Raw genomic sequence first — 143,775 nt, 5'->3', positions numbered from 1 at the left:
TCTAAATAAATCACAGACAGTGTCACCAGCAAAGCACCCCCACACCATTACATATCTTCATCCATGCTTCACGGTGGGAACCACACATGCGGAGATCATCCGTTCACCTACTCTGTGTCTCACAGACACGGCGGTCGGAACCAAAACGAATCAGATCAAAGGGACAGATTTCCACCGGTCTAATGTCCATTGCTCATGTTTCTTGGACCAAGCAAGTCTCTTCTCCTTATTGATGTCCTTTAGTAGTGGTTTCTTTGCAGCAATTTGACCATGTAGGCCTGATTCACACAGTCTCCTCTGAACAGTTGATGTTGAGATGTGTCTGTTACTTGAACTCTGTGAAACATTTATTTGGGCTGCAATTTCTGAGGCTGGTAACTCTAATGAACTTATCCTCTGCAGCATAGGTAACTATGGGTCTTCCTTTCCTGTGGCGGTCCTCATGAGAGCCAGTTTCATCATAGCGCTTGATGGACAGAACTGCCTTTCTAGGGGGTTTATTTTTATTTAGCGTATAACCTTCTCTTGCTCCCCATTTATTTATAAATCCCCATCATAGTAGTATTTCCTGCATCATATCTCCCCACAATACCTTCCCCTATTTCTACCCCCCATGGACTTGAAAACCCACCACAAATGAAATTAACCCCCCCACAAACCCCCCTAAAATGGATTCATCCCTGTTTAGCTTTTGGTCTACAGTTAGGCTAGGCAGTAGGCTTGTATTTGATGTGATGATCTGTGAGGTGAAAACATTTTATTTGCTTAGTGATTTGTCAAAAACTGTAAATGGCTTTCGGTCATGTGCTCTGGTTCTTGTATACACTGTAACAAGTACATCAACGATTTGTAATATGTTGAAAAGTGGCTAAACTAAGTTAATATTTGTAAGGCAATGAGCGCAGACATCTTTGACTTTGTTTATTTGCGTTTTGTAGTGAATTACATTCTGGGATTAGGGAGTTTTTGCTTGTAAAACGTAAACAAACATGGCTGCCATCATAAAGAATTTAGCTGCTGTTAGCTTAGGTGACACGCTTAGGTTAGGTTAGCTTAGGTGACGTATCTTGACTTCGTTTATTTGCATTTTGTTGTGAATTGCATTCTGGGATTAGGGGTTTTTTGCTTGTCAAACGTAAACAAACATGGCTGCCATCATAAAGAATTTAGCTGCTGTTAGCTTCGGTGACATGCATTTCTTTTCTAAACAGCATTACATTAGTCTCTTGTGCTCACCAGAGATGTGGTACATTGTAAACTAGATTAGCTGTTAGGTCGCTAACTTATGTTTTGTTTTTTTGTCAGTGCAACCTGTTATTTAGACTGGTTTATGGAATGAGTTTGGCTGTGGATGTGTTCCGTGTGATGCTTGGATGATGAAGTTCGCATTTATCTTTTACAATAAAAGGAATTGAGGAATAAAGTTTAAGACCTTTGTTTTCCATAAGTACAAAAAATATATACGTATTTAGATGCTGTTCAGACAACAATGGTGTTTAGACACGTTTGTTGCATCATACATTCTGTTGCTACTGTTCCAATCAGGTATTTGAGATCGTACGCTGCAGGGACCACTCAACAATGATCACAAATACGGGATTGTACGCATCAAAGGGTTAACAAGGCACACCTGTTAATTGAAATGCATTCCAAGTGACTACCTCATGAAGCTGGTTGAGAGAATGCCAAGAGTGTGCAAAGCTGTCATCAAGGCAAAGGCTGGCTACTATGAAGAATCTCAAATCTAAAATATATTTTGATTTGTTTAACACTTTCTTGGTTACTACATGATTCCATGTGTGTTATTTAGTAGTTTTGATGTCTTCACTATTATTGTACAAATAAAGAAAAACCCTTGAATGAGTAGGTGTGTCCAAACTTTTGACTGGTATTGTATATACTGTATATACATATATTTTTCAAATGTATTTTCCTTTACTATTTTTTGCTAACCTTACCACCCCTCCCCTAATTGGAGTAAACTATCGAACAACCACACTTAGGCTTCTACTTCCAGCTTATACATACTATATACATTTTACAGACAGAATCTATTTTACAACAGTCTTGTTTTTAGTCCTGTATTTCCTCTTCCCTCAACCTATCCCATCTATCTCTGATGTCCATCCAGTTTGATGTCTATTTGCCATATATTTTTAACTATGTTCACAATGTAAACAAAAGCAACTTGTGGAATTAGAGGATCATTTAGTATAACCACTAGCAACAATTTAATGAGTACTGGACCGAAGCTTTTGTGCTTATCCATAGTCGCTGAATATGGTACAGTAGGGGAAAATAGAATAAAGACGCTCCTCCCCTCTGCTCCTCTCCTCTCTCAGAACAACGAGCTCTGTGTAGCAGGTAGAATGTCACATTGACACAACGCTGATAGCGAAGCAATCCAACTCTTATAGTGGAGCTGAAGTGTAATACATCCGACAATATGCACCGAGCTCTGTTGACATAACATGGTAAGTCATCATCTTCAAAGTTGATTCAGCGGGTCATAAAAATTAGAACAGGAATTTTTAAATAGCTTTCCTGTAGTTAAATGACCAGATCATCTTCTAGTAGCCTCATGGGTGGAATATTTCTGGCTTCTGTGATGTATATAAAGTGTAATACTTGAATGCAAACTCTAAATGTAATACATTTCAACTCTATATCTGACATGGTACAGGTGTCTTCTTTTTTTAAGCCCATAACTATGTGTGTGAGGTGTATACTTTTGTTTCAAAGTAGATTTGTTTAAGATTACCAAGAAACACTCTGTGTGTCCCTGAATGCATCCTGTAGCTCTAACTCCAAAAAGTTTGGGACACTGTAAAGTCCATGGAGAATAAGGGCACCTCCTCACAGCTGCCCACTGCACTGAGGCTAAGTAACACTGTCACCACCGATAAATCTACGATAATTGAGAATTTCAATAAGCATTTCTCTACTGCTGGCCATGCTTTCCTCCTGGCTACCCCAACCACGGCCAACAGCTCCGCACCCCCCGCAGCTACTTGCCCAAGCCTCCCCAGCTTCTCCTTCACCCAAATCCAGATAGCAGATGGTCTGATAGAGCTGCAAAACCTGGACCAGTTCAAATCAGCTGGGCTAGACAATCTGGACCCTCTCTTTCTAAAATTATCCGCCGCCATTGTTGCAACCCCTATTACCAGTCAGTTCAACCTCTCTTTTGTATCGTCCGAGATCCCTAAAGATTGGAAAGCTGCCTCGGTCATCTCTCTCTTCAAAGGGGGTGACACTCTAGACCCAAACTGTTATAGATCTATATCCATCCTGCCCTGCCTTTCTAAAGTCTTCGAAAGCCAAGTTAATAAACAGATCACTGACCATTTCGAATCCCACCGTACCTTCTCCGATGTGCAATCCGGTTTCCGAGCTGGTCACGGGTGCACCTCAGTCACGCTCAAGGTACTAAATGATATCATAACCGCCATCAATAAAAGACAGTACTGTGCAGCCGTCTTCATCGACCTGGCCAAGGCTTTCGACTCTGTCAATCATCGTATCCTTATCGGCAAACTCAACAGCCTTGTTTTCTCAAATGATTGCCTCGCCTGGTTCACCAACTACTTCTCTGATAGAGTTCAGTGTGTAAAATCGGAGGGCCTGTTGTCCGGACCTCTGGCAATCTCTATGGGGGTACCACAGGGTTCAATTCTCGGGCCGACTCTTTTCTCTGTATATATCAACGAAGTCGCTCTTGCTGCGGGTGATTTCCTGATCCACCTCTACGCAGACGACACCATTCTGTATACATCTGGCCCTTCTTTGGACACTGTTAACTAAACTCCAAATGAGCTTCAATGCCATACAACTCTCCTTCCGTGGCCTCCAACTGCTCTTAAACGCTAGTAAAACCAAATACATCCTTTTCAACCGTTCGCTGCCCGCACCCGCCCGCCCGACTGGCATCACTACTCTGGACAGTTCTGACTTAGAATATGTGGACAACTACAAATACCTAGGTGTCTGGCTAGACTGTAAACTCTCCTTCCAGACTCACACTAAACATCTCCAATCCAAAATTAAATCTAGAATTGGCTTCCTATTTCGCAACAAAGCCTCCTTTCACTCACGCCGCCAAACATACCCTCGTAAAACTGACTATCCTTCTGATCCTCGACTTCGGCGATGTCATTTACAAAATAGCTTCCAATACTCTACTCAGCAAACTGGATGCAGTCTATCACAGTGCCATCCGTTTTGTCACCAAAGCCCCTTATACCACCCACCACTGCGACCTGTATGCTCTAATCGGCTGGCCCTCGCTACATATTCGTCACCAGACCCACTGGCTCCAGGTCATCTATAAGTCTATGCTAGGTAAAGCTCCGCATTATCAAATCAAATTTATTTATATAGCCCTTCGTACATCAGCTGAAATCTCAAAGTGCTGTACAGAAACCCAGCCTAAAACCCCAAACAGCAAGCAATGCATGTGAAAGAAGCACGGTGGCTGGGAAAAACTCCCTAGGAAAAACTCCTGAGAAAGGCCAAAAACCTAGGAAGAAACCTAGAGAGGAACCAGGCTATGAGGGGTGGCCAGTCCTCTTCTGGCTGTGCCGGGTGGATATTATAACAGAACATGGTCAAGATGTTAAAATGTTCGTAAATGATCAGCATGGTCAAATAATAATAATCATAGTAATTGTCGAGGGTGCAACAAGCACGTCCGGTGAACAGGTCAGGGTTCCGTAGCCGCAGGCAGAACAGTTGAAACTGGAGCAGCAGCATGGCCAGGTGGACTGGGGACAGCAAGGAGTCATCATGCCAGGTAGTCCTAGGGCTCAGGTCCTCCGAGAGAAAGAAAGAAAGAAAGAAAGAGAGATTTAGAGAGAGCATATTTACATTCACACAGGACACCGGATAAGACAAGAGAATACTCCAGATGTAACAGACTGACCCTAGCCCCCCGACACATAAACTACTGCAGCATAAATACTGGAGGCTGAGACAGGAGGGATCAGAAGACACTGTGGCCCCATCCGATGATACCCCCGGACAGGGCCAAACAGGCAGGATATAACCCCACCCACTTTGCCAAAGCACAGCCCCCACACCACTAGAGGGATATCTACAACCACCAACTTACCGTCCGAAGACAAGGCCGAGTATAGCCCACAAAGATGTCCGCCACGGCACAACCCAAGGGGGGGGCGCCAACCCAGACAGGAAGACCACGTCAGTGGCTCAACCTACTCAGGTGACGCACCCCTCCCATGGACGGCATGGAAGAACACCAGTAAGTCAGTGACTCAGCCCCTGTAAAAGGGTTAGAGGCAGAGAATCCCAGTGGGAAGAGGGGAACCGACAAGGCAGAGACAGCAAGGGCGGTTCGTTGCTCCAGCCTTTCCGTTCACCTTCACACTCCTGGGCCAGACTATACTTAATCATAGGACCTACTGAAGAGATAAGTCTTCAGTAAAGACTTAAAGGTTGAGACTGAGTCTGCGTCTCTCACATGGGTAGGCAGACCATTCCATAAAAATGGAGCTCTATAGGAGAAAGCCCTACCTCCAGCCGTTTGCTTAGAAATTCTAGGGACAATTAGGAGGCCTGCGTCTTGTGACCGTAGCGTACGTGTAGGTATGTACGGCAGGACCAAATCGGAAAGATAGGTAGGAGCAAGCCCATGTAATGCTTTGTAGGTTAGCAGTAAAACCTTGAAATCAGCCCTTGCCTTAACAGGAAGCCAGTGTAGGGAAGCTAGCACTGGAGTAATATGATCAAATTTTTTGGTTCTAGTCAGGATTCTAGCAGCCGTATTTAGCACTAACTGAAGTTTGTTTAGTGCTTTATCCGGGTAGCCGGAAAGTAGAGCATTGCAGTAGTCGAGCCTAGAAGCAACAAAAGCATGGATTAATTTTTCTGCGTCATTTTTGGACAGAAAGTTTCTGATTTTTGCAATGTTACGTAGATGGAAAAAAGCTGTCCTTGAAGCAGTCTTGATATGTTCTTCAAAAGAGAGATCAGGGTCCAGAGTAACGCCGAGGTCCTTCACAGTTTTATTTGAGACGACTGTACAACCATCCAGATTAATTGTCAGATTCAACAGAAGATCTCTTTGTTTCTTGGGACCTAGGACAAGCATCTCTGTTTTGTCCGAGTTTAAAAGTAGAAAATTTGCAGCCATCCACTTCCTTATGTCTGAAACACAGGCTTCTAGCGAGGGCAATTTTGGGGCTTCACCATGTTTCATTGAAATGTACAGCTGTGTGTCGTCCGCATAGCAGTGAAATTTAACATTACATTTTCGAATGACATCCCCAAGAGGTAAAATATATAGTGAAAACAATAGTGGTCCTAGAACGGAACCTTGAGGAACACCGAAATTTACAATTGATTTGTCAGAGGACGAACCATTCACAGAGACAAACTGATATCTTTCCGACAGATAAGATCTAAACCAGGCCAGAACTTGTCCATGTAGACCAATTTGGGTTTCCAATCTCTCCAAAAGAATGTGGTGATCGATGGTATCAAAAGCGGCACTAAGATCTAGGAGCATGAGGACAGATGCAGAGCCTCGGTCTGACGTCATTAAAAGGTCATTTACCACCTTCACAAGTGCAGTCTCAGTGCTATGATGGGGTCTAAAACCAGACTGAAGCGTTTCGTATACATTGTTTGTCTTCAGGAAGGCAGTGAGTTGCTGCGCAACAACTTTTTCTAAAATTTTTGAGAGGAATGGAAGATTCGATATAGGCCGATAGTTTTTTATAATTTCTGGGTCAAGATTCGGCTTTTTCAAGAGAGGCTTTATTACTGCCACTTTTAGTGAGCTTGGTACACATCCGGTGGATAGAGAGCCGTTTATTATGTTCAACATAGGAGGGCCAAGCACAGGAAGCAGCTCTTTCAGTAGTTTAGTTGGAATAGATTCCAGTATGCAGCTTGAGGGTTTGGAGGCCATGATTATTTTCATCATTGTGTCAAGAGATATAGTACTAAAACACTTTAGTATCTCCCTTGAGCCAAGGTCCTGGCAGAGTTGTGCAGACTCTGGACAATGAAGCCCTGGAGGAATACCCAGATTTAAAGAGGAGTCCATAATTTGCTTTCTAATGATCATGATCTTTTCCTCAAAAAAGTTCATAAATTTATTACTGCTGAAGTGAAAGCCATCCTCCATTTGCGAATGCTGCTTTTTAGTTAGCTTTGCGACAGTGTCAAAAAGAAATTTCGGATTGTTCTTATTTTCCTCAATTAAGTTGGAAAAATAGGATGATCGTGCAGCAGTGAGGGCTCTTCGATACTGCACGGTACTGTCTTTCCAAGCTAGTCGGAAGACTTCCAGTTTAGTGTGGCGCCATTTCCGTTCCAATTTTCTGGAAGCTTGCTTCAGAGCTCGTGTATTTTCTGTATACCAGGGAGCTAGTTTCTTATGACAGATGTTTTTAATTTTTAGGGGTGCAACTGCATCTAGGGTATTGCGCAAGGTTGAATTGAGTTCCTCGGTTAGGTGGTTAACTGATTCTTGTCCTCTGACGTCCTTGGGTAGGCAGAGGGAGTCTGGAAGGGCATCAAGGAATCTTTGGGTTGTCTGAGAATTTATAGCACAACTTTTAATCTTCCTTGGTTGGGGTCTGAGCAGATTATTTGTTGCAATTGTAAACGCAATAAAATGGTGGTCCGATAATCCAGGATTATGAGGAAAAACATTAAGATCCACAACATTTATTCCATGGGACAAAACTAGGTCCAGAGTATGACTGTGGCAGTGAGTAGGTCCAGAGACATGTTGGACAAAACCCACTGAGTCGATGATGGCTCCGAAAGCCTTTTGGAGTGGGTCTGTGGACTTTTCCATGTGAATGTTAAAGTCACCAAAAATTAGAATATTATCTGCTATGACTACAAGATCCGATAGGAATTCAGGGAACTCAGTAAGGAACACTGCATATGGCCCAGGAGGCCTGTAAACAGTAGCTATAAAAAGTGATTGAGTAGGCTGCATAGATTTCATGACTAGAAGCTCAAAAGACGAAAACGTCATTGTTTTTTTTTTTGTAAATTGAAATTTGCTATCGTAAATGTTAGCAACACCTCCGCCTTTGCCGGATGCACGGGGGGTTTGGTCACTAGTGTAACCAGGGGGTGAGGCCTCATTTAACACAGTAAATTCATCAGGCTTAAGCCATGTTTCAGTCAGGCCAATCACATCAAGATTATGATCAGTGATTAGTTCATTGACTATAACTGCCTTGGAAGTGAGGGATCTAACATTAAGTAACCCAATTTTGAGATGTGAAGTATCACAATCTCTTTCAATAATGGCAGGAATGGAGGAGGTCTTTATACTAGTAAGATTACTGAAGCGAACACCGCCATTTTTAATTTTGCCCAACCAAGATCGAGGCACAGACACGGTCTCAATGGGGAAAGCTGAGCTGACTACGCTAACTGTGCTAGTGGCAGACTCCACTAAGCTGGCAGGCTGGCTAACAGCCTGTTGCCTGGCCTGCACCCTATTTCATTGTGGAGCTAGAGGAGTTAGAGCCCTGTCTATGTTCGTAGATAAGATGAGAGCACCCCTCCAGCTAGGATGGAGTCCGTCACTCCTCAGCAGGCCAGGCTTGGTCCTGTTTGTGGGTGAATCCCAGAAAGAGGGCCAGTTATCTACAAATTCTATCTTTTGGGAGGGGCAGAAAACAGTTTTCATCCAGCGATTGAGTTGTGAGACTCTGCTGTAGAGCTCATCACTCCCCCTAACTGGGAGGGGGCCAGAGACAATTACTCGATGCCGACACATCTTTCTAGCTGATTTACACGCTGAAGCTATATTGCGCTTGGTGACCTCTGACTGTTTCATCCTAACATCGTTGGTGCCGACGTGGATAACAATATCTCTATACTCTCTACACTCGCCAGTTTTAGCTTTAGCCAGCACCGTCTTTAGATTAGCCTTAACGTCGGTAGCCCTGCCCCCTGGTAAACAGTGTATGATCGCTGGATGATTAGTTTTAAGTCTAATACTGCGGGTAATGGAGTCGCCAATGACTAGGGTTTTCAATTTGTCAGAGCTAATGGTGGGAGCCGTCGGCGTCTCAGACCCCACAACGGGAGGAGCAGAGACCAGAGAAGTCTCGGCCTCCGACTCCGACTCGCTTAACGGGGAGAACCGGTTGAAAGTTTCTGTCGGCTGAATAAGCGACACCGGTTGAGCATTCCTACAGCGTTTCCCTCCAGAAGCCATGAGAAAGATGTCCGGCTGCGGGGACCGTGCGAGGGGGTTTATACTAACGTTACTATCTGTACTTGCTGGTGGCACAGACGCTGTTTCATCCTTTCCTACACTGAAATCACCCTTGCCTAACGATTGCGTCTGAAGCTGGGCTTGCAGCACAGCTATCCTTGCCGTAAGGCGATCGTTCTCCTGTATATTATGAGTACAACGACTGCAATTAGAAGGCATCATGTTAATGTTACTTAGCTTCGGCTGTTTGAAGTCCTGACGAACCATGTCCAGATAAAACCTCCGGGGTAGGAAAGTTGAATGAAAAAAAAAGTTGAGTGAGGGAAAAAGTAAAAATATACGGTAATGAAAAAGTAAAAACCGTCAGGTAGCAAAGTAAAAACGGCTCAGCTCACTGGTCACGATGACAACACCCACCCGTAGCATGCGCTCCAACAGGTATATCTCACTGGTCGTCCCCAAAGCCAACTCCTCTTTGGCTGCCTTTCATTCCAGTTCTCTGCTGCCAATGACTGGAACGAATTGCAAAAATCGCTGAAGCTGGAGACTTATATCTCCCTCACTAACTAAAAATCAGCTATCTGACCAGCTAACCGATCGCCACAGCTGTACATAGCCCATCTGTAAATAGCCCACCCAATCTACCTACCTCATCCCCATATTGTTTTTATTTACTTTTCTGCTCTTTTGCACACACCAGTATTTCTACTTGCACATCATCATCTACTCATTTATCACTCCAGTGTTAATTTGCTAAATTGTAATTACTTCACCACTATGGCCTATATATTGCCTTACCTCCTCACGCCATTTGCACACACTGTATATAGACTTTATTTTTTTCTATTGTGTTATTGACTGTACGCTTGTTTATTCCATGTGTAACTCTGTGTTGTTGTTTGTGTCGCACTGCTTTGCTTTATCTTGGCCAGGTCGCAGTTGTAAATGAGAACTTGTTCTTACCTGGTTAAATAAAGGTGAAATAAATAAAACATTTATTAAAATTTAGCCCACTGCAGTTAATATGAAAAGCGTATACCAAAATATGAAAATACTACATGTCACGTCTCAAACTCGATAAACATCTTACCCCAGTATTGGTTCATGTCCTGTGTATTCAAGATGAAAATAGACGAGTTCAGCGGGAAAGTGAGCCTGTCAGGTAGTCAGTAGCCTTAATTCTTGCACAAAATACAGCCTAGCTGACCGATGCACTTTTCCTGATTTTGGACCACTTTTTTTCTCTGGCCTCCATTGATTTAGTCACCCTAATTCTGTGTTTTTTGATTGGACACCCTGCGTAACTGAAGAATGCGTGTGGGTGAATGACAAATCAACGGTTTGCGACTTTTTAGTGCAATTAGGACAACAGACAGTACCACTGGCTCACTGGAGATTCTATCCAGGCTCCATAGTTAAGCATGAACCAGTGAAGCAATGTCAAGGCCTATCTATCCACCCCAGGGTGGCTCTGGGTAAATCAGCCGTATTAACCTTATTATACCTTCATTCACAGTTCAACCGGAGGGAGAGCGAGGAGAGCGAGGAGAGATGGAGATGCCCCCTCTTTAAGCATTCAGGCCGTGCTGCATATTGTTTGATATAATCAGTGTGGGCCCGAGGGTAACGCTAGCCAGCACTGCACTCAAATACATAGCTCTCCCAAGGGTAATATAAGTCTAAATAACACCGACATGATTTATGTGGATCCAACACATGCTGTGGGAGATATTACGTGTGAGAGAACATGGCATATTTCCCTCAGCTCTTGGTTGAAGATGTTACAGTATGTGTTTTTTGGGGGTGGAAAGGTGTGTGTGTGTGTGTGTGTGTGTGTGTGTGTGTGTGTGTGTGTGTGTGTGTGTGTGTGTGTGTGTGTGTGTGTGTGTGTGTGTGTGTGTGTGTGTGTGTGTTGGCATCTAGATCAGAGGATTGTACGTATGGGTGTATTTGGTGTGCATGGTTGAGAATCACAAAGCTGGTCCACGTTGCTATGCTTCACCTGAAATGCATTTTTCTTCCCACCGTTGCCCTGCTATCACAATGTGGACAGACACAGGGAGTACACAGTGCAACAGCTAAGCACACACACTCTATTCATTTCCACAGTTTGCTTAGGATTCAAGTAGCCTTGGAGAAGTAAAGGTTCCACTTGCCTGAGGTCCAGATAAGACTTTACATATGAATGAAACAAGTCGGGTGTCTCAAGTTTGAAAAACAATGGACTTATTCCTCGGTAGCACCAGATCCCTCTTCAGACAATAATCAGTTTGGTTTTGAATGTGGGCTTAAGTTTTGAATAATGTTGACTGTTGGGGCCCACTAACCCATTCTAGTGTGTTGAGCTGTGGGTTGAGTGTTTGGTGGAGAGGGACAGATGGAGGAGGTGATAGGCAACGTAAATCATCGTCTGTGCTTCCGTATTGTGTATTGTTCGATATTGTGTGAGTGTGTGTGTGTGTGTGTGTGTGTGTGTGTGTGTGTGTGTGTGTGTGTGTGTGTGTGTGTGTGTGTGTGTGTGTGTGTGTGTGTGTGTGTGTGTGCGCGCGCGCATCTGGAGCAGAGCGACATCCTATCAGACAGAACACTTCAAATGCAGCTTTGAATAAAAAGGAAGAAGATAGAGGAGAGAAGACTTGGCTATGGGTACTACAATATTTGACAAACAGGATGGATTTCAGTCCTGACCTCAATGGAATTAGACCAGCATGAATTGGCTTCCACTGTACCCCGGCATATTATTAGTTAAAACTAACAGTAATTAATACTATTCAAATATTTCCAATGTGTTTCCAGTCAGGTAGCTAGCATATACACTCTTAGAAAGAAAGGTGCCCTCTAGAACCTAAAAGGGTTCTTCGGCTGTCCCCATAGCAGAACCCTTTGAATAACTATTTTTGGTTCCAGGTAGAATCTTTTTGGTTCCAGGTGGAACCCTTTTGAGTTCCATGTAGAACTCTTTACACAGAGGGTTCTACATGGAACCCCAAAAGAGTTCTACATGGAACCAAAAAGGGTTCTATCTGGAACCAAAAAGGGTTCTCCTATAGGGACAGCCTAAGAGTGAATAATCATGCATAAAGTTAACAACATATGAATTAATCTATTGAAATGAACTTGTGAATATATTCACTGATTTATTCACTTCATGCATGCAGGTCTGCTGAGCCCAGGTAAGATTATGTAGTCGTTGGTGTAAAACGTGTCATTGGAAGCCTGTGTATGCTGGCCACCAGTGTAGTATTCAGTATTCTGGAGCAATCAGTATTTCTGAGCATACAGTCAGAGAAGAGAGGAGGGAGGGGAGAGAAGCCCCTATCACTCCCCTCTGCTAATTAAAACTAACGACTCCAGGTGCTGCAAGGAGTCGGACAGAAGAGGGGCCGGGCGGCTGTGTTTGTGTTGGTGGTTTGCCTTCATTATGATCCCCATCCATTCTCACTGTCAACTCCATCGCGCCCGATGTCCAGTATGCAATCCAAGAAAAGGGGCGATCTAAATGCAAATGATATGACATGATGTATTATACTGGTGTGATGGAACTATAATATAGATAGGCGGCCGGAAGACATTTTTTAATGACAGAATCTCAATATTAGCTGACGGTCAATAGGCCTCGGTTATTACCCTCTAGCTGTAGGCCTACTGTTGGAGAGTATTTAAACACTCTCACTCCTCTGTCAATATTAACCCATTCAGTGGCCTTAGAGCACATAATATATTGAGATTGAGAGAGAGAGGCCGAGAGAGAGAGGGGGAGAGAGAGGAAGAAAGAGTGAGAGAGAGGCAGAGGGAGAGAGAGTGAGAGGCAGAGAGAGGGGGGGAGAGAGGCAGAGGGAAAGGGAGAGGCAGAGGGAGAGAGAGATGGTGAGAATATGTTTATCTTAGACCTACTCTGTTTCTACAATCGCCTAGCTCTGTATTCATGTATTCTGTGGCATTTTACATATGGATGGAGCGAGAAAGAGACAAAGCTGAGTGTGCCCATGTTTATTCGAATATGTGACGTGTTGAATCACACTTGAATGAGCAGTCATTATGGCGATTGCTCGAATGGGGGCCTATTTAAACTTCACAATCCCTGTTGTCTAGCACTCCCTATATGCTGACAACTGTATTACACAGAATACTGAGCAACAATGTCAACCACCCTCCCACCTCAAAGGGTTACCAGGTGCAATTGACTGATCATAAAACATTGACAACTTAGACTCTCAGAACAGCCCAGGAATTAATAGTGTGTGTGTGTGTGTGTGTGTGTGTGTGTGTGTGTGTGTGTGTGTGTGTGTGTGTGTGTGTGTGTGTGTGTGTGTGTGTGTGTGAGTGTACGTGAGTGTACGTGAGTGTATTCATACCCCTTGACTTACTCCACATTTTGTTGTTACAACCTGAATTCCCCCCCCCAAAATCAAACCCATCTACACACAATACCCCATAATGACAAAGTGAAAACATGTTCTTAGAAATGTTCTATGCTGTGTTCTAGGTTCTTTTTTCTAGGTTGGGATTTTGTTTGATTCCCAATTAGAGGCAGCTGGTCATCGTTGTCTCAAATTGGGGATCATATTTAAGTTGTTGTTTTTCCCACTAGTGTTTGTGGGAGATTATTTTGAGGTTATGCATGTTGCACCTCTGTCACGGTTCGTTGTTTTTGTTTACAGTTTGTTGTATGTCTTGCATAGTTTCACATAGGAATAAAGATGTGGAACGATAAGCACGCTGCACCTTGGTCTCCTTCATACGACGACCCTGACCCAATTACTCTGTTGTCAGGAAGAATCGGAATGGTGGGGGAATATGTGCATTTGTGAGATCGGACATTGCTTTTAACATCAGATCGGATTTAAGCGTTGATCTGGAGATTGTCTGGCTGGATATCAGCCTTCCCAAAACCCAGACGATTTTGTTGGGGGTGTGTCAGAATGCATTCTATGAAGGTCTCTAAATTGTGTTGTCAAACTGTAATGATTTCCTGGTGAAGGAAGTAATTTCGTTCGGGAATTTCAGTACTGATGTCTGCAAAAAGGATAGCTCAAACAATGTATATATGTACTTCTGTAGATCACTTGCTCTGATCTAAATGATAAAAGATCCAACCAGGGTATGTAAAACAGTGCAAAGTACGATTGACTTAATATTGGTGTCTGATAAATCCAAAATACCGCAGAGTGGAGTAATAGTATACAGAATCAGTGATCATTTTATTAAATTTTGCACAAATAAGGATTTTTAAAGATATATTTAAGTGTAACCAAAACTGTCAGAGGACTCCAAAAATACTGTGAAATGTTTAGGGAGCAAGTGGATAAAATTGACTATCTATCCCTACACTATCTACCTGTGCTAGATAGTGTAGGGATAGACAGTGCCTGGGAAGCTTTTAAATGTAGATTCCTAGGTGTGGTGAATGTGATGGCTCCCATTAGATGGGTCAGGGTAAAGAAGAGCTCTAGCCCTTGGTTTAATCATGAGATTCTAGAATCTACTTTGATGAGAAAATCATTGAGAACAAAAAGGACCGTAAAAAGCTTTGGAAATCATTTAAGTTCTAGAACTCAGCTGAATCTGGTAATGAATGGTGTGGCTGTTGAACAAGTTGAGGAGACTAAATTACTTGACGTTACTTTAGATTGTAAACTGTCATGGTCAAAACATATAGACTCAATGGTTGTAAAGATGGGGAGAGGTCTGGGCCGTAATAAAGAGATGCTCTGCTTTTTTGACGCCACACTCCAAAAAGCAAGTAATGCAGACTCTAGTTTTGTCTAATCTTGATTATTGTTCAATCGTGTGGTCCAATGCTGCAAGGAAAGACCTAGTTAAGCTGCAGCTGGCCCAGAACAGAGCAGCACATTTTGCTCTTAATTGTAATCAGAGGGCTGATATAAATACTGTGCATGCCAGTCTCTCTTGGCTAAGGTTTGAAGAGACTGACTGTATCACTTTTTATTTTTATTAGAAACATGTGTTGAAAATCCCAAATTGTTTGTGTAGTCAACTTACACACAGACATGCCACCAGGGGTCTTTTCACAGTCCCCAAATCCAGAACAAATTCAAGAAAGCGTACAGTATTATATAGAGCCCTAATTGCATGGAACTTCCTTCCATCTCATATAGCTCAAACAAACAGCAAACATGGTTTCAAAAAACATAAAGCAACACAACGCCTCTCCCCTATTTGACCTAGATAGTTTGTGTGTATGCATTGATATGTAGGCTACGTGTGCCTTTTTTTAAAATGTATGCAGTTCTGTCCTTGAGCTGTTCTTGTCTATTGATGTTCTGTATTATGTCATTCTGTGTTATGGTTCATGTTTTGTGGGGACCCCAGGAAGAGTTGCTGCTGCTTTTGCAACAGCTAATGGCGATCCTAATGAAATACCAAATCCCAAAATACCTGAAGATCACTGACGTCATGAGTTGACCTCGTATTTTTCAGTTCCCAGTCGAGTGAACTCCTTCACCTAATTTTTTAGAACAGCTTTGGTCTGGCAGATGGTAACATGACAACCAGAATGTCAACGAACATGGCACCACACATAGCTGGCAAATAGCTAAGCATTAGCTCATTATAATCAGTACAACTTTCAAAAAATATTTTACACACATCATGTGTCGATTACAATCTATACAAGAATCAGAATGCATGATTTGTCACCAGTACCTGAACATGTGAATAAAACTGTAAATACATTATGCTCCATACATACATACATACATACATACATACATACATACATACATACATACATACATACATACACTGTGTGCTACAGTAGAAACGGCAACACGATATACAGAAAATAAGGCACTTATTCTCATTGAAGAGGGAAGTTTGTCCGCCTCAGTAAAGCCTCAAACGTAAATTGTCCGCAACAGTGAAATGGGCTACTTGTTATGTGAATTAATGAGGAGGGGGAACACACCTCAATTCAAACTGTTGTTAGAAATTCAAACTTGTTAGAAAATGATTTGAAATTGCCAAGTTCAAACATAGCCTATAGATAATTAGCATGCAGCATGCCTTGGTTTGAGGACAGCGCGGGTTAACTGTCCTGCTGCGTAACAACCGCATTTTGGAACAGTGAGTGCATAATGACATGACGCCCATAAAAAACTCACACTGGGGCAACTGTTAGAGATATTTGGAACTCACTTGTGAAAAGGTTAACGATTGCAAGCATACCCATAACATGATGCAGTCACCAAAATGCTTGAAAATATGGAGAGTGTGTAACAAGGGTCGTCTAAAGGGGACCAAGGCGCGGCGTGTAGAGTGCTCATATTTACTTTATTAATGAAACACTTAACAAAAACAACAAAACGACCACCAACAGTTCCGTCAGGTAACACATACAAAACGGAAAACAACTACCCACACATGAAAAACAGGCTGCCTAAGTATGGCCTCCAATCAGAGACAATGATAGACAGCTGCCTCTGATTGGAAACCATACCTGGCCAAACATAGAAAACGAAAACACAGAATTAGAAATCTAGAAAACCCACATAGAAACAGAAAACCAAAACCACCCAAAACACCCCCGTCACGCCCTGACCATACTATGGAAAATGACCTCGTACAAGGGTCAGGACGTGACAGAGTGGTACTCAGTAATGTGTTGTATTGGATTTGCCCCAAACATAGCACTTTGTATTCAGGACAAAAAGTGAATTGTGTTGCCACATTTTTTGCAATATTACTTTAGTGCCTTGTTGCAAACAGGATGCATGTTTTAGAATATTTTTCTCTGGCAATTAGATTGGTGTTGTGGAGTAACTACAATGTTGTTGATCCATCCTCAGTTTTCTCCTATCACAACCATTGAACTCTGTAACTGTTTTAAAGTCACCATCGGCCTAATGGTGAAATCCCAGAGCTATTTTCTTCCTCTTCGGCAACTGAGTTAGGAAGGACGCCTGAATATTTGCAGTGACTGGGTGTATTGATGCACCATCGAAAGTCTAATTAATAACTTCACCATGGTCAAAGGGATATTCAATCTCTCCTTTTTTTACCCATTTACCAATAATTACCTTTCTTTGGAAAAGCTCCCTGGTCTTTTTGGTTGAATCTGTGCTTGAAATTCACTGCTCAACTGAGGGACCTTACAGATAATTGTATGTGTGGGGTACAGAGATGAGGTAGTCATTCAAAAGTCATGTTAAACACTATTATTGCACTCAGAGTCCATGCATGGGACTTGTTAAGTATATTTTTACTACTGAACTTACTACTGAGTCTGGTTGAAATCTGTTGAAATTGATGTGACAGCCTATGAATGTGTTTGTTTATATAAAAAAATCACTATAAGAACTGATTTAACAAATCGTTATCATAGTTACAATAACAATATTTTAGAATGAAAACATCGCAAACTAGAAAATTTATTTTTTTAAATGAAATGTACAACTAAACATCCTCACTTATTTTAGTTAGCTATGTCTTTTTCCTATGTCACTAGGCTATACAACATGATACAAAACATGTATTTACAAGACTGAGGTTGTGCAGTGAGAAAGACATCAATGAGATTGCATCTTCACCACAGAGTCCAAAAGAAATGTAGAAGAATAGGGGGGAAATTAAAGGCAATAAGTTAATAAGATGGCTTTATTGCGGGCAGGTCCTCAGAATTTGCAGCAGAAGCCACAGCCCTTGTTGTGACAGCAGTTGCAGCACCAACGGCACAGAGAGAGGTGGCTCTGACGCTTGAACCTGAAAGGCTCCTGTATCCCCGCCAAGAAAAGAATATGAAAAAAGGAAGGAACAAGCAAGTAAGTATTTTTGTCCAAGTCTCCACTTCACAACCACAGCACTGTTCGCCCCGAGGCCCTCTCTAACGGCTCACAATCAAACGATAACAGGTAGCACAAGTAGGTTAATTCAATTCTGCGGGGCAAACGCAACCACTTCGATTTTAATTTGCTAAAGGTAATTAGCTTAATTCATTTATTCAATTGAACGTACCGGCAGACGCATGGACTCGCCGCCCGGCTGTTGATGTTCCCCAACTGGACTGTCAAAGCTTCCAACCTCCTCCGTTAGCACCTGCAAAGACATTAGGCACAAATGAGTCATGAACAACCTCTAAAATCGATGCAGACATGTTTGAAGTGGGTTGGTGTTATAAAATTTGACATACCTCGGAGGAAGGAACAGCGGTGCTTTCAAGGATGAACGTACATGTGAGGACGACCGCCACCGCATCTGCAACACTAAAGGCCATTCTCAGTTTTGTTAGGAAGATTATAGCCTATTTTAAAAGTCTGGTTGAAATCTGTTGAAATTGATGTGACAGCCTATGAAGAAGATCAGAACTCTTACATTTTTCCATAAAGCGACGCTCTCCAACGCACAATTTGAAATGCAATAGATGAGCCCCAAGTTAGTTGATTGTCCTTTTGGTATCCGTAGTTGAGGGACTTCTCTGTCTTGTGTTGAGACTGCGGTACACCGGTATTCATACACACTTTGGTCACTGTTTTTCAATCCTGCCACTTGGCCCGATTTCCTCTAGATAACACAGCCACAAATTCAAAACAGCTTAGCCATTTTGACAATGGATTCTGCACCGGTGGGAGAAATCAATTGACAAATATCACAGCCAATCACAACACTGTAAGTAATACTTTGAAACACTATCATTCCACTATTACTGCAGATATATTATGGACATTTTCATTACAGTACAATGCAAAGATTTAAGAAAATAAATCCTATGTGTGGCACCTTCCATTCAGTTGTTTCAAGTGTAATTAGTAATACAAGAATATGATAGTATTATGTGGCAGGTATTGTGTAGTGTTCATCCAACCTAATGAAAGAGAAAATATTTTAAAAGGTCTAGATAGGCTATATAATAGTTATTCACGCATTAATTGTTAGCCAAATGTATTTTTGAAGTTGAGAAGAAAAACTAGACTAATTTGAATGTGTAAGCAACTGAAATGTCCAGTGTGGCTCAGTTGGTAGAGCATGTTGCTTGCAACGCCAGAGTTGTGGGTTTGATTCCCAAGGGGGACCAGTACAGGGGGAAAAAACTATGAGGTTAATACACTTACAGTAAGTTGCTCTGGATAAGAGTTTATCTTTAAAAAAATGTACAATGACACATTTAATGATATGCAGCTATATCACATTTCAGAAACACAAAATTATATTGTGAAAATTGTAAGCCTCTGAATGCATAATTTGCATCCTCAAAAGAGTCTGTGATAAGTGGTTAATAGCCTAATAACAATGAATTGTATGTGCTCTCAAGGGCTCAACTTGTTTGATACTATACTATTACATTTTAATCCATTCACCAATTATTTCATTGGCTGTGCCCAACTTGTCTCTTTAAGCAAAATAACATGTTGTGGGGACCCCTGAGCCCATCTGTCTTGTATATAGAGAACCCTTTGCCATCGCTTGTTGACTTTGGGTGACCGGAACATCAGTGTCAACAAATATAACCACAAATGACTACCCATTGGAATCCACCCAGCTAGCTTAATTTGTTGAGTAGCAGTGAAAGCGGTGGAAAGGTAGGAGGTTTTTGCCAGTGTCACCAGTTGCCAGCACTATCTTGTGAATCTTCTGGTCAAACAGAGCTCGGCTCCAGTGGGGTGGACACAGAGACACAGTCACCTAGACAGGCGCCAGTCCACCACTCGCTCCTCCTGGGCCGGGACATTGGCCCCATGTTTCCCCCCTCTGTCATCCTAACTACCTCTGTCTCCCCCCTCCTCCCTCTCACATGTACTTTATTTGTCTGGGCACTTGACACAAAATGTCCCAAAAATTAAGTTAAGAAACATATTTACTAATGAAATAGCCAACCGCCCCAAAAAATGTTTGAGTTTTTTTAAAATTTTGAGTAATTCAGCAGACGCTCTTATCCAGAGCGACTTACAGTAGTGAATGCATACATTTCATACATTTAATTTAATTTCATGCATTTTTTTTTACAACTTTTTTAGAACTTTTTTTTACAATTGTCAGTTTTCTTCCGACCCCCCACCTTCTCCAGACCAGCCAGAAAGCCTGTCATCTTACACGATTCCTGTGGCTAATTTGTTAATGTTGAACTGGGTCACTATCAGCTCATTATTGAGAACAACTCTGTCCAACTTGTCCCCTATTTGCTGTGACATTCTCTGCCTCATGGGGTAGTGTGGAGCACTGACTGTTTTAGTGGGCTGTATTAACAAGTCAGACCTAGTTCATACAGTAGATAGGATTTTCAAAGTGCATATACTAATGCCAATTCCAGTCTCCTTTTAGAAGAGTAATATGGACTACACTGAGTGTACAAAACAATTAAGAACACCTTCCTAATATTGAGTTGCTAATTGTCTGGGCAGGAACTCTACAAGGTATCGAAAGCGTTTCACAGGAATGTTGGCCCATGTTGACTCCAATCCTTCCCACAGTTGTGTCAAGTTGTCTGGATGTCCTTTGGGTGGTGGACCATTATTGATACACACGGGAAACTGTTGAGCGCGAAAAACCCATCAGCGGTGCAGTTCTTGACACAAACCAGTGTGCCTGGCACCTATTACCATACCTCGTTCAAAGGCATTTTAATATTTTATCTTTCCCATTCACCCTCTGAATGGCATACATTCACAATCCATGTCTCAATCCAATCCGTCCTATCTTTGTAGTGACTGAGTGTATTGATACACCATCCAAAGTCTAATTAATAACTTCAACATGCTCAAAGGAATATTCAATGTGTGCTTTTTTACCCATCAACCAATAGGTGCCCTTCTTTGCTAGGCACTGGAAAACCTCCCTGGTCTTTATGGTTGAATCTGTGCTTGAAATTCACTGCTCGACTGAGGGACCTTACAGCTAATTGTATGTGTGGGGTACTGAAATTAGGTAGTCATTCAAAAAACATGTTAATTAACCCATAACAGTCTAAGCCCTTTCTAAACTATATGGAATTGTTTTAAGAAGGTCATGACAAGGGTCATTTAGACATTTTATTTTAAGACTCCTTGAAGTATCCCAAAAATATATTTTAAAAACTATTTTACGGAAAAAAGCTTCGGGCATTATTGTTATTAACGCATACAACACAATGAATAACAGATTCACTATATGGAACAACAGAGTCCCCAAAATAAATCTAAAGGAAGTTGGTTCTGAAGTGTCTGTCAGAGGGATATAAGAAAAATCAGGAAACATATAGTATATACAGTTGAAGTCGGAAGTTCACATACACCTTAGCCAAATACATTTAAACTTAGTTTTTCACAATTCCTGACATTTAATCGTAGTACAAATTCCCTGTCTTAGGTCAGTTAGGATCAACACTTTATTTTAAGAATGTGAAATGTCAGAATAATAGTAGAGAGAATGATTTATTTCAGCTTTTATTTCTTTCATCACATTCCCAGTGGGTCAGAAGTTTACATACAGTGGGGCAAAAAGTATTTAGTCAGCCACCAATTGTGCAATTTCTTCCACTTAAAAAGATGAGAGAGGCCTGTAATTTTCATCATAGGTACACTTCAACTATGACAGACAAAATGAGAAAAAAAATCCAGAAAATCACATTGTAGGAGTTTTAATGAATTTATTTGCAAATGATGGTGAAAATTACAGGCCTCTCTCATCTTTTTAAGTGGGAGAACTTTCACAATTGGTGGCTGACTAAATACTTTTTTGCCCCACTGTACACTCAATTAGTATTTGGTAGAATTGCCTTTAAATTGTTTAACTTGGGTCAAACGTTTCGGGTAGCCTTCCACAACATTCCCATAAGTTGGGTGAATTTTGGCCCATTCCTCCTGACAGAGCTGGTGTAACTGAGTCAGGATTGTAGGCCTCCTTGTTCACACACACTTTTTCAGTTCTGCCCACAAATCTTCTATAGGATTGAGGTCAGGGCTTTGTGATGGCCACTCCAATACTTTGACTTTGTTGTCCTTAAGCCATTTTGCCACAACTTTGGAAGTATGCTTGGGGTCATTGTCCATTTGGAAGACCCATTTGTGACCAAGCTTTAACTTCCTGACTGATGTCTTGAGATGTTGCTTCAATATATCCACATAATTTTCTTTCCTCATGATACCATATATTTTGTGAAGTGCACCAATCCTTCCTGCAGCAAAACACCCCCACAACATGATGCTGCCACCCCCGTGCTTCACGGTTGGGATGGTGTCCTTCGGCTTGCAAGCCTCCCCCTTTTTCCTCCAAACATAACGATGGTCATTATGGCCAAACAGTTCTATTTTTGTTACATCAGACCAGAGGACATTTCTCCAAAAAGTACAATCTTTGTCCCCATGTGCAGTTGCAAACTGTAGTCTGGCATTTATAATGGCGGTTTTGGAGCAGTGGCTTCTTCCTTGCTGAGCGGCCTTTCAGGTTATGTCGATATAGGACTCGTTTTACTGTGTATATAGATATTTTTGTACCTGTTTCCTCCAGCATCTTCACAAGGTTCTTTGCTGTTGTTCTGTAATTGATTTGCACTTTTCGCACCAAAGTACATTCATCTCTAGGAGACAGAACGCGTCTCCTTCCTGAGTGGTATGATGGCTGCGTAGTCCCATTGTCACGCCCTGACCTGAGAGAGACGTTTTGTTTCTCTATTTTGGTTAGGTCAGAGTGTGATTTGGGTGGGCATTCGAGATTTGTAGTTATTTGATCTATTCTATGTTTTCTATTTCTATGTTGTCAGGTTCTAGTTTTGTATTTTTATGTTGGGTTTTGTTTGGGGTGATCTCCAATTAGATGCAGCTGGTCCTCGTTGTCTCTAATTGGAGATCATACTTAAGTAGGGTTTTTTTTCCACTTGGGTTTGTGGGAGATTATTTCTGAGTTAGTGTATGTTTCTACTCTGCGTCACGGTTTGTTGTTTTTGTTCCTTCAGTTTATTTGTGTATGTATTGCAAAGTTTCACAGTGAAAATAAAATGTGGAACGACACACACGCTGCACTTTGGTCCGCTTCTCCTTCCTACGACAACCGTGACACCCATAGTGTTTATACTTGCAAACTATTGTTTGTACAGATGAACGTGACACCTTCAGGCGTTTAGAAATTGCTCCCAAGGATGAACCAGACTTGTGGAGGTCTAAAAAAAAAAAATCTGAGGTCTTGGCTGATTTCTTTGATTTTCCCATGATGTCAAGCAAAGATGCACTGAAGGTAGGCCTTGAAATACATCCACCTCCAGTTGACTCAAATGATGTCAGTTAGCTTCTAAAGCCATAACATAATTTTCTGGAATTTTCCAAGCTGTTTAAAGGCACAGTCAACTTAGTGTATGTAAACTTCTGACCCACTGAAGTTGTGATACAGTGAATTATAAGTGAAAGTCTGTAAACAATTGTTGGAAAAATTAGTTGTGTCATGCACAAAGTATATGTCCTAATCGACTTGCCAAAACTATAGTTTGTTAACAAGAAATTTGTGGAGTGGTTGAAAAACTGTATATTTTTACATTTATTTAACCACTTATTTTTGCCACTAAACAGTCTCCATATATAGTACTTTCATTCATTTTTTCAACTGGTACCTGGGGACCTTCAGACAAGTCATGTGAGGCCTGTGGGCATCCTCACCTTTCCATATAGGTCAAATTAGCCCAAACGACTCAGACACTAGAGACAGAAGTTAGCAGATTGGCTGTACCGACTTCAGACGAGTCCCGAGATGCTTGTGGGAGTTGTAGAGCAAAATGGAGAACACCATTGTGTTCGTGAGAGTCTCATATTTCCATAGATGGGTCTTAATAGTTTGAAGGCCAAACCTATCGCTACAAAGGACTTGGTAAGAAGACCAATTTTGGGGATGTCTCATGGTCTGACAAACACTGCTGTAGCTCTGTCACCTTTCACCACAGATGCGGAAGTGTGACATCGGCGGATTTAGTGGATTGAGATGCATCCAAAAAACACATATCTCTAGCTTAAACTGACAGATTTTTATGATGATTTTTTTATGCTAATTGAATTTCCGTGGGGGATCGGATTTCCGTTGGGGCTTGGACATCGACTCTAGGGGGTTTTAAACACTTATTGCACACAGAGTGAGTCCATACAACTTATTATGTGACTTGTTAAGCACATTTTTACTACTGCATTTATTTAGGCTTGCCATAATAAAGAGGTTGAATACTTATTACCTCAGGACATTTCAGCTTTTAGTTTTTTTTATTAATTCGGAAAAATGTCTAAAAACATTATTCCACTTTGACATTATGGGGTATTGTGTAGGCCAGTGACACAAAATCTCAACTTAATCCATTTTAAATTCAAGCTGTAACACAACAAATGTGGACAAAGTCAAGGGCATTGTAGATTCCATTCCCAGACTTCAGGGTAAACTACTACGTGGCTAATTTGAATAAGCCTCTGGCTGTCAGGCCTGAACATTTAGCCACAGGATACACATCTATAACACATTCATAATTCAGAAACAACCACGTTTGTTATTCAAAGAATGTGTTTATTTTTTTTAAAGTGTCACAATAAGAAGTGATTTTACAAATCATTATCATAGTCACAAAAACAACATCTCAGAAAGAAAACATTGCAAACATGTACAAACTAGAAAATGTACATAAAAAATGTACAAAATGTACACAATAGAGAATATTATTTCAATTAGCTATGTCTTTTCATTTACATTTACATTTACATTTAAGTCATTTAGCAGACGCTCTTATCCAGAGCGACTTACAAATTGGTGCATTCACCTTATGACATCCAGTGGAACAACCACTTTACAATAGTGCATCTAAATATTTTAGGGGGGGGGGGGTTAGAAGGATTACTTTATGCTATCCTAGATATTCCTTAAAGAGGTGGGGTTTCAGGTGTCTCCAGAAGGTGGTGATTGACTCTGCTGTCCTGGCATCGTGAGGGAGCATGTTCCACCATTGGGGTGCCAGAGCAGCGAACAGTTTTGACTGGGCTGAGCGGGAACTGTGCTTCCTCAGAGGTAGGGGGGCCAGCAGGCCAGAGGTGGATGAACGCAGTGCCCTTGTTTGGGTGTAGGGCCTGATCAGAGCCTGAAGGTATGGAGGTGCCGTTCCCCTCACAGCTCCGTAGGCAAGCACCATGGTCTTGTAGCGGATGCGAGCTTCAACTGGAAGCCAGTGGAGAGAGCGGAGGAGCGGGGTGACGTGAGAGAACTTGGGAAGGTTAAACACCAGACGGGCTGCGGCGTTCTGGATGAGTTGTAGGGGTTTAATGGCACAGGCAGGGAGCCCAATACTATAGTGCCTATAAGAACATCCAATAGTCAAAGGTGTATGAAATACAAATGGTAGAGAGAAATAGTCCTATAATAACTACAACCTAAAACTTAACTGGGAATATTGACGACTCATGTTAAAAGGAACCACCAGCTTTCATATCTTCTGAGCAAGGAACATAAACGTTACCTGTTTTACATGGCACATATTGCAATTTTACTTTCTTTTCGCATTAAAACATGTTTATTTATTTGAGACTAAATAGATTTTATTTATGTATTATATTAAGTTAAGATAAAAAAAGTGTTCCTTGTTTATTCAGTATTGTTGTAATTGTCATTATTACAAATATATCTAAAAATAGGCATAGACTTTTTTTGGTACTCTAATAAAAATCGGTATTGGTGTTGAAAAGAAAAACAATCAGTCGACCTCTAGTACACAGTTCCCTTAATGTAATCATGACACTAATCTGCGATACTGCCCCAAACAGGTAAAATTGGGATCTAATGTGTACTTTTCCTGTGTCACTAGGCTATACAACATGATATACAACATGATACAAAACATGTATTTACAAGACTGAGGTTGTGCAGTGAGAAAGACATCAATGAGATTGCATCTTCACCACAGAGTCCAAAAGAAATGTAGAAGAATAGGGGGGAAATGAAAGGCAATAAGTTAATAAGATGGCTTTATTGTGGGCAGGTCCTCAGAATTTGCAGCAGAAGCCACAGCCCTTGTTGTGACAGCAGTTGCAGCACCAACGGCACAGAGAGAGGTGGCTCTGACGCTTGAACCTGAAAGGCTCCTGTATCCCCGCCAAGAAAAGAATATGAAAAAAGGAAGGAACAAGCAAGTAAGTATATCTCCACTTCACAACCACGTTGCACACTGCTCGCTCTGAAGCCCTCTAACGGCTCACAATCAAATGGTTAACAGCTAGCGCTACTGATCTAAGAGGGTAAAACGCAACCACTAAGATGTTCATTTGCTAAAGGTAATTAGCGTAATTCATTCATTCAATTGAACGTACCGGCAGACGCATGGACTCGCCGCCCGGCTGTTGATGTTCCCCAACTGGACTGTTAAAGCTTCCAACCTCCTCCGTTAGCACCTGCAAAGACATTAGGCACAAATGAGTCATGACCAACCTCTAAAATCGATGCAGACATGTTTGAAGTGGGTTGGTGTTATAAAATTTGACATACCTCGGAGAAAGGAACAGCGGTGCTTTCAAGGATGCACGTACATGCAATGACGAGTACCACTGCAACTGCAACACTAAAGGCCTTCATTCTCGTTTTTTTTTGGAAGTTTATAGCCTATTTAAAAGTCCTGTTGAAATCAGTTGAAATTGAAGTGACAGTTTATGAGGAAGATCAGAACTCTTCAATTTTCCCAAAAAGCGACGCTCTCCAACGCACAATGTTCAATGCACTAAGACGAGTCCAAAGTTGATTGATTGTTCTTTTGGTGTCAGCGGATGAGGGACTTCTCTGTCATGTGTTGAGACTGCGGTGCACTGGTATTTATACACACTTTGGCCACTATTGTGCAATCCTGCCCCCCGCCTCCTTTGGACAATGGAACGCAATCCCGTCACATATTACCTAATCCACTTTCCCGCTTTCATAAATGGAATTTCTACGTCTAAGCCTATTGGTCTACATAGTGACATTTTATAGTTTGTTTGTCATTCCTTTAGGGTGGATAACTGAAAATTACCATAGCCTACAGCAGGAGTCATGGACGAACAGTTACTGGAAGTGCATAGCTGGCTGCACAGCCCTTTGTCTGACCTGGGAAATCCCTCCCCTCCCTCCTGACAGTATCCATTCCTCTGTCCATTCCTCAGGATCCATACCCTTCCAATGGAATAATTAGCCCTCCTTTTGCAACGCTTTCATTTGATGTATAATATGGTGTAATGTGAGGAACCTGAAGTCTAACAGAATAAAATTCATTTGAAAGAAAAGGAACAGTAAAACAGTAGAAAATAAAAGAGGGGTGCAAATAGAGCACTTCATTCAGGGTGTTTCAAGTTTTATTAGAACTATTAGAATATGACAATAATATGTGACACGCATTCTGTCGTGTTTATCAGACCTAATAAAAAATACAATGTTTCAAAAGGTCAGGTAGGCTATATAATAGCGATTCACACTTGAATTGTTTCGTAAAGGTATTTTTGAAGTTTAATTTTTTTTTTTTAAATGCTATTTTAATGTGTAGGGTGGCACATTTAATATCCTGCTATGCTGCTACGCTGAGTGAACAAAACATTAAGAACACCTTCCTAATTCGTCGGGGAATGGACTCTACGAGATGTCGAAAGCGTTCCACAGAGATCCTGGCCCATGTTGACTCCAATACTTCCCACAGTTGTGTCAAATTGGATGGATGTCGTTTGGGTGTTGAACCATTCTTGGTACACACGGGAAACTGTTGAACATGAAATACCCAGCATCGTTGCAGTCCTTGAGACAAACCGGTGTGCCTGGCACCTATTACCATACCCCGTTCAAAGGAACTTTTTTGTCTTGCTCATTCACCCTCTGAATGGCACAAATTCACAATTCGTATCTCAATTGTTTTAAAGCTTAATAATCCTGCTTTAATCTGTCTCCTCCCTTTCATCTACACTGATTGAAGTGGATTTAACAAGTGGTGACATCAAGAAGTGATCATAGCTTTGGAAAGAGCAGGTGTTCTTAATGCTTTGTACACTCAGTGTATATCACATTTCATGCACACAAAATTATATTGTAAATTGTAAGCCTCTGAATGGATAATTTGCATCTACAAAGAGTCTGTGATGAGTTGATAAGTGATTAATAGCCTAATAATAATTAATTGGACGTTCACTCAAGGGCTCAACTTGTTGGATATTATATCATTATACTATTAGGTTTTAATCCATTCACTAAGTATTTTATTGGCTGTGCCCAACTTGTCTCTTTAAAGGGATACTTCAGGAGTTTTACAATGAGGCCCTTTATCTACTTCAAACTGCACGCAGAGACTTACAAATGGTATCCACAAGTTAATCTGACTCTGGGGAAGCAGATAAAGGGCCTTATTACCAAAATCCCAAAGTATTAAGTGAAATAACATGTTGTGGGGAACCCTGCGTCAGTCTGTCTCGTATATAGATAACTATTTGCCATCGCTTGTTGACTTTCGGTGACCGGAACATCAGTGTCAACAAATATAACCACAAATGACTACCCATTGGAATTCACCCAGCTTAATTTGTTGAGTAGCAGTGAAAGCGGTGGAAAGGTAGGAGGTTTTTGCCAGTGTCACCAGTTGCCAGCACTATCTTTGTGAATCTTCTGGTCAAACAGAGCTTGGCTCCAGTGGGGTGGACACAGAGACACAGTCACCTAGACAGGCGCCAGTCCACCACTCGCTCCTCCTGGGCCGGGACATTGGCATTGTTTCCCCCCTCTGTCATCCTAATTACCTTTGTCTCCCCCTCCCCCGTCTCACCACCTCATATGCACTTTATTTGTTCTGGCACTTGACCCAACATTTCCCAAAACGTCAGTTGAGAAAAATAATATTTACTACTGAAATAGCCAACCGCCCAAAAACCCAATTGTCAATTTCTTCCGACCCCCCACCTTCTCCAAACCAGCCAGAAAGCCTGTGGTCTTGCACGATTGCTGTGGCTAATTTGTTAATGTAGAACTGGGTCACTATTAGCTCATTATTGAGGGAAAAAAGTAAACAGTATGCTAATGAACTCTAGTAGCATTTAGTATTCAAAGACCCTGCCCTGTACCTGACTATAGCAACTCTGTCCAATTAGTCCTCCTTTTGCTGTGACATTATCTGCCTCACGGGGCAGTGTTGAGCCCTGACTATTTTAGTGAAAGCCAGACACAAGCCAGACACAGTTTGTACAGGGGTTAGGATTTTTCCAGTGCAGATACTGTACTACTGCCAATCTTCTTGGGAAATTCCAGTCTCCTTTTAGCAGAGTAATATGGACCAAGTTAAATGTTCAATTTAGAAATGGACCATCTTGGTTCCCTTGTCTTGCAGGACCTACCAGAGAAAAACTGAAATAACCACATAAGCAATGCAAATAACTTGTCTTGTAGGTCCCCCTGATCACATGACTTGTCCTTCTCGCCACTGATTGGCTGCTCAGTCTCTTGTTGTAAATAAGAAAATACGTCTCCTGTAGTGCTTACTGTAGAGCCAGATGAGAGTCTGTGGAGAATAGTGGTACTGGGGGGAGTGTGAATCACTAAAGTTCTTCTGCCTTGCACTCTTGACAGGCTGAGTTCATAGACAATAACCGTTATTGAAATGCAATTTCTCTAAGGTAGAGAACATCTCAGCACATAAAGGAGAGACATTCGGGCCAAGTTTTCTAACTCTTGAGTCCAAAAGCGTATTGAGGACAGTGGAATTTGTTGGAGTCAGCCATGCATGTTATTTACTAGCCAGCAACTCTGCATTGTAATTACAAAGACCTCCCGTTCAAATTCTCCTCGATGAATTGAGGACAGTTGTGCTGTGTAATGCTATCCAAGGCATACAAGAATAAACATAGTAGAGGCAGCTAGTGAAAGAAAAGTGAATCTCAGGTATGATATGAAACGCACCCAGACCGTTTCAAACAAATAACCATATGAGGATTCATAGTTCTACTCATACATTATAGAATAACAAATATGTGACATAACTATTGTAATACCATTACTATATTTATTACAATATTACTACATTTATTACAATATTACAATATTGAACCATTGTAGTTATATGCCTTGATGGCATCCCGCTGGGCACAAACGTCAGTTCAACGTCTAGCTTTGATTTACATTCATAACGTGAAATCAAAAAAACAATTCACCCTGTAATTGGATTTAGGTTAAAAGTTGAGTGAACAAATTCCCTTACGTTGATGACTTTTTGCGAATCCAATCAGTTTTCCACGTTGATTCAACATCCACACATTATAAAAAAAGGGAAAAAAAGAAAGACATTTGTTTGGTAAAAACAGCACGATATTATGTCTGTCACGTCCTGACCAGTAAAAGAGGTTATTTGTTATTGTAGTTTGGTCAGGACGTGGCAGGGGTGTGTTTGTTTTGTGTTGTCGGGATTTTTGGGTTGTGTTCTATGTTTTGTATTTCTATGTTCTATTTTCTAGTTTTTCTATGTCTAGTTTATTGTTTTGACCTTCAATTGGAGGCAGCTGTTCCTCGTTGCCTCTAATTGAAGTTTAGATTTAGTAGGGGTGTTTTTTCTATGGGATTTGTGGGTAAGTTGTTCCTTGTTTAGCTGTGTGCCTGACAGGACTGTTTTTCGTCGTTCTTTTTGTTCGTGTTTTTTTTGTTTCGTTTTTTCAATAAAAGAAGATAATGAGCATACACATTCCCGCTGCGTTTTGGTCCAATTCATACGACGCCCGTGACAATGTCAGCCTTGGTGACATACTGAATAACTACAATGGTTAAATATCCCTATCTAATGAGACCATGTTGAATCTTAACATGGTACCTATGTTGACATTTTTAAGGCATATTATGTGGGTGTCCGATGTACCATAACTCAAATCCTGTACAGCTGCTAGTCTTTGAATAAGCCAGTTGTCTGCATCGGTCTGTTAGAGTACCATCCTAACAGTGGGGAAAGAAAGAGAAAGACTATGTCTCAATCTGAGGTACATGGGATCAGAGATCAACCACTTCAAACAGAGCAGGGGGAACACAGGCGCCTGGCTGGCTGTGTGTTTGACTGGCGGCTGTCAGACTGGCCCGAAAGACATGCACAGAGAGAGGGAGGGAGGGAGGGAGGGAGGAGTAGGGGAGGCGTGTGGAGGTGGTGAGATCGTGTGGCAGAGAAGGGGAAAAATGAGATGCATCAGTATTAATAAGGATCATGGTGATTTTGCAGCAGCATCTGTCCATCTCTGAGTGTTGACTGAAGGACCGTGCAAATTTAAATAAATACAGGGATTCATAGCTATGATGAATTTTCTGGTGATAAGATATTGGGGTTACTTGTTAAACCCATTGGATTGTTCATATAAAGATGTAAATAGAGAGAAAACACGACAAATGTGAAATGTCTAACATTAAGTGACTTTTGCACAAAATATGTATTTTTTTTATGTGCAGTACATCTGACAATGTAAATAGTTGCATACTGACATGCTGTATGACTGATATACTGTCTGATAATTTATTAATGATTTCACCAAATAATAATTAAGAATAGTCACCAAAAAAATTATACTTCAATTTAAAAAATAAATAAATTAATCTTCTGGGGCCAGTGGAAAAAGGGGAAGGCAGCTGCCAGGAAAGATAAGGGAGAACCTGTTTGTTATCTGAACGCAGGTCTTGATAGTCTGTTTGGATGAAGATCCTGGTCATTCTGGGGTTAACTGTTACTGTGTTCTCTGAACCAGCTGGCGACAAAGTCTCGGAATATCTTAAAGTCGCCTGTATATGAGCCAGGGATGGGGAACAGTTTCCCGTCCTCTGTGGGTTTTGTATGTGTCACGGAGGCACGCATCTCTGCAAAGAGATACACTGTTATACAGTGTGCAACAACCCTTACACACCGCCAGGACACTGCTGTAGAGAATATAACCAAAGTCCTCAACAACGGCCAGTCAGAGGGGTTGGGTTAAATGCGGAAGACACATTTCAGTTGAATGCGTTCAGTTGTACAATTGACTAGGTATCCCTCTTTCATTCCCTGACCCAAGAGACTCTTGCTGGAACTGCACCTGCAATGAAGGCTCAGTGATTTGTGTGAGGACGAGGGAGTGCCCCAATGCTCCAAAGGTGGAGAGCTTTTTCAAAAATAACATTATCTCCAGCAACGGCCGGTCCATCGCTGACCCCGAAGACTCCTACAGAGTGTTCCACTGCCATTATGGTGCACACTGGTGTACAATGGTGAAACCGTGTCCCACTGCTGCTGCAGCGAGTGTAACTGTTCGTACCGACCGTACGTACACCTCCAACAGTGTCCCCAACAACAGCCAATCCACCCTCGCCCCCAAACATCCGTTACATGTACAGTACCAGTCAAAAGTTTGGACACACCTACTCATTCAAGGGTTTTTCTTTATTTGACTATTTTCTACATTGCAGAATAATAGTGAAGACATTAAAACTATGAAATAACACATATGGAATCACGTAGTAACCAAAAAAGTGTTAAACAAATCAAAATATAGTTTCTTCAAAGTACCCACCCTTTGCCTTGATGAAGGCTTTGCACACTTTTGGCATTCTCTCAACCAGCTTCATGAGGAATGCTTTTCCAACGGTCTTGAAGGAGCCCTTAAAGGTGTGTTTTGGGTCATCGTCCTATTGAAAAAAACAAATGATAATCCCACTAAGCGCAAAGCAAATGGGATGGCGTATCGCTGCAGAATGCTGTGGTAGCCATGCTGGTTAAGTGTGCCTTGAATTCTAAATGAATCACTGACAGTGTCACCAGTAAAGCACCCCCACACCATTACACCTCCTCCTCCATGCTACACGGTGGGAACCATACATAGATCATCCGTTCACCTACTCTGCGTCTCACAAATACACAGCGGTTGCAGCCAAAAATATCAAATTTGGACTCATCAGACCAAAGGACAGATTTCCACCGGTCTAAAGTCCATTGCTTGTGTTTCTTGGCCCATCAAGTCTCTTATTATTATTGGTGTCCTTTAGTAGTGGTTTCTTTGAGGCAATTTGACCATGAAGGCCTGATTCATGCAGTCTCCTCTGAACAGCTGATGTTGAGATGTGTCTGTTACTTGAACTCTGTGAAGCATTTATTTGGGCTGCAATTTCTGAGGCTGGTAACTCTAATGAACTTACCCTCTGCAGCAGTGGTAACTCTGGGTCTTAATTTCTTGTGGCGGTCCTCATTGTGAGCCAGTTCCATCATAGTGCTTGATGGTTTTTGCGACTGCACTTGAAGAAACTTTCAAAGTTCTTGAAATGTTCCGTATTGACTAACCTTCATACCTTAAAATAATAATGGACTGTCATTTCTCTTTGTTTATTTGAGCGGTTCTTGCAATAATATGGACTTGGTCTTTTACCAAATAGGGCTATCTTCTGTATACCACCCCTACCTTGTCACAACACAACTGATTGTCTCAAACGCATTAAGAAGGAAAGATATTCCACAAATGTACTTTTGACAAGGCACACCTCTTAATTGAAATGCTTTCCAGGTGACTACCTCATGAAACTGGTTGAGAGAATGCCAAGAGTGTGCAAAGCTGTCATCAAGGCAAAGGGTGGCTACATGCGCAATGGCAAGCATCGGCTGGAGTAGAGTAAAAGCTTGCCGCCATTTGACTCTGGAGCAGTGGAAACACGTTCTCTGCAGTCCCGTGTAGCTCAGTTGGTAGAGCATGGTGTTTGCAACACCAGGGTTGTGGGTTCGATTCCCACGGGGGACCAATACGGAGAAAAAAATGTATGAAATGTATGCATTCACTACTGTAAGTCGCTCTGGATAAGAGCGTCTGCTAAATGACTAAAATGTAAATGTAAAAAATGGAGTGATGAATCACGTTTCAACATCTGGCAGTCCGACAGACTAATCTGGGTTTGGTGAATGCCAGGGAAACGCTACCTGCCCCAATGCATAGTGCCAACTGTAAAGTTTGATGGAGGAGGAATAATGGTCTGGGGCTGTTTTTCATGGTTTGGGCTAGGCCCCTTAGTTCCAGTGAAGGGAAATCGTAACGCTACAGCATACAACATCTCAGATAATTCTGTGCTTCCAACTTTGTGGCAACAGTTTGGGGAAGCCCCTTTCCTGTTTCAGCATGACAATGCCCCCTGTGCACAAAGTGAGGTACATACATAAATGGTTTGTCAAAATCGGTGTGGAAGAACTTGACTGGCCTGCACAGAGCCCTGACCTCAACCTTATCAAACACCTTTGGAATGAATTGGAACGCTGACTGCAAGCCAGGCCTAATCGCCCAACATCAGTGCCCGACCTCACTAATGCTCTTGTGGCTGAATGGAAACAAGTCCCCGCAGGAATGTTCCAACATTTACAGGAAAGCCTTCCCAGAACAGTGGTCTGTTATAGCAGCAAAGGGGGGACCAACTCCATATTAATGCCCATGATTTTGGAATGAGATGTTCGACGAGCAGGTGTCCACATACTTCTGGCCATGTAGTTTATTTTGTGTTTTCAAACGACTAAAAATACTACACATTTTTGGGGGGTAAAATAAGTCTTATGGCACTGGATTAATGCACAAGCATTGAAAGAAAGTTGATGCACATGGATGCACTTCCAGAGCGAGGATAATACAGTGGATTTGGTCCAAAAGGGGGCTAGTGAACTGGACTTTGAAAGTGAACACACTATGTTATTATTGACACACTATCACTACACTCACTTGGAGTCTTGTGTCTCGACTTTCATTCAAACACCTTTGCACCTCAGATAACATCACGCTCATGGTCACAGCATCTAATTTCTGACACAAATGCAGAGAATTTGTAGCAATACAAAGCTAAGAGGACTAACAACTGTGTCAATTGTCTGGGCTATTGCTACTGCTCATAGCATGTTCACCAAGGGTCACAGTTTGTTTTATAACTATACTGAACAAAAATATAAATGCAACGTGTTAAGTGTTTCATGAGCTGAAAAAAAAAAAAAAATCCATAAGCACATAACTTATTTCTCGCAAATTTTGTGCACAAATTTGCTTACATCCCCATTAGTGGGCATTTCTCCTTTGCTAAGCTGATTAAAGACCATGATCATTGCACAGGTGCACCTTGTGCTGGGGACAATAAAAGACCACTCTAAAATGTGTAGTTTCGTCACACAACATAATGCCACAGAATCTCAAGTTTTGAGGGAGTGTGCAATTGCCATGCTGACTGCAGGAATATCCACCAGAGCTGTTGCCAGAGAATCTGTTAATTTCTCTACCATAAGCCGCCTCTAACATCGTTTTAGAGGATTTGGCAGTACGTCCAACCGGTCTCACAACTGCAGACCACGTGCAACCACGCCATCCCAGGACCTCCACATCTGGCTTCTTCGCCTGCGGGATCGTCTGAGACAAGCCACCCGTACAGCTGATGAAACTGAGAAGTATTTATGTTTGTAATAAAACCCCTTTGTAGGGAAAAACATATTCTGATTGGCTGGGCCTGGCTGCCAAGTGGGTGGGCCTGGTTCCCAAGTGGCTGCGCCCATGCCCAGTCATACGAAATCCATAGATTAGAGCCTAAGTCATTTCAATTGACTGATTTCCTTATATGAACTGTAACTCAGTAAAATCCTTGAAATTGTTGCATGTTGAGTTTATATTTTAGTACAGTATAATTAAGGAGGGTACTTGCAAATGTATTTTCTATATTTGAAAAATACAAAATACATGTATTTTAATTCAAATAATTTTAGCAACAGTATTTTAGTATATTTTGGTATTTTGGGCATTTTGTATTTTTATTAATTTTTGCCCATCTTTGCCCCCAAATCCCTGCTGAAAGACCACCTGAAAGAGGGGCCCAGGTAGGAGTTGTCTCAATGCCTATGGGGTGTCCATCGACACAGAATGAAACACACACGTGTGGATGTGACACCACACACCTGCTGCAGAACAGTTCAATAAAAGGATCATCTTATTACCAGATTTATGTATTTATTTCAGAAAAACAAAATGAGAAACCATCTGTTGCAGCTTATAATGAGGACGGCTCTTTCTAACTTTACCGTTATCATTATTCATAGCCGGGGCCCAGAACGGTTTGTGCTTGTCTACTCCATTGCTGTCAGTGTCAAACATGTTTGCTTTGGCCTGACAATTCCAAAAGGAGTTGGCAAGAACAGAAACAGACTGGCATCCAGGCTACATTATTCTCCCATGTGCCTTCAATGTCTTATTAACCATCATTAATTCTATTCAATCTTTGTTATTAATATACCATTTTAGTAAGCATGCCTTTACCCTTATGATCTTGATTTTAATCCAAAGTAAATTCATAATTATGAATACATTAGTAGGGGAAAAGACAATGAGCCAGAACACATGCTGACAAGGTTATTATCAAGTCAATTATTTATTTTTCTGCCATTTTACTTAGAAAAGTCTTATAATCTAACCTGAGAATAGCACGTCTGCTACAGGGGACAGAGGCTGGTAAATTTTGTGTTTGCCATTTCAAAAAAGAAAACAAACAAAATGAACTACAGCCAACAATTTCCTTCCGCTACATTATTATTTTCACCATAATTGACAGTGCTCACTTCCCACTAAATGTGTAGAATTCGACTGCAAAAGAAACATCATCAGTCAACTTCGGCTATATTCAGCTGAAGAGCAACAGTTCTGAGAGACAGAGGGTAACAATTTTATTTTGCACTTACAAAGCAAAGGGTCGCAGAGTAGGAGAGCTTGTCGAGGTGGAATCATTGAGTATACATGACTTTTCACAGGGTTGAGTATTAGTGCTGCTTTGCTGATTCCGGAGCCAGACAGTACAGGTCTAAAACTCCCTGATTAGGGACTAAAACACAAAATGTACCTATTCCCATCCCCAATTTCAGAAGAAAATACATGACGCAAATCCAGTCATCAATAACATTGGTATTATCATCAACTTGCTGTTTGCACGTTGAAAGCATTTCAACTTGGTTATTGTCCTAGACGACTGAAAGAGTGTCTGAGATGAAATGTTTTCCCAAGTCTTTATTAGCAACCATTACTGTTTGCAAGGAGAGGAAACTCAGAGCAGATACGAAGTGCAAGGACGGGGAGTTTCTCTGTTCTTGGTTTCTATCTTGAGCAGTGAGCTGGTTCATTTATTCTCTCCAGAGTCTTTTTCCTTGGGTGCATTAAGCTCCGTTTGATGTGTTGGTTACAAAAATAAAAGCCAAAACACTAGACATGATACTTGTGGTTATTCTTACACATAAAGACACAGAAACATCATACACACATTTGCAAAAAAACATCCAGACTTCTGTAGCCGCTAAATTTAGCTTAGCAGTGAACTCAATGCGCTTTCTCAAGAGTGAGTTTAACGTGACACAATGTTGAAATTAAAAACTCAGTAGTGTCTGAAATGGCACCCTATCCCCTACATAAATCACTACTGTTGGTCAAAAGTAGTGCACTACATAATAGGGTGCCATTTTGGATACAACCTGTGATGTTCCACCCAGAATCACTTACATTTGCACTCACTTCATATGTCAGGTGACATTTTAAGAGCTCAACCTTTCAGAGGCCGTACCAGTGGTCTATCAAATCTAACCCGGCCACAATCTCAAACCAGCCTTAAAGATTGTATTAAATTGCATAATTGTAGAAAAGGGCCAAAGTACAGTAAATGAATTATTGATTACCATTTAAATTTCCCACTAACGCCAGTGGCCATTGGCTTTACTTCAACATGAAACATTTATATAATGTTGCATGGATGCTATTTTAAAAACAGGTCTGTTAATGCAAGCACTGTAAACTGTGATATTGGGCAAAGCACAGCTATTCCTCCGGGTACACCAAAATTGCATCCTTGAGCTAGTGAGCTCAAAGTATTGGGACATCAACACATTTCTTGTTGTTTTGGCTCTGTACTCCAGCACTTTGGATTTGGAATGAGAAAATGACTGAGGTTAAAATATAGACTGTCAGCTTTAATTTGAAGGGATTTTCATCCATTTCAGGTGCTGTTTAGAAAGCACTTTTTGTACATAGTAAGCCCCCCAACCCCCTCCCCCCCCTCTGGTTTTATGGGACCAAAAGTATTGTGACAAATTCATGTATGTGTATTAAAGTACTCAAAAGGTTTAGTATTTGGTCCCATATTCCTAGCACACAATGATTACATCAAGCTTGCGCCTATTCAAACTAGTTGGATGCATTTGCTGTTTGTTTGGTTGCGTTTGATGATTACGGATAGTCCTGAATGGTGATAAATGATGAGTGAGAAAGTTAGAGGCATAAACATCATAACAACACCCCCCCAACAATGCTAACCTCCCATTATTGTAATGGAGAGGTTAGCATGTCTTGGAGGTATGATATCTGTGCGTCAAACTTTCACTCATCATTATTCACAACTCATTCAGGACTATCCGTAATCATGGTAGCATCCATATTAAATGTAGAAGTGTTTAGAAACTAATTTACAATAAACGTGGCTCCAAAATGTCAATGCATTATTTACCATTGATTTCTATTGGGCACAAAATAATCTGAAACAAACAGCAAATGCATCCAACAAGTTCGTAGAGTCACAAGCTTTCTGTAATCATTGCGTGCTAGGAATATGGGAAGAAATACTCAACTTTTGACTACTTTAATACACATGAATACATCCAAATACTTTTGGTCCCTTAAAAAGGGGGGGACAATGTACAAGAAGTACTGCAATTTCTAAAACGCTTCACCCGGCATGGATGAAAATACACCAAAACTAAAGCTGACAGTGTGCACTTGAACCTCAATCATCGTATCATTTCAAAGTGCTGGAGAACAGAGCCAAAACAATGTCATGTCCCAATACTTTGAGCTCACTGTATATCGGTGTCACTTTTGAAAACACCTAATAATATTGCCAACTATCAAGGCATTCTTTCACCTAGTTCTGCAATGCAGCGGTTTATTTGTATCGTGTTTCTGTTCTACTGGCTGGTAACCTACCACTCACTCATACATCATCTATTCCTCTAGGATACATGGGATTTCCTAAATGACTCTTTCTGGGAATATTTTTAACAATACACAAACTAATAAATTAAAACCGCTAACGTAACAAAAATGGTAATATGAACCTCAACCACAAATACAGACTAAAATAAAATATGACTGAAGAGAATGGGAAAACAACTCAATAACAAAATATACAACGTCAACGGAGGGAGGAGTTGTGCAGAGGGATTCTCTGGGCTAGTAGAGGGTTTCTCTGCTGGTTGTGACCGGTTCTCTCTCTGAGACATGTCTATTGTCTACATGGTGGCTTCTTCTGTCATTTCGACTGATCTTGGATCAGTCAAGTGCAGCCGACAAAGCAGCAGGAGCCTGCCAAGAGTCTCGGATGCAGCCTCAAAGACAAGGCCAGGGAAGACTAACTGTCTGCGACTGAAAAACAGTGATTCGTCAGTAGCTCGTTCATTTTGTTCTGTTCCTACGCGTCGTCTCCAGTCTGTCTCGTTCTCCTCTTCCTTCTACCCATCCTGCTCCCCCAGTCTCCCTCGTTCATTGTGGCGGCGTCTCGCCCACGCTCTCGATGCCGTGCTGCTGGAGTTGCGCTCGGAGAAGGGCATTCTCATTCTTCAGCTCCTCGATCTGAGACAAACAACAACAATGTCCGCCAACGAAAAACAAACGGGTGTCCTCAATGTAATCAATGAATTAGCAGCAACTTAACAAAAATACGTCAACTTCTAGGCCTCACTTGTTCTTTCAATGATTGAAGAACTAGACAAACATCTGTTGTATACACTTTGCAACAAATGTTTTGGACAATCCTGGCCATAACATCCATCTGTTTTAAATCTCAAGGTACTGTCCTATCATCCCAGCTTCTCCTCTGGGCTATCACACACTCACTGTCTCGCTATCCCCCACAGGACTGGAGACTGTTCACTTCTGAGCATTAGAATGAGGACATGAAGAACGGTGCTTTGGGATTCAATAAGGAATGAAAAGGCAAAACACTCCATACAATTCTATAACTTCATTTTGAAGTAAAAATGGCACTTCGGTCGTCAGACGTAAAAGGAACGTTAAATGTGATCAAACGCCTCCGTTTGTTTGAACATCAACCTTTTCTGTTCGCAGGCATGTGATGCTATGTGATAGCCTGGTCCCAACTCTGTTTGTGCAGTCTTGCCAACTCCAATGATGTGCCTGAAAATGACCATAGAAGTTGGCAAGACGGCACAAACCGATCCGGGTCCAGGCTAGGCCTCCGATTCTTTGCGATAGCGTTCTTTCTAGGCTGTTTTACCTGCTGTCTGCAGAGCTCGTTGTCCACCTGTACTCTCTCCACCTCTTTGACATTGTCCAGGAGCCTCTGGTTATTCTGACGGAGCTCTCGGATGTAGTCACACGCCTTAGACAGGATGCCCCCTTTACTCTGGGGGAAGGAGAGAGGAGTTCATTAAGACCTCTTGCCGTGTGGACGACAGGAAGAGTAGCCGATGCTTTCGCAACAGCTATTGGGGATCCTAATAAAATGCCAATACTCGTGCATGCACACACACGCACACACACACACACACACACACACACACACACACGCGCATCTAAATAAATGCAAACACCCCCCCACATCCACACAATTGATTCCAATATTTTCCCTAAGCCTAACCATAACCACTAAGCTTAATATAGCCTTCATACAAGGGAGGACCGGCAATATGTCCTCACTTCTCTGAATTTAAGTTGGTTTACCATTCTTGTGAGGACTTCTGGTATTCACAAGTATATTAAAATGTGTACACACACACACACACACACACACACACACACACACACACACACACACACACACACACACACACAACAAAGCTGCTGAGAGTGCCTTACAGAGTGACTTACAGCCCCCGTCTTGGTGCTGTCTATGTTGCAGTCGGGGATGATTTTGGAGAGCGTGACGATCCAATTGTTGATCTTGTCTCTCCGCCGCCTCTCAACTGTTGAGACACACAGAACAGGTTCAGAGAAAGAGGTGAACAATAGGGATACATGCAGAGAGTGGTTAGGGTCTACATGGGTATTTTTCTCTGTATGCCTTGAATAGTCACTTAGCTAGACATGTGACATTGTGGGAACATCTGACAGTTCAACAGTAGCCTCTAGTGGTTGGTTGATATACAAAATTAAATTCCCTAAAAGTGCCTCTGGGATAGAATTAGAAAAAATATATATTGTCCACTTAATGTGGCTTTGGCTTCAAACATAAAAAAAAAAATCACAAGGTGCAGCTAATTTAAAAAATAAATTCAACAAGATATTGTATATACTACATGGCCAAAAGTATGTGGACTACCATTCAAATGAGTAGATTCAACTTTTTCAACCACACCGTTGCTGACAGGTGTATAAAATCGGGCACAAAGCCATGCAATCTCCATGGACAAACATTGGCAGTAGAACGGCCCATACTAAAGAGCTCAGTGACTTTCGACGTGGCACCGTCATAGGATGCCACCTTTCCAACAAGTCAGTTCGTCAAATGTCTGCCCTGCTAGAGCTTCCCTGGTCAACTGTAAGTGCTGTTGTTGTGAATAGGAAACGTCTAGGAGCAACAGCGGCTCAGCCGCGAAGTGGTAGGCCACAGAACGGGACCGCCAAGTGCTGAAGCGTGTAAAAATTGTATGTCATCAATTGCAACACTCACTACAGAGTTCCAAACTGCCTCTGGAAGCAATGTCAGCACAAGAACTGTTCGTCAGGAGTTTCATGAAATGGGTTTCCACGGCCGAGCAGCCGCACACAAGCCTAAGATCACCATGTGCAATGCCAAGCATCGGCTGGAGTGGTGGAAAGCTCACAGCCATTGGACTCTGGAGCAGTGGAAACGCATTCTCTGGAGAGATGAATCACGCTTCACCATCTGGCAATTCGACAGACTAATCTGAGTTTGGCGGAAGCCAGGAGAACGCTACCTGCCCGAATGCATAGTGCCAACCTTAAGGTTGGTGGAGGAGGAATAATGGTCTGGGCCTGTTTTTCATGGTTCGGGCTAGGCCCCCTAGTTCCAGTGAATGGAAATCTAAACGCTACAGCATAAAATTACATTTGTGGCAACAATTTGGGGAAGGTCCTTTCCTGTTTTAGCACGACAATGTTCCCGTGCACAATGCAAAGTCCATACAGAAGTGGTTTGTCAAGATCAGTGTGGAAGAACTTGACTAGCCTGCACAGAGCCCTGACCTCAACCCCACCTAATACCTTTGGGATTAATTGGAATGCCGACTGTGAGCCAGGCCTAGTCGCCCAACATCACTAATGCTCGTGGCTGAATGGAAGTAAGTCCCCGCAGCAATGTTCCAACATCTAGTGGAAAGCCTTCCCAGAAGAGTGGATGCTATTATAGCAGCAAAGAGGGGGACCAACTCCATATTCATTTCCATGACTTTAGAATGAGTCCATATACTTTTTCCATGTAGTGTATCTTGGAATGCAGAAGTAAAGCACAGAGTTGCATGGTTAAGATACACTACCGTTCAAAGGTTCAGGGTCACTTTTGATCGGAAATACAGTGTAGTCATTGTTAATGTTGTAAATGACTATTGTAGCTGGAAACGGCTGATTTTTAAAGGAATATCTACATAGGCGTACAGAGGCCCATTACCAGCAACCATCACTCCTGTGTTCCAATGGCACGTTGTGCTAGCTAATCCAAGTTTATCATTTTAAAAAGGCTAATTGATCATTAGAAAACCCTTTTTGCAATTATGTTAGCACAGCTGAAAATGTTTGCCCTGATTAAAGAAGCAATAAAACTGGCCTTATTCAGACAAGTTGAGTATCTGGAGCATCAGCATTTGTGGGTTTGATTACAGGCTTAAAATGGACAACAACAAAGTACTTTCTTCTGAAACTCATCAGTCTATTCTTGTTCTGAGAAATGAAGGATCTTCCATGCCAGAAAATGCCAAGAAACTGAAGATCTCGTACAACGCTGTGTACTACTCCCTTCACAGAACAGCGCAAAATGCACAACTAAGCAAGAGGACAGTACATTAGAATGTCTAGTTAGAGAAATAGATGCCTCACAAGTCCTCAACTGGCAGCTTCATTAAACAGTACCCGCAAAACACCAGTCAACGTCAACAGTGAAGAGGCGACTCTGGGATGCTGGCCTTCTAGACAGAGTTGCAAAGAAAAAGCTATATCTCAGACTGGCCAATAATCTTTTATTTTTAAGATGGGCAAAAGAACAGACACTAGACAGAGGAAGATTGGGGGGAAAAAAAGTGTTATGGACAGATGAATCTAAGTTTGAGGTGTTCGGATCACAAAGAAAAACATTTGTGAGACGCAGAAAAAAATGAAATGATGCTGGAGGACAAGCACGGAGGCAATGTGATGTTCTGGGGGTGCTTTGGTGGTGGTAAAGTGGGAGGTTTGAAGAAGAAGGCCATCACTCCATTTTGCAACGCCATGCCATACCCTGTGGACAACGCTTAATTGGAGCCAATTTCCTCCTACAACAGGACAATGACCCAAAGCACAGCTCCAAACTATGCAAGAACTATTTAGGGAAGAAGCAGTCAGCTGGTATTCTGTCTATAATGGAGTGACCAGCACAGTCACCGGATCTCAACCCTATTGAGCTGTTGTGGGAGCAGCTTGACCATATGGTATGTACTGTAAGAAGTGCCCATCAAGCCAATCCAACTTGTGGGAGGCGCTTCAGGAAGCATGGGGTGAAATCTCTTCAGATTACCTCAACAAATTGACAACTAGAATGCCAAAGGTCTGCAAGGCTGTAATTGCTGCAAATGGAGGATTATTTGACGAAAGTTGGAAGGACACAATTATTATTTAAATGAAAAATCATTATTTATAACCTTGTCAACGTCTTGACTATATTTCCTATTCATTTTGCAACTCATTTCATGTATGTTTTCATGGAAAACAAGGACATTTCTAAGTGAAACTTCCGAACATTGAATCGGGGAGGATTGTGGGTGACTTAGGCCCTTCCCTTTGCTCACCTTCATTGTGTTGAGCTCTCCTCCTTTCATCTCTGGGTGTCCGTGGGCCATCCATTTTCCTACAGACAAAAATAAATAGAACATTTCACCCATTTTCAAACCCTGGGAGTCCTCAGTCCACCTCCATACAAACAGGTGCAAACAGCTAGTTAAATGTTTCTAACTCTTCAGACCAAAAGAAAAAATCTTCAGACTACAGCGCTCCACGCAACTAATCCAGTGAAGGAATCCCCCACCAGAACCACTATCTCAAAGCACCTGACCCTTTTACAATTACACACCACTCAGGCACCAGAGCCGTACTCTTCAGGGGGGCCGCCCTGCACCGCCTTGGGCAGCCGTGCTGATCTGAAGCAGCTGTATGGGGCAGCATGTGAGGTAATAACACCACCTTGGTGCTGACAGCGAGACGCAGTGACTGGAATTACTGTATTACTGACTGTCTGACGACCATCTGGACAGGCAGCTTTCTTGGAGGTGTACGTGTCCTTCCCTGCTATACCCCGGAGACAGTCTAAGGCGCGGGCTTCATTATAATCCTAAATTGCGAAGTTGTCGCATTGGTGTCCAGAGTATGGCTAATGACAACTGTTTTTCCTATATGTGTCTTCCCCGTGGTATTCTTTAATTAAGTTCCCCATACATGACAGCCAGATGAGCTCATGAAGGCACTGGGGACGAGATGCGCAGGGCCGTGACAGTAAACTAATACAATTCGACAGCACTTACTTTGACAACGCTTTAATCCGTCTAATGAATTGTGTCATAAATTAAACCAAAATGGCTGGTGTTCACACAGTGCCCTTAACTTTTTCGCATCTAATGAGTAAAAGCAATTAAAAGCAAGCTAAAACAAAGGGGGCTGTTTTTACTTTAACCTGTTACAGAACTGAACAGAAACACATTGCAATACTGCATCAGGACTACCATCAAAAGAGTACACACACACTTTCCAATGCTAAATGCAGCTCAATCACATCAAGGGTCTAACATAATCACCAGGGAATTGTACTAAAGGGAATGAAGGGGGAATAGGGAGCTGGTATGATTGTTCTTTCTTCTTTGTGGTATATGATCTAGGCCTAATTTGATTGGTTTAGTGGTTGCAGGGGGAGGGGATGTGGAAGTTGTCCTCACCAGTTTAAACCGTCATGTTGCAGCATCTCGGTTTCGTCTCTGCGAACGGCAGGTAAGCGGTGGAAGTTTTCATTTCATTTATTTGCACAGATCAAATATGTTCAGTCATGGATCAGTTTATGCGTTGTTGATGAAAGAATAAATTTTAAAAAGAAATTAATCACACACAAGAAAAACATATGGAAAGGGGGAATAGAATGGCAAAACACAGGAAAAACAAGTCCTCCCTACACAACAGTACACACTGCAGTGGTATCCAGCCCTTTTAGACTGTACATTTAACAGTAGAGTAGATAAAAGCTTTAGCCAAAGAGAACTGGGGAATCACTGCAGCCCGACACTAGAACTAGACGTACAACAACTGGACTGGTCTTGTACGAACGTCCCACACAAAAGCCCCAAGAAGCCTAAAGAACTTAATAACAAACCCATACCCCAACACCTTACTGTGTGCAAATTGATGACCATCCCCTTTACCTAAAGCTAAATTGTAAAATGTATTTTCTTTTTCAGAATATAAGAAGCTCCATCTCCATGTTGTTCTACAGGCCTGAGAGTAAGAGTTCATCACATACAGGCAGGGAAATGGCAAGGGATATCCACTCAGTCCAACACAAATTAGATTTGAGAGGATCATGTGTTCGTTCTGGATGGCAAAACAAGCATGGCATTATGTCAAATTTTTAAAAAAGCACTTTGGAACCATTCTTCCAAACCATTTCCCTTATGTGCAGAAGCCTTGAAACGATCTCATAACAAAAAACATACACCTCCTTGTTTTATACTCAAACACTTGCCTGGCACCCTCCCTTCTAGATTATATATTAGTTTATGGGCATGTTTACAATTTACTCACACCCCTTGGCTCTGGGCATGCAGTATGCCTTCATAGAAAAATAAGCACATTGAAATTACATTTCCTAAATTAACCAGAACACTAATGTCAAATTAATTCACTGACACAAATATCATTAATCATCCATTTGGCATGAGAGATTATTGAGATTTTCAGCATGGATTAACCAGAGTTAACAGTCTGGTTTTGATTCAGTGTTACTCATTCAGAGTGGTTTGAGAAAAATAGCTTCATCACATGATAATGATATTGATGATTGTGAGAGATAAACAAAATGAGGAAGTAGACAAGGAAGGGGGAAACCAGGGCAACAAGGACAGGGACACAACGACCCTGTGATGATGACATCCATCCCACAAGAACAGCAAAGTGTTCAAGGAAACTACACACACACACACACACACACGCAGTGCTGTCTGACCCAGGTCCAGGTCATGCTCTTGCTCAACCCAAATCTCTGTGAAAGTGAATAGGGGGGTATGCAGCACGACTATACTTTCAGTTTTTGGAGAGAATAGTCAATATACTACTTCTTCAATATTCAATCAGTGACTTAGTTTTCCAGTCTAACTAATACATCTCAGACTCAAAGCAAACCAACTCTTAGATGTTCTAGAAAAATCCTGTCAAATGACTTCTTAACAAGTCATTACTGATGAAAGGTTGAAATTACCGCATAACACCTAAGCATATAGGCTAGTTCCTACTTGGAAGACATGTCTGACATGCTCGTGGTAAATGAACGCAAGGACTGCGTAGGTAGGTTTTTGACTGCTTAACATCTGGAGTGGCTCAGACTGCTGTGTGCATGGGCTCTCCTTTCAGAGTCCCCCTAAAATGAGGGACATCGGAGGAGAGGAAGAAGCGGTGTGGTTGATACTCACTCAGGGTAGGGGTGTGTGCGCGGAGCTATGGTTCGCTGTGTGCCTGTCTGCAAGACGTCAGGAGGGGTCATCATCACGTAGAACTGACCTGTGGGAGAAGAGATGACGAGAGAGAGAGAGATGAGAGAGAGAGAGTGAGAAAAAGAAAGAGAGAAAGAGACATGGGGCAGGTTGGAGACTTCAGTGACAAAGTCTTAAGGGAGAATTTGCTAGCACTGAGACAAACCTTGTGGCTGAGGGGATGAACAGTTAATCTCAGTCAGCACTGTGTCACGGTACTCAAATGTCAATTTGATAAGTGGTCATTCTTCTTTATGTCTGGACTTGAACCAAAAACGAGGGACAGTATTTTGCCCTCAGAGGACTGCTAGCCTAGCGTTAGAAGTAGAGGTAGAGCTGACTCACCTCCGGCCTGTGTGGGGTCGGAGGTGGTCTGCACAGACACAGTGCCATCGCTCACAGCCGTAGCTGGGAAGTAGGCGAAGCGCGTCTCCCCTCCCAGCGTCTCTCCCACGGGGCTACCCCCATTACTGAAAGGGTTCTGGATCACAGCCTGACAGGGGACAAGGTGGGAAGGGTTAGCAAACCCTACTGACAACTAACTTACGACATGTATATTACTTGATAATAATTCATTAAAACTGACACATTTATATATATATATAAATAAATAAATATAAGTGTCCTGGTTCCTGCACAACAAAAATATACAGATAACTTGTAAAACGATCAATAGTTTGATACTACTGAAGTATGTCAGGCTCCCTAGCCATTAGGGAACTGTGTTATTGTAAGGGGTGACAGTAGTGGCCTCGGTTCCTGGTCTTCTGGTACCTACCTGGGCCACTGCCTGAGGAGCGCCGGGGAAGGCGGCCGTGGAGACCACGCTAACCGGCCCTCCCCCGTCATCTCTCCCCTCCAGCTGCTGGTCAGTTACCTGGACAACACGGTAAGTCACCTGGGGAATAGAGGGAGACAGAGTGAGGGAGAAAGAGATGGAGAGACAGAGAGAGACCAGAGTTAATTCTACAACAAAGAGCATGGGATGCCTTCTAGCCTGACCACTGTCATTTTAATGTCACTGTGTTCTCAGGACTTGCAGATTGTTTACATCATATTGAGGTTCACACCCTAGGCTGCAGTACTAAGCCCTTGCACATTGAATGATACTGCTAGGCCTACAATTGATCTACACACCCAACGTATGCTTATATGGCAGAATGTGCCTAATTCAATATAAAAACAGCTTCAAAATAATCTGTATTTGTACCGCTTCATCACGTGACTCACCTCCTGACTAACATGTGACAACAGCCACATGCCAATCCAGGAAGGGGATTGGAATCACATGATCACTCACACTAACTGTGTTTACTCCAAATGAGCAGCGAAAGGACCAGCTCTAACTAGCTTCATCCTTCACCCAAAAATATAAAAAGGGTTTATGTGAAGATTTAACGTTCACTGTGACGGTCCACAAAAGCGTAGATGTAAACATTCACAATTAATGAACCAATTTAACATCCAAACCTGTAGGCCTATATCAGTGTCCTGGCCGGTTCTGCTGTCTGGGTTCAAAGCGAACGAACACAAGGCTTTCAATTCAATGGAGAGGATAGTGTTGAATGTCAGGGTTATTCAGGGTTTTCCATTGTGTGATGTGGTTGATTCTCTAGTGGAGGGATGGGCAACACCAGTCCACAGGGGCCTGATTGGGTGTCCAGCCCCAGCTAACACACCGGACTCCAATAATCAACTAATCATGATCGTCAGTTTAGAATGCACTTAGTTTAAAATCAGCTGTGTTTGCTAGGGATGGGAAGTATGACACCACTCTGGCCCCTGGAGTTTTCCATCCCTGCTCTAGTGTGAGTGAGTGATGCAGTAAACTGACCTCATACCGTAAAAACAGACCTATGTGAATTCGGCTAGTTAAATGTTTCTAAAATCAGCAAAACGCTGTTCACGGGACACCCACCTGACCACCCTCTGAGCGGAACTGGTACTGAATGTTGTGGTCCGCGAATGCCTGGGCCTGCTGAATACTGCCTATGGTAACTGCAGTCTGCTCCCCTTCCCCGTCTCCTGAGAGGACAGTGGAATGAGAGGATCGATAGAAGGAAGAGAAAATTAACACTCAGATATCCTTTGATGAGAAATGAGTGAGGCAAGGAGCATTATTGCAAAAAAGCTAGGCCTAAAACTATTTGACACTTAAGCGTGTGTTTTTGGTCTGTTCTTTGGTTGGTTTTTGAAAACATCAGGTTTTTCAAGAGGATGCCTGAAATGTCAGTACTTTGAAATGTATGAAAGAGTCAGAATGGTGAAGTTACGCACAATGGCACACATGCATCCGAAACGCATACAGTGAGGGGAAAAAAGTATTTGATCCCCTGCTGATTTTGTACGTTTGCCCACTGACAAAGAAATTATCAGTCTATAATTTTAATGGTAGGTTTATTTGAACAGTGAGAGACAGAATAACAACAAAAAAATCCAGAAAAACGCATGTCAAATGTTATAAATTGATTTTGCATTTAAATGAGGGAAATAAGTATTTGACTCCTCTGCAAAACATGACTTAGTACTTGGTGGCAAAACCCTTGTTGGCAATCACAGAGGTCAGACATTTCTTGTAGTTGGCCACCAGGTTTGCACACATCTCAGGAGGGATTTTGTCCCACTCCTCTTTGCAGATCTTCTCCAAGTCATTAAGGTTTCGAGGCTAACGTTTGGCAACTTGAACCTTCAGCTCCCTCCACAGATTTTCTATGGGATTAAGGTCTGGAGACTGGCTAGGCCACTCCAGGACCTTAATGTGCTTCTTCTTGAGACACTCCTTTGTTGCCTTGGCCATGTGTTTTGGGTCATTGTCATGCTGGAATACCCATCCATGACCCATTTTCAATGCCCTGGCTGAGGGAAGGAGGTCCTCACCCAAGATCAGTCTATAATTTTAATGGTAGGTTTATTTGAACAGTGACAGACAGAATAACAACAACAAAAATCCAGAAAAACACGTCAAAAATGTTATAAAATGACTTTCATTTTAATGAGAGAAATAAGTATTTGACCCCCTCTCAATCAGAAAGATTTCTGGCTCCCAGGTGTCGAGCTGAGATTAGGAGCACACTTAAAGGGAGTGCTCCTAATCTCAGCTTGTTACCTGTATAAAAGACACCTGTCCACAGTAGCAATCAATCAGATTCCAAACTCTCCACCATGGCCAAGACCAAAGAGCTCTCCAAGGATTTCAGGGACAAGATTGTAGACCTACACAAGGCTGGAATGGGCTACAAGACCATCGCCAAGCAGCTTGGCGAGAAGGTGACAACAGTTAGTGTGATTATTCGCAAATGGAAGAAACACAAAATAACTGTCAATCTCCCTCGGCCTGGGGCTCCATGCAAGATCTCACCTCGTGGAGTTGCAATGATCATGGCCGGTTCCCCTCTCTCCACTGGGATGCTCTGCCTCTAACCCTATTACAAATCAAATCAAATTTATTTATATAGCCCTTCGTACATCAGCTGAAATCTCAAAGTGCTGTACAGAAACCCAGCCTAAAACCCCAAACAGCAAGCAATGCATGTGAAAGAAGCACGGTGGCTAGGAAAAACTCCATAGAAAGGCCAAAAACCTAGGAAGAAACCTAGAGAGGAACCAGGCTATGAGGGGTGGCCAGTCCTCTCCTGGCTGTGCCGGGTGGATATTATAATGGGCTATAGTACGAAGGGCTATATTACAGGGGCTGAGTCACTGGCTTATTGGTGTTCTTCCATGCCCTCCCTAGGAGGGGTGCGTCACTTGAGTGGGTTGAGTCACTGACGTGGTCTTCCTGTCTGGGTTGGCGCCCCCCCCCCCCCCCTTTGGTTGTGCCGTGGCGGAGATCTTTGTGGGCTATACTCGGCCTTGTCTCAGGATGGTAATTTGGTGGTTGAAGATATCCCTCTAGTGGTGTGGGGGCTGTGCTTTGGCAAAGTGGGTGGGGTTATATCCTTCCTGTTTGGCCCTGTCCGGGGGTATCATCGGATGGGGCCACAGTGTCTCCTGACCCCTCCTGTCTCAGCCTCCAGTATTTATGCTGCAGTAGTTTGTGTGTCGGGGGGGCAAGGGTCAGTCTGTTATATCTGGAGTATTTCTCCTGTCTTATCCGGTGTCCTGTGTGAATTTAAGTATGCTCTCTCTAATTCTCTCTCTCTCTCTCTCTCTCTGAGGACCTGAGCCCTAGGACCATGCCTCAGGACTACCTGGCATGATGACTCCTTGCTGTCCCCAGTCCACCTGGCCGTGCTGCTGCTCCAGTTTCAACTGTTCTGCCTGCGGCTATGAAACCCTGACCTGTTCACCGGACGTGCTACCTGTCCCAGACCTGCTGTTTTCAACTCTCTAGAGACAGCAGGAGCGGTAGAGAGACTCTCAATGATCGGCTATGAAAAGCCAACTGACATTTACTCTAGAGGTGCTGACTTGTTGCACCCTCGACAACTACTGTGATTATTATTATTATTATTATTATTTGACCATGCTGGTCATTTATGAACATTTGAACATCTTGGCCACGTTCTGTTATAATCTCCACCCGGCACACCCAGAAGAGGACTGGCCACCCCTCATAGCCTGGTTCCTCTCTAGGTTTCTTCCTAGGTTTTGGCCTTTCTAGGGAGTTTTTCCCTAGCCACCGTGTTTCTACACCTGCATTGCTTGCTGTTTGGGGTATTAGGCTGGGTTCCTGTACAGCACTTTGAGATGTCAGCTGATGTAAGAAGGGCTATATAAATACATTTGATTTGATCATGAGAACAGTGAGGAATCAGCCCAGAACTACACGGGAGGATCTTGTCAATGATCTCAAGGCAGCTGGGACCATAGTCACCAAGAAAACAATTGATAACATGCTACGCCATGAAGGACTGAAATCCTGCAGCGCCCGCAAGGTACCCCTGCTCAAGAAAGCACATATACATGCCCGTCTGAAGTTTACCAAAGAACATCTGAATGATTCAGAGGACAACTGGGTGAAAGTGTTGTGGTCAGATGAGACCAAAATGGAGCTCTTTGGCATCAACTCAACTCGCCGTGTTTGGAGGAGGAATTCTGCATATGACCCCAAGAACAACATCCCCACCGTCACACATGGAGGTGGAAACATTATGCTTTGGGGGTGTTTTTCTGCTAAGGGGACAGGACAACTTCACCGCATCAAAGGGACGATGGACGGGGCCATGTACTGTCAAATCTTGGGTGAGAACCTTGTTCCCTCAGCCAGGGCATTGAAAATGGATCGTGGATGGATATTCTAGCATGACAATGACCCAAAACACATGGCCAAGGCAACAAAGGAGTGTCTCAAGAAGAAGCACATTAAGGTCCTGGAGTGGCCTAGCCAGTCTCCAGACCTTAATCCCATAGAAAATCTGTGGAGGGAGCTGAAGGTTCAAGTTGCCAAACGTTAGCCTCAAAACCTTAATGACTTGGAGAAGATCTGCAAAGAGGAGTGGGACAAAATCCCTCCTGAGATGTGTGCAAACCTGGTGGCCAACTACAAGAAATGTCTGACCTCTGTGATTGCCAACAAGGGTTTTGCCACCAAGTACTAAGTCATGTTTTGCAGGAGAGTCAAATACTTATTTCCCTCATTTAAATGCAAAATCAATTTATAACATTTGACATGCGTTTTTCTGGATTTTTTTGTTGTTATTCTGTCTCTCACTGTTCAAATAAACCTACCATTAAAATTATAGACTGATCATTTCTTTGTCAGTGGGCAAACGTACAAAATCAGCAGGGAATCAAATACTTTTTCCCCCTCACTGTACATCCCACCATAAATTCTTACCTTCTAATTGGACGACCTCCTCCTCTTGTTTTTCGTGACTAGGAAGACATGAAATAGAAACATTTCTAAGTATAGGCAAGGTCTAGCTGACAAGGTTAATATAGAGTAGGGGATGGCAGTGGAGTACAGATGTTACAGTGACTTGGCTAATTTCTAGCAGTGGTGGAAAAAGTACCCAATTGTCATACAGTAAAAATACCTTAAAAGAAAATGACTCAAGTAAAAGTCATCCAGTAAAATACTACTTGAGTAAAAGTCTTAAAGTATTTGGTTTTAAATATACTTTAGTTTCAAAAGTAAATGTAATTGCTAAAATATACTTAAGTATCAAAAATAAAAGAATATATATAATTACACATTTCTTATATTAAGCAAACTAGACGACACCATTTAAAAAAATAATTACAAAAATAATATTTACGGATAGCAGGGGGTATATTCCAACACTCAGACATCATTAACAAACAGAGCATTTAGAGATGCCAGTATTTTTACTTAAGTACTTCACACCACTGCTCCCTCTCACATCGGTGTCACTAAAAGCATGGTCATCGCCTCCTCAAGCACAACGAACAATGGCAGACTGGGACAAGGGCCCGATGTAGAAATCGCTCTGTCATTTCCTGGTTGCTAAAATTCTACACTGTTCGCTCAATTTGAATAGCGTAGGGAATCATTACGTAGGGAATCTAAAAATATATATAAAAAAACAAAAATTGATGTAAAACATTTTCAATAACAAAAAAACGTGGCTGTTTGAAGTTGGTGGACTACACAAAGTAAAACACAGTCTCCACCATCGTCTATGCAATCTTGAATCCTTGGGAGGTAACCACCACGGCCTACAGTATGCTCGCCAGGATCCTTGGGACATCGGACAGCACTAACCTCCTCACAGAGTTGCAGGAAAATTTGATGCGGGGTAAGGGGGAGAGTTGTTTATATTCAAAGTGTTGTTGCAATTCACCTAGCTTCCACATGGGTGAGATATTCTACATTTAGCATGCTAAATTCTTCAAGAATCAATGGGCAGTGTTTTCTTATCTTCATTTAGCAGTGGTGACCGCTGCAAAAAATATGATAAAATAAAAAAAACACACAGAGCATAACAAACATTAGGAACACCTAAGGTGTTGAAAGCGTTCCACAGGGATGTTGGCCCATGTTGACTCCAATGCTTCCCACAGTTGTGTCAAGTTGGCTAGATGTCCTTTGGGTGGTGGACAATTCTTGATTCCGACGGGAAACTGTATAACATGAAAAACCCAGCAGTGTCGCAGTTCTTGACACAAACCAGTGTGCCTGGCACCTACCATACCCCGTTCAAAGGCACTTACATCTTTTGTCTTGCCCATTCATCCTCTGAATGGCAGACATACACAATCCATGTCAACTGTATTAATGCTTAAAAATCATTCTTTAACCCGTATCCTCCCCTTCATCTACACTGATTGAAGTGGATTTAACAAGTAACATCAATAAGGGATCATAGCTTTCACCTGGATTCACCTGGTCAGTCTATGTCATGGAAAGAGCATGTGTATACTCATATACTAGGGGTAAACGTTAAAACATTTACACGAAGTTGGGATTATTAACATTAAATGACATCCCTAACCGAAGATCTTTTTTTTCCCCTTGTGTTTTTCCCCTCTACATAATTAAAATCACAGTGCCGTTATCACAAAACATTTTCCCTGTTATAGCCTACCTACACGATAGACAATAAAAGGCCTGGAGAAAGTTGTGTAATTTAAATAAAACAGGGAGAAAGAGGTGAACTTTAGGCTGCTTTGGTGAATTTGCGAGCAATGCAAGACAATGCGAGATGCAGAATACCAAGAGATCATATAGGCACGGTTCTGCCTGCCCCATCCTCTCTCTTGGGCGCTGCCCTGCCTGCACTTTCTCTTGGCTAATGATGCAAGCGTGTGTTCAGTCTTCGGTCTGTTGCATGTAGAATAGCCTAGCCTATTCATTTTGGCTCATAGGCCCTAATATGGAATTACAGTAGTCCAAAGTTAGCCTGTATCAATTAACCCTGAAAGCGCCTCAGCTAGAGCATGTTTGTTTGTCTTTTAGGGTAGGCTACACTACGGCTTATTAAAATGCTGACACGAAAACGTCTCTGGTGATATGAAGTGGGACTAACGTCCATCACTAGGCGACCAGAACTGTCAATCAAATAATAGACCATACTCTCCTAAAGAAAGTACTTTAACGTTCGTTAAATACAGTGGCTTAACAAGACATTTAGTAGAAAGAAAACACATCTAGCTACCCTACCATAGCAAACTGCATAAAAAAAACCATCAGTACATTAAATCAGCAAAGTTTGTTGTCAGGGTAAAAATACAGAATTCTATGCCAGAGCAGAATTCTACTGTCTGAAATGGTAGTCCTACAGATGCTTCTGATGAGTCACAAAAAGTACATTGTTGCTATCGACACGCTACTGTAACTGAGTTCAACGTCTGTAAAGGGTTGCTGTAGATAACTTCATTACCCGGCCGTAGCGGTCATACATAGTGGTTGCTCCACTAAAAGTTTTGCAATTATGCTGCGGGACTTAGAGGTAATTTGTGGTTTAGTACAGTACCCTGCGTCACCACTTCATTGCTCCAGACCAGCGCAAGGGGGAGTTAGAGCACTGATTATGCTTTTGGGTCCTACTGTGTCTGACAACAAATGGGCGACATAAACCTAAATAGAAACTGATAATTGTGCAAGACTTCAGTATTACTTACTAAAACTGTTGTTACACTAAGGTTTGGATTATTTTGCTCTTACTGTAGTACTGTAGCCCACTCCCGACTGGTCACGTTGTACAGCGCCTCAGTGGCGCAATGTTGCTACAGATGCTGGTTCAATACCCGTGCCGGCCTCGACTGGGAGACCCATGAGATGACTGGAGGTTTTTGGTTTCTCTCCCTCTAAAAACAGAATTAAATCATTCTAAATAACAAACTGCCTTTATTTACAAATTAGTAACAATGTCTCACCCCATGTTCAAGAACGGCCTTATTCCTCACTCATATTACATTATTTGAAAAATGAAATCTTCAAAATAGTTATTTAAACAAAGCGATTAATATTATTATTAATTTAGAATAATATAAAAGTCCCTGGGATATAATCACAGATCTATTATTAACTCTGTTATTAGCAGGACAATATATATTGGTCATGCTCCCGAGTGGCACACAATGGGATTGCCTTGCAGTTCTCCAGCTGTATCCACTGAAAGCGCACAAGGTTCAAGGCACGAGGGCAGTGGGCACAGGATGGGCAGCAGAGCCGGGCACAGAAGACAGACCTAGCCAATGGGGAAGGGGGGAGGAAGGGTGGACCCCCACCCCGCCACACTGGGTAGCACAGAGCAACACTAAGGGGCATTGCACTAATAATGGTGGTGACTACGGAAACGTTTCCGCTGTTCTTAGTGCCAGTCTGCACGTTCAAACTAAAACAATGTAACTAATAATGGCATCTTTATGCTTTCATTAATAAAATACTCTTTCAAAATGCAGATGTTACCTTAGTAATTTGTTATGGATGAATAACTATGGGAAAAATATATATATTTTTTTAAATAGGCCAAATCGGAGTCCAAAAATACCAATGTCCGATTGTTATGAAAACTTGAAATCGGCCCTAATTAAAATCGGTCGACTTCTACTGGAAACACAATGAAAACCGAGGGGATTTATCCGAAAATAGAGAGTAATGACAGTCTTTTCTATGTTCCAGTAATAGTGCAAGCTTCAAGCTCTGATAGATAGTGGGTCTATGACCTGCAGGTTAAGTGAGTCAACTGAAGACACACTTCTGAAATGTAATGTGATAAAACCAGAGTCTAGAAAGCCAACTCAAGTAGTTCTTGTAGGCTGTGGGGGCAACCAGGCACAGCCCAAGTATGAATATGACTGAACATTGATCTTTTAGATTGCAAGATGGCAGTGTCTGTTTTAGTTGTACCTGGACAGACAGACGATATGATAGTTGGATCGAACGCCATAAAACACATAATGCAACAGGTTAAGAAAACAAAGTGGTGTTGGGACAGTCTCTCCAAACCTGCCAAAGGAGATTCACATGGACTTTTACTCAGCATCCTAGCCAGCGTGAACCGCTGGCACGGTGACAAAATACCAGACAAAGTGGGAACTGTAATGCTCAAGCAGTGTGACTCTCATGCATCAACACGAACATTTGGTCTGGGGAAAACTGAAAGAAAAAGGTGGTGCTATCAGTTGGTAGTACTGTAGTCATAGAGGCCACTACAGCATGATCTGCACCAAGAAATGTCCTAGTAGGACACACTGTATGTCCTTTGAGGGGTGACAAGTGGGTCCCCATTAAAGTGATCAACATGTTGGACCACCCTATTGTTCTCCGCCGTAACACCAAGTTGGCTGATGTGCACCCATGCCTAGCCCTAGAAGACCTAGAGCTCTATTCCAGCCATGCTGAGAACCCCAGTAAGGTCCAGTCTGCTCTTCAGAATGTCACCCAAGCTGGGGAAGAATTTTCAGTTAGTGGAAAAAGGGTAAAGGAGTATGTGCAAAAGTTGGAAGAGTTGGGCTTAACAGAAGTTGACAGAGTCCTGTGAAGTGTCTGATATGTGGAAAGGAAAACTAGTGGACCTTATTGCTCAGTATGAAGGCATCTTCTCCAGGGACCGACTTGACTGTGGAGAAGCGAAGAACGTCACCCACCGTATCCGACTCAAAGATGAAAAGCCTTTCAGGCTGCCATTCAGGAGGGTCTCTCCATCCGACTACCAGAAGCTGAGGCAGACGTTGGAGGTAATGGAGGAGCGGGGCATCATCCGAAAGTCCAGTAGTGAGTGGGCTTCCCCCCTTGTCCTGGTTTGGAAGCCGTCAGGAGAGTTGAGAATTTGCACTGATTTCAGATGGTTGAACCAGAGGACAGAGAAAGATGCATACCCATTGCCCCATCAAGCCGATGCTCTCGCTGCTTTGGGAGGGAACTGCTTCTTCAGTACTATTGATTTGACTTCCGTGATTCCACAACATCCCCATACATGAAGATGACCGCAAGTACACAGCGTGCACAACACCCACAGGTTTATTTGAGTACAACATAATGGCTCACGGGTTATGTAACAGCCCAGCAACATACGCCAGAATGATGACCTCAAATCTTCGGCGACCAGAACTACTTGTCCCTCCTGTGCTACTTGGATGATCTCCTGGTTTTTGTGAAGAGTGAGCAGGAAGCCCTGGACCGTCTTGAAATGGTGTTCTCCCGCCTTAAGGGACACAACCTGAAGCTAGCGCAAAAAAAATATATGTTACCTCCTCAGAAAATCTGTCAAGTTTTTAGGCCATATCGTCACGGCAGAGGGCATTGCAACTGACCCAGGAAAAGTGCCTGCAATCAACGACATCACAGCAGCTGACCTGATGGAAAATGATGGGAAAACACCTTCACCCACCACCAAGGTGAGATCATTTCTTGGTATGGCAAACTATTATTCCCACTTCTTTGTGAGTTTCTCAGGTTTAGCCAAACCACTGTTTCGTCTGATTGCAGGACAGAAAAGTAAGCGGAATGGAGAAAAAGGAAAACCTCATAGCGTGGCCTTTAAATGTCTGAAACCTGGACTTCTGAATGTGGGGAGGCGCTGGAAAAGCTAAAAGTTACTGTCTCCCAAACAGCCGTGCTGGCTCACCCAGACTTTAGCAAACCGTTTCTCCTATCAACAGATGCATCAATGGATGGCTTAGGTGCAGTACTTAGCCAGACATTTGAGGGTGAGAGTAGGCCCAGACCAGTAGCTTTTGCAAGCAAGACTGTCGAGGTCCCAGTCCCGTTACCCAGCACATAGATTAGAGTTCTTCGCTCTCAAGTGGGCTGTGTGTGATAAGTTCACTCATTGGCTGAAGGGGAATAGATTCACAGTCCTAACAGATAACAACCCCCTGACATATATAATGACGAAACCAAAGCTAGACGCCTGTGAGCAGCGGTGGGTCTCTAAACAGGCCCCCTTCGACTTTGACTTGAATGTCCCAGCAGACCTGCTTAGTCGACAGCCGTTCGTTGGAGCTAGGAAGGCAAGTGAGTTCCCAGAGTATGTGACTTCAGAGTCCATTCAGGATGCATTCAAACTGTCAGTCAATATCCAAGGTGGTGAGATCCTGGCTCAAGTCTCTTCTGAAGGAGTGAAAGCAGTTTTGGAATCCTGTCTGGAGTGGGATGCGAGTGTGCCAGTGCGCAAATTCCAAATAGCCCAGTATTCTGCCAGCATCCTTCAGCATGAAGGGGGAGCGGCTACTCTTCCAGTCCTTTCTTCTGATGTAATACGGAGAAAACAGAAGGCGGATCAGGTGCTGGCCCGAGTGGCGTACTTTGTTGAGAGGAGGAGACCTTCGCGGAGAGAGGGCTCATGAGACTGCCCAAGTGTTGAGAATGCTGAAGCATTGGGATAAACTCGAAATCAAGGATGAGATCCTCTACCGAAGATCTAAGGACAGAGTTGTCAAGAAGAGGTACCAGCTGGTGGTGCCAGACTCCCTTAACTTCTTATGGCTCCAATCCCGTTATTAACGGGATTGATTTGACAACATCCGGTGAAATGGCAGAGCGCCAAACTCAAAAAAAATTATAACAAATATTTAACTTTCATACATTCACAAGTGCAATACACCAAATTAAAGCTGAACTTCTTGTTAATCTAGCCACAGTGTCAGATTTCAAGAAGGCTTTACGGCGAAAGCAAACAATGCTATTATGTGAGGACAGCACCCCATCAAACAACAGACATTCATATTTCATCCCGCCAGGCGCGACACATAACTCAGAAATAACAATATAATTCATGCTTTACCTTTGACAAGCTTCTTCTGTTGGCACTCCAATATGCTCCATAAACATCACAAATGGTCCTTTTGTTCGATTAATTCCGTCGTTATATATCCAAAATGTCAATTTATTTGGCGCATTTGATCCAGAAAAACACCGGTTCCAACTCGCGCAATATGACTACAAAATATCTCAAGTTACCTTTAATCTTTGTCCAAACATTTCAAACAACTTTAGGTATTTTTTTACGTAAATAATCAATAAAATTTAAGGCGGGATAAACTGCGTTCAATACCGGAGGAAAACAAAGTGGAGCATGCTTTTTAGGTCACGCGCCTCTGTCAAACAGTACACTTCCCTCGAGCCTCATTCTGAACAGGGCTACTTCTTCATTACACAAAGGAAAAACAACCAATTTCTAAAGACTGTTGACATCCAGTGGAAGCGATAGGAACTGCAAGCAACTGCATTAGAATTATGGATTCTCAATGAAACCTCATTGAAAAGGGAGTGACCTAAAAAAAGAAAATCCTGGATGGTTTGTCCTCGGGGTTTTGCCTGCCAAATAAGGTCTGTTATACTCACAGACATCATTCAAACCTTAGAGTGTTTTCTACCTAAATCTACCAATTGTATGCATATCCTAGATTCTGGGCCTGAGTAGCAGGCAGTATACTTTGGGCACACTTTTCATCCGGACGTGAAAATAGCGCCCTCAAGCCATAAGAAGTTAAAGCCATCGTTCTGAGGGGAACCCATGATGAAGCCGGCCACCAAGGCCAGACTAGAACACTCCACTTGGTACGTCAAAGGTTCTTCTGGACTGGAATGGAAGGGGAAGTGAAGAAGTATGTCTCCTACTGTAAGCGCTGTGTGGTTGGCATGACAATCGAGCCAGAGGCTAGGGCACCGTTGGAATCTATACAGACCAGCACAGCGTTGGAACTGGTGTGCATAGACTTCTGGTCAGCAGAAGGAAGGGATGGAGAGAGCGTTGATGTACTTGTCATCACAGATCATTTTACGAAGCTGGCACATGCGTTTCCTTGCCCAAACCAGACAGCAAATGTCGTTGCCCAGAAGTTATGGAACCAGTTCTTCTGTGTCTATAGGTTTCCCCAGCGGATACACTCTGACAAAGGAGCAAACTCAGAGTCACTTAACCTCTCTGGGAATGTGGGACGCTTGCATCCCACCCTAGTCAACAGCCAGTGTAATCGCGTGAAATACAAAACCTCATTAATGCTATAACTTCAATTTCTCAAACATGACTATTTTACACCATTTTATAGATACACCTCTCCTGAATCAAACCACGTTGTCCGATTTCAAAAAGCAAAACCAAAACATTAGATTATGTTAGGAGAGTACCCAGCCCCAAAAAAAGAAAATCACACTGCCATTTTCAAAGCAACTAGATGCATCACAAATACCCCAAACACAGCTAAATGCAGCACTAACCTTTGACAATCTTCATCAGATGACACTCCTAGGACATCATGTTACACAATACATGCATTTTTTGTTCGATAAAGTTCATATGTATATATAAAAACAGCATTTTACATCGGCGCATGACGTTCAGAAAATATTTTCCCTCAAATGCTTCCGGTGAATCAGCGCTACAATTTACAAAATTACTATTCGAAAACATTGTTAAAATGTAATATTGTCATTCAAAGAATTATAGATTAACATCTCGTGAATGCAACCGCATTGCCAGATTTAAAAATAACTTTACTGGGAAAAATCACACTTTGCAATAAACGACGTGGTATGCTCAGAAAAATAGGCTAGGCGATACATGTTAGCGCCATCTTGGAACCATCTGAAATCAAATATACTATTGTAAATATTCCCTTACCTTTGATTATCTTCATCAGAAGGCACTTCCAGGAATCCCAGGTCCACAACAAATGTAGTTTTGTTCGGAAAAGTTAATAATTTATGTCCCAATAGTTCCTTCTTGTTAGCGCGTTCCGAAGGCTACTCATAATGTACTGAAGCGCGCGGGACTTGTCGTCACGAATGTGCAAAAAATATATATTTACGTTAGTTCAAACACTTCAAACGTTGTATAACAAATCTTTAGGGCCTTTTTCAACCAGAGCTTCAATAATATTCAAGGCGGACGATTGCATTGTCTTACTAAACGTTTCGGAACAAAAGGGTTCCCATGGGCGCCCGCGTCATAGTAGTAATAGCCCTCCCCCTGTGACCAACTTCCCAAGACTCTCTTTGGGTCAGTTTCTACCATAGAAGACTCAAACCACTTTGTAAAGACGGTTGACATTTAGTGCTAAATGATTAATAAGTCCCTGTGTGTTTCAATGGCAAAGGTTTGAAGTGATTCCACACATCAGATTTCCATTTCCTGTAGGATTTGTCTCAGGGTTTTGACTGCCATATGAGTTCTGTTATACTCACAGACACCATTCAAACAGTTTTAGAAACTTTAGAGTGTTTTCTATCCAAATCTACTAATTATATGCATATTCTAGTTACTGGGCAGGAGTAGTAACCAGATTAAATCGGGTACGTTTTTTATCCGGCCGTGCAAATACTGCCCCCTATCCCCAACAGGTTAATCGCAGAATTGCTACAAGTGGCAGGAGTCAAAAAGTCCCATACCACTCCATATCATCCTATGGGCGATGGTCAGACGTAAAGATTCAACCACACGCTCGGTAACATGGTCCGATCGTTGCCAGCGAGAGCAAAAGAAAGATGGCCCCAGATGATAGACGCTCACCTTCTCGTACAACTGTACCACACACACGAAACAACAGGATTCTCACCGTTCTTCCTGATGTTCGGCCGAATTCCACGGCTGCCAGTGGACATCATGTTTGGAAGTAGCTTGAAAAACGAAGACGTGTTGACTCATGACGAGTATGTTGACTCGTTCCAAAAAGACCGGCGAGAGGCTGTCAGGATCGCTCAGGCCAACACCACTGAAGCTCAGAAAAAGCAAGCAAGGCAGTATAACAAGAGAGTGAAAGGTACTGCCCTGGAGATTGGGGACCGAGTTCTCTTGGCAAACCCGAAAGGAAAGAGGAAAAGGTAAACTTGCCGACTTGTGGGATTCAACGGTCTATGTGATCACATGGAAAGACCCGTCTGTGCACATCTACAGAGTCGAAGATCCTACTACCAAGAAGAGTAAGGTAGTTCATCGAAACTACAGTAGCCTCTACTGCTTCAGAGGAGGACAAACGCAGACAGCGGTGATGAAAGACCGGTATTCGATGTGGATGAGGATTTAGAGGATCGAAGGACTGCTGTCTGGATCCTCGAGGGCCAGAACCCTGAGGGGCCCACAGAAGCTGAAGCTCAAAAATCTTCAGGACTGGAAGATGGAGTGAACATGAGAGAAGCTGATCCTCAAAGCACAAGGAAGGACATGATCTCCGGACAAGCAGCTAACTCAAGCACAGGAAGCTCCTCAAGGATGCCTGGTGATGATTCAAGTGATCCTTCTGAAGATGACAAGTAGAAAAGCAACGTCAGTGAGCAGTCTAGATGGCATCAGCAGTAGAAGTTCATCCGTCAGTGGCTCTGTATGCATAAGATCTACTAAGAAGAGAATGAGTAACCAGAGAGATGTAGAGCACAGAAACAGCCAGACGTCTGAGTTCACTGATAGTCCTGAGACCCAGTGAAGGCACTTTGAGAACTCAAACTGGAAGAGTTGTGAAGCCTGTCTGAAGACTTTTAGAGTCACTGAGTCAAGTGATTGCTGAGCCGGACAAAAGAGAGCATCTAGCTGCCCTGATTCAAGCCTTATCAACTTTTGATGAAGTGACAGTACCCCAGTGAAACAGAAGCCAGAGGATAGATTAAGGAAATGAGAAATACTTTATTAGGGGGTCATAGGTTGTATGTATATGGGCATATTTCTACCTGGCAAAGTCTCTTTGCTGTCCTTCTGGATGACTCTTGGTCAAGGTTACCCCTGTGGAGGAAGAACTCTTACCTTATGTCTTAAAGTTTGCCGAAATTAAGAAGGGGTGAGTGTAGTAGAGTTAAAATGGTTATTCCATCAAACTCCAGATTATTAGAATAGTACACAACGCAGAACAGAACAACCAGGTTGAGGGTCAGTGGCCAAAGCCCGTGAACAGGAATATTCCAAGTTCAGACAGAAGGGGGGAGTCAGATCGCTATGATCGCCAGGAACTTTACTTTTGGTCTCTATTTTTAATTGTTGTGCTACTGGTGATGCCTGTTGATGTTAGGTAGGCAGCTACAGTAGCTGAATGATGTTAAAATCTTCAGGTTTTGTTTCATTAAATGTATTTTATTTCATCTGGGTGCTTGCTTCACCTACTAACACCCTGGTACTACCCGTAGCTCCCGTTCTCCTCAGTACGAGAAAACACAGAGAGAGAAAGGTATGGGTTGCAGATTACTCCTTTGTAGAAGTCCATAACGTGAAATAAATAAAACGTCCCAAGGATAATGCTGTAGATATTGTTATAAGGGAGTGTGAGACTATTGAAACACGTAACTTTCAGAGTTTTACTGTTGTTATGAATATAGTTTACAGAGTGCTAAAAGTGTTGCTAGCTAGCATGCCTTTCTGTGATGCAGACGGTTAGCTGAGCTGCCGACTGGTGATGCATTATGGGAGATGTAGTTTTCGCCCTCTAAGGTCTGAATGTGATAAAGGCGATTTCACGTTGTAACTTCTTTGTGTTGCAGTGTTTTTGTACACTAGTTGTTGTATTTTGGTACTGTCAACACTGAAAGCACCTAGCAATGTATTGGGGATGTGAGACAGGATATGTGTTTTACCTTTCTTCATGCTCCTGTGTAGAACAACTTGTCAGATGGTGCATTGGAGACTGATGTGTTCCTGTGCTGTCTTTTCACAATACTATTGCAGGTATGGTTCTATTGTCTAAGAATTAAGATTATACATTCTTTGTATTAAGGACTGGTTATTATTTTATACTATACATTATGGCTTTATGTATGAGTGCGATTGTGTGAGTCCGAGAAAACGCAGAGAGAAAGAACAACTTGTCAGATGGTGCATTGGAGACTGATGTGTTCCTGTCCTGTCTTTTCACAATACTATTGCAGATCAACATAAAAGCCTAAAAGACAGCCGTGGTGTCGCTCTTCATTTCTTGGTTCGCTTGTGGTACATAACAGACCCGCTACACAATGATTCTCTACACTATAGTTGCTTGTTTTGTGGCAGAGCGATTTCTACGTCCAAAAATGAAAAATTAATGTAGCAACTACATTCTAGCTGTAAGCTAACAACTTTGTATATCTCTAACTAACTAACTAACTAACTAACGTTACCTAGCAAGCTAACTAATGTTATTTCAGTGGCATCGTAACTGATAGCCATAGCTAGCTAGGTAACGTTAGTTTAGTTAGCTGCCTGGCGTTACTACTAGCAAGTTTGATTACTTACCTAGTACTGTAAATTATCTACCGTAGATAACCGTGTTTGCATGAAATGCTGCAATCGTTTTCTATACTGTAACCATTTTCTAATTGGATTTGCTAGCTTAGCTGTCCAAAAAGATGACTAAAATAAACCACTTTATTGTATCTAGTTTATACTACACATAATCAAGCTGTTCTCTAGAAAATGGAGGCCAGGCCTTCGCTTGCTAGAGGAGACGTCCATACATGATGAAGAGGAAGTGGCGGGCATTGTATTACCTTGTCGCGGTGTCCAGACTCTGTTCGAGGTGCAAATCCATCAGGGTTGGAATAAAATGTGATATTCAGTGACACGGACGCGTAGATGGAAGTGCTGATCACGGGAACAAACACTCGGGTCATGTGAGAGAGACAGTCCAAGACACGTGAGGCATAGATCGGACTCGAAGTTAAAATGGAGACCGCTGGCTGGGGTTGATGTCGCTCTCGAAGCTTTCGTTCTCACGGTTTCACTCGCTCCGCTTGCACTGCTAAATTGAATCTGTTTCGTCAGGATAGCAACTTGGACTGTTGGAATTGTTTCGTTGCAAGGTTATGGCACAGTAATTCGTCGAGTAATTTCGGTCAATGTTTTGTCACGCTCGGTTTTTTCTCCTCTCAAAACCTCTGCAGTAAACCAGCGTCCGTCGTGTCTCACAAAATATGGAGTGGACTGTTAGCGAATTTAATTCCCCGCCCTGCTCTGCATCTATTTTTGTTCAACTTTTGATCTTGGAAGAGGAGTATGTAGAAATTTGTATTATGAACAGTAGGCTACTTCTGCAATGTTAATTTGGTGTGCCCCTGTTTGAAATTAATTTCAACCTTCTCCATTATATCCATTGCGTGCCAACATTTGTATTATTACACAACATTACAATTACAACTCTGATCATTTTGTCCTGTCTACATTCATGTCTGATATTTACACCAAAGATGGTTTCGAAACTGTTCGGAGTACAAATCAAGCTCATGTGACATGTGATGCTGCTGATCACGTTGGTTTACTCAGGTGAGAGCTGAGATCGAATCCGGGTTTTTGCTTTAACCACATGACCACCCTGTCAAATGAAAGTGATATACGATAACAAACAGCACCATTTTGTGGTGCACTGAGCATTTTGTAAACATTGAATCAATAAAATAAAAATTGTGTGCAGTCTACCTACATTTTTTAAGTGGTTGATATAATAGTTCCATTTAAATAGATAAATTAAGAGGATATGTGTAGGAGATTCTTCCACTGATATTTTCTATTGACCACCAAGGAACATGTTGCATATTTGATATGATTTAATACAACTTTTTAGATTGGGTGAGCATGATAATTTTCTTGACAACTTCCCTAAATATGATCTACAGTAGCTCAGTCGTAGGAGTTTGCCAGGGATTACAGACCTGGGCCTGGTTTCTAAAAAGCATCTTAAGGCTAAGTTAATTTTAGAACCACAAGATCCTATGGTTCTAACGATGAAGTTAGACTTAAGATGCTTTTGGGAAACAGGGCCCTGGAGCCTTTCAGTTGGGACAGCCTGGGTCAAATTCTGGGTTGACCTCGCTTTGTCCGCTTATGACAACCATTGGTATTTCTATGCATCTCAAATGCATTACCAACTCACTCTTCCATTCCCCAGGATATACTGTATATCATGGGCTTGATGATGCTTCTGGTTCCAAAGACTGTTTTCTCAAAGTCTGAGAGGCCCCCAAAGTGTATATATTTTCAGGTATGGTTTTAACTGAATGTGTGATTGTTTGGTCAACATGGTCATAAAAAAAAATATTATCTACAGACCAGTGGCGGTCAGTGCCGTTTAAGATGAGGGAGGACAGTTTTTATTTCTATTACAGCGTACTGGATGATTCTCATTCATATTCCATTCACCCAGTTCAATGTGATAGGTTTAGGCTACTACATGATACTCAAATAATTTTCCCTATACCCATCATGAGGTTGCTACAACCTAGTCTATGAATGAAAGTTCACAAAGTAGGTGCACACACGTCGAGAGACATTTGAGTTGACAGACAGTGACATATGAACAGACAGTGACATTCAATACCACTTTGCACAATCTTGCATGCATCTAGCTGATATAGGGTGTAATCATTAGTCCAACAGTTGCAAAAAACATTGTCTATTGGACAACTTCAGGTATTTAAACAAAAAAAAATTCAACAGAATCGGTGGAATGAATACACCCCTAATCAGGCATAAACATAGTTCACTTTCATAGCAGCCATGTTGTATTCCTTTTTGCATCTATGTGCTCTCCTCTCACCTTGTCCCATTGCTTGTGGACTTCAATGCACAACACATCAGCTCAGCTGTATGTGACCAGGCGAAAAAACCTTTCCAAGCCAAAACGATGCACACATTCTACATCGTTGTCACCATATCAGCTAAAGTAACATCATAGCTAATAGAACTAAGGCGTTAGTAAACCCGCTACAATCATGCAGTAACGTTACAGTATACAGTCAGTCAGCAGTTACACCAGCAGGCCCCGGTGGCAATACATTAGTAATACCAAAAGCTTACCTTGATTTGGAAGAGTTCCAGTGTTGTGTTGGAAAGTCATAGCCAGCTAGCTAACATAGCATCCTTCTTTTTAGAGTAGGGTGTTTAAGTAGGCTTAACTTGCTAGCTGCATTTGCTAGCTAAGTAAGTGAAACTGAAAGTGAAAAAGAAACGATGACATTTCTCTCTTGCTTCTCCTTCATTTTGGGAGAATGTTTCTTTAAAACTGGTCAACTATTGTCTTTCTCTTTGAGTCAACTACTCACCACATTTTATACACTGCAGTGCTAGCTAGCTGTAGCTTATGCTTTAAGTACTGGATTAATTATCTGATCCTTTGATTGGGTGGATAACATGTCAGTTCATGCTGCAAAAACTCTGATAGGCTGGAGGACGTCCTCGGGAAGTTGTCATGATTACTGTGTAAGTCTATGGAAGGGGGTGAGAACCATGAGCCTCCTAGGTTTTGTATTGAAGTCAATGTACCCAGAGGAGAGCGGAAGCTAGCAGTCCTCTGGCTACACCATGGTGCTACCCTACAGAGTAATGTTGAGGCTACTGTAGACCTTTGCAAAATGGTGTGTTTTAATAAACTATTTGGTGAAGTGATTTATTTAGTTTAGTTATATTTAACAAGGATAACTTTTAAAATGTTAGAACATTTACATTTTTATGAAATTCACTGAGGAGAATGGTCCTTCTCATGCTCCTCTGAGGAACCTCTGCTAAAGACAATCTTGAGATTAGCTGCCTATGATGTTTGAACCAGACTTCTATTCCCATAAATGATTACAAAAACAAAAAAATTTTTATTAACTAGTCAAGCCAGTTAAGAACAAATTCTTAATTACAATGACGGCCTACTGGGGAACAGTGGGTTAACTGACAGATTTTTACCTTGTCAGCTCAGGGATTTGATCCAGCAACCTTTTGGTTACTGGCTGAATACTCTAACCACTAGGATACCTGGTGCCAAAAAACAATGAAGTATTTTTGAACCCTATCCACTTTATATTGGCCGAGTGTTTGTTTTCATAATCTTACATAGCTGCTGCCACTCGCTGTGTATTATCTATGCATAGTCACTTTACCCCTACCTACATGTAAACTCAGCAAAAAAATAAACTTCCTTTTTTCAGGACCCTGTCTTTCAAAGATCATTCGTAAAAATCCAAATAACTTCACAGATCTTCATTGTAAAGGGTTTAAACACTGTTTCCCATGCTTGTTCAATGAACCATAAAGAATTAATGAACATGCACCTGTGGAACGGTCATTAAGACACTAACAGCTTACAGACGGTAGGCAATTAAGGTCACAGTTATGAAAACTTAGGACACTAAAGAGGCCTTTCTACTGACTCTGAAAAACACCAAAAGAAAGATGCCCAGGGTCCCTGCTCATCTGCGTGAACGTGCCTTGGGCATGCTGCAAGGAGGCATGAGTAGTGCAGAGGTGGCCAGGGCAATAAATTGCAATGTCCATACAGTGAGATGCCTAAGACAGCGCTACAGGGAGACAGGACGGACAGCTGATCGTCCTTGCAGTGGCAGACCACGTGTAACAACACCTGCACAGCATCGGCACATCCGAAAATCACACCTGCGGGACAGGTACAGGATGGCAACAACAACTGCCCGAGTTACACCAGGAACGCACAATCCCTCCATCAGTGCTCAGACTGTCCGCAATAGGTTGAGAGAGGCTGGACTGAGGGCTTGTAGGCCTGTTGTAAGGCAGGTCCTCACCAGATATCACCGGGCAACAACGTCGCATATGGGCACAAATCCACCGTTGCTGGACCAGACAGGACTGGGAAAAAGTGCTCTTCACTGACGAGTTGCGGTTTTGTCTCACCAGGGGTGATGGTCGGATTCATGTTTATCGTCAAAGGAATGAGCGTTACACCAAGGCCTGTACTCTGGAGCGGGATCGATTTGGAGGTGGAGGGTCCGTCATGGTCTGGGGCGGTGTGTCACAGCATCATCGGACTGAGCTTGTTGTCATTGCAGGCAATCTCAACGCTGTGCGTTACAGGGAAGACATCCTCCTCCCTCATGTGGTACCCTTTCTGCAGGCTCATCCTGACATGACCCGCCTTTGTGTAACGCATGACAATGCCACCAGCCATATGTTCGTTCTGTGCATGATTTCCTGCAAGACAGGAATGTCAGTGTTCTGCCATTGCCAGAAAAGAGCCCGGATCTCAATCCCATTGAGCACATCTGGGACCTGTTGGATCGGAGGGTGAGAAATGTCTGGGAACTTGCAGGTGTCTTGGTGGAAGAGTGGGGTAACATCTCACAGCAAGATCTGGAAAATCTGGTGCAGTCCATGAGGAGGACATTCACTGCAATACTTAATGCAGCTGGTGGCCACACCAGATACTGACTGTTAATTTTGATTTTCACCCCACTTTGTTCAACGTAAATAGTCCGGGTGGCAATTTGATTAATCATTCAGCAGTCTTATGGCTTGGGGGTAGAAACTGTTAAGGAGCCTTTTGGACCTAGACTTGGTGCTCCGGTACCACTTGCAGAGAGAACAGTCTATGACTTGGGTGACTGGAATTCTTGGGGCATTCCTCTGACGGAAGGCCTGGATGGCAAAAAGCTTGGCCCCAGTGATGTACTGGGCCGTACGCACTACCCTCTGTAGCGCCTTACGGTTGCATGCCAAGCAGTTGCCATACCAGACGGTGATGCAACCGGTCAGGATGTTCTCGATGGTGCAGCTGTAGAACCTTTTGAGGATCTGGGGACCCATGACAAATCTTTTCAGTCTCCTGAGGGGGAAAAGGTGTTGTTGTGCCCTCTTTACGACTGTCTTGGTGTGTTTGGACCATGATAGTTTGTTGATGATGTGGACACCAAGGAACTTGAAACTCCGCTCCACTGGAGCCCCGTCATTAATGGGGCCTGTTCAGCCCTTCTTTTCCTGTAGTCCACGATCAGCTCCTTTGTCTTGCTCACATTGAGGGAGAGCTTGTCCTGGCACCAGACTGCCTGGTCTCTGACCTCCTCCTTTGTCGGCTGTCTCATCGTTGTCGGTGATCAGGCCTACCACTGTTGTGTCATCAGCAAACTTAATTATGGTGTTGGAGTCGTGCTTGGCCACGCAGTCATGGATGAACAAGGAGAAAAGGAGGGGACTAAGCATGCACCCCGGAGGTGCCCCAGTGTTTTAGGATCAGCGTGGCATATGTGTTGTTGCCTACCCTTACCACCTGGGGGCAGCCCGTCAGGAAGTCCAGGATCCAGTTGCAGAGGGAGGTGTTTAGTCCCAGGGTCCTTAGCTTAGTGATGAGCTTTGTGGGTACTTTGGTGTTGAACGCTGAGCTGTAGTCAATGAACAGCATTCTCACATACATGTTCCTTTTGTCCAGGTGGGAAAGGGCAGTGTGGAGTGCGATTGAGATGGCATCATCTGTGGATCTGTTGGTGTGGTATGCGAATTGGAGTGCGTCTAGGGTTTTCGGGATGATGGTGTTGATGTGAGTCATGACCAGGCATTCAAAGCACTTCATGGCTACAGACGTGAGTTTTACAGGGTGGTAGTCATTTAGGCAGGTTACCTTCCCTTTCTTGGGCACAGGGACTATGGTGGTCTACTTGAAACATGCAGGTATTACAGACTCGGTCAGGGAGAGGTTAAAATGTCAGTGAAGACACTTGCCAGTGATTCCGCGCACACTCTGAGTACACGTCCTGGTAATCCGTCTGGCCCCACGGCCTTGTGTATGTTGACTTATTTAAAGGTCTTGCTCACATTGGTTATAGAGAGCATGATCACCCAGTCGTCCGGTACAGCATGCTTCAGTGTTGCTTGCCTCGCATTTAGCTCATCCGGTATGCTTGCGTCACTGGGCAGCTCGCGGCTGGGTTTCCCTTTGTAGGCCGTAATAGTTTGCAAGCCGTGCCACATCAGACGAGCGTCAGAGCCGGTGTAGTAGGATTCAATCTTAGTCCTGTATTGATGCTTTGCCTGTTTGATGGTTCGTCTGAGGGCATAGCGGGATTTCTTATATGCATCTGGATTAGTGTCCCGCTCCTTGAAAGCGGCAGCTTTAGCCTTTAGCTCAGTGCAGATGTTGCCTGTAATCCATGGCTTCTGGTTGGGATATGTACTTAAGGTCACTGTGGGGATGATGTCGTCAATGCACTTATTGATGAAGCCGGTGACTGAGGTGGTATACTCCTCAATGCCATTGGATGAATCCCTGAACATATGCCAGTCTGTGCTAGCAAAACAGTCCTGTAGCGTAGCATATTACCTCAATTACCTCGACTAATTACCCCTGCACATTGACACGGTACCGGTACCCCCTGTATATAGCCTCGTATTGTTATTTTATTGTGTTCGCTTTTTTTCTAACTTTTTTATTTTTTAAAGTGCAAATATATTCTTACTTACTTTAATTAAAAAAATCTGCATTGTTGGTTAAGGGGCTTGTAAGCATTTCACGGTAAGGTTGTATTAGGCGCAAATACATATAATTTTTTTACATAAAGATTTGTTTTCACTTCACATAAGCAGTTTATAAAGATTAGCTACTCCTTTAATTACACAATGAACTTTACCCTAGTTGACCCAAGATCGGAACACATTTCCTGGGCTTTGTGTCCAACTGAAATAGCAGGAGCACCAGCTTGTTCTCTGTGATTGGTTACAGGTCACTTTTGCTGACAGTCTTCATGTTCACATAATTTAATTGGTTCCAACAACGGGCGGTCTCGTTTTAGACCCGCCTTCTTTCTTTCAATGGAATCGCTCCAAAATCTTCCCGACCTTTCGTGCGTTACCGTTCTCCTAGCAGCAGGATATTATGCTGGCAGTACGATCGCGGGTTTTCTTTTTCAAAGTAACAGTCCCCCTGCAAAGACATACTAAACTTCGATTTTTCTTTAGCACTAGTGCAGTACAACTGTTTTTCACAGCATTGCAACCCACTCTGAAAATAATTATTGATAATTTGACGTATTTTATTTGTAATATTGGATTATTTATACCAGTATGTTGAAAGCTATTGTGTAGGCTATATATATATTTAAAGAAATACACTTTTAATAAAATACAAACATATCTTATTGGAAATCCTCAATAGAGTCCGCAAAACTTTAATGGGTCTTGTGCCGGGCAACTGGTTTAATACAGAGTACTGGTGACTCCTTACTCCACCCACTCATTTCACTGCAAAGCAATACACGGTATATGGGATACTTATTGGCTTGTAGAGAGAAAACTTGTCTGCCTGTCTCAACTAAAGTGGGGTGGGAAATACTCAGTAGGGTCTCTACTAACCAAATATGTGTGGTTTTTCAGGGGGACTGCTGCTGGCTGAGAATGAAGTCCTGCTGGGTATGTTCAACACAGTCCAACTCCAAAACAAACCATAATATTTGCTTAGTAGAGACCCTACTGAGTATTTCCCACCCCACTTTACCTGAAACAGGTAGAAAATGTATCTCTATGAGCCAATATGTAACCCATGTACAGTCTATTACAGTGTCTTGCATTGGGGGCTATTGGGGGGGACACATACCAGTGTCAATGTTGCCTTTTGTTCATTATTGGTCTAAATAGAAATAATTTTGAAACATATTTGGGATGTGTTTTCATAAATTACTCATTGCATTTTCTTGTTGTCACAATAGAAGTGGCTATTGATTACAATTCAATCTGTTTTGAATACGTGCTTTTATTTTAAAGGTTTTATAAATACCATACCGAAGTGACGTTATCATTTGTGCTGCTAGCAGAATACTTGTCTCCTGCCTCTTGGGTGAAAGCTCTTTGGGGTGACTGGGTAGCTAGCTACTGTACATTGCTGAACCGAAGAATCGCTAACAATGTCGCGGGTTCTTGTTGGAGTTAAACGTGTAATTGACTATGCTGTCAAGGTAGCTACTTCCCCACTGTCTTGTATTTAAAAGCAATTCAACATTTCACCTGCAGAATTTCCATTCGAGACTTCCTATGGCTATGGTAGCTAGCTAACTACAAGCTAACGTTAGGTGGATGAAGGGTTAGTTTAGCAAGCTAGCGTTCATTGTTTGAATGTCAAGTCTTCAACTAACAACCATAACTGCAAGGAAAATACCAAGGTCATTACAGGGTTATCTAGGTAACAGTTAAGGTTAATTTGTCTAGCGTGCTACTTCTAGAATTGGTAAAACGATAAATGACTGTCAAAAAGAAAGCTAACAATACATTGTCACTGTGTTGTGACAATGTATTGCTGCTGATTTTATTGCACATGTTAAGCTACATGTATAATCCTCATTCAGGCTTCATCACAATGATTTAAAAACGTATAATCAACTAGGTGTCACAGCATCAAAACAGTTAGATAATAGGCTATCACTATCCAAGCCACCCCTATCAGATAGTTCCAAGGTAATATATATATATTTTTTGTAAAGGAACCCTAGAACCATATCTATTACCAGTTATTTCATACTACAGTCTGAGCACTCTTGCTTCAGCTGCACCCAACTAGATCTGTGTGGCCGTCTCTCGATGCACTCAGTTAAGCTATGTTTGTACCCTTCCCCGTCCCATATGCTGCCCCAACTCATCAGACAGAGGCAGGGAGGGAGGTGTGTGTGTGTGAGAGAGACACACACACACACAGTCTTTGCCAGTCATGTATTATGAGGTGACTAATGTATATGGGATGGACTTATTGACAGAATTTTGGCGTTTTAAAAGGTTTATTTACAATGGCCTGTTCCATACTATTGGGTTAGTGGCAGGCTTTCAAAAGTGTTCCAGAATTGGTTTGACTGCCTCACAAATTCAATTGGAAAGATCAGAGCACACCTACATTGGGCCCACAGCAACTATTTCCAAGTGCCCAGACTGCACAGTGTCCCCACACACAACTCTGGCACATTGACTTCATGTCTCCAGCCTCTGTCTTTGTCTGTCTCTCTCTGACCCTTCTGAGTGACTATCCAGAAGTCACTTATGTTCAGTAGGGCAAAGCTCTTTGAAACTGAATTAGCATTTCTTATTGGAGTTCAGGTAGTCCCACCGTTTTTCAGTCTGTTTTTTCCTGTTTGGTGCCTAATGAAGACTTCCCTGCCTTCTCCCTTAGATCCGCGTGAAGCCCGATCACAGCGGGGTGGTGACAGATGGCGTCAAGCACTCAATGAACCCCTTCTGTGAAATTGCCGTGGAGGAGGCCGTCAAACTCAAGGAGAAGAAGTTCATCAAAGAGGTGGTGGCCGTCAGCTGTGGGCCCACGCAAGTAACGGTAAGAGTGACGTGGTGCTCTGGCCTGGCGATGTCATTTTGAAGACGGGCGGATTCAACAATGCAAAACATTTTATTCTACATGACATTATACATATCAGTTCTACTCAATTAATTTCTATCTTTACGTTTCTATCCGAACGTTCTGTAGCATTAGGCTACATCCTTAACAGGCCTTCAATAGCTGACATTTGGAGGGAAGCTTTGGATCATGTTTCTTTATTAGGATAGCTGTCATGAGTATATTTTCATTCTATTGTAAGAAGGATTCTGCAGTTGGTCACCTCCAATTTGACTGTGCTATTGTGTGTGTGTGTGTGTGTGTGTGTGTGTGTGTGTGTGTGTGTGTGTGTGTGTGTGTGTGTGTGTGTGTGTGTAGGAGACCATCCGTACTGCACTGGCCATGGGGTGTGACCGCGGCATCCACGTGGAGGTCTCAGGAAAAGACTACGAGGCCATGGGACCCCTGCAGATCTCCAAAATCTTTGCTGCCCTGGCCAAGAAGGAGGAGGCCTCACTCGTCATCCTGGGCAAACAGGTCATCCGATGCATAGATTGTGCCACTGCCACACCAATGCCAGTTGACTTTGAAATCGAACCTCATCATCTCATGTAATGCTCACAGATTGTGTTGGTATTTTTTGACAGGCCATTGACGATGACTGTAACCAGACGGGTCAGATGACAGCAGCCTTGTTAGACTGGCCACAGGTCAGTAGTGGTTTCTTCTTGTTGTAATCCTTTTTCTCAGTAGGAATCACTAAACTGATCTCAGAGCATAGAGGCCTTGTTTACTGTTAACTGCTGACTTGGATACCATTGCGGACCAGGACCTTTTCTCATGGTCTTTATAAGCATTAGCATATCGACTTAATGTCAGGTGAAGGGAACAGCTGAACTAGCAGGCCTTAGATTGTCACTACAGTCAACACAGTCTGCACTGAAAAATAGACCGAAGGCCAAATAAAGGGCAAAATTAGGGTGTATTTACATGGTTAAACCACCAGATGTCACACTTGGATTGCCTCGTGGCCGACAACGGTTTTACAATTGTAAGGTAACAAAAACAAAGCCTTCTTTCCGTTTAAGTTAACTTGATAATTTCAGATAATATTTCATCTCAAAGTGGATTATGACATCTTCTAAATGTAGGACCTCCCATTCTTGCAGGGCACATTTGCCTCTGAGGTGACCATCGATGGGGAAAAGGTGAAGGTGGTGAGGGAAATCGATGGTGGTCTAGAGACCATCAAAATCAGCATGCCAGCCGTCCTCACAGCAGACCTTCGACTCAACACGCCCAGATACGCCACCCTGCCCAACATCATGGTAATACACACAATGTACATTTCCTCACAAAGTGTATACACACACACACACACAGCACTTTAATTTCTCATCTCATTCTCCCTCCACCTCCCAGAAAGCCAAGAAGAAGAAGATAGCCAACATGAAGCCAGCGGACCTGGGGGTGGACATGGTGTCGCGGGTGGAGGTGTTGAGGGTGGATGAGCCCCCAACGAGACTGGCCGGAGTGAAGGTGGAGACGGTGGATGACCTGGTCGCCAAACTCAAGGCAAACGGAACAATCTAGAGGCTCTGTGGGAGCCAAAGGGGGAGTGCAGGGGACACACAGAGGGGGTGAGTCTCAAAACCTAAAAACAGTATGACTGTTTGAGATAATATCGGTAACCCATTAGAAAATGTCTGATGGATTCTCAGCATGACAGAGCACTGATGAATTTCATGTTCATGTAACAACTTACCCTTGTGAATCATATGCTTCTTCCACCAAATTGCCACAACTATAACACAGACCTTTGCCATAGTGCGCTGTACTTGGCCAAGCTCAGTGTTTCTGTCTCTATTTGGCTGTAATATGTAATTTCCACCTTTCTTTTGCAGGTCTCTGTTTGAGAGATGGAACAAAGTAATTTAGCAGACGTGGAGGACTGGTTGCATAAGGCAGAACCCATCGCCACCCGGCCCTATGTGTTTAACTCCGACTTCCATGATAGTCGCCTACTGACCTGGAATGAAGGGATACTGAGAAACACTGTCCTATAGGAACCCACATAGCCCAGAGGGTGAAGAAGAGGGCCTGTTGTTATTATGCAATTGAATTCACATGGTACATCTGTATTGTAATTAATGTATCTTCTCTGTGAGTGTAGCTAACTAGTTAAGGAGGACCTAGACTCAAAAAATGCACAACTTCCAAGCCAGTAATGTAAGTCAGTAACTTTCATTCACCCATGTTTCTGTATGTGTTGCACTGTACATTCAAGCGAGTGTCACAATTACATTTTAATCTGTAACATTGACCTTTGTAAATTCTATCATGAAACCCTACATTGACACATCTGGGCTATGCAGTTTGAGTTGGATGCTATGTGTAAATAAGAACCCAAAGTTGCAGAGCTGAATGTGCATTCAGGGTGTGTGATATGTCTACTGACTTGGTTTGTATAAAGTTGATATAAATATAATTATTTCTGGGTTGGGTGGCAGCTCCGGTTGAACAGTGTCTCTCAGTAGATGTGGGAAAATGATCAAAAACACACACAAAGTTGACTTTTTACCATAAGCGCCTCTTCTGTTTAGATTGTACAGGATCCTACCATAACAATAAAGATATCTTTTTCATATCTAGATCTGCTGTTTTCCAGTGTCATTCTATGTTGCTGTGTTCTGTCTTTCCACATCAGTGTTTTGGTTTTAAGATAGTCTCTTGAGTAGCTATTACTTGGCAACAACCATCCAGTCACTGACTATGTTTGTTTATTCCATGTGTAACTCTGTGTTGTTTGTGTCGCACTGCTTTGCTTTATCTTGGCCAGGTTGCAGTTGTAAATGAGAACTTGTTCTCAACTGGCCTACCTGGTTAAATAAAGGTACGATAAAAAATTAGAGTGAATGTTCCGAACCCCCAAAATCCCTGGGGAAGATGGTACTCCATCTTAGATGTTTTCCTAACTGTGTAGCAAAAGTCATTTTATAATGAGGAGATTTTATCTGGCCCAGGTTAGCCAGTGAGAGGAGTTTGCACCAGGTGAAAAGTTTTGGAACCGTGCTACCTCCCGGGCGTGAGCCAGGTGGCCGTTCAAAGCCACGACGAAGTCTGCTCAAAACAAAAGTTGTGTAGCCTAGACTAGTGGCACATGGGAGTAACGAGTAGGATTCTGTTTTTACATGCAAAAGTGATTGCTTTTTTACAAATGCTTTATCTGCCTTCCCAATGAGAACAACTCGTTTGAAAATTCCAACATAACATATATTTTATGAGACGCAAGTTTCTAGATGATGCTGACAACCTGACCAAGCCGCAAAGATCACTGTTCGATTTGAGAAGAGCGCTCCTCCCTCACTGCTTTTGCCCGTTCACGTCACGGGCCATTGACCGGTGCACTGCAGCTCGGGTTAATAGAACTCCTTCAATGAAACTATACTATTTCAGTGGTAACCAATAACTGGGGTAGCTGTGTGTGTGATTGGCTCACTCCTTGGGACCAGACACCAAGCTTGTCTCCAGAGAGGAAGAGAGGCCCAGCTCGACGGGAAATCTTTCTCCCTCCAGCCGGGAGCGTTTTTTCGCCCACCATGCAAAGCGTTTTTGTACTGAGGTTAATGAGTGTCGAATTTGGTCAACAAAAATGAATGATTTGCTACGTGAGGTTTATTTGATCAAATAGAAGTTACAAAATCTTAAATTATTACGAGTGTACCGAAAAGTAGGGCACATGACATCCCGGCAACTTTGAGAAAAACACTTTATATCAGAGTTGTCTCAATGGCTGGCTATTCATGACATGAGGCTAGTAGCGTAGCTTTTATTTTATTTTTATTAACAACAAATCAATACAGGAAGTACATGTGGGAACACAAGTATATATAAATAATATACAAAGGACAATTGGGCTAGGGGGTACAATATCACATTACACAAGGACCTTAAGGGACATACATACACTTATAATTCTAACGGCTTTTTTGTTATTTGTCTTAAAATATAGTTACATTTATTTTTGTAAGGTAAGAAAATGTGTTGTTTTGTTTGTAAATTTACATTTGTGAATATGAAATTTGGCCAAAAGAATAATGAAATGAATGACAAAATGGTTTCAGCTTATTTCTATCGTAGGTAAAGAATCCAAACAGTGCATCTCTCCACAATAGTGTAAAATCTTCATAAATGTGTTAAATTATAAATCTACTGATGTCTTGCCACAGTTTCCTTAAGACTAGGGGGCAGTATTGAGAAATTTGAAAAAAATATGTGCCCATTTTTAACTGCCACCTACACCAACTCAGAAGCTAGGATATGCATATTATTACCAGATTTGGATAGAAAACACTGGATTTTCTAAAACTGTTTGAATGGTGTCTGTAAGTATAACAAAACTCATATGGCAGGCGAAAACCTGAGAGAATTTTTTTTTTTTGTGGCTGTACTATTTTTTTGAGTCATTGTTTAATAGATACCACAGTGAGAAAGGATTCATTTCGCAACTCCTACGGCTTCCACTAGATGTCAGCGATCTTTATAAAGTTGTTTGAAGCGTCTATGATGAACAGAGATCGAATTAGAATGCAGGGAAGTTGACGTCCCTGAGATGTCGTCACTTCCATTATTGCCTGCACCTGCGCAATCATGTGACGCGAGACATTTTTCAAAAACGTTTTTCTAGACACAGGAGAGGTCGGGTTGAAACATTACTGATGTTTCACGTTAAAAATGGCTCTAAAGATTGATGCTAAACAACGTTTGACATGTTTGAACGAACGTAAATAGATAATATTTTTTAACTTTTCGCCGTGACTTCACACCCCCCCGCGCTACTTTTTAGTAGCCACCGAAGCGCTAACAACATGGAACAACTTGGAGTTATTTGGACATCAATTATGAACTTTGTCAAAAGAAACCACATTTGTTGTGGACCTGGGATTCCTGGAAGTGCCAATGGATGAAGATAATCAAAGGTAAGGGATTATTGACAATAGTATTATTGATATTACATGGTTACAAGATGATGCTAACCTATATAGCCTAGCCTATTGTTCTTAGCACAGCACCTGGTTTATTGCAACTTGTGATTTCCCAGTAAAGTTATTTTGAAATCTGGCAATACAGTAGCATTTACGAAATGTTAAACTATAATTATTTGAATGACAATATTATAATTTACTAATGTTTTCGAATAGTAATTTTGTAAATTGTAACGTTGTTCACCGGAAGCATTTCAGAGAAGAAAAAAATCTGAATTTCACCGCTACTGTAAAATGCTGTTTTTGGATATAAATATGAACTTGATGGAACAAAACATGCATGTATTGTATAACATAATGTCCTAGGAGTGTCATCTAATGGAGATTGTTAAAGGTTGGTGCATAATTTTAGCTGGTTTCTGCTTTTGGTGACGCCTGACCTTGAATTGAAAATGGTTGTTTGCACTTTTGTGGCTATGTACTGTCCTAACATAATCTAACTTTATGCTTTTGCCGTAAAGCCTCTTTGAAAATCGAACAATGTGGTTAGATTAAGGAGATGTTTATCTTTTAAATGGTGTAAAATAGTTGATTGAGAAATTGAAATTATTAGATTTTTGATGTTTTGAATTTCCAGCCTTGCTAGCAATCCCGTCTCGGGGTTCATTGCTACCCCGTAGCCCCAACAGGTTAAATCAATACAATGCCAAAAAAAAAGATGCAACACTGTTTCTGGGTGGTCATTACAAGGTACAATTTCCGTTTATGTTTTCCTTGAACTTCTTCATATAGTGGTTGGCAGGATAATATTTATGAACAATTTTAAAGGAAACTTACTTAATTTTGTTAATAAGTAGGTATGTGTGTGGCAACATCCAAACTTTTTTCCAACAGATCTTAATCAAATCATTCCAATAAGGCATGACATAAGGTACAACATCCTGCTGAAACAAGGTTCGTATTGCTCTGTTGTTGAATGGACCAAAAGAGAAACAAATCTTTCCTATTGATGAGTCAACAGGGTTAATGGAAGGTAGGTTCTGAGGGTCAGGTCTTGACACGTTCCTGAATAATAAAGCAACACCTGAAGGAGTGGCATCTAATACAATTGCAAAATCTAGGTGTTACAGGGACCTTGTAAAGTGATAAGAATTCCTTATAACTAAGTAAAAAACCCTCTGCATTTACAAGTTAGCTGGAGAATCAGATGTTACCTGAAAGTTCTAGAGCACTAGAGTTACTAGGCTAAAGCAGCACAATGGAGTCTTAGACTGTGTATAGAAAAACATGTTGTTTTTTCTTTTTACACAAAGCTCAATAGTCTTCCTCTCCACCCCTCTCTCCAGGCCCCACCATCTCAGATTCCCGTCTTTTCCCTAATCAAGATGGAACCATCGTCACAATGACCTGGGAGGTCCCTCCCACCTCTGTGATTACAGGTAAAGCTGCCGACGTACCTATGCTCACAAATGTTCCTGTAAAAATATTGACAGAATATAAGAATAGTATTTTCCACAATTTAGGCATTGTAATTTGACGACATGGGAACCTCCAAATGTTCAACCTTTTTGTTAAAATAATTTTGATCTCACTGCTGAACAACTAGACCTCACCAGTACTGCTGCTGGGAAAAGATGCAAATCCAAACACAGGAGATGTGGGTGTACTGTAAATATTGCTTAATGTCTGAGACCATCTGGACTATCGGGCTTTGTTCTAGAGTGTACAATGCTTTGGTGTGAGAAACTGATATTGTAGCCAATTTTTATAAATGAGCCTGCTTTTTTGTTGCTATTTTCCTTGGGTCTGTAAAGCTGTCCTCAAATAGTTGGCTGAGAACTCTGTATAATATTACTCAGTAGTGACAGCTTTGGGAAACAATTTGACATTTTACCTGGTTTTACATGTATCTTGGCTGTAGTTAATGTCAAATGATATGGAACATCCCTGTAAGTACTGCTCAACGCTGATTTTTCTCCCTCCGTTGCTTTGAAGGCTTTGTCATCCAGATGAGTGGACCAGACCTCCTCACTGCCACTAAAAATGGCAGCCGAAGGAAAAGAGCCACAGAGGGATTCTGGAGCATTCAGAAGAGGCCCAGTTCCTCCCGGAGCACTGATATCTCTGTTGTGGATCCAAAATCCACATACTACTTCCGGGTCAACCCCATTGCTGGAAGAACTCAGGGGGAACCATCAGCAGTGCAGAGAATTGGACCCGGTATTTGAACTGATCGCTGTCGGGATCCCCTGTAGCCTCCTCTTCCTCCTCCTCCTCATCGGCCTCATATACCTCTGTGTCTTCTGCTGCCGGAATCAGGTGGTTTTCACTATAAAATGGTGTTTCTGTTTCATAGGTCAACAGAACAGATATCCCGTGCCCAGAGCAGTAGAGAAGATAATGTCAGTAACTGGGGAAATGTGTTATTGCCAATACTTTAGACCCCCCCCCCACCCCATGCAGGTGATGTCAACCCAACCAGACATCAAATCAAATCAAATGTATTTATATAGCCCTTCTTACATCAGCTGATATCTCAAAGTGCTGTACAGAAACCCAGCCTAAAACCCCAAACAGCAAGCAATGCAGGTGTAGAAGCACGGTGGCTAGGAAAAACTCCCTAGAAAGGCCAAAACCTAGGAAGAAACCTAGAGAGGAACCAGGCTCTGAGGGGTGGCCAGTCCTCTTCTGGCTGTGCCGGGTGGAGATTATAACAGCACATGGCCAAGATGTTCAAATGTTCATAAATGACCAGCATGGTCAAATAATAATATTCACAGTTGTCGAGGGTGTAACAAGTCAGCACCTCAAGAGTAAATGTCAGTTGGCTTTTCATAGCCGATCATTGAGAGTATCTCTACCGCTCCTGCTTTCTCTAGAGAGTTGAAAACAGCAGGTCTAGGACAGGTAGCACGTCCGGTGAACAGGTCAGGGTTCCATAGCCGCAGGCAGAACAGTTGAAACTGGAGCAGCAGCACGGCCAGGTGGACTGGGGACAGCAAGGAGTCATCATGTCAGGTAGTCCTGAGGCATGGTCCTAGGGCTCAGGTCCTCCGAGAGAGAGAAAGAGAGAATTAGAGAGAGCATACTTAAATTCACACAGTACACCGGATAAGACAGGTGAAATACTCCAGATATAACAGACTGACCCTAGCCCCCCGAAACATAAACTACTGCAGCATAAATACTGGAGGCTGAGACAGGAGGGGTCAGGAGACACTGTGGCCCCATCCGACGATACCCCCGGACAGGGCCAATCAGGAAGGATATAACCCCACCCACTTTGCCAGAGCACAGCCCCCACACCACTAAAGGGATATCTTCAACCACCAACTTACCATCCTGAGAAAAGCCCAGAAAAAAATGTATGAAATGTAAGTCGCTCTGGATAAGAGCGTCTGCTAAATGACTAAAATGTAAATGTAAATGTAAATGTAAAAGGCCGAGTATAGCCCACAAAGATCTCCGCCACGGCACAACCCAAAGGGGGGCGCCAACCCAGACAGGAAGACCACAACAGTGACTCAACCCACTCAAGTGACGCACCCCTCCTAGGGACGGCATGGAAGAACACCAATAAGCCAGTGACTCAGCCCCTGTAATAGGGTTAGAGGCAGAGAATCCCAGTGGAGAGAGGGGACCTGGCCAGGCAGAGACAGCAAGGGCGGTTCGTTGCTCCAGAGCCTTTCCGTTCACCTTCACACTCCTGGGCCAGACTACACTCAATCATAGGACCCACTGAAGAGATGAGTCTTCAGTAAAGACTTAAAGGTTGAGACCGAGTCTGCATCTCTCACATGGGTAGGCAGACTATTCCATAAAAATGGAGCTCTATAGGAGAAAGCCCTGCCTCCAGCTGTTTGCTTAGAAATTCTAGGGACAATTAGGAGGCCTGCGTCTTGTGACCGTAGCGTACGTGTAGGTATGTACGGCAGGACCAAATCGGAAAGATAGGTAGGAACAAGCCCATGTAATGCTTTGTAGGTTATCAGTAAAACCTTGAAATCAGCCCTTGCCTTAACAGGAAGCCAGTGTAGGGAGGCTAACACTGGAGTAATATGATCACATTTTTTGGTTCTAGTCTGAGGAACACCGAAATTTACAGTTGATTTGTCAGAGGACAAACCATTCACAGAGACAAACTGATATCTTTCCGACAGATAAGATCTAAACCAGGCCAGAACTTGTCCGTGTAGACCAATTTGTGTTTCCAATCCCTCCAAAAGAATGTGGTGCTCGATGGTATCAAAAGCAGCACTAAGATCTAGGAGCACGAGGACAGATGCAGAGCCTCGGTCTGACATCATTAAAAGGTCATTTACCACCTTCACAAGTGCAGTCTCAGTGCTATGATGGGGTCTAAAACCAGACTGAAGCGTTTCGTATATATTGTTTGTCTTCAGGAAGGCAGTGAGTTGCTGCGCAACAGCTTTTTCAATTTTTTTTGAGAGGAATGGAAGATTCGATATAGGCCGATAGTTTTTTATATTTTCTGGGTCAAGGTTTGGCTTTTTCAGGAGAGGCTTTATTACTGCCACTTTTAGTGAGTTTGGTACACATCCGGTGGATAGAGAACCGTTTATTATGTTCAACATAGGAGGGCCAAGCACAGGAAGCAGCTCTTTCAGTAGTTTACTTGGAATAGGGTCCAGTATGCAGCTTGAAGGTTTAGAGGCCATGATTATTTTCATCATTGTGTCAAGAGATATAGTACTAAAACACTTGAGTGTCTCCCTTGATCCTAGGTCCTGGCAGAGTTGTGCAGACTCAGGACAACGGAGCTTTGGAGGAATACGCAGATTTAAACACTCCCAACCACCTGCTGACTGGAGGACTCAAATCACTGCCTGATTACAGCAGAATAGCATTACAAGCGGTAATTCACCCCGCATTGTCATGACATACACTTACAAAATACCTGAAGTACACAGGGCCCGTATTCACAAAGCATCTCAGAGTAGGAGTGCTGATCTAGGATTAGTTTTGTCTTTTAAACCATAAAGAATAAGACTCCTACTCTGAAATGCTTTGTGAATATGAGCCCTGTGGAATTGCTATTGGGTTAGAACTGTTATATAGAAATCTAGAAGAGTGACATACAAGATGTCTATTCAGAAATGATTTACCAGCCATGCTTTGTATCTGATCTCTTTTCCAGGCTCCGTCTGAGCGGTCAATCCCTCTCCCCACGTTTGTCGCTCCTCCCCCTGTGAGAACTGCCACAATTGTGTAAATGGAATAAAACCGTTATTTTCACTGTGATGTGCAATATTATATGTCCTAAAGGTTTTTATATTTTATATTCTTCATATTATTTTATCACTAATGTGAAAAGCTTATGTGAGGTTGATCAATATGGGGATATGATGCTCTCTGTAACTGCAGAAATGACTATGGTGTTTCTTAATCAAAATTGTGTTTCTGCTTCAACCAAGTTGAAAATACGTATGTGTATATCTGAACACCAATCTCTTTGATCAGCAAACTTTGTACTGCTATTTATTTTAAATAAATCTTATAAAAATGACTGTCTATTGTATAGATACACTGAGTGTATAAAACATTAAGAACACCTACTCTTTCCATGACCTAGACTGACCAGGTAAATCCAGGTGAAAGCTATGATCCCTTATTGATGTCACTTGTATAATCCACTTCAATCAGTGTAGATTAAGGAGAGGAGACTTTTAAGCCTTGGGACAATTGAGACATGGATTGTGTATGTGTGCCATTCAAATGGTGAATGGCAAAACTAAAGATTTAAGTGCCTTTGAACGAGGTATGGTAGTAGGAGACAGGCACACTGGTTTGTATCAAGAACTGCACCGCTGCTAGTGTTTTTCACACTCAACAGTTTCCTATGTGTATCAAGAATGGTCCACCACCGAAAGGACATCCAGACAACTTGACACAACTGTGGGAAGCATTGGAGTCAACATGGGCCAGCATGAGTTGAGTAGAGTTACTTTATTAATCCCAACTTGGGAAATTGTTATCACAGCATGCATCATCAACGACAGAACCTGCAACAATGACCGACACATGATCAAAAATAAAACCCATTAAGACAAAGGCACATGCCCCAACCATAATATCCCTAAAAGGCTGATTCTAATTCTGCTTTCTGTCCCAGTCTGGGAAAAAAGGTAACATTTTCCAATGGAAAGACCTCATAAAACAGTTATTCCATTACCCTCATTAAAAAGCCTCATGGTTGTGGGTAAAAATGACCGTCTAAACCTCTGGAACATCTGGGCAGGATGAACCTGCTACTGAAGCTGCTCCTGTGCTGCATTAGAGTGTTGTGGAGCGGGTGTGTGTCATTGTCCATGATCATGTGTGTTTTTACATGTCCTGCATTGCTTCTGGGCTGCAACCAATTGTAGGACTGGCTTTATTAATGATTTGGTCCAGCTTGTTTGTCTTCCTTAGCTTAATTCCCTTTTCAGCAAACAATGGGATAGGTCACTACACTCGTCACGACACTGCTATAGAACATATGAAGCATTTTGTCACATAGATTAAGTATATCTAAGCTTCCTTAGGGCTTTTTAGTAGACGCTGTGAGGATTCTCCTTCCAGTTCAGTTTGTTGTCCACTATTACACCCAAGTACTTATAAGAGTCAACAGGGCCAATCTCTTCACAATTAATAGAAATGGGATTAAAAACATATTTCTCCTAAAATCTACCACTAGCTCCTTGGCCTTCAGTACATTCACGTCCAAGTAATTGGCCTCACACCATTTCACAAAGGACTGAGTTATATCCCTATAATGAGCATTGTCTCCACCACATGACACAGTTTACTATAGCAGAGACATCAGAGAATTTCTGTAAGTGGCTCAGTTCGTTGTTGCGTGTGAAGTCATTTGTGTAAAGGGTAAACAGAAAAGGTGACTGCTTCCGTGTTTGTACATATCCAATCTAATACTGTCTGGATTAGTCTTACAAACTGTGGTCAATTGGTCAGGAATTTCACAATCCATTTGATTGTATGTGGATTTATATGAATGTCCTTTAGCTTTTGGGCCAGTAGGTGGGGTTGTACGGTATTGAAAGCACTGGAGAAGTGGAAGAACATTGTTCTCACCACACAGCCGGGCTTCTCCAGGTGCTCATATGCTCTGTGGAGGAGACCAAGACGAGTATCTTCAGCACCAGTTTTTGGCTGGTGGGCAAATCACAAAGGATCCAGATAGGCTGCCGCCTCAACTCTTAATAAGGGTATTAAAAACCACTCAGAGGTTGTGATGTCCTGTCCTTTGACTTGTGATGTCAAAGCCACTGGTCTAAAGTATTTCAGTGCAGTCTCTTCTGCTTTCTTTGAGATGGGCACTATGCAGGATGTTTTCCATTTGGTATGAATATCTGATAGTATTAGGGACAGGTTGAAAATATACTGCGGTATGAAAGCGGGTTGATTAGCACATATCTTGAGTACTCTGGCTTTAACCCTATCAGGCCCTGCTGACTTACTGGGATTGATCCTCTTCAACTGCTTCACCACTTGTTCCTCCGAGATGCTCATGGGCTCAGTGCTTCCCAGATCAGAGTCCAGCACCTCCCCTATCTGCTGTTGCTCTGCTGAAAAATCATACTTATCAAATCTGGTAAAAAGAAAAAAGTGGTTAAACTCTGTGGCTCTGTCCCTTTCCTCATCACTCTGTAGTTGTCTCCTGGTGCTGCAGCCTGTTGTCTTCATCATACCATCCCAGACATCCTTCATGTTATTCGCTTGCAGCTTGCGTTCTAGCTTCAGTTTGTATTCATCTTTGCCTTTCCCGATTAGACCTTTAATTTCCTTCTGTACTACTTTCAACTCATCATTTTTCCAGTTTCATCTCTGTGGAACGCATTCGACACCTTGTAGAGTCCATGCCCCGATGAATTGAGGCTGTTCTGAGGGCAAAAGGGGTGCAACTCAACATTGGGAAGGTGTTATTACTGTTTTGTACATTCAGTCTGATGTAATTGCAATGCCGTTCAGTTAGTTACACAATATCCCGTTTTTTTAACACTTTTTAAGCAACCAATGACAATTGATATTTTAAGAAATTCCTTTTTCCACCAACTTACAAGTTTCATAACTTGGGGATTATTACAGTTCATATAACCACTCTGTTCTGGTTTGAAAGATGCGCCTATTTTAGTGTCTTTAAGGGTTACTTATGGTTGTGCCCCTGGTAAACATAAACATGGCCATCTCTGACAACCACTTTCAAATCCATTTCTATCCTCCGCTCTTTCAAAAGAGCTTCCTAAGTTCAACAATGAACACGGTGAAATGTCTGGACGCCCGTCAAGCTGTTGTAACTTAGTAAAAAGTCAAATTATACTTTGTAATAGAGTTATGACCTTGAGGGACATTGCTACATGTCCTCCTGCGCTGCTCTTAAAGCTAGCCATGATGCTCTTGGATTGTTTTTTCTCCACTGATTTCTCCTAGAAGGTATTTCTAAATACTTTGTAAGCTTGCGAGCATAGTACTTCAGGTAGTACTGCTGTTATAGAAGTGTTGTATGTCTATGTGGTTTGAGATGGTTGAGGTGTGGAAGGTAGCAACATTGTGACCACACTTGGGCATGAGAAGCAGAAGAAGGTTAGGCATCAAGGTCACTTTAGTGTCATTTCCAAGAGCATCGGTCATCAGTGGGAGACACGGACAGGACTACTGAGGTATGTTACCAAATGCAGCCTAATATATTTCGTTAGAAACATTTTGTGAGCAGTTGCACTGTATTTACATTTCTCAGAAATGTCAGTGACTGTATTGGACTGTTCCTAATGAATGATTGCATCTAGACAAAGGCATGCTGTATTTTGTTCTCTCTTTCTGCCTCAGATTTTTCGTATTGGAGAAATCGGCAGTAACTGAATGAGTAGTCTTACCAGTTCCATTTTGATCACAGTTTATCTGCACTTGAGTGACATTTTTGTCCTCCAGATTCAATAGGATTTCCAGAGTCTAATTCTAATGATGTCATCCATTTATGCAGGTGCATCAGTCATGATAACGCTCAGAAAACATGTGTTCCTCTGCTATACACTACAAGGTAGGTCTACTTTATACCTCATTGATGATGACTGTTTGTGCCTGCTCATAATGGGCATTTATCATGCCTCAAGTTGAGAGGTAAATGCTTACAAAAATGATCATGATGTCCTTAGCCTTGAATGGGTGTAGAATCTGGTAGATAAGACATTGTATTGTCTTGTGTTTCTACGATAAATGTACATTGGATCTTTATATTCTCAATATCATCACGCAATTGCTGATACATTTGAGCCCACAAATTAAATGTTTTCTGGACGTTGTTTAATTATTCCAGCATATTCGACAGCATTCAGCTATCAAACAATACTCATTAAATGTCTGTCACTCTCTCATTTCTTTTCACCCTCTCTCTTTCTGTCCAGTGGTGTGGTGTGTGTTGGTAGTGGCCGAGGAGTGGACCGTGACCATTCCTAATCAGATATCTGGCCTGATGGGGTCTTGTGTCCTCATCCCTTGTTCCTTCACACACCCCAGCGCTTACATCCCCACTAATGTCGCCTGGTACCAGTACTCCAAGCTGCCTGGTAAATACCCAGTCGTCTTTAGCCGCACCAAACCAGGGGATATCGTAGAGCACTACAGTGGTAGAACTGAGCTGGTGGGAAGGGCCTCTGATGGAGACTGCAGCCTGATGATCAATGGAATGATATTAGAACATAACGGAGAGGACATTTACCCCTGGGTTGATGAGGTCAGCAAGTCTGTCTTTGCCTTCTTTCAGTGGAGGGTGACACTGGAGGTTACAGGTAATGAATTATGCAAAACCTGACCAAGGGCTCTTGAAAATGGATTGAGATTTTCTTTATTAACCAAACATTATAAAAACAAGAATCCAAAAGAAAATGTGTCTAAATGGAGTTTTTTTGGTTACGTGTTAGCGGACTACTGCGAGGAATGACCGATAACACAATGAGTGGACCCATTGTCAGTGTCTTAGACTTAGTGTCTCTTGTAACTCCCAGATACAGCACCAAGGCCACAGCTGTCGGTCAGTGAAGTGCAGAGGGAAGGGGGAAACATCACTGTTTCCTGTGCTGTCCTCCACACCTGCCCCTCCTCCCCTCCCTCCCTCTCTTTCGGGGACCAGAGGGGGGTGGTCCAGGGGTACCACACCGAGGAGATACAGGGTCGATGGCGCGTCCTCTCCACCATCTCGTTTGTGGCCCGAGCAGAGGATCATGAGAAAGTGGTGGCGTGTAACGTGACACATCCAGGAGGCCAGACAGCTGCAGGGGAGGTGGTGCTCGACGTGAGCTGTGAGTCTCAGCTAGAGTCGCTCTACACTCCTCTTACTCTTTGTTTCTATTCACTGTGTATCTTATCATTCAAATTGTAGCATTACATGAACTAACAGAGGTCTTTGAGTGAGGTTCTAGATCTGCACAGCAGATGTTGTGGTATCGCAGTAGGAGCTTTGCTTTATAGGCTGGGAACATTCTGTGATACAACTTGGGACATAGGAACATCAGATTAGAAAATTAGGAGCAATTCCCTCAACAATAACGAAAGATGAACTCAATTTTAAGGCTCACTGTGATATTTCCAGCATCTCTCCTTTGCCCCTCTTCTCTCTCAGATGCCCCCAGGTCTGTGAGTGTCTCAGGGGGAAGCACTGTGGTCCAGGTTGGCACTAACCTGTCCCTGTCCTGCGTCAGCGATGCCAACCCCCCTGCCAGCTCCTACCTGTGGTACTTGCGGAGAGATGGCCTGGTCATGCCACTGAACCACAGCACAGAGACCGCTGCGGTTACAGACTTGCACCCAGACGAGAATGTGTTCCACTGCACAGCTATCAACCCTCTGGGGAGGTCCAATTCCTCCTCTAGTTTTGTGGTCACTGCAGAATGTGAGTTTTAGGTTGATCTGAGGTTTATTGAATGGAAACGTGGATTTAGTGTCTTGTAATCAAATCTATTCCAATGGAAAAATGTATTAAAAAGAAAAAATGTATTTGTCCAGAATTATTCCACCACTACAACTTTCTGACCATGGAGGATTACTACCTCCAAAATATGGACTGTGAGATTTTGTTTAATGTGAATTAGGCCTAAATGTGAACTTTTATTGATAGCTAATGGAACTAACAGTAAACATATTTTAATTCTCCAGACAAGCCATCTATATTAGCAAACTCCAGCTGCTTCTACCACGCTGGCCAAGTCATCTGCAGGTGTCAGGCCCGGGCTCGACCAAGGGCCAAAGTGCTGTGGATGGTGGATGGAGGACCCCTGTTCCCTAGCTCTGACCCAACCACCTTCCCCCAGAACCACACGGTGATGGATATCTGGGCTGCAGAGGGCACCTACGAAAATGTGTCTGTCACCTGTCTGGTCAACAACACACATGGTTATGATAAGCTTCTCCTGAGTGTATTTGTGAAAGGTATTATGAAAATGTCCTCAGTGGTATATGAGGGTCTCCTTTTGTAATGGTCATTATTAATTGAATATGTAGTATGAATTATGTTCAATTAGAGATTGTACACTCAGTTGTGACATTTATGCTTTCCACAACGCTTTTTCTATTCAACATAAATGTACTTGAAGATTATGTCACTGTGAGAGCTATTGGATACCATTTTAACATACCTGTATTTTCCAACATTTTTTGTCTTCACCAGCACCACCCACCAATGTGTCCATCAGCCAGCTCCCAGCCCGGCCTCTGGAGGGAGAAAAGGTCACTCTGTCCTGTCTGGGTCACGGTCACCTCCCAATCAGTTCTTACAGGTGGTACCGTGTGTTCGAGGAGCAGTCAGTCCTGCTTAGAGAGGATTCTGGGAGTTTGAGTCTCTCTGTGACCAGAGACGTGGGGCAGTTCCGCTGTTCTGCTCTGAACGAGATGGGAGAGTGCAGTTCAGACACCATGGCTGTGAACGTTGAGTGTATGTATCATTACGCCATAAACGTTTTTGTAACCATTTTATAAACCATGTTATATATGGACGTTTGCCATAGTTGTTTTGTCATTTTCTCTCTTTCCATTTATCTTCCTCTCTTTTAGACGCACCAGCTATACTTCCCCTCTCCTTCTGTTCTGGGAATGATGGGCAGGTGAGGTGTGAGTGCGTGGTGGACTCTCACCCTGTGGCGAAGATCATTTGGACACCGTGGAGCATCCAGGACAATCAGACTCACAACATCACTGACCTGCTCAACTGGAGGATCCTGAGGTCCATTCTCATTGGGCCCAAGGTTGATGACATGGGTGACGTCCTCTGCAATTCAACCAATGAGCATGGGAGTGCCTTCCTCAAACTCCCATTCATTGGTAAGTTTGGCCTTATCTGAGTGAAGGACATAGGGTAATTGGCAAAATGCTAAACAAACCAATATCTAAAGGACAGTATTTGTAGTGAAATGTGTCATCTTTATCCAGCAGAATTTATACCATATTCACCACAATGTAGTGAAGAGAGTCGGCTAAATTGACAGAGTGAAATGAAGCTGGAGTGTTATCGTGTCGTATCGCTACTGTAGCGTCTGGCTTGGCCTAATGTACCTTCGGAGCTTGAATAAATCCAGACGATATTTCATGTGAATGTAGAACATTGGAAAGCTCCAAGTAGTAAGACTGATGATCCCTTTGTGGATTTTTCAACAGCAGGTGAAACGTCCGCCCAGCGGTCCCTGTTCTACGGAGGAGTTGGGGGCGCCCTGTTGCTGGTGCTCTCCTTCGCCTCCTTTTTATTTTGGAGATTCTACTCCACCAAGAGGTGAGCGCGACCATAAAACACTGATCTTATAAACACATCCGGCTTCATAACCAATATTGCACACCACACGGAGTATACCAAACATCAGGAACACCTTCGTAATATCCCCTTTTGCCCTCAGAGCAGCCTCAATTCATCAGGGAATGGAGTCTACAAGTTGTCAAAACCATTCCACAGGGATGCTGGCGCATGTTGACTCCAATGCTTCCCACAGTTGTGTCAGAATATGAGATGGTAGGGTTTATTAGGGATGCAGGCAAGATAGTGATGGGCAGAACAGGGATCAAACCGTTGCCTCCAGGGGATATGTGGGCCAAGGACAGCTGCACTACCGGTCTTATACACTACATTGATGTCATTTCTCAGATGCACTTATCTAGAGCGATTTACAGTAGTGAGTGCATACATGTTCATACTGGTCCCCCGTGGGAATTGAACCCACAACCCTGGCGTTGAAAGCACCATGCTCTACCAACTGAGCCACCCACCACACTAAACAGACCGTATCATAATTTTCACAATTTCACACTATTATTCCAATCGGATCGTGTGGAAAAATATATATTAAACATAGGAAAATCAGGGTTTGGACTGCACTACCCATTAAACAGTAATGTCAGCGATGTCATCTAATGACTGTGGTCTTACCTTCATAGAAGAGATTGCCGCGTTACACTGGAGGAGGTTGAGCTGAAGGGGGCACTGCAGGTGATACACCATGATCCTACTGACTGCCCAGGTAATACACTCACTCTGACGGTGTCAGAAGAGGACTTCCACTATAATGTGTATGACACCGGGTACAGTGTCCAAGTTTAAAATGGCCGTCTCCTCCTTTGTATAATGCTGGGAGGATAATATTTGGAGATGGGAGATATTAAAAAACGCACTAGCGCACAGATCAATAGACATGGATAGATGTTTATTAGAACAAGAGGTCAGTGAGAACTGGACTCGGGAACATCTTTGAATGCTCATCGTAGAATCCTTTCCTGTGTTTCTTTAGGCAGCCCAGAGGCCCGTGTTCACTGGATTTGAGGTCCATGAGGCCTGGAGCTAAATAACTGGGAGACAGACACACAGTCAGTTCTGTTTCAGTTCTGTGTTGGTTCAGATCACTGGTGTATTTACTTACCATACCATTTTTTCTCCTTGAATTCTGGGCATGAATGCTAATATTGAATTAAGCTCCTTAATGACTGATCAAACCATTTTGTCTGACTGCAATATACATGCATTGAAATTCTGTGTAAATAATAATATTGTAATTACTTGGCAACAGATCATTTTGAATAAATGAAAAGTGCCCATCAGTGCGTCGTGATGATACTGCGTATGTATGTTAACATTGTGTGTGTGTGAGCAGGTGCACCACCGATAAGCCCACTATAATTGAGAATTTCAATAAGCATTTTTCTACGGCTGGCCATGCTTTCCACCTAACTACCCCTACTGCATTCAACAGCACTGCACCCCCCACAGCTACTCGCCCAAGCCTCCCCCATTTCTCCTTCTCCCAAATCCATTCAGCTGATGTTCTGAAAGAGCTGCAAAATCTGGACCCCTACAAATCAGCTGGGCTTGACAATCTGGACCCTTTCTTTCTAAAATTATCTGCCGAAATTATTGCAACCCCTATTACTAGCCTGTTCAACGTCTCTTTCGTGTCGTCTGAGATTCCCATAGATTGGAAAGCAGCTGCTGTCATCCCCCTCTTCAAAGGAGGTGACACTCTTGACCCAAGTTGCTACAGACCTATATCCATCCTACCCTGCCTTTCTAAGGTCTTCGAAAGCCAAGTCAACAAACAGATTACCGACTATTTTGAATCCCACCGCACCCTCTCCGCTATGCAATCTGGTTTCAGAGCTGGTCATGGGTGCACCTCAGCCACGCTCAAGGTCCTAAACGACATCGTAACCGCCATCGATAAGAAACATTACTGTGCTGCCGTATTCATTGACCTGGCCAAAGCTTTTGACTCTGTTAATCACCACATCCTCATCGGCAGACTTAGTAGCCTTGGTTTCTCAAACGATTGTGTCGCCTGGTTCACCAACTACTTCTCTGACAGAGTTCAGTGTGTCAAATCGGAGGGCCTACTGTCTGGACCTCTGGCAGTCTCTATGGGGGTACCACAGGGTTCAATTCTTGGGCCAACTCTTTTCTCTGTATACATAAATGATGTCGCTCTTGCTGCTGGTGAATCTCTGATCCACCTCTACGCAGACGACACCATTCTGTATACTTCTGGCCCTTCTTTGGACACCGTGTTAACAACCCTCCAGACGAGCTTCAATGCCATTCAACTCTCCTTCCGTGGTCTCCAACTGCTCCTAAACACAAGTAAAACTAAATGCATGCTCTTCAACCGATCGCTGCCTGCACCTGCCCGCCCATCCAGCATAACTTCTCTGGACGGTTCTAACTTAGAATTTGTGGACAACTACAAATACCTAGGTGTCTGGTTAGACTGTAAACTCTCCTTCCAGACTCACATCAATCATCTCCAATCCAAAGTGAAATCTAGAATTGGCTTCCTATTTCGCAACAAAGCATCCTTCACTCATGCTGCCAAACATACCCTCGTAAAACTGACCATCCTACCAATCCTCGACTTCGGCGATGTCATTTACAAAATAGCCTCCAATACCCTACTCAACAAGCTGGATGCAGTCTATCACAGTGCCATCCGTTTTGTCACCAAAGCCCCATATACAACCCACCACTGCGACCTGTATGCTCTCGTTGGCTGGCCTTCACTTCATCATCGTCGCCAAACACATTGGCTCCAGGTCATCTACAAGACCCTGCTAGGTAAAGTCCCCCCTTATCTCCGCTCACTGGTCACCATAGCAGCACCCACATGTAGCACGCGCTCCAGCAGGTATATCTCTCTGGTCACCCCTAAAGCCAACTCCTCCTTTGGTCGTCTCTCCTTCCAGTTCTCAGCTGCCAATGATTGGAACGAACTACAAAAATCTCTAAAACTGGAAACACTTATCTCCCTCACTAGCTTTAAGCACCAGCTGTCAGAGCAGCTCACAGATCTCTGCACCTGTACATAGCCCATCTTTAATTGAGCCCAAACTACTACCTTTTCCCCTACTGTATTTATTTATTTTATTTATTTTGCTCCTTTGCACCACATTATTTATATTTTAACTTTTAACTTTCTTCAAACTACAAATCTACCATTCCAGTGTTTTTTCTTGCCATACTTTATTTACTTTGCCACCATGGCATTTTTTTGCCTTTACCTCCATTATCTCACATCATTTGCTCACATTGTATATAGTCTTGTTTTTTTTCTACTGCATCATTGATTGTATGTTGTTTTACTCCATGTGTAACTCTGTGTTTTTGTATGTTGTCGAACTGCTTTGCTTTATCTTGGCCAGGTCGCAATTGTAAATGAGAACTTGTTCTCAACTTGCCTACCTGGTTAAATAAAGGTGAAATAAAAATAAATAAATAAAATAAAAATATGAGTGCGTGCCAATGCATGCGTGAGAGAGCGAGATGGAGAGAGGGAGTTCATTTAAGCCACGCGTGTGGTCATGTGTGGGCTCTCTCTAAGCGTGTATCTGCTCTCATGACCATACTCAGCCCACAGATGACAGTGCGCTCCTCCAACTGAAAGAAAGTGTGAGCTTCAGCATGTTGCATTGACCACCCCCAGTACTGCAAGCCTCTGCACATCCACAGTTCCAGAACACCAGATACAACAACAGAAAGGGGACCACGGCACACCGGTGGCGGCCTAATTCCCCCAATCCCCCCCCCCCCAACCCATCCACTACTGTCCCACACTATCAACCCAATCCCCCCCTCCAACAGTCCCCATGGTCGCTCAATGGGAAAGAGCCACGTGCCTCTGCGCCCACCAGCTCAAGAGCATTTGTTCTCGCTGTTGGTTGCTGTAAAGGTTTTGCCTCCATAGACAGAAAAGCAGAGCGGATAACTTTTTGGGATTCAGCCTAGGGGGTCCTCTTCGACATTTGCTCACTCCAGGCTTCCACTCTCTCTCTTTCTCGCTCAGTCTTTCCCTGCGGAAAGGTTGACACTTAAGAGGGTTTATTTATCCTGAAGAACTCAGGTAAGATGCATCCTGGTACTTTAGCCCCGGTGCTGTTATGTTGTGTTGCCAGATTGGGCCGTTTGGACTGATTGGACTAATAAACAAGCGTACAGTAAATCTGTGTGGAGTGAAGTATTGTAGCCATGTGGGGCACAGGTGGGCAAAGAGGGACACTTCTGTCCATGGAGAAAAATAGCAGAGCTACTGAATGTAAGCATATTTTTCTAAGACTAACGAAGACTTGGTCTGAAGTGCAATTAAAGGGTTAAGGGCTAATTACATTGAAATCATTCAGTACTAATCAGAATAAGATAATGCTTAAGTCTCTAAAACGAAATAAGTAAATAACTGTCATTTGTCATTTCATTTTCTTACAAGTATGCTTTAAAAAAAATGCAGTCGTAATCCATTCAGCATTCTGCAGATATTGACTTCAACGCTTGACCTTAAGTAACGTTCAATGCAAGCATGTTGAATGTCATTTGAATGTGGTTGGGCTCCTGAGTGGTGCAGTGGTCTAAGGCACTGCATCTCAGTGCTGGAGGTGTCACTACAGACACCCTGGTTCAAATCCAGGCTGAATCACAACCAGTATTGTATGGGTTTGGCTGGTGTAGGCAGTCATTGTAAATAAGAATTTGTTCTTAACTGACTAAACAAATGTTAAATGGAATGGATGGCCAAGATGGATGCAAAAGTTATGAGGCATCCATTAGTCTCTGTAGTACATAGGACCTTGGTGATTGTTCTGACTGGGTTACAAATACTTTGCATTGAACCACTGAACTGAATGTTTATTTTCTAGTGCCTCGGGTGATGTGAGTGAGACAGTTAGCTCTTCATTTCCTCGACCATGAAGGAATCTCTATGGACGTTTTATCATCTGGAAACATGGAGGTGTTCCAGAGGTGTTATGACTGTTGGCTGGATGGTCATGAATCACTGTCTCAGGAAATACCATCCAGCTTTTATATCCATCATTTGTTGTTGGTTAGTTCTACATGAGCATTTTCTTGGAGCCGGTAAATACTTACACCACTGCCCATCCTCCACTCTCACTTTGAAATGTAACACTTCGATATTCAGTATAACCACGCTTGTGGAGTGTTGAAGTATTTTTGTATGTGTTTGAGGTTACTGAGTTGACATTTCTACATTGCATGCGGGTAGTAGATAGCATAAGTGGATTGCACAGTGTTGACAGTGAAACAGATATTGAACATTTCAGTTCAAAATAGGGTCCATACTGTCTCTGTGCAACTACAGGGACACTTTGCCATCCTGTGCTATTGAATATGACACATGTTCACGTGTGTCTCTGCAAATTAGGAAGTGATACTGTGTTGCTTCGTCTGGTTTGTGCTAGGCTAGGTCTGTGTGTTGTGTTTAGTGTGTGGGCACAGTGTGTGCCATTGTGGTCTGCAAGCCTGGGGTCAGTTCTATTTCAATTCAGTCAATACAGGAAGTGAAAGAAAAATAAACTAATGATAACGATAAGCAGCTATTTGTAATTCTGGACATGAAATTCACTTCCTGAATTCACTGAATTAAAATGGAATTGACCCCAACCCTGGCTGCCTGCAACTTTGTGTAGTAGGACCTTGAAGGCATCCGTAAACCGTCCAATGGCTGACTCTATTGCCTGTGCCCCATAGTTGACCGTGTTGCCTGTGCCCCATAGTTGACTGTGTTGCCTGTGCCCCATGGTTGCCTGTGTTGCCTGTGCCCCATGGTTGACCGTGTTGCCTGTGCCCCATGGTTGACTGTGTTGCCTGTGCCCCATAGTTGACTGTGTTGCATGTGCTCCATGGTTGACTGTGTTGCCTGTGCCCCATGGTTGCCTGTGTTGCCTGTGCCCCATAGTTGACTGTGTTGCCTGTGCCCCATGGTTGACTGTGTTGCCTGTGCCCCATGGTTGACTGTGTTGCCTGTGCCCCATGGTTGACTGTGTTGCCCGTGCCCCATAGTTGACTGTGTTGCCTGTGCCCCATGGTTGACTGTGTTGCCTGTGCCCTATGGTTGACTGTGTTGCTTGTGCCTGTTGTTTCCCTGTATTACCTTTGTGCGCTGCAGTGTGTAGAGCCTCACCACGGTCGCAGTGTCACTCAGGATGCACAGCTTTATGGGAGGGGGCCTGTTCTGCGCCATAGTGGGGAACATCCTGCTGGTGGTCTCGACTGCGACAGACTACTGGATGCAGTATCGCTTGTCGGGGAGTTTCGCCCACCAGGGCCTGTGGAGGTACTGCATGTCGGGCAAGTGCTACATGCAGACGGACAGCATCGGTGAGTGGGGCGCACTGGGGACCCATAGCACCACTGGGACTGCCTGTACGGCATCCCTATTAGGAAGTCCCTCAGTTGTTAGACGAAACTCCCTTAGTTGAAGGACTTCCTAATATGAATGTTGTATGCCTGTCTTACCTATGTTCAGGACTACCAAGGAGGACTGTAAATGAAGGAGATGACTGAATGACTGAAATAGCAATATATGCCATTAGACTCAGACACAATAGAATCAATAAGTGTTTTAGACTCAATATGTTTTTACAGTTAACTATGGAGGCAAATCTTGCACCCGTTGGCCCTAATTGGCTGGCACTAGTGTAGGTGAATAATAGCATTTGGAGCATTAGACTGAATGAATGGGTCAAGACACAGTTTTCACAGGCGTGTGGGCTTGCGACTTTCTCTAATCTTTGAAATTGTATCTGTCCTCTCTTTTTCTTGTTTTATTCCTCTCTCTCTCTCTGTCCTTAGCCTACTGGAACGCCACCCGTGCCTTCATGATCCTGTCGGCCATGTCGTGCTTCGCCGGCATCATCGCAGGCATTCTCTCCTTTGCCCATTTCTCCGCCTTCGAGAGGTTCAACCGCTCCTTCGCTGCAGGGATCATGTTCTTCGTCTCCAGTGAGTCCCACTGGACATTGCGAAGCTAACAGAGCTAGACACAATACACAAATACGCACAGCCTCAATACGCACATGTAAATTAATTCAGGAAAAATCGTTATGTCTATGTTTACTGACTTGACCGCTATTTTGCCTACAGTTCTGTCTACTGTAAATTGGGAGTCAGAATTTGAATTTGTCCTATCTTACTATCCGCCAGCTCTCTTTGTTCTGCTTGCAATGGCCATCTACACTGGAGTGACGGTGAACTTCCTGGGGAAGCGCTTCGGAGACTGGCGCTTCTCTTGGTCCTACATACTGGGCTGGGTGGCACTGCTCATGACCTTCTTTGCAGGTAAAAATGATAAAGACATAAATATGGATGGAGGGCCCACTTGCCAGAAATTCTGTTTGAGCATGGGCAGCACCATTACAAGCTTACACAATTAAAAAGGTGTCAACTGGGTGGGACTTCCTGTAGGTTAAGGAAGGATCATAGAATTCCCTCCCGCTGACCGGGAGGGATCAGCAAAAGAATTATACTCCTGAGCAAACATTCCAACACTGCAGGTGGCAGTAAACCACCAACTTTGGCTGTATGGATGTTTCGACAAAAAACACAATCCCGCACAGTAGGTGGCGGCATGCACCTTTTCCGTTTGTTTAAAGATCGGAGATAAATGTATAGAAGAAGATAATATTCAACCACAAAAATGGAGGAGCTGCCAATGCTGTCACAGAAACATCAATGGCAAATAGGAGTGTGCCCTCTTTTGTTCTCTATGGATGAGCAGAACTAGAGTCAGATGGCATATGTTATTCTCATCTCCTGAGTCATGATTTAAAATCCCCAAATGCTAGTCGAATCGAGTCAAACCAAACACTGCAGAAGATCATCAATTGTTGCAGTTTTATTGATGAAACATGCAGACAATGCTGGTATTTATTGATAACAGATCATACACTATTCTTTATGTTCAGTTGAAGTCGGAAGATGACACACACTTAGGTTGGAGTCATTAAAACTAGTTTTTCAACCCCTCCACAAATTTCTTGCTAACAAACTATAGTTTTGGCAAGTCGGTTAGGACATCTACTTTGTGCAAACAATTGTTTACAGACAGATTATTTCACTTATAATTCACCATCACAATTCCAGTGGGTCAGAAGTTTACATACACTAAGTTGACTGTGCCTTTAAACAGCTTGGAAAATTCCAGAAAATGATGTCATGGCTTTAGAAGCTTCTGATGGGCTAATTAACATAATTTGAGTCAATTGTGCCCCATGGTTGACTGTGTTGCCTGTGCCCCATTCAGTCTAATGCTCCAAATGTTATTTTTCAATTGGAGGTGTACCTGTGGATGTATTTCAAGGCCTACCTTCAAACACAGTGCCTCTTTGCTTAACATCATAGGAAAATCAAAATAAATCATCCAAGATCTCAGAAAATAAATTGTAGACCTCCACAAGTCTGGTTCATCCTTGAGAGCAATTCTCAAATGCCTGAAGGTACCATGTTCATCTGTACAAACAATAGTACGCAAGTATAAACACCATGGGACCACGCAGCAGTCATACCACTCAGGAAGGAGACGCGTTCTGTCTCCTAGAGATAAACGTACTTTGGTGCGAAAAGTGCAAATCAATCCCAGAACAACAGCAAAGGACCGTGTGAAGATGCTGGAGGAAACAGATACAAAAGCATCTATATGCACAGTTAAACGAGTCCTATATCAACATAACCTGAAAGGCCGTTCAGCAAGGAAGAAGCCACTGCTCGGTTTGCAACTGCACATGGGGACAAAGATCATACGTTTTGGAGAAATGTCCTCTGGTCTGATGAAACAAAAATAGAACTATTTGGCCATAATGAGCATTGTTATGTTTGGAGGAAAAAGGGGGAGGCTTGCAAGCCGAAGAACACCGTCCCAACCGTGATGCACGGGGGTGGCAGCATCATGTTGTGGGGGTGCTTTGCTGCAGGAGGGACAGGTGCACCTCACAAAATAGATGGCATAATGAGGAATGAAAATGATGTGGATATATTGAAGCAACATCTCAAGCAATCCCATAGAAAATTTGTGGGCAGAACTGAAAAAGTGTGTGCGAGCAAGGAGGCCTACAAACCTGACTCAGTTACACCAGCTCTGTCAGGAGGAATGGGCCAAAATTCAACTTATTGTGGGAAGCTTGTGGAAGGCTACCTGAAATGTTTGACCCAAGTTAAACAATTTAAAGCCAATGCTACCAAATACTAATTGAGTGTATGTAAACTTCTGACCCACTGGGAATGTGATGAACGAAATAAAAGCTGAAATAAATCATTCTCTCTACTATTATTCTGACATTTCACATTCTTAAAATAAAGGGGTGATCCTAACTGACCTAAGACAGGGAATTTTTACTAGGATTAAATGTCAGGAATTGTGAAAAACGAAGATTAAATGTATTTGGCTAAGGTGTATGTAAACTTCCAACTTCAACTGTATCTCTATGGGGACTGCCTCAAGTAGCATGGATGCTGGACAGTTGTTGATTTAAATTTTTTTCTTTTGCAGGAATATTTTACATGTGTGCCTACAGAATGCATGAATGCAGGAGAGTGGTGAGCCCACGCTAAAAGAGAGGAAAGCCTGTGAAAAGATTGCAAATCCGGGACATTTTGGCCCCGCAATTCCAGCACGATGAAAGAATCAAGCTTACACCAATAGACATATCACTGAAATATAGAAACTGTACTAGGAAATATCGAACCAAAGATTAATACAAATGTTTGGTTCTACCTGAGCAGTTTACGTGTCATTTTAATAAAGCTATAACTCTAACAGTAAAACATTTATACTCTTTCTTACATTCAGCCTTGAAACTCTTGAATACAGAAAGGTCTTTGCAACACAAATATGTTAGCAGATTCATGGCAATACAAATAGAGGTAGAAAATATTTAGCATTATGTGTCAATTCAAATGGGTAACACAGAACATACTCTAACCAGACAAATTAATAATTTAAAGGATAACAACCAAGCTTTCACATAGTGTGCAATTCAAAAGGGTAACAGAAGCTACTGTGATGAAACAAATGAATCATGTATGAAGTGCTCACTTTTGTAAATGGAATGTAAACATTTAAACATTTAAATATGATTGACTTTGGCAAAAAAAAGGTACAGTTCACAGGAATTTTTCAAACACAAACTACATATTATTTTGAAATATACTTTATATAGCTGGGTCGTTCCACGAATAGAGTGCCTTTGGTAATTTCAATAAAACACTAAATTTAACATTAGGATCACATACATCTATGCTCTAACTAAGCTAAGCCTTTTACATTTTTTTATTTACACATTCTAATAGCAGTGTGTTTTCATTAAAGTAAGGTATTTGTTTTCTCTGAAAATCCCCATTTTGGCATGTCCAATGTCATGTTTGTTCACCTTCTACAAAGACACATGTCTACTTAATTACAAGTCCTAGTTATTTTGTTACTTTAGGAAAGTATTGTCTGAAGATTTTTACTTATTTAATGATTCATTTACATTTGTCCCTCAGGTTTATGCTAACCCTGTAACATGAACTGAACTCTCTTTTAATATGGTAAAACTATTCCTTTTTAAATGATTGAATCAAAAGAAAAATGTACCATCTAGTAATATAGCCATATCATTGTGTAAAAGCAGGTGAGCTGGTTCTTTCTATTTTAGGCCGTTTTCTGGTGTTTTGTGCTGGGAAACTGAGCGCGTCAAGCATAACCCATCAACCCTGTGTTACCCATAGATAGATAGGCTAGAAATGTTTTTAACAAGTTACTAGAAATGGGGAATGCTTCCCTTCCCCGTCACAAAGGGAGTTATGGCTGATTTAAGATGTTGTTAACCCTATTACAGTCAATCCTGTCACTTTCATTTGAATTTGTATAGTTATTCATAATTGAACCTCTTGAGATGAGAAAACATGTTTTTTTACGAAGTTGAACATTTGCTCTTTATGACAGAATTAAAACATTTGGTGAAATGAATAGTTATTTTTGACAAAATTACCCAAAAGGCACTTACTGTCTGGTGACTACATTTTCTACTCTTGGCCAATATCGGCTATTGTGCTTTCCCTTTGGATTGCAGCCTGACCCTGTCGCAGTCCCAGCATCTTGCAGATGGACATCTTGATAGTGATGCAGAAGGTGGAGGAGGAGAAGTAGAAGATGATAGGGTCCAGGCAGGTGTTGAAGGCGCTGAGCAGTAGGGTGTAGTACCTCCACGAGGGGCTGTGGCCTGTGTAGAAACCCAGCACATGGGAGAAGTTGTAGGGAAAGACACACACAAGGAAGACGGCCAGAGTACCCAACGCCATCCCGATGGCCTTCTTCTTCTGGCCCGGGCTGATCCTGGGGAACATGTACAGGATCCAGATACAGCGGAGGTAGCAGAAGAGGCAAACCATGAGTGGAACCAAGCAGAGCATGACGAAGAACTCCAGACGCACCGGGAGGAGGATGGCCAGCTGTTGTTCGGTGAAGTTCTCGTAGCAGACGGAGGTGTTGCTTTGGGAGAGGTCCGGGTGGTGCTGGATGATGAACACGATACTGCAGTGGGCGGTGGTGAGAAGCCAGATGATTGTGCTGGCCACCACAGAATAGAAAGGTTTGTGGAGTTTGCGATAGGTGATGGGGAAGGCAACCGCCAGGTAACGGACCACACTGACAGCCATCAACAGGAGAGAACTGGTGTAGATAGTGGAGAAGAAGGTGTAGGAAGTGATGGAGCAGAGGAACTCGGGCAGGTACCACTGCATGCCGGAGGCCGCCTCGTACATCTTGAGAGGCAGGAAGAAAAGAAAGAGGAGGTCGGACACAGTCAGGTTGAGCAGGAGGATGTCTGTGGGAGTGGGCTTGTTGTGGATCTTGACGCTGAAGGCGTAGAGCGCCAGGATGTTGGCAGGCAGGCCAATCAGGAAGGTGATGATGTAGATAGACAGAATCACTTCACTTTTCACCCACACCATGGCTTTGAAGCTATAAGATAAACAAAACCAAAAAGAACACATTCAGGGTGCCCAATAATCATATTTTCAAATGATACAAATTTTGTTGTTTTCAATGCATTTTTGTTACAATATCTCAGCCACAGTACACTTGCAGCTCAACAGTGAAAACCTTAAATGGAGAAGGAAAACACATTCTTAATTCCAAATGGTCATAACCTACCTGGCTGTAGATGTGTATTTCTTTTTAATCAGGAATTGGAGAGCTCAGCCAAGGGTAGTAATTTAAGATCTGTTACGTGCCAGCATATATAGTAGTCAAGCAGACCTGTCTGAGTGTACAGCAGATGCATTGAACAGTGTTCTGCAAACATGAGGAGGTGAGACTGCATGGTAACGGTTAACTAAAATGCAAAACATTGCTGTGTTTACATTTTATATTATATATGTTTAGGTGGGAGTGAAATACCAATGTCTAATTTCAATATCTTTTTTTGTAAATAGTGTACAAACAGACTTTGCCTTCCCAAGAGAACAGTCATGTCAATGATAACAGGGTACTATAATCCTAACATTTATTTTCCCATGTGCCCAAGGTTGATATAACATCACATGTGTATTAGCATTTTGCTAACACTTGATGAGTACTGTAGCAACAAAACACTAATTGTTACTGTATGTGTCCATGTGGTTGTGGCTCAGGTTTGGAATAATCTATTAGCATTTTGATGCCACTTCATCAATAAGTACTGTATAATAACAAGTTACAATATTAATGGGCTGAAAAGCAATACTCTTTCAAAGAGAACAGTTATGTAAAGATTGGCAGCTTCACAATGAACCTTTCAGGTTTTCATTTTACCCGTATTTTACCAGGTATGTTGACTGAGAACACATTCTCATTTACAGCAACAACCTGGGGAAAGTTACAGGGGATAGGAGGGGGATGAATGAGCCAATTGGAACTTGGGGATAATTAGGTGGCCAAGATGGTATGTGGGCCAGATTGGGAATTTAGCCAGGACACCGGGGTTAGCACCCCTACTCTCATGATAAGTGCCATGGGATCTTTAGTGACCACAGAGAGCCATGACACCCGTTTAACGTCCCATCCGAAAGACAGCTCGCTACACAGGGCAATGTCCCCAATCACTGCCCTGGGGCATTGGGATGTTTTTTTAGGCTAGAGGAAAGAGTGCTTTCTACTAGCCCTCCAACACCACATCCAGTAGTATCTGGTCTCCCATCCAGGGACCAACTAGGACCAACCCTGCTTAGCTTCAGTCAAGTGAGTTTAGTTAAGTATAGTTTTCAGCTATACTTTTCGTGGCTGTTTATTACCACTACAGACAGATGCTGGCACTAAGACCGCACTCAGTCAGCTGTATAAGGAAATAAGCAAACAGGAAACCACTCACCCAGAGGCGGTGCTCCTAGTGGCCGGAGACTTTATTGCAGGGAAACTTAAATCAGTTCTACCAAATTTCTATCAACATGTTAAATGTGCAACCAGAGGGAAAAAAATCTAGATCACCTGTACTCCACACACAGAGACGCGTACAAAGCTCTCCCTTGCCCTCCATTTGGTAAATTCGACCACAACTCTATCCTCCTGATTCCTGCTTACAAGATAAAATTAAAGCAGGAAGCACCAGTGACTCGGTCTATAAAAAAGTGGTCAGATGAAGCAGGTGCTAAACTACAAGACTGTTTTGCTATCACAGACTGGAACATGTTCCGGGATTCTTCCAATGGCATTGAGGAGTACACCACATCAGTCACTGGCTTTATCAATAAGTGCATCGAGGACGTCGTCCCCACAGTGACTGTACGTACATACCCAAACCAGAAGCCATGGATTATAGGCAACATTCGCACTGAGCTAAATGCTAGAGCTGCCGCTTTCAAGGTGCGGGACCCTAACCCGGAAGCTTACAAGAAATCCTGCTATGCCCTGCGACGAACCATAAAACAGGCAAAGCGTCAATACAGAGCTAAGATTGAATCGTACTACACCGGCTCTGACGCTTGTCTTATGTGGCAGGGCTTGCAAACTATTACTTGACTACAAAGGGAAGCACAGCCGCGAGCTGCCCAGTGACGCGAGCCTACCAGACAAGCTAAATCACTTCTATGCTCGCTTCGAGGCAAGCAACACTGAGGCATGCAGGAGAGCATCAGCTGTTCCGGACGACTGTGTGATCACGCTCTCTGTAGCCGACGCGAGTAAGACCTTTAAACAGGTCAACATACACAAGGCTGCAGGGCCAGACGGATTACCAGGACTTGTGCTCCGGGCATATGCTGACCAACTGGCAGGTGTCTTCACTGAAATTTTCAACATGTCCCTGATTGAGTCTGTAATAACAACGTTTCAAGCAGACCACCATAATCCCTGTGCCCAAGAGCACAAAGGCAACCTGCCTAAATGACTACAGACCCGTAGCACTCACGCCCGTAGCCATGAAGTGCTTTGAAAGGTTGGTAATGGCTCACATCAACACCATTATCCTAGAAACCCTAGACCCACTCCAATTTGCATATCGCCCAAACAGATCCACAGATAATGCAATCTCTATTGCACTCTACACTGCCCTTTCCCACCTGGACAAAAGGAACACTTATGTGAGAATGCAATTCATTGACTGTAGCTCAGCGTTCAACACCAAGTCCTGGGAGTGCATTCTGACGAAGAACAACAAAGGTAATAACATTTTTCTTATAGTAAATCTGACTTTGGTGAGTGCTAAACTTGGTGGGTGTCTAAATAGCTAGCCGTGATGGCTGGGCTATCTACTGAGAATATTGCAAAATGTGCTTTCACCGAAAAGCTATTTTAAAATCGGACATAGCGAGTGCATAGAGGAGTTCTGTATCTATAATTCTTAAAATAATTGTTATGTTTTTTGTGAACGTTTATCGTGAGTAATTTAGTAAATTCATCGGAAGTTTGCGGGGGGTATGCTAGTTCTGAACGTCACATGCTAATGTAAAAAGCTGGTTTTTGATATAAATATGAACTTGATTGAACAAAACATGCATGTATTGTATAACATAATGTCCTAGGGTTGTCATCTGATGAAGATCATCAAAGGTTAGTGCTGCATTTAGTTGTGGTTTGGGTTTATGTGACATTATATGCTAGCTTGAAAAATGGGTGTCTGATTATTTCTGACTGGGTACTCTGCTGACATAATCTAATGTTTTGCTTTCGTTGTAAAGCCTTTTTGAAATCGGACAGTGTGGTTAGATTAACGAGAGCCTTGTCTTTAAAATGGTGTAAAATAGTCATATGTTTGAGAAATTGAAGTAATAGCATTTCTAAGGTATTTGAATAACGCGCCACGGGATTCAACTGGCTGTTGAGTAGGTGGGACGATTTTGTCCTGCCGACCCTAGAGAGGTTAACACCTCCCTCTGCAACTGGATCCTGGACTTCCTGACGCGCCGCCCCCAGGTGGTGAGGGTAGGTAGCAACACATCTGCCACGCTGATCCTCAACACTGGAGCTCCCCAGGGGTGCGTGCTCAGTCCCCTCCTGTACTCCCTGTTCACCCACGACTGCATGGCCAGGCACGACTCCAACACCATCATTAAGTTTGCAGACGACACAACAGTGTGTTGATGTGCCTGATCGACGAGACAGCCTATAGGGAGGAGGTCAGAGACCTTGCCGGGTGGTGTCAGAATAACAACCTATCCCTCAACGTAACCAAGACTAAGGAGATGATTGTGGACTACAGGAAAAGGAGGACTGAGCATACCCCCATTCTCATCGACGGGGCTGTAGTGGAGTAGGTTCAGAGCTTCAAGTCCCTTGGTGTCCACATCAACAACAAACTAGAATGGTCCAAACACACAAAGACAGTCGTGAAGAGAGCACGACAAAGCCTATTCCCCCTCAGGAAACTGAAAAGATTTGGCATGGGTCCGCAGATCCTCAAAAAGTTCTACAGCTGCAACATCAAGAGCATCCTGACTGGTTGCATTACTGCCTGGTATGGCAATTGCTTGGCCTCTGACTACAAAGGGTAGTGCGTACGGCCCAGTACATCACTGGGGCTAAGCTGCCTGCCATCCAGGACCTCTACACCAGGCGGTGTCAGAGGAAGGCCCTAAAAATTGACCCCAGCCACCCCAGTCATAGAGTGTTCGCTCTACAACCGCATGAAAAACAGTACCAGAGTGCCAAGTCTAGGACAAAAAGGCTTCTCAACAGTTTTTACCCCAAGCCATAAGACTCCTGAACAGGTAATGAAATGGCTACCCGGACTATTTGCATTGTGTGCCGTCCCCAACCCCCCCAACCCCTCTTTTTACGCTGCTGCTACTCTCTGTTTATCATATATGCATAGTCACTTTAACTATACATTCATGTACATACTACCCAATTGGGCCGACCAACCAGTGCTCCCACACATTGGCTAACCGGGCTATCTGCATTGTGTACTGCCACCCACCACCCGCCAACCCCTCTTTTACGCTACTGCTACTCTCTGTTGATCATATATGCATTGTCACTTTAGCCATATCTACATGTACATACTACCTCAATTAGCCTGACTAACCGGTGTCTGTATGTAGCCTCGCTACTTTTATAGCCTTGCTACTGTATATAGCCTGTCTTTTTACTGTTGTTTTATTTCTTTACTTACCTATTGTTCACCTAATACCTTTTTTGCACTATTGGTTAGATCCTGTAAGTAAGCATTTCACTGTAAGGTCTACACCTGTTGTATTCGGCGCACGTGACAAATAAACTTTGATTGGATTTGAAGTGAGCAGTGGGATGCAGGGTGGTATGCTGCTGGCAGGTATGCTGCTGGCAAGGCTCTCTCTCGTCTACATCATTGTCTGTGAACTGGTGACTGTTGGCCCCGTGATATGGCATCCATATTGGAAGTCTTCAATTGTCAGAAAAACCTCTGTCAGTGGTCAGACAAAACTCCCTCAGTTGTGGGTGGGTTACTTTGTCTCTCTATGTTTCTAGTGTTGTTTTGAGCTGTCATGAAGACGTCAGACAGCTCGTTCATTCACTTCCCAGTCAGGATCCTCTTCATGGTGGCCTGGAACATGGAGGAGGAGAAGTTGAACGTCACTGAATCCAGGACGGTGTTGACCGTGGTCAGGTGCAGAGCGTAGAGCCGCCACTCCACATTGTCTTGGATGATGAACCCCTGTACATGGGTGACATTATAGGGCAGGAAGCAGACAACAAAAAACCAGTAGGGTCCCGATAGCCATTCAAATGACTCTCTTCCTTTTCTCTGCACGAAGGTTAGGGGTCCTATTGTGGATGAGGATGAAGTTCAGGTAGCAGAACACACAGGCCAGCAGTGGCACGATGTATAGAACCACACACAGCTCCAAGCGCATGGGAAGCACCACCTTCAGCTGCTCCTGGGTGAAGTTGTCATAGCAGGCATAGAAATCAGGTGAGTTCTGGTTCACCACAATGTAGATGAAGCAGAGGTTGACCGAGCTGAAGACCCACACCACCAGTCTGCTCACCACTCCGTACAAGAGCTTGCGGCGGAGCCTGCACAGGACAGGGAAGGCCACACACAGGTAGCGGTCAACACTGGCCACCATCAGCAGGAGGGAACTGGTGTAGATGAAGGAGAAGAAGACAAAAGAGGTAATGTTGCAGAGAGGGCGGGGGAGAGTTGTTAGAATAATTTGATATCTTGATGATAATAATCAATAATCAATTCGCCTTGACTAATGCCCAAGGTTTGTAAGACAATGGGTTAAATAATTAGGCAAGGACTCAGCTTTCTGCAAAAGGTTTCTGTAGCTTTATTCAGAGAACGTTCTGAGGTCAGGATAACAAAACAGTCATTTTATAGTTCTTGCTTACTTATGCACATGCATTTACACACAATCTGTTGGTGACCTGCATCCCCCATTGACTTCCCCCACTGTTTATCACTATCCAGCTCTGCCTGTTCCTTTCCCTCAAGGTTAGGAACCCCTTGAAGTTTCTACTCCCTTTACCATCTGGCTCCTGCCCTCTTGGGCCCACTAAATACACACACACATTTCTTTCCCTCTACAGCCTCTACTAGATTTTCTGGGACTAATCGGACTAATCGATCACTACATTGATCATTACATTGATTATTCATTAACCATGCTGTATGACTAATAATTAATCATGGTTTATTGATTAATTTACCTTTATTAGATAATTCTCTTATCAAGAGTCCAGACCATGCCAGAGGCTGCCTCGTGCATCTTGATGGGCAGGAAGAACAGGAAGATAAGGTCGGACACGATCAGGTTGAGCAGGAGGATGTCTGTAGGAGTGGGCTTTTTGTGGATCTTGATCCTGAAGGCGTAGAGTGCCAGGATGTTGCCAGGCAGGCCCATCAGGAAGGTAATGATGTAGACAGACAGAATCACCTCACTCCTCACCACAATGGCTCTCAACTGAGGACAAGCAGAGAATGACAGCAAATATTATCTATATTTTATCATTTAGCACTCAGTTTAAGCTGAAAAATTGTCAACTTTAAATGAATATCAAACAATATCTCAAATGATGATGTAATGGAAATGTTGAAATAAAAAATGAAACCATCCATGAAATCATCTCCGATTCCATTTATATTTCAAACTCAAGCTCCGCCATGTGGAAATAAAAGCATCATGGTAGAATGTAGATTGTTTAAATTGTCGTTTGAGATGAATTGTATCAGCTCCCATCAGTAGGCTATTTAACTACATAAATTGGCAGTGTGCTGTCAGGACCAAGTCTTAAATAACAATAATGAACACTGAAGTATTACTCACGCTATCAACGGTTCATCAAACAGAGGATATGGTGGAAAGTCCAAGGCTGTCTGCTACCAAGGCTGTCTGCTTCCAAGGCTTCACGGAAAGTTACTTGTGCAGCGCGATTGTCATCGATTTGGGATTAATGTCACTTCTCTCCTCAGCTCTGTTGGGGAGGACTGTCCACCTCTTTCTAACTGCATGCTCCTAGTTTTACTTGAAAAAAAAATATTTTCTCTCTAGCTCATTTTAGCAGAACAAGTAAGCAGTCAATAAATGGGTGGTTTGTATATAATGAGATAAGCAACGGTGTAATAAACCAAGTGTAACAGCCATCACTGGGACTAAATCATTGAAGTTTTGCATAACAGTCACCATAAGGTGTGCCTTCGACTAAGGGGTTAATTAAGGTGCTACACTCTTAGAAAAAAGGGTTCCAAAAGGGTTCTTCAGCTGTCCCCATAGGAGAACCCTTTTTGGTTCCAGTTAGAACCCTTTTGGGTACCAGGTAGAATCATTTTGGGTTCTATATATATGGACCCTGACTGAATAATCAATATACACTGAGTATGCAAAACATTATGATCACCTACTCTTTCCATGACATAGACCAGGTGAATCCAGGTGAAAGCAATGATCCGTTATTGATGTCACTTTTTAAATCCACTTAAATCAGTATAGATGAAGGGGAAGACAATTGAGACATGATAGAGTGAATGGGCAAGACAAAAGATGTAACTGCCTTTGAACGGGGTATGGTAATAGGCGCCAGATCTAGGGCTGTTATGGTGCCCATATTACCTCACCCCTGCGGTCACGAGTCATGACGGCAGTCAAATTCCACGTGAACGTTTAGTCACAGTAAATAGGCTTCTCCAAGCTCTGATGCTTGCTTGCTTGCTACCAAACTTGCTAACTGCCTGGCACTCAACACTCTATTGTCCTTCTAATCACTTTTACATCAATGCAACCGAAAATCTAATCAAACACTTCATGAGAGTCGATCAGCTTGTTGCGCAACATTTATATAGGTTATGAAATTGTGTAATTGATGGCCTCTATTAAAAAGAGGAGGGTCCAATCAGCTTTCTATAGGCTAGCCTACTATATTTATTTCTCAAATATCCTAATATTAAGCACATTGTTTCTCTTTACAACAGGAGTATAGCCTACCTAGCTGGCATGAAAATGAGCCACGGGAAAAGCGTCCTCCATTCTCTATTTAAGTGCATAGATGTCATGTATTTGTTTTTACCCTGTCCCTGTTTCCAGACAGGTGTATGATAATGGTCCATTCTAATCAAAAGAAAAATCCAAATTCCACTCCTATAATTTAATATATGTAAAGACATGATTAAATCAAGAATAGTCTGATGGGTGACAATATTAGCCTGTCACTTGTGAATTATATATTATCACTTGTGAATGATGCCCAGCGTAAGGTAAAAACAATGCATACCTTTTTTATGCGACCTTTTCAAATCATAGTCCCACACCACATGTAGCCTAGCCCATAGGCCTACATGCTTTTTTTATATGGTTTGTATCACAACTAAAGTGGCCAAATAACATCTTAAAATTAAGCACATTAATCCGCTTTACAATGGGTTTAGAGCCTAACTGACATACATATGCAGCGCATGGGTTTCACATTTGGGGAAGATCATTTTCACCATAAAAATGCACCTTTACAATAAAAGTGTTACATCAATCAAATTCAATCAAATGTAATTATAAACCCATTTTTACATCAGCAGATGTCACAAATGCAATTACATGCATAATCGCATTTGCCATCACTTTTGATAATGGTGTTTTCCTGCTAATTAGCGCTTATAGCCTACTGCCCTGGCCGCATTGCTGCATTTATAATGTGAAGAAATAGCCTAAGCTAAATGTTCTGATCTGTTGTGTCAGCCTTATTGCGTAAAAAAGTTTTTGTTGATGCTAGTGGTTATATTAATTTGGGATCTATCGCATCCCACAACTGTCCTAAACTATGTTCGGAATATTTATTTCTAGCACAGAATAGAATAGATCAACTTTTGTACTATGGGGGATAGTAGATTGACATACTCTAGTGCCTTTACTGTTCATTAGGCCTACTCATCTTGTTGGCTGACGTAAAGTAAATTCGGACAGTTAAACAGGATGCCGCCAGGAAAATCGAGGCATTATCAAGTGCTTGTCAAATTGTGAATGAGAGACTGATGAAGTGTGTGATGCTTGCACAAAAAAACAAAGAGAGCTCATGCCTTTCAGGCAACTTTTTCAAATCATCATTTGAGTCGCATCTTGAAGCCTTGGAATGTATTAAACATCAAAACATATAGCCCAACGTTTGTATCACAGCCAAAAGGTACATGAATAACTCTAAATTAATTATATAGGAGTACCTGTTTCTTTGTTAACCGCTCAACACAGAATAATGCCATAGAATTCTAAGCAAATCTTGTCTACTAAATTAACTAGTTGTCACGCCCTGACCAGTAAAGAGGTTATTTGTTATTGTAGTTGGTCAGGACGTGGCAGGGGGTGTTTGTTTTATGTGTTTCGGGGTTTGTTGGGCAATGTTCTATGTTAGTCTATTTCTATGTCTGTGTCTAGTTTATCTATTTCTATGCTTAGTTTATTGGTTTGACCTTCAATTGGAGGCAGCTGTTTCTCGTTTCCTCTAATTGAAGGTCCTATTTAGTAGGGGTGTTTTTTCATGGGTTTTTGTGGGTAGTTGTTCCGTATGTGTAGCCGTTGTTGTTTTGTATTAAGTGTTTTTCTTCGAATTAAAGAAAATGAGTATACACATTCCCGCTGCGCCTTGGTCCCATCTTTACGACGAACGTGACAGAACTACCCACCACCAACAGACCAAGCAGCGGAGGAAGGAGCAGCAGAGGGATTTGGAGTTATGGACATGGGAGGAGCTATTGGACGGAAAGGGATCCTACACATGGGAGGAGTTCCAGGCTGGAAGAGATCGCCGCCCATGGGAACAGGTGGAGGAAGCCAGGAGAGCAGAGGCAGCAGGAGATTGGAGAGAACGCTATGCTGGGACACGGCTGGCAAGGAAACCCGAGTGGGAAGCACTGGAGTCAACATGGGCCAGCATCCCTGTGGAATACCTTGTAGAGTCCAAGCCCAGACGAATTGAAGCTGTTCTGAGGGCAAAGGGGTGCAACTCAATATTAGGAAACTTTTCCTAATGTTTGGTATACTCAGTGTATAGACTGCTCTGTAAAAAAAAGTGAACATGTATGTATTTTATTTCAGTTATAATTATGGTCACATAACACATTTTTAAAAGCAATTTGACACACAAATGAAGTTGATACAAAAGTTATAATACAAAACATAGGTTACATTCATCACTTGAACACACAAAAAAACACAATCCACACAGCCCAGACAGGTGCACAAACACAACAACTTTAGACTTTTAACAGTAGGCTACACGACTCAATCGTCAACTTATAACAATTGGATAACATTATTATTATGTACTTTTATTATTATTATTATTTAATTAAACCTTTATTTAACCAGGAAGGGCTCATTGTGATTTAAAATATATTTTTCAAGAGCGTCCTGGCCAAATAGGCAGCACCAAGTCATTACAAACATTACAGATAAACATGAAACTACAAGTAATCTAGTAAAAAAAAACATAGAATTCAAGAGTATAACTCTGAGTATAACTCTTCAAGAGTATAACTCTGAAGCAAACGCTGTGTTCACTGGTAGTTCAATAGTTTTGGTAGATATCATCCATGTCTGAACACATAGCCTGTGGGGAAAAAATAAGAATGTTTTAACCTATCTTTTTACATGCTTGAGAAACCAACAGAAGAGCACTATATTTAGGCCACCAAAATGGCTTCACAAATATACTTGGTCTGAGGGCTACAGGGGTGTGAAAGTATGTAATTGAGGTTTAGTGGTAATTACTCTCCTGTCATAACAGTGTCTGAAATATGAAAGTGTGGGTAAAAAGTATGTGGTATTTACATTTTTATCAAACGCTGCACTAGCCAAATTGTGCGTGCAGTGAGGTTACATAAAATTTACCTTTGTGTTTTCTTCTAATTTGATCTTCTCGTTGTTCTTTGCTGGGTTTCAACTAGGCTTCTTTGGCACAAAGTCATTTTCGTAGACTGACGATTGTCTATCCGTCCTTGCATTCTCCTTGGGTATGGCCATGGGCATGGCCTTAGGCTTGGTCCTCTTAGCCGTTTGCTGTGGTCTGAGAAGGAGAAGAGAATGTGGAACCTAATTATAGTTCAGTACCATTTTTACTTTTTAAATGTTTTATTCTCCAACCACCCTCTACAGAAGCGAATTCATGTACATGCTATATCATATGAATTTGATGATTGGTCAAAGGGTAAGAGAATTCAACTTTTTCTTACTCTTGGGGATTGCTGTACCTTAGGGACTCTGACATGTCAGCTTGCCTTATTGACAAAAAACATCTCAATGTCAATGAGCTTGAACATTATTAGTTGTTGTATGTAAAATACAGATGCAAAAATGACAGTACCTTAGAGGGATATCCAAAGTGTGGAGATTAGAGCTGGCCTTTGGTCTACAGATAATGTAGAAGGGAGACATCATTCAAAAATGACACACCTAAAATGGTTGAATATGTGACATCTTCTCATCATCAAGAACCATACAAACCTCTCTCTGCAACGTCTTCTGCGTACAACCATTACAAATCCCAGAAAGACACTTCCAACTGCCAGAGCAGTCAGCATCCATGGCAGAACTGTGTTCAAAGAAAGACAGACAGAGAGAGATAGAGAGTGAGGGCAAGAGAGAGAGAGAGAGGGGAGGGGGGACACATGGGAAGGCAGAGGAGGAAGAAAGACTGTCACCGTGTGCAGATTCTAATGACAACAGAAGATTAAGAACAGAAATTCTGCACTGAAAGCTTGCTTACACTGTCCAGCTGTGGATTTTGTGTTAAGGGGCAGCTGCTGGATGTCAGTGGCCAGTGAGTTACTGGCTACGCAGGAGACATTTGGTCGACTTTCCACAGGCCCAGTGAGTTCTGCTGACACCGTATCATCTCTGTATATGGTGATGGAAGTGAAGGAGGATGGGAGAGTGCTGCTTCCGCTGATTGTCCAGCGCAGAGTGGCATTAGGTCGGGCTTCTGCTCTACACACACAGGTCAGAATCCCACCCTCCAAAGAGCAAGTGGAGTCAGAGAGGATTGCTGGGGGGACTGGAGTGACAGAATGACACAAAGTGGTGATTTAAACAAATTATGTTTTCCTTCTTATTGTAAGTGAGAAACAATGACAATAGAACTACGTTAGGGTGGGAAGGAGTCTGTTCTTCTATTTTACCCCCATAGCCTGTTGCTAGAATTAGCATTTCAGTGTACAAATATAATGCTAGTTCCATTGGAAACGGTGCAACCAGACAATAGACACATACAATGAGATACTTACAGTTGACATCCAGAAACAGCCAGGCTGACTGATTTGATCCAATATTGTTTTGGACAATGCAGGAGAATGAAGAGTCTCTGCTAATGTTGGCATAGGACATGTTTCCCTGAGTTGAATTCGTTTGGATGCTTTGGCCTCCCTGTCGTCTGATCCACACATACCGGCCTGGCTGAGGGTTGCTGTCAGCAACACACTCCAGGTTGACACTATGACCTTCACTGACTGGCTGTTCATCCGCCATCAACGTCACACCTACAGGGGCATCTGTTAATGAAGTAGACAGACATGTATTGGTACTATGTAGTTGTTTGTTCTGTAAAATGGTATATGATGTGAACGGAATAATTACACAACTGAGAACAAACAAGAAAGACCAAAAACGTACATGAGATGTTAAGAATGACTGGTTGACTCTCAGTTTGGACTGTAGCGAATTGAGCTGTGCATTTCATCTCTTGTTTGTGCAGTCGGCACGTTCCTCTTCCTTGTATTGTCTCAGTGGACACCCACAGCCCTCCCTTTTCCTCCATGGAAGTCACCGCTGTAGAATTTACAGGCAAACGGCTCCAGTGAAGGGATGGAGGAGAGGATGGGCAGGAATGCCAGACACTACAGTTGGCCTGGAATAAGGCTCCATCCACCATTGCATTCTGCATGGATAACGCAGGAGCTTTTCTATCTGCAAGTTCAAATAAATTATTATTAGCTTATGATTTAACACCCTGTCTGCAATTCTCATTCAGTTTTAACATAGTGCTTTAACTACCGACCACTATCACTCCTAAATACAGATGTCAAAGTAAGGAAGTACTGTTCATCTAATCACAATCTGTTGTTTTTCAGTTGTTCAACTACAACAAATATTAAATCTATTACACCTCTCCATGACTGTGCTTACTTTCAATCGTAATCGTTACGATCTGATGATGGAACTTTTGTGTAGCTGACTCATCAGGGTTGATCCACACGTAGAGCTTGAGGTTATTGTCTCTCCACGTCACACTCTCAATCCTCAGTGTACAGTCCCCCTTTGCTGAATTGCCTGGCACTGATGTGCGCCCTCTAAAACTGTCTTCCACACTGGTCGGTTCCTTGCCATCGTAAAGCTTGGGATAGTGAATGCTATGATACAGGTACCAGATGACCCTGTGGTGGGGGGCGGTGTGACAGGACACTTCCACACAGCTGCCATCTACCGCCTTCACAGTACTGTGCACCTTCACTATCCAACAGTGACCAAGCGAGACAAGTGTGCACCCTGAGGAGGAAGGCCTAACAAGTCAGTTCACATTGCATCACTTCTCTTTTATTACTTTGCCAGCTGTATTAAGTGGAGCTTGAATTAACGTCCCCAACTTGAGTAACTGAATAGGTTCATCCGCAGAAGTGTTTTCCCCGTGCAACAGAAAGTGCTGCATTGCAGGACAAATATAACAGCTGCATTGACACTGCGTCTAAACCAAATTCGCTTGCCGTAGCCAGTAAGCACATCTCACACATTCTGTGACCACAGGTTGAAAATACTGCATGTGGTTCTGTCGTTGTCTTGCTTTATACATGTAGCACTTTCAGCAAAGACCATTGCTAACAATAATCAGAGTCAATAATTGGGTTCCATTATTTACATTTACATTTAAGTCATTTAGCAGACGCTCTTATCCAGAGCGACTTACAAATTGGTGCTTGTCCAAATCAAAAATAATTAGCATTTACTGTACATACTGTATTTATCTACACACTGTCCACATACAGTATTTAACACATAGTGACATTTAACGGCTTAAGGCTAGAAAGTTCAATTCAGATAATTTGGACGCAAACATACAGTTTTACCACGCAAGCAAATGTCATATAATCAGATGTGTATAACGTACCTGTGATGAAGCTGAGGATGTCCATTAGAGTCTGTGGTGTCTTTCGTCTATTCGGGTCCCGATACCATGTGATGCTTAAGATGCCGACGTTCATAGCTATAAAACAAACAATAAATCACCCAATCAATTCATTAAAGGAAAACTCCACCCAAAAACAATCTTTTGGTATTTGTTTCATTAGTCTGTCGTTGAAAATACTCCCAAAATGTTTTGCTTGTCAGCATTATTTTGAAAGTTACATATCTTGAAGACTTGTTTGCTGACAAGCAAAACATTTTGGATTATATCAACAATGGACTAATGAAACAAATACCAATAGATTGTTTTTGGGTGGAACCTTTTTTATTTGTATTTATTTTTTAAATATTTTTTTTAGGGGGTAGATCATCTTTAATATAGCAGATACATTGTAGCTTCCATCAATGTAATTGTCTGCATAATTTCCAATCCCCCATATATGCATTTTTAAATGTGCATGTATATGCAGTACCGGTCAAAAGTTTGCACACACCTACTCATTCCAGAGTTTTACTTTATTTTAAATATGTTCTACATTGCAGAATAATAGTGAAGACATCAAAGCTATGACAAAACACATGTGGAATAATGAAGTAACCAAAACAAATGTTAAATAAATACCCCAAAAATTGGATTTTAGATTCTTCAAAGTAGCCACCCTTTGCCTTGATGATAGCTTTGCGCACTCTTGTAGGTTTGTCCAAACTTTTGACTGATACTGTACATACACATGTACATACATTTTCCTCATCAATTTTCCTGATCAATCTCCACACAATACCCCATAATGACAAAGCAAAAACTGGTTTAGAATTTTTTTGCAAATTTATAAAAAATAGAAAACAGAAATAATACATTTAAATAAGTATTCAGACCCTTTACTCAGTACTTTGTTGAAGCACCTTTGGCAGCGATTACAGCCTTGAGTCTTCTTGGGTATGATGCTACAAGCTTGGCACACCTGTATTTGGGGAGTTCCTCCCATTCTTCTCTGCAGATCCTCTCAAGCCCTGCCAGGTTGGATGGGGAGCGTCGCTGCACAGCTATTTTCAGGTCTTCGCAGAGAAGTTCGATCGGGTTCAAGTCCGGGCTCTGGCTGGGACACTCAAGGATATTCAGAGACTTGTCCCGAAGCCACTCTTGTGTTGTCTTGGCTGTGTGCTTAGGGTCATTGTCCTGTTGGAAGGTGAACCTTTGCCCCAGTCTGAGGTCCTGAGAGCTCTGGAGCAGGTTTTCATCAAGGATCTCTCTGTACTTTGCTCCGTTTATCTTTGCCTCGATCCTGACTAGTCTTCCCGCCACCACCATGCTTCACCATAGGGATGATGCCAGATTTCCTCCAGACGTGCGCTTGGCATTCAGACCAAAAAGTTGAATCTTGGTTTCATCAGACAAGAGAATCTTGTTTCTCGTGCTCTCAGAGTCTTTGGGTGCCTTTTGGTAAACTCCAAGTGGGCTGTTTTGGCAAACTCCATGTGCTTTTTACTGAGGAGTGGCTTCCGTCTGGCCACTCTACCATAAAGGCCTGACTGGTGGAGTACTGCAGAGATGGTTGTCCATTTGTAAGGTTAACCCATCTCCACAGAGGAACTCTAGAGCTCTGTTAGAGTGATCATTGGGTTCTTGGTCACCTCTCTGAGGCGGCCATCTCTATTAAGAGTCTTGGTGGTTCCAAACTTCTTCCATTTAAGAATGATGTAGGCCACTGTGTTCTTTGGGCCCTTCAATGCTGCATAAATATTTTGATATGCTTCCCAAGATCTGTGCCTCGACACAATCCTGTCTCGGAGTTCTACGGACAATTCCTTCGACCTCATGGCTTTGTTTTTCCTCTGACATGCACTGTCAACGGTGGGTCCTTATATAGACAGGTGTGTGCCTTTCCATATCATGTCCAATCAATTGAATTTACCACAGGTGGACTCCAATCAAGTTGTAGAAACATCTCATGGATGATCAATGGAAACAGGATGCACCTGAGCTCAATTTCGAGTCTCATAGCAACGGGTCTGAATACTTATAAGGTATTTCTGTTTTTTATTTGTAATAAATTGGCAGAAATGTCTAAAATCCTGTTTTGCTTTGCCATTATGGGATATTGTGCATAGATTGCTGAGGATTTGTATTAATTTCATCCATTTTAGAATAAGGCTGTAACGTAAAAATAATGTGGAAAAAGTCGAGGGGTCTGAATACTTTCCTAAGGCAAGCTGTACGGAGGAAACACCTTACAGCTGGCAACCAAAGTCAGCGTGCATGAGCCACAGTAGTCACTAGAGCGCGATGGGACAAGGACATCCTGGCCGGCCAAACCCTCCCCTAACCCGGACGACGCTGGGCCTCATGGGTCTCCCCGTCGTGGGGGATCGACCTTCTTGTTGAGTGTCTGATAATCTACCATTTACAGTGGCAAAAATTGTATGTGAACCCTATGGAAATACCTGGATTTCTGCATAAATTGGTCATAACATTTGATCTGATCTTCATTTAAGTCACAACAAGACAAACACAGTCTTTAAACTAATAACACACAAACAATTATAGGTTTTCATGTCTTTATTGGACACACTGTGTAAACATTCACAGTGCAGGGTGGAAAAAGTATGTGAACCCTTGGATTTAATAACTGGTTGACCCTCCTTTGTCAGCAATAACCTCAACCAAACGTTTTCTGTAGTTGTTGAACAGACCTGCACAACGGTCAGAAGGAATTTTGGAGCATTCCTCTTTACAAAACTATTTCAGTTCAGCAATATTCTTGGGGTGTCTGATGTGAACCGCTCTCTTGAGATCATGCCACAGCATCTCAATTGGGTTGAGGTCAGGACTCTGACTGGGCCACTCCAGAAGGCGTATTTTCTTCTGTTGAAGCCATTCTGTTGTTGATTTACTTCTGTGTTTTGGGTCGTTGTCCTGTTGCATCACCCAACTTCTGTTGAGCTTCAATTGGCAGACAGACTTGGGAATTTGTTTTTCCGTCGATGATAGCAAGCTGTCCAGGTAGAAGGCCAGCATCCCAGAGTCGCCTCTTCACTGTTGACATTGAGACTGGTGTATTGCGGGTACTACTTAATGAAGCTGCCAGTTGAGGACTTGTGAGGCATCTGTTTCTCAAACTAGACACTCTAGACACTCTAATGTACTTGTCCTCTTGTTCAGTTGTGCACCGGGGCCTCCCACTCCTCTTTATATTCTGGTTAGAGCCAGCTTACGCTGTTCTGTGAAAGGAGTAGTACACAGCATTGTACGAGTTTCTTGGCAATTTCTCACATGGCATAGCCTTCATTTTTCAGAACAAGAATAGACTGACGAGTTTAGACTGACGAGTTTCAGAAAAAAGTTCTTTGTTTCTGGCCATTTTGAGCCTGTAATCAAACCCACAAATGCTGATGCGCCAGATACTCAAGTAGTCTAAAGATGGACAGTTTTATTACTTCTTTAATCAGAACAACAGTTTTCAGCTGTGTTAACATAATTGCAAAATGGTTTTCTAATGATCAGTTAGCCTTTTAAAATGATAAACTTGGATTAGCTAACACAACGTGCCATTGGAACACAGGAGTGATGGTTGCTGATAATGGGCCTCTGTACGCCTATGTAGATATTCCATAAAAAAAATCTGCCGTTTCCAGCTACAATACTCATTTACAACATTATCAATGTCTACACTGTATTTCTGATCAATTTGATGTTATTTTAATGGACCAAAAATTGTATATACAGTATTTTCGTGGACCCCCTGCAGTACCTCCACTGAGCAGCTTTTAATTTTTTTATTTAACCTTTATTTAACTAGGCAAATCAGTTAAGAACAAATTCTTATTTACAATGACGTTCTACCAAAAGGCAAAAGGCCTCCTGCGGGGACGGGGGCCTGGGATTTAAAAAATAAAAAAAATACAATATAAATACAGGACAAAATACACATCACAACAAGAGAGACAACACAACACTACATAAAGAGAGACCTAAGACAACAACATAGCAAGGCAGCAACACATGACAACACATCATGGTAGCAACACAACAAAACAACAACATGGTAGCAACACAACATGGTAGCGGCACTAAACATGGTACAAATATTATTGGGCAAAGTCAACAGCACAAAGGTCAAGAAGGTAGAGACAACAATACATCACACAAAGCAGCCACAACTGTCAGTAAGAGTGACCATGATTGAGTCTTTGAATGAAGATATTGAAATAAAACTGTCCAGTTTGAGTGTTTGTTGCAGCTCTTTCCAGTCGCTAGCTGCAGCGAACTGAAAAGAGGAGCGACCCAGGGATGTGTGTGCTTTGGGGACCTTTAACAGAACGTGACTGGCAGATGTTATATGTGGAGGATGAGGGCTGCAGTAGATATCTCAGATAGGAGGGAGTGAGGCCTAAGAGGGTTTTATAAACAAGCATCAACCAGTGGATCCAATTTATTGGTCAACCAGAGGAGTATAGAGGAGTATAGATGTGTCCTATAAGGAACATTGGTGGCAAATCTGATGGCCGAATGGTAAAGAATGTCTAGCCGCTCGAGAGCTAAATCTGATTTTTTTTAAACAACTCACAGCACAACGCGGACAGTGAAGAAACACTATGCACACACACCGGACTCTACCTACATACTCACACATACTTACACTGACACTCCAACACATACATACACAATCACTCACACGCAACATGTACACACAGGCACACATTCGCCACACACCACAGGATTTTGGTGGCACCTTAATTGGGGAGGACGGGCTCATGGTCACGGCTGGAGCGGAATTAGTGGAACGGTATCAAATAAATCAAACACATGGTTTCCATATTTTCGATGCCATTCCATTAGCTCCGTTCCAGACATTACTATGAGCCGTCCTCCCCTCAGTAGCCTCCAGTGCCACACAAATGCTTAAACACTCATCACATACGGTGCTGCTACTGTTTATATTCTATCCTGTTGCCTAGTCACTTTACCTTTACCTATATGTACATATCTACCTCCATTACTTCATACCCCTGCACAGCAACTCTGTACTGGTACCCCGTGTATATAGCCAAGCTTTCATTGGTCATTGTGTATTTATTCTTTGTGTTACAATTTTTTGGTTCTTCTTCTTCTATTATTATTATCATTATTGTATTCTAAATTGTTGGAAAGGGCCTGTAAGTAAGTATTTCACTGTTAGTCTACACATGTAGTTTACGAAGCATATGTATTTTATTTGGCACACACACGCATGCACACAAACAGTCTAACACATTTGAATATTGTAATATTGTATTATTGTAGTATTTTATATAGTACGTTTGTAATAATAGAGTGATAATGTAATGTCTTGTATGAAGAATTGTTTTATTTATGATGTAGCCTGTGGTTTTGTTGAGACGTAATTCTTTTATTCCTGTTTGTACCACAGGAAGAGAAGCTGCTGCCTTATGAGGATCCTAATAAACACCAATGCTAGGTCCTGTGTGGCTCAGTTGGTAGAGCACAGTGCTTGCAAGTCCAGGGTTGTGGGTTCGATTCCCACGGGGGACAAGTTTGAACATTTATTCAAGTCACTCTGGTTAAGAGTTAACTCCTGATATGCTACAGGATGTGAAACTGCCATGGCCAGAGACCCTCCCTTGTTTCTTGTCACTACTTCTGACAATTTAATTTTGGTTTGTTAAAAGTGGATGTGGGTGGACAGTTTCTCAGAAATCACCCCAGGTGAAAAAAATTTGATAACAAATTGAGAACAATATCAAAATGAACAGTCTATCGTATATTATGTGGTAGGTGGGAAGAGTTTACTGGAAATAAATCCCAGTCTACTTGTAGGCTGCAAAATGACATTATAAACCATAATCAGACAGCAGAACCATGTATGATGACCTATGTCAACCAATGAAAACACTGTTTCTAACATTAATAAACGGCAAAAAAGACACTCAAAAAATGTATTAAAAGGAATAGGATTTTGATGTCTCTGTCCTTTATCTAGGAGATATAAGAAAGGTCAGGAAATATTTGGGTTTCTTTGGACACATATACCATAAATATAACCTAAAATAGTTCTACCTGAAACCAAAAAGTATTCCCCTATAGGGACAGCCTAAGAACCCTTTTGGAACCCTTGTTTCTAAGAGTGTACAGACATACCATCATATTTACATTTCCCGAAATGGTTTGTTCAACCTATCACTGTCATTGAAATATTGTCTCAAAACCCCATAAAACCAGAGATGAACATCATGCCTTACCTTCAGAGGAGGTGGTGAGCGTGTCTGTCTGAGTTGGCCCTCTGTTCTCTGTCACAAAGCGAAAACCTCTACTGCACATCATCCTCCCCTTTGTTCTTTTCAAACAGGAAACTCACTGAGTCTGTCAGAGCCTACTTTCCAATTGGCCAACAGTTTGTTCTAATGTTAGCTTTCAAACGCACGTTTGTATTTTTTTGTTTTTTTTTGTTAAATGCTATTGGTGCATTCAGTGATATTATAGTGAGTTTATTAAGAGTTTTAAATACCTTGAAAACATTAAAGGTTATACAGAACGTATGCCATCATAATGCTGTGAACAATTACATAGGCTACAATAAAGAACAGTAAGGTGGACATTTAATGTGTTTTGTGGTGGGAAAAAAACAGCGTTATACTTTCATTAAGAGCAATATATCTTTGTGAAAGTACAATAGGCCTACAGTAAATTCATGAAAAACTAGAGAAACTGTAGGTTATCCACCTCCAGTACCTTACTTATTCTGTGTCTGCCTAGATTTCCTAGCACACACCTCTCTTCCTCCAGGTAGGAACCGCTAGACGCCTTCCTTCCCCCGTCCACGGACCCCTCGTTCTTCTTCTTCATCCACTTCTTCTTCTTCCAAATCACACTGGAATGAAACACGTCATCCCCCTCCTTCTTTGCAGTGCCTTCTCCTGGAACTGTAGCAGTGTCAGCGACGGGACGGGGCAGGCTGGTTCGGTCTGTCTCCGAGATAGCTTTGGAGGAAGGCAGTGATTTGGGACCCGGATTGGGGGCCTCTTGGTCTTGTTTGCGTCCCTGTCTCCTGGCCTGACACGGTATCGTGCTGTCGGCTTTTAAGTCTTCTTCTGGCGCAGGAGGATCCTGCAATAACATACATTTATAGACATTTAACAGATTTTTGTTGTTGTTGTAGTTTCATTATCAAAATATTTCTAGGATAAATCTGATGGTGCTTACCTGTGTCCTCTCACTACTGGTCGGAACTAGGTTCATCACCACATCACCGTCGTAATATTTGTATTGACCTCTGAGTACTGTAAAACAAGGATCCCAAACCCTGTGAAATCATCATACAACAAACTGGTCAAATCAAATAGCTATAAATAAGTGTACACTTCCGAATCAGGAACTAAGTCATTGTAAAGCACGAAAAGTATAAAGACACAAATATGTGCAGTTTTTCCGGAACATTTTACCTTTGGAGAAACAGTAAAGCACTTAACAGTGCTGTCATTAATGCCGAAACAAATATTGCAGTGATGAAGATTGGCAAGGAAACTTGACCTAGGGGTGAACAGAAAAAGCTTTAATCGATAGACTTACAAAAGTTGTTATCAGGGTTATCAAGGTCATCATTGTAGTCAATTATGGTGTCCAAACCCCTTGTGAATAAGATCCTACAGAGTTGGTGCTGAGGCAGACCAGAGCGGGCGTGTCCTCCTGTGATTGGTGGTAGTGAGGTAGCTTCTCAGGCCTATGCTGACTATTGGCTCCCTGATGACAGTGTTAGTAAACTGATTGACAGGCTGTCCAGACAATCGCCACTCAACTTTGGGAGAGGGGTTCCCATGACTCTCACAGGTACAGTTGATCTGATCTGCAGTTCTGATGCAGCGAGAGGAGAGCAGGATCTGTGGAGCAACTATAGACAACAGAGGAGGAAGACAGTTAAGTCAAAGATATTTATAACTAATCCAAGATAGTTCATCTGTGTCGTTTTCAATGGGAGAAAATTAAGCATAGTGTGTAGAACGGGCAAGGAAGTGGGCAGAGCCAAGCAAGAGCTAGCAAGATCCTATTGGCGGGTTCTAGCATGTATTTGCACATTTCCGTTACGGAACGCCTTCGCTGTGAAGTGTGCGTGTGCAATAACTCAATTTGCCATTGCAGTCCTTGTAAACAACACAACTTTTAGAAACTTTGACAAAGGGTCACATTTACAGAACTTAGTGCACTCTGTTCATAACAGATTCTAGTTTTGGGAACTGAAAACTGTACTGAGATCAGGCTTGGTGTGAATCAGGTGGAAGCGGAACTCGCTAAGCAAGCAGTGTGACATCCTTTTGTAAGGCTCTGGGTGTAGTGGGTGCAAAGTCAGGCGCAGGAAGCAGAGAGTACAGGTTAGTGCTTTATTGGCACAAACGGCGAACATAAGCCACCCCACTAAGATACAGGGTGCATACAAAACAAATGCCCCAAACACTGGGGACTGAAACAGTCTGGAGAAAACCCACGACCGAAAGACCTGAGACAACAGCGTGCACAGATGCAACACACAAAACAATCCCGAACACAAAGCAGGCAGGCCAACTGGCTAAAATTACCCGACTAATCAGTCTAACAAAAAACAGGTGACACCAATAAACAGAAAAGGGAAAAAAGGGAATCAGTGGCCGCTAGTAGGCCGGTGACGACGACCGCCGAGCACCACCAGAGCAGGAAGGGGAGCCACCTTTCGGTAGGAGTCGTGACACCTTTACAGTGGTGACCTGTGACTCAGAATGCTGGGTCGCTGTTGAGTAAGTTTGAGGGGTGAATTTAGCACATCGGTATGTGTGAAACTTACTCCTCAGTCGGAAGTGTCCACACTTGAAAGAGCAAACAGCTGGCTCAAATGGACACCTGCTTGTCGAACATCTCATTCCAATATCATGGGCATTAATATGCAGTTGGTCCCCCCTTTGCTGCTATAATAGTCTCCAATCTTCTGTGAAGGCTTTCCACGAGATGCTGGAGCATTGCTGCGAGGACTTCCTTCCATTCAGCCACAAGAGCATTAGTGTGGTTGGGCACTGATGTTGGGCGATTAGGCCTGGCTCGCATTCGGCATTCCAATTGATCCCAAAGGTGTTCGATGGGGTTGAGGTCAAGGCTATGTGTAGGCCAGGCAAGTTCTTCCAGACCAATCTCGACAAACCATTTCTGTATGGACCTCGCTTTGTGCACAGGGGCATTGTCATTATGAAACAGGAAAGGGCCTCCCCAAACTGTTTCCACAAAGTTGGAAGCACAGAATCGTCTAGAATGTAATTGTATGCTGTAGCGTTAAGATTTCCCTTCACTGGAACTAAGGGGCCTTGCCCGAACCATGAAAAACTGCCCCAGACCATTATTCCTCCTCCACCAAACTTTACAGTTGGCACTATGCATTCGGGCAGGTAGCGTTCTCCTGGGTGAAAAAGTTTGGGAACATCTGGTCTAGACTCTAGGGCCTACCCCGCTTACCACTTAAAAGTAGGAGGATACATATGCAAATAAAAGATGACTGTGAGAATAATCAGATCAGATTGTGATGTCATGCTGTGGGCCAAAAACTCCATCCATTTTACATTTTACATTTTACATTTTTTTTCCCACTTGAACAGGCTGAAATGCAAAACATATATATATATATATATATTTGCTCTTACACTAAAAGGATATCATTTTCACAATTTCAGAGTGTTATTTTGACCCCAGTGTGTGGAAATATCATATTACTTTTTACAGATCACGTTTTTGACTGCACTGCCCCTTTAAAGTATGTTTACAGGATGTGGAAGTGTAACAACTTACATGTCACATCTATGTTAGTAGTTGTTGAGTTGTTGTCCCCATGCTTATTCTTTGCTTCCAAATAGTACCACCCACTATCATTGACAGCGATCTTATTGAAGGTGAAGCTCTGTTCAGATCCTACAATGACTCCCTCACTCCCATTGACTCTGTACCAAGTGTAGCTCACTGCTGGGTTGGCATTGCTGCTGCAGGTCAGAGTCATGGAGCTGCCCCCTACTACTGGACCAGAGGGACTGACTGACACTGAGGTGTTCTTGGGAGAAACTTATAGAAAGAGCACACAATATTATTCATGTTTGACTGAAATAAAACCAACCAACTGATGCTAATATGAGGTGGAAAAAATCCAAATGATCTTATATAGAACAGTAATTGTCAGACTTGTTTCAGGTGATTTGACATTCTTGCCATCTTGTTGTTTGTAGAGAGCAGTGCAGGAGATATTCTGTTCATGATGGAGGTATAAAGCAGTTGTCGTTTCTTTGGCATCATTGAAAGTGAAGACTGTTATTTTATCAAATCAATTATCTGTAATTATTATTACGTGATTAAACTAATCATGTAAATGTAATTAACTAGGAAGTCGGGGCACCAAGGAAAATCTTCAGACTAAAAAGTTATAATTTTCCTAATGTAACTCTTCAGATATTTGAATATCTGATCAATTAGTCTTCTAATTAATTAATTATCCTTTACCTCAAGTCAGTCTCATTCCAAACGTCGTAAATTGTTGGTTATCTGCACGAACCCAGCCTTTACTATGAATCATCTATACACCAATTGTCTATATCATTTATTTACTAACTAACTAACTAACTAACTAACTAACTAACTAACTAACTAACTAACTAACTAACTAACTAACTAACTAAATAATCACAGAAATGCACAAACAAACAGTAGGTCTGTTACTAACAAATGATAGGGAAGATTCCCTAGTGGGCTAATCCGATATGATGGCTTGGTGGACAAAGGGAAGTGGGTGTGGACTGAGCGAGAGCGGGAAAGACAAAAGGGATGACTACACACACAGTTGATAACTATATTAATTGAAATGCTAATCCTTTGCACATGAACACTCACTCATTCGGGAATAATTGCAATCAATATATATTTACGCCCAGGTGTCGTCGTGATCTCTGTTGGAATCGTCAGTCTGTCTGCTGGAGAGTCAGTTCATCCGCGTCTCTTTCTCGCTCTCTCTGTTTCCCTGAAGATCAAAGTCTTTCGTGGTTAGAATGGAAACTTCAGAGTACCATTCAAAAATGTTCTCATAGATAGATGTCCGCATCCCAGGTTTACATAATTTCTATCTGCAGACTAGTAATTAGTATCAAAGATTTGCTCAAATCCTGTAGGGATCGATAGTCTCAGAGTTGAACCAATTCCAGCCATGTAGCCAATGCTCCACATGGTATGGTTTGGAATTCAATAACTATTCGCAATCACAGCTTACTCTGTGGGTTTGCTTAGTCTAAACTCAAAACCTGTGCCACCTCAGTTTCCACCGAGGTACGCGTGGTCTAAACTATTCGCAATCACAGCTCACGCTGTGGGTTTGCTCAGTCTTGGTACTCAAACCTGTGCCACCTCAGCTGACACAGAGGTATGCGTGGTCTGAAGAGGATTTTCTTAGGAGGGGGTCGTAACAATAGAAAAGGCTATTCGTAACAATAGAATTCATAACAATAAAAAAGGTGGTTCTATTCGTAACAATAGAAAAGGCGTTTCTATGATGCCTGATCCTGTATGTGCTCACGGGGGCAGGCCAATGACTTAGTTAAACTTGAAAGGGAATACAATTCTCTCACATTAAAGGTTTAACATCACATTACATAATTTCACCAATAGTTTCATCTTTACTCATTCATTTTATAGAAGAATTAGATGCAAACCCCATAATTGAGAAATGTACACATTCAGAGATATAGTTATGTGTGTTTCCTGTCCTCTCTGAGGTCACAAATTGAAACCCTCATCATTCCCATCCCGTAAGTGTCTACGGACCAATCCCACCTTCTCACAAGTGGACATTTTGTTTCAAATTGCCATTTTGGGTGTTTAGGAGATCGCCACGTGAAATCCTTTGTTCTCTCTGTGTCTCTCTTTCTGCATGGCCAGGGGAGAGAGTCTCCGGCAGGAATTTACGACCTGAGATAACAGAACCTGGGTGTAGGAGAGAGTGGGAAGCCATGATCTATACCCAGAAAGGGCCACGTCATGACACAGTGAAGGTCAGAGCAGAGGACTTGATTTTAATTTTATCCTGATTCTCTGGTAGTCCCTCCTCACTTTGACCCAGTCTGGGGGTCCATGTCAGAGTTGGGGGGAGAGAGGGACAGGGGCTGCAGCAGAGCAAATCAACCTCACTGAGGTACCCTCCCTCACCTCCACTGTAGCTGGGGTTACAGTGGGTGTGGGGGTGTGTCTTAACTAGAAAGACACATTACTAGCTCAATGAAACAAAAGGAACCAACACACCCACTATCAATGATAATGAATCAATTGTTCAATAAGATGTGGAAACAAAGTCTATAATTACAAATACGTTAAATACAATTTCATGTAGTTTTGTCGAGGTAAAGAGTATAGAATGATGTGTGGTCAATCATTCAGTTTAATTGGGTAGCTTAATAAATCAAAACAATATAAATATTATTACTTACAAGCCCCTAACCGACAGTGCAGTTTAAAAACATAAGGATAAGAATGAGAGATAAAAGTAACAAGTAATTAAAGTAATTCAAGGAGCAGTAAAAAATAACAATATACATATACAGGGGGGTGCCGGTACAGAGTCAATGTGCGGGGGCAACGGTTAGTTGAGGTAGTATGTACATGTAGGTAGAGTTAATTAAAGTGACTATGCATATATGACAACAGAGGGTGGCTGTGGCGTGGAGAGGGGAGGGGGGCAATGTGAATAGTCTGGGTAGCCATTTGACTAGATGTTCAGGAGTCTTATGGCTTGGGGGTAGAAGCTGTTTAGAAGCCTCTTGGACCTAGACTTCGCGCTCCGGTACCGCTTGCCGTGTGGTAACAAACAGAACAGTCTATGACTAGGGTGGTTGGAGTCTTTGACAATTCTCAGGGCCTTCCTCTGACACCGCCTGGTATAGAGGTCCTGGATGGCAGGAAGCTTGGCCCCAATGATGAACTGGGCCTTTCGCACTACCCTCTGTAGTGCCTTGTAGTCGGAGAATGAGCAGTTGCCATACCAGGCAGTGATGCAACCAGTCAGGATGCTCTCGATGGTGCAGCTGTAGAACCTTTTGAGGATCTGAGGACCCATGCCAAATCTTTTCAGTCTCCTCAGGGGGAATAGGTTTGTCGTGCCCGCTTCACGACTGTCATGGTGTGCATGGAAACTGTTAGTTTGCTGGTGATGTGGACACCAAGGAACTTGAAGCTCTCAACCTGCTCCACTGCAGCCCCGTTGATGAGAATGGGGGCATGCTCAATCCTCTTTTTCCTGTAGTCCACAATCATCTCCTTTGTCTTGATCACGTTGAGGGAGAGGTTGTTGTCCTGGCACCACATGGCCAGGTCTCTGACCTCCTCCCTATAGGCTGTCTCGTTGTTGTCGGCGATCAGTCCTACCACTGTTGTGTCATCGGCAAATTGAATGATTGTGTTGGACTTGTGCCTGGCTGTGCTGTCATGAGTGAACAGGGAGTACAGGAGGGTGCTGAGCATGCAGTGTTCTTAGTGTTCTTGGGCACAGGCACGATGGTGGTCTGCTTAAAACATGTTGGTGTTACAGACTCGGACAGGGAGAGGTTGAAAATGTCAGTCTGGTAATCCGTCCTGCCCTACGGCCTTGTGAATGTTGACCTGTCTAAAGGTCTTACTCACATCGGCTGCGGAGAGCGTGATCACACAGTCTTCTGGTACTGCTTTTACTTTCATGCATGTTTCAGTGTTATTTGCCTCGAAGCGGGCATAGAAGTAGTTTAGCTCATCCGGTAGGCTTGTGTCACTGCGCAGCTCTCAGCTGTGCTTCCCTTTGTAGTCTGTAATGGTTTGAAAGCCCTGCCACATCCGACAAGCATCAGAGCCGGTATAGTATGACTTGATCTTAGTCCCGTATTGACGCTTTGCCTGTTTGATGGTTCGTCAGAGGACATAGCGGGATTTCTTATAAGCTTCCGGGTTAGAGTCCCACTCCTTGAAAGCGACAACTCTAGCCTTTAGCTCAGTGCGGATGATGCCTGTAATCCATGGCTTCTGGTTGGGGTATGTACGTACGGTCACTGTGGGGACAACGTCATCGATGCACTTATTGAGGAAGCCAATGACAGATGTGGTGTACTCCTCAATGCCATTGGAGGAATCCCGGAACATGTTCCAGTCTGTGCCATCAAAACAGTCCTGTAGCTTAGCATCTGCTTCATCTGACCACTTTTTTATTGATCTAGTCACTGCTGCTTCCTGCTTTAATTTTTGCTTGCAAGTAGGAATCAGGAGGATAGAATTATGGTCAGTTTGCCAAATGGAGAGCGAGGGAGAGCTTTGTATGCATCTCTGTGTGTGGAGTATAGGTGGTCCAGAGTTATTTTCCCTCTGGGTGCACATTTAACCTGATTTAAGTTTCCCTGAATTAAAGTCCCCGGCTACTAGGAGCGTTGCCTCTGGGTGAGCGTTTTCTTGTTTGCTTATGGTGGAATACAGCTAATTCAATGCTATCTTGGTGCCAGCTTCTGACTGTGGTGGTATGTAAACAGCTACAAAGAATGTAAAGGAAAACTCTCTCGGTAGGTAATGTGGTCTGCAGCTTATCATGAGAAACTCTACCTCAGGCAAGCAATGGCTCGAGACTTCCTTAGATATCGTGCACCAGCTGTTGTTTACAAAAATACATAGACTGCCGCCCCTTGTCTTACCAGACGCCTCTGTTCTATCTTGCCGGTACATCGTATAACTAGCCAGCTGTATGTTGATATTGTCGTCGTTCAGCCACGACTCCGTGAAGCATAAGATGTTACAGTTTTTAATGTCCAGTTGGTAGTTTAATCTTCCCAATAACTCGTCCATTTTATTGTCCAAAGATTGTGTGTTTGTGAGCAGAATTGAGGGGAGTGGGGGTTTATTCGATCGCCTCCTACTCCTCAGAAGGCAGCCTCTCTTTCTCCGCCTCCTCTTCGCACAGATCGCTGGGGTCGGGGCCTGTTCCAGAGGGAGCCGTATATCCTCCGCCTAGGGCTCGTCAGAGTCATGTAAGAAGAAAAAGGATTCTGCTAGTTTGTGGTGAGTAATCGCAGTCCTGATGTCTAGAAGTTATTTTTGGTCAAAAGAGAGAGTAGCGGCAACATTATGTACTTATTAGGGCTAGGGGGCAGTATACTGAATTTCTGCCTGGCTGACGTGCCCAAAGTAAACTGCCTGTTACTCAGGCCCAGAAGCTAGGATATGCATATAATTGGTAGAATTAGATAGAAAGCACTTTCAAGTTTCTAAAAGTGTTAAAATAATGTCTGTGAGTATAACAGAATTGATATGGCAGGTGAAAACCCGAGGGAAATCCATCCGGATTTTTTCTTTACATATTAGGGTACCTGAGGATTGAATAGAAACATTGTTTGACTTGTTTGGACGAAGTTTACCGGTAGCTTTTTGAATTCCTTTGTATTCATGTTGACTGACTTTTTTTGGATAAAAAAAAGGAATTTATCGAACAAAACGAACATTCATTGTGTAGCTGGGACCCTTGGGATTGCAAACAGAGGAAGATCTTCAAAGTTAAGTGATTTGTTTAATCGCTATTTATGATTTTTGTGAAACCTGTGCCGGTAGAAAAAGTATTTTGATGTGGGGCGCTGTCCTCAGATAATCGTATGGTATGCTTTCGGCGTAAATGCTTTTTGAAATCTGACAACGCAGTTGGATTAACAAGAAGTTAAGCTTTTAAATGATGTTCATGAATGTTTAATATTACGATTTTGTAATTTGAATTTGGCTCTCTCCAATTTCACCGGATGTTGTCAGAATTATCCCGCTAGCGGGACACCAAGCCCCAAATAGTTAAACAACGCAGATTGTGTCCTACCTGTGATATTTATTTGAACAGGTGTGCCAAAGTTCCGCTTGACACAATTGCCACATCCTAGTCTGAAGTAATACGTGCCACCAGTAGGCATGTTGTCCAGGATTATAGTACAGTCTTTCTGGTTCATGTTCCCAGATGGACTGGAGCCTACTGTGTTTGTCTTATCTGTTCCACCTCTCATTCAAATTGTGTTACATGAGTGAGATTTTAGGCAGGGATTATAGTCCACTGATTTCAAGGAACCAAGTGTAAATGAGCAAGGAATGCACACACATTATCCCTTCAGAGCCGTAATACTCTGAGGCAGCAAGGCTGTCCAATCTGCACAGTGAACACCTAAAACACACACACAACAGCACAAGTCTTTATAGAGTTCGATGTGACTCATTCAATTAAACAAAGACAGCATTTTAGATGTACTGTATTTCAGCACAAGTTATCTCTGTAAATCATTTTTTTCCAGCTGGGTGACACTTCATTTAAATGTGTATATTTACGATCAACATAGGACATTGTTAGGGTGTGAGTGTGTATCAAGAACTATTGCAAATTAATTATTACTACTACATATTGCTGCTGCACATATCATCTTAGCCAGGGGTGAAAGTAGGTTTCATTTCTTCCCGGTACGGGACCTATATTTGTGTGCATTTTTATGGGCCTAATCATAGAATTAGTTACATAATCCCTGTTAATTCAATAGGATCTCTGTGGGCCTAGTCGTAAAGATTTGTCATTTAACTTTTAAAATGTATTACCTTTTATTATGGCATAAACCCAACCAGTCATGAGGTTTTCATCTGATTGCATCATCTGAAACATTTCAAATGGCCCCTTCACTAGGCTGTACCCGAGCACGTTCATCCACTCGAACCACATCACATTTTGGAGCGTAGGCTATACCACACATTTTCAAGTAAATTCACAAATGTTTCATGCCTCTGACATGCGGTATTGGTAAATAACGGTGTAATAGCCTACTTTTTATGATATTTTGTTGTAATTATTGTGATAGGCTCATGTTTTACCGGTACGGCATACCTCCACTATTTATTTTGTCTGGACGCCGTATTGGACCGTACCGCCTTACTTTCACCCCTGATCTTGGCCAATGATCCCAACCCCCACAGCCACCCCCCATGCAGCAGACAGCCACTGAGGAGGAATCTTAAAGCGCCAGCCATGTCTCTGTCAGGGAGGAGCAGAGGGAATAACACAGTTATTAGCTTGAATTACTTCCGCATGTGAAATTAAGGATTTCTTTTTTTACAGTCAACATCCACTGTGTGGCATTTACACATGGTATAGAGGTAGACCTATTACGGGTTCCGCTGCGTTTGAGACTTACTCCACCCATCCCCTGACGGTGCCAGAGAGACTAGGGGGTCATAAACTGGATCCCCAAACTCCCAGTGGTGGTTGCTAGGGGGTCGGACACCTGACAATCTTCTTGCCTGCTCTCTTCAAGTAACCTGTCTAAGTGACTATCGCCTCGTGGCATTCATTTCTGTAGCCATCAAACGCTTTGAAAGGCTGGTCATGGCTCACATCAACAACATCATCCTAGACACCATAGACCTACTCCAATTCGCATGTCGCCCCAACAGATCCACAGATGACGCAATCTCTATTGCACTCCATACTGCCCTCTCCCACCTGGACAAGAGAAACATCTATATGAGAATTCTGTTAATTGACTACAGCTCAGCGTTCAACGCCATAGTGCCCTCCAGGCTCATCATTAAGCTCAGGACCCTGGAATTGAACACCTCCCTCTGTAACTGGGTCCTGAACTTCCTGACGGGCCACCCCCAGGTGGTGAGGGTAGGCAACAACACATCCGCCATGCTGACCCTCAACACGTGGGCACCTCAGGGGTGCATGCGTAGTCCCCTCCTGTACTCCCTAATCCCCCACGACTGTGTGGCTGCGCACAACTCCAACACCATCATTAAGTTTGCTGACGACACAACGGTGGTAGGCCTGATCGCCAATGACAATAAGAAAGCCTCTTAGATAGGGGATCAGAGACCTGGCAGTGTGGTGCCAGGACAACAACCTCTCCCTCAACAAAGGAGCTGATCGTGTACTACAGGAAATGGAACTTGATTTGACAAATGTCAATAAAAAAATGAATGTCCAAAACCTGATAAAAAATGTATTTATAAGAATGCAGTAAGTACTGAAATTGTTTGCTCAGTTGGAAATAATATCCAACTAGTCATGGAAAACTGTGTGGAGTTTGGAGTTTGTGACAGCAACTATGTGAGCTTATTACAGTATTATAGACACTATGTCCTGGAAACTTTGTTGATTCTAACAACTCTTGTGTGACTTGTGAGTGTCAAAGTTCAGCAGTCTGTAGCTCAAACACGCAATGTTTAACAGGGGTTAGAAATACAAAACGCACCGGCATCACGGTGGAACTGTATTAACCTCCATACGACACATAGCCCAAATCATATAGCCTCATACGAACCATTGTGATCTCGCGAGCTCACATTCTGTCTGTGTAGTGAAACAGAATGTGACCATGCGAGATCAGGATGGTTCGTACGAGGCCACAAATCATACAGTAATGTATGCAAAGTGCTTGAGTGGGTGGTAGCATCACAAATCCAACAACACAGGGCCTTTCATGAACTTTCAAACCCCTCCAGTCGTGCTTCTGGGCTATGCAAAGCACTGAAACTGCCTTGGTGAGTTCCCTGTAAGTTACCATGACGTCACTGAGCAAAAAGTTAGGACATCTGTTTTACCTGTTATCAGGAGCCAGTTTTTCAAATTGATTAATCTGGATTTAGAATGGGATCAATGATCCTATCCAATTTTTTTTCACAGAAAAAACGGCTCAAAAACAGCCAGATTGTCACGTCCTGACCCTTGTAAGATGTCATTTTCTATAGTAGAGTAGGTAAGGGCGTGACAGGGGGTGTTTTTGAGTGGTTTCCTATGTTATCTATTTATATGTGGTTATTCTAGGTTTCTATTTCTATGTTGGGATGATCTCCAATTAGAGGCAGCCGGTCCTCGTTGTCTCTAATTGGAGATCATATTTAAGTAGTTTTTTTTTCCACTGGTGTTTGTGGGTTGTTATTTTTTGAGTAGTGTTTATTTCTCCCTGCGTCACGGTTTGTTGTTTTTGTTATTTAAGTATTTTGTGTATTGCAACGTTTCACGGAATAAATATATATGTGGAACTACAACCATGCTGCACTTTGGTCTGATCTTTTAGACAGCCGTGACACAGATCAATTTTATCCTGGATTGCAAAAAAGAGGATTACAGAATCCGGATCATTCTGATCCAGATTAAAAAATATGAAACTGGACCCTGAGATTTGAACTCACAACCTCTGTATTTGCACTCGCTGATCCTTCTGCTGCCCCACAAAGTCTGTAGTAAGCTCAGAAGTCCCCTACATATTCATTACCTATAATACATCTCTGCTCCCGAGTGGCACAGCGGTCTAAGGCACTGCATCTCAGTGCTAGAGGTGTCACTACAGACCTTGGTTTGATTCCAGGCTGTATTACAACCGGCCGTGATTGGGAGTCCCATAGGGCGGCGCACAAGCGTCGTCTGGGTTAGTGTTTGGCCGGGTTAGGCCGTCATTGTAAATAAGAATTTGTTCATTGATCATTGATTTAATTTACTTAATTCAGCAATTTGAGGGTTTTCTGTATTGTTGTCTGATGTTGGTATTATGATACATATAATTTTCCTTCTGTGTGATTTTAACAGAGGTAAGACTTACTTTGAAGTACTAAGTGTAGGAATTGAGTCAGACATTGATGGTGACATTGATGGTGCCGACGGAGATGGCAGCATCGCGACTAGCTCTTAGAAAACTGTACAGTATTTTGTATTTGATGTACTATTTTTTATATTATTAGCTCAGGAAATGTTTTGTGTCATTACATACAGCCGGGAAGAACTATTGGTTATTAGAGCAACAGTAACTCACCAGAACTATCAGCATTACGAATCATATCCTTCGTTCACTCTCCCCAGAGCAATGGAACTGTCACGTCCTGAGAAGTAAAGGGGTTATTTGAAATTAGAGTTTGGTCAGGACGTGGCAGGGGGTATTTGTTTTATATGGTTTTGTGTGTGTGTTTATGTAGAGGGGCGTTTGATATATGTTTCCGGGGTTTTTGGATTAGTTCTATGTTGTATTTGCCAGGGGGAAGCGGGCATCCAGCCAGTAAGGGTGGAGCCAGTACTGCGCTCAAGACCGCCAGTGCGTCTTCACGGCCCAGTGTATCCTGTTCCCGCTCCTCGCACTAGCCGTGAGGTGCGTGTCTCCAGTCTGATACCTCCAGTACCAGCCCCACGCACTAGGCTTCCAGTGCATCAGCCCAGTCCAGTACGTCCTGTTCCCGCTCCTCGCACTAGCCTTGAGGTGCGTGTCTCCAGTCTGATACCTCCAGTACCAGCACCACGCACTAGGCTTCCAGTGCATCAGCCCAGTCCAGTACGTCCTGTTCCTGCTCCTCACACTAGCCTTGAGGTGCGTGTCTCCAGTCTGATACCTCCAGTACCAGCCCCACGCACTAGGCTTCCAGTGCGTCAGGCCAGTCCAGTACGTCCTGTTCCTGTTCCTCGCACTAGCCCTCTGGTGCGTGTGCTTAGTCTGGCGCGCCCTAAGCCAGCCACAAGGAACAGGCCTCCAGTGAGTCAGCCCAGTCCCGAGCTTCCGACGACAGTGCCTCGTCCAGAACTTCCGGCGACAGTGCCTCGTCCAGAGACGGCCCACTGTCCGGAACCAAGAGAGACGGCCCACTGTCCGGAACCAAGAGAGACGGCCACTGTCCGGAACCAAGAGAGACGGCCCACTGTCCGGAACCAAGAGAGACGGCCCACTGTCCGGAACCAAGAGAGACGGCCCACTGTCCGGAACCAAGAGAGACGGCCCACTGTCCGAAGCTCCCAGAGTCGTCCTACAGTCCGGAGCTCCCAGAGTCGTCCTACAGTCCGGAGCTCCCAGAGTCGCCCTACAGTCCGGAGCTCCCAGAGTCCAGTCCAGGGTCTACAGTGACAGGCTTCAGGCTGAGGTATTCAGTGGGGGTGGACTGGTCAGGTAGGGGACTAAGGCCTGAGCCTAAGCCAACTCCACTGTAGGAGGTTTGGTGAGGGGGTGTGTAAGCACGGAGCTGTCGGTGACGGCAGCCACCCTCCCTTCCCTCCCTTTATTTGTAGATTTGTTTTTTTTGTTGTCAGGTGCATCCGGGGTCTGCACCTTTGGGGGGGTTACTGTCACGTCCTGACCTGTAAAGGGTTTACTTGTAATTAGAGTTTGGTCAGGACATGGCAGGGGGTATTTGTTTTATATGGTTTTGTATGTGTGTTTATGTAGAGGGGCGTTTGGTTTAGTTCTATGTTGTATAGTTCTATGCCTGTTTCTAGGGTGTTTATTTCTATGTTTAGTATTGGGATTGGGGCCTTCAATTGGAGGCAGGTGGTTATTGTTGCCTCTGATTGAAGGTCCTATAATTAGGAGTATGTTTGTTTTGGGAATTGTGGGAGGTTGTTTTGCACTGCTAGGGTTAGCCTGCAAACTTTTATGTTGTCGTCCGTTTTCTTGTTTTCTTGTTTTCTTGTTTTTGTGAAGTGTTCGTGGTTATTTAAAATAAACGTAAAAATGAGCACTCAACCCGCTGCGCCTTGGTCCAATTCATACGACGGCCGTTACAGGAACTTATTACAGAGGCCGATCCAAAACATCGCCGGTGGAGGAGAGGCGCTCGAGGCGGCCTGCTGGTTCAACTTAGGAAGCGCGCACACCACCCACCACTTCCGTGTATATTACTCGCTAATGTTCAGTCTTTGGATAACAAAGTTGATGAGCTTCAGGCAAGGATTTCTTTCCAGAGAGACATCGGGGCCTGTAACATACTTTGTTTCATGGAACATGGCTCTCTCGGGATACTCTATTGGAGTCAGTAAAGCCAGCAGTATTCTCAGTACATCGCGCAGACAGGAATAAATATCTCTTCGGGAAGCAGAAGGGCGAAGGGGTATGTTTCATGATTAACGACTCATGGTGTAATTTTAGGAACCTACAGGAACGCAAGTCATTTTGTTCATCCCAAACTGGAATACCTCACTTTTAAATGCCGACCATACTATCTCTCAAGATAATTCTCCTCCGTCATCACCACGGCTGTTTACATTCCACCTCAAGCCGAAAACCTCAATGGACTTCAAAGAACTTCAATGGACTCCACATGAAAACTGGAAACCACATATCCTGAGGCTGCATTTATTGTAGCTGGGGATTTTAACAAAGCAAATCTGATGACTAGGCTGCCAAAATTCTATCAACATACTGACTGTCCTACTCGCGGTACTAAGGCTCTCAACCATTGCTATTCAAACTTCTGGAATGCTTACAAGGCCCTCCCCCACTCTCCTTTCAGCAAATCTGACCACTAATCCATCTTGCTCCTCCCGTCCTATAGGCAGGAACTCAAACAGGAAGTGCCCGTGCTTCGTACTATTCAACACTGGTCTGACCAATCAGAATCCACACTTATGGATTGTTTTGATCACGTGGACTGGGATATGTTCCGCGTAGCGTGCAAAAATTATCTAGACGCATACACGGATACGGTGACTGAGTTCATAAGGAAGTGTATAGGAGATGTAGTACCCACTGTGGCTATTAAATCCTTCCCAAACCATAAACCGTGGATAGATGGTAGCATTCGCGTGAAACTGAAAGCGCGAACCACAGCATTTAACAATGGCAAGGCTGACTGGTAATATGGCAGAATATAAACAGTGTAATTATTCACTCCGCAAGGCAATCAAACAAGCTAGATGTCGGTATGGAGATAAAATGGACTCGCAATTCGACGGCTCAGACACAAGACATATGTGGCAGGGACTACAGACAACCACGGACTACAAAAGGAAAGCCAGCCACGTCGTTGAGCCTGCTTCTTGCTTCCAGACAGGCTAAAACCATTCTTCGCACGCTTTGAGGATAACACAGTGCCACCGACGCGGCCCGCTACCAAGGACTGTGGGCTTTCCTCCTTCGTGGCTGACGTGAGTAAAACATTTAAACGTGTTTACCCTCGCAAGGCTGCCAGTCCAGATGGTATCCCTAGCCACGTCCTCAGAGCATGCGCAAACATCTGGCTGGTGTGTTTACGGGCATATTCAATCTCTCCCTGTCCCAGTCTGCTGTCCCCACATGCTTCAAGATGGCCACTATTGTTCCTGTACGCAAGAAAGCAAAGGTAACTGAACTTAATGACTATCGCCCCGTAGCACTCACCTCTGTCATCATGAATTGCTTTGAGAGACTAGTCAAGGATCATATCACCTCTACCTTACCTGCCACCCTAGATCCACTTCAATTTGCTTACCGCCCCAATAGATCCACAGACGATGCAATCGCCATCACTCTGCACACTGCCCTATCCCATCTGGACAAGAGGAATACCTATGTAAGAATGCTGTTTATTGACTATAGCTCAGCATTCAACACCATAGTACCTTCTAAGCTCATCATTAAGCTCGAGGCCCTGGGTCTTATACAAAATCCACATATAATCTCCAAGAACTCTCCACAATCTTTTAAAGTAAATATAAACATATTTATTGAAATCCACACAGAGAAATCAGAAATGGGAATAGAAACAGAAAGCACAAACAGGCCAAATATGTCATTGAAACGGCATTGACACTGAACGAAATTAGATGTATGTAGCCAGTAAGCACATCTCACACATTCTGTGACCACAGGTTGAAAATACTGCATGTGGTTCTGTCGTTGTCTTTCTTTATACATGTAGCACTTTCAGCAAAGACCATTGCTAACAATAATCAGAGTGACGTGACCCCAAATAATTGGGTTCCATTATAAAAGCTTCATCAGTTTCTGTAGCACCAGCTTGTCCAAAGCAAAATAAGTAGCATTTACTGTACATACTGTATTTATCTACATAATGGATTGAAAGCTAGTCAGATCATGCACATGTTGATGGAAAAATAAAGGTTTACGATGAAAACAAATGTCATATAATAAGATGTGTACCGGTATACATTATTTTACTAGTGATGAAGCGGATAATGTCCAAGCAGTCTTTTGATGTTCATGAGAAGGGTCTAATGTGTCTATGTGTCTGATAGGGCCCAGATGCGAGTGACGGTTAGGCTGTTGAAGTGTATAGCTATAAAACAATCAACCAATTATGTCACTGAAGTCATTTTTATTACATTTCAGTTTCAACTATACATTGAATCACAATATAAATACATTCAGAATATTATATATACGTATTTTTTTTATTTCTTTACACTTTCTACTGAAAACATTTCACTATACTGCAGCCCTGTAGGCTATACTGCAGTAACCAAAAGGCTATATTTGACCAAACAAACATATTGCCTGCTGATGTGCAAAGGGATGAGAAACTGCAATGAGGTTACTAAACTTTTGCCAATTTAATTTTGGTTTGATAAAACAGGATGCAGATGTAGTTTCTTACACATCACACCCGGTGAAATGAAATTAGGTAACAAATTGAAAATGATATCAAGATGGATAGTCTATAGCAGATGATGTGGTAGGACCTGAGGGTAGAGTTTACTAGAAATGCATCACAGTCTCCCTGGTCTACAGTAGAAAGTGCTGCATGTGTACACTAAAGAAAATCCTGTTGTTTTTACAGTATCTGGCAGTAACCTGTAAGTTACTGTAAAAAAGCTACAGTATGTTACTGTAAATTGCAAATTAACTTTGGTTCAACAGTACGTTACTGTAAAGTGTAAAGAACAGCAACACTCTGTTTGTCTGTGTTGGTCCTCTATTTTCTATTACAAAGCGCAACCCACTACATCATTCTCCCCTTCAAACAGGGTACTCACTGAGTCTGACTTAGCCTACCTGGCCAAGCACTTTCATTTATTTTTGTATACATTTTTTTGTTAATAGTATTGCTGCGTTCAATTATACTATTTAGAGTTTTAGAGTTTGAAATGTTTTGAAAAGGTTAAAGGTCATCATTATGGTATTGTCACGACTTCTGCCGAAGTCGATGCCCCTCCTTGTTCGGGCGGTACTCGGCGGTCGACGTCACCGGTCTTCTAGCCATCATTGATCCGTTTTTCATTTTCCATTGGTTTTGTCTTGTCTTCCTACACACCTGGTTCCAATCCCATTCATTACATGTTGT

General features: G+C 42.7%; 7 protein-coding genes, 2 long non-coding RNA genes and 1 pseudogene across 19 annotated transcripts; 4 read left to right on the top strand and 6 right to left on the bottom strand.

The window, feature by feature from the left end:
• Positions 1-17,585: 17,585 nt before the first annotated feature.
• LOC115176521 (uncharacterized) lies at positions 17,586-26,956 on the bottom strand. Its single transcript, XM_029736549.1, has 6 exons — positions 26,639-26,956; positions 26,464-26,544; positions 26,143-26,238; positions 18,363-18,473; positions 18,188-18,268; positions 17,586-17,946 (listed from the first exon to the last, which is right to left on the bottom strand). Exons 1-6 carry the CDS (start codon positions 26,723-26,725, stop codon positions 17,848-17,850), a joined length of 555 nt encoding a protein of 184 aa, XP_029592409.1. The 5' UTR covers positions 26,726-26,956; the 3' UTR covers positions 17,586-17,847.
• A 12,085-nt stretch (positions 26,957-39,041) lies between these two features.
• On the bottom strand, positions 39,042-66,133 carry LOC115177093 (upstream stimulatory factor 2). 6 transcript variants are annotated; one of them, XM_029737593.1, is made up of 11 exons: positions 65,368-66,133; positions 52,852-52,889; positions 48,991-49,097; positions 47,851-47,970; positions 47,418-47,565; positions 47,013-47,100; positions 45,273-45,311; positions 44,136-44,194; positions 41,008-41,102; positions 40,415-40,543; positions 39,042-39,750 (listed from the first exon to the last, which is right to left on the bottom strand). In XM_029737593.1, exons 1-11 carry the CDS (start codon positions 65,406-65,408, stop codon positions 39,661-39,663), a joined length of 954 nt encoding a protein of 317 aa, XP_029593453.1. In that variant the 5' UTR covers positions 65,409-66,133; the 3' UTR covers positions 39,042-39,660. The 6 variants fall into 6 exon arrangements, with proteins under 6 accessions (XP_029593453.1, XP_029593452.1, XP_029593457.1 ...); XM_029737592.1 differs by having other exon boundaries at positions 40,996-41,102; positions 48,991-49,094; XM_029737597.1 differs by having other exon boundaries at positions 48,991-49,094.
• LOC115177094 (uncharacterized) lies at positions 64,632-65,360 on the bottom strand. Its single transcript, XR_003872343.1, has 2 exons — positions 65,091-65,360; positions 64,632-64,998 (listed from the first exon to the last, which is right to left on the bottom strand). It is a non-coding gene; the product is annotated as an uncharacterized LOC115177094 (long non-coding RNA).
• A 7,259-nt stretch (positions 66,134-73,392) lies between the features above and the next one.
• LOC115177092 (electron transfer flavoprotein subunit beta-like) lies at positions 73,393-77,559 on the top strand. Its single transcript, XM_029737590.1, has 7 exons — positions 73,393-73,548; positions 74,748-74,906; positions 75,285-75,443; positions 75,554-75,616; positions 76,076-76,234; positions 76,329-76,546; positions 76,811-77,559. The coding sequence occupies exons 1-6, from the start codon at positions 73,498-73,500 to the stop codon at positions 76,497-76,499; spliced, it is 762 nt and encodes a 253-aa protein (XP_029593450.1). The 5' UTR covers positions 73,393-73,497; the 3' UTR covers positions 76,500-76,546; positions 76,811-77,559.
• A 7,068-nt stretch (positions 77,560-84,627) lies between these two features.
• On the top strand, positions 84,628-85,419 carry LOC115177067 (uncharacterized). The gene is made up of 2 exons (XR_003872327.1): positions 84,628-84,767; positions 85,050-85,419. It is a non-coding gene; the product is annotated as an uncharacterized LOC115177067 (long non-coding RNA).
• A 2,893-nt stretch (positions 85,420-88,312) lies between these two features.
• LOC115177089 (myelin-associated glycoprotein) lies at positions 88,313-93,976 on the top strand. 4 transcript variants are annotated; one of them, XM_029737584.1, is made up of 11 exons: positions 88,313-88,569; positions 88,890-88,946; positions 89,311-89,472; positions 89,911-90,204; positions 90,525-90,794; positions 91,058-91,330; positions 91,569-91,832; positions 91,952-92,218; positions 92,552-92,663; positions 93,320-93,402; positions 93,670-93,976. In XM_029737584.1, exons 2-11 carry the CDS (start codon positions 88,901-88,903, stop codon positions 93,699-93,701), a joined length of 1,803 nt encoding a protein of 600 aa, XP_029593444.1. In that variant the 5' UTR covers positions 88,313-88,569; positions 88,890-88,900; the 3' UTR covers positions 93,702-93,976. The 4 variants fall into 4 exon arrangements, with proteins under 4 accessions (XP_029593444.1, XP_029593443.1, XP_029593441.1 ...); XM_029737583.1 differs by having other exon boundaries at positions 88,314-88,569; positions 89,311-89,694; positions 93,320-93,371; XM_029737581.1 differs by having other exon boundaries at positions 88,314-88,569; positions 89,311-89,694.
• A 2,173-nt stretch (positions 93,977-96,149) lies between these two features.
• LOC115177091 (lens fiber membrane intrinsic protein) lies at positions 96,150-102,470 on the top strand. Of its 3 annotated transcripts, none has more exons than XM_029737588.1 (5): positions 96,150-96,762; positions 98,818-99,029; positions 99,504-99,653; positions 99,855-99,989; positions 102,196-102,257. In XM_029737588.1, the coding sequence occupies exons 2-5, from the start codon at positions 98,855-98,857 to the stop codon at positions 102,255-102,257; spliced, it is 522 nt and encodes a 173-aa protein (XP_029593448.1). In that variant the 5' UTR covers positions 96,150-96,762; positions 98,818-98,854. The 3 variants fall into 3 exon arrangements, with proteins under 3 accessions (XP_029593448.1, XP_029593449.1, XP_029593447.1); XM_029737589.1 differs by having other exon boundaries at positions 97,550-99,029; XM_029737587.1 differs by lacking the exon at positions 96,150-96,762 and having other exon boundaries at positions 98,855-99,029; positions 102,196-102,470.
• Positions 102,471-103,537: 1,067 nt separating this feature from the next.
• On the bottom strand, positions 103,538-104,723 carry LOC115177090 (free fatty acid receptor 2-like). The gene has a single exon (XM_029737586.1). The coding sequence runs from the start codon at positions 104,679-104,681 to the stop codon at positions 103,713-103,715; it is 969 nt and encodes a 322-aa protein (XP_029593446.1). The 5' UTR covers positions 104,682-104,723; the 3' UTR covers positions 103,538-103,712.
• A 4,928-nt stretch (positions 104,724-109,651) lies between these two features.
• Positions 109,652-112,220, bottom strand: LOC115176520 (free fatty acid receptor 2-like; annotated as a pseudogene).
• A 2,417-nt stretch (positions 112,221-114,637) lies between these two features.
• LOC115177088 (sialic acid-binding Ig-like lectin 14) lies at positions 114,638-125,035 on the bottom strand. The gene is made up of 11 exons (XM_029737580.1): positions 124,977-125,035; positions 118,723-118,818; positions 117,747-118,106; positions 117,234-117,527; positions 116,849-117,112; positions 116,332-116,619; positions 116,070-116,157; positions 115,930-115,974; positions 115,799-115,843; positions 115,458-115,632; positions 114,638-115,176 (listed from the first exon to the last, which is right to left on the bottom strand). Exons 2-10 carry the CDS (start codon positions 118,814-118,816, stop codon positions 115,506-115,508), a joined length of 1,605 nt encoding a protein of 534 aa, XP_029593440.1. The 5' UTR covers positions 118,817-118,818; positions 124,977-125,035; the 3' UTR covers positions 114,638-115,176; positions 115,458-115,505.
• Between the last annotated feature and the right edge of the window lie 18,740 nt (positions 125,036-143,775).

Source organism: Salmo trutta, chromosome 37 (genome assembly GCF_901001165.1).
Source record: "Salmo trutta chromosome 37, fSalTru1.1, whole genome shotgun sequence".
NCBI lineage: Eukaryota > Metazoa > Chordata > Actinopteri > Salmoniformes > Salmonidae > Salmo > Salmo trutta.
The sequence above is the reverse complement of the archived record's forward strand: the minus strand, read 5'-3'. Positions and strand labels throughout refer to the sequence as shown.

Coding starts and splice junctions, on each gene's coding strand:
- LOC115176521 (XM_029736549.1), bottom strand. CDS start 26,725: ATGAAGGCCTTTAGTGTTGCAGTTGCAGTGGTACTCGTCATTGCATGT. Junction 18,269..18,362: donor CCGCTGTTCCTTCCTCCGAG/GTATGTCAAATT, acceptor ATGTCTTTGCAG/GTGCTAACGGAGGAGGTTGG. Junction 17,947..18,187: donor GCGAGTCCATGCGTCTGCCG/GTACGTTCAATT, acceptor GCGGGGATACAG/GAGCCTTTCAGGTTCAAGCG.
- LOC115177093 (XM_029737591.1), bottom strand. CDS start 65,408: ATGGATTTGCACCTCGAACAGAGTCTGGACACCGCGACAAG. Junction 47,101..47,417: donor CGACCCCACACAGGCCGGAG/GTGAGTCAGCTC, acceptor CTTCTCCCACAG/GTCAGTTCTACGTGATGATG. Junction 39,751..40,414: donor ACGAGCTCTGCAGACAGCAG/GTAAAACAGCCT, acceptor TGTTTGTCTCAG/ATCGAGGAGCTGAAGAATGA.
- LOC115177092 (XM_029737590.1), top strand. CDS start 73,498: ATGTCGCGGGTTCTTGTTGGAGTTAAACGTGTAATTGACTATGCTGTC. Junction 74,907..75,284: donor GTGGGCCCACGCAAGTAACG/GTAAGAGTGACG, acceptor GTGTGTGTGTAG/GAGACCATCCGTACTGCACT. Junction 75,444..75,553: donor TCGTCATCCTGGGCAAACAG/GTCATCCGATGC, acceptor ATTTTTTGACAG/GCCATTGACGATGACTGTAA.
- LOC115177089 (XM_029737581.1), top strand. CDS start 88,901: ATGATAACGCTCAGAAAACATGTGTTCCTCTGCTATACACTACAAG. Junction 90,205..90,524: donor GGTGGTGCTCGACGTGAGCT/GTGAGTCTCAGC, acceptor CTTCTCTCTCAG/ATGCCCCCAGGTCTGTGAGT. Junction 92,219..92,551: donor CCTCAAACTCCCATTCATTG/GTAAGTTTGGCC, acceptor ATTTTTCAACAG/CAGGTGAAACGTCCGCCCAG.
- LOC115177091 (XM_029737587.1), top strand. CDS start 98,855: ATGCACAGCTTTATGGGAGGGGGCCTGTTCTGCGCCATAGTGGGGAAC. Junction 99,654..99,854: donor GATCATGTTCTTCGTCTCCA/GTGAGTCCCACT, acceptor ACTATCCGCCAG/CTCTCTTTGTTCTGCTTGCA. Junction 99,990..102,195: donor GCTCATGACCTTCTTTGCAG/GTAAAAATGATA, acceptor TTTCTTTTGCAG/GAATATTTTACATGTGTGCC.
- LOC115177090 (XM_029737586.1), bottom strand. CDS start 104,681: ATGTGTTCTTTTTGGTTTTGTTTATCTTATAGCTTCAAAGCCATGGTG.
- LOC115177088 (XM_029737580.1), bottom strand. CDS start 118,816: ATGAACGTCGGCATCTTAAGCATCACATGGTATCGGGACCCGAATAGA. Junction 116,158..116,331: donor AAAATCCACAGCTGGACAGT/GTAAGCAAGCTT, acceptor CTTTGAACACAG/TTCTGCCATGGATGCTGACT. Junction 115,633..115,798: donor AGGTACAGCAATCCCCAAGA/GTAAGAAAAAGT, acceptor TCTCCTTCTCAG/ACCACAGCAAACGGCTAAGA.